Here is a 119,959-nt window from a genome sequence, read left to right on the forward strand (position 1 = left end):
TTCCTGACAACTCACTAAAAACAGAAATATGGTTTCAGCTATTAGGCTCCTTAAGACAAAAAAATGATAGCTCACCTGACACCATTTTATTTCTGGAAATATATTGTTTTGAACGACTGTAAGATGTCTGTTGTGTACACTGAAAAAATAAAAATACAGATTACTCTGAAACTATTTTCACTCAGAAATTGCTAGACATTCGCAGAAAAAAGAAACAGCAAGTAACATTAAACTTTTTTAGATGAAAGTTTAAAAAAGCACTTTCTTAAAAAATTCATTTCTGATCTTTTTTTTCTACAATACATACATTAATGATGTACTTTTACCATGGAAAAAATAAAAATTCTGTCATTGTTTACTCACCCTTGTGTCACCAGTTTTGGTTACCATTCACCTCCATTGTCAAGATGAAAAACAGAGTTTTCCCCAAGTATCTTATTTTCCAAAGAACAAAGTTCAAGAAGCAAATTTGAAGAAGCAAGTTCAGATCTGCCTCAATCTAATCAACATCCAATGCACAGAATCAAGTCTACAGCCTACTTTTTTTTTTTTTTTTCCTTTTTCGATAAACCGTTTTACTTAGATGCAAGTCACAATTTGGCCACAGCTTGAAAATCACTAAAGCTAAATTTATGATACCTTTTATTTCTGATGTGCATTTACATTTATTCACTTAGCAGACGCTTTTATCCACAGTGACTTACAATATTTGGCTTGTTATTGCAACATAGGCTTAGCCAGCAATATTGAGGATTTTAGTATTTTGCTTATTCAAGAAGATACACTACAAACTGCATTTGCTTGTCTATTATCAAAGGATAAACTGGTAAAAGTGGGTGTGTTTAGAGCAAGACAAGCAAATTTTGAAAGTAATTATTTTTGGCCAATACATTTTGTAACTTTTTGCATTGTTTTCTACCTCATCTCACACTAAAAAATATATTTTTTTAGAAGTTGTACTGTAAATCAAGTAAATGCACTACTACTTTGTCTTCTTCATTAAAATGTAAAACCGAATTCAATGTATTATTTATCCTTTGTGAAAAATGAAAACTGTTTCAGTTTAAATCTACATCTAATTTTTTTCTCCTGATGCAACACCCCCACTGAAATACTTTAATTCACGCTGTTATCTGACATGGCGTAATCTTCAGTGTGTACGTGCCCTAACACCACAATCAGGACGTTCAAGACCTAAAGACTTCACACAGGACAGTGAGTCACCTAAATGAGTGTTTGATGAGGTCAGGGTGAGACTCTGGTTATGAGACCCAGCAGGAATCCCACTGTTGTCTGAAAGCACAGCATGACCTCCACATCTCCATTTCAGGCAGTGCAGGTCTGTCAGAGGTGTTGTAATGTCAGGCTAAAACTGGCTGTTCAAAATAGCTCGCTACAAAACACTAACACTGCCAGGCAGGCCTGGAGTCAGAGGTGACGAGGGCTGAGAGGTACAAAAAAACGTTGAAAATCACCTAAAATCCTCTTTATTTAGCAGAGCAAAGCTGTTTTCATTTTTATCTCAACATCTTGTAAAACGGAAAAGTTCCTCAGTACACCGTGTCCTTCTTTGTTCCCTTTTCAAAAATCCTTCCACCAGCTGTGTTCCTGATGTGGCTCTTTGGAGTCTTTTTCCCATACAGTATATTCTGGAATCAAAAGTCCAGTAAGGCACATCATGTCATTCGTCCACCAGGAAGTTGATGAGGGCCGTTCTGGGCGAGAGGATGGCCTTCTTAATGACACGCTCAGAGAGCAGACGGGCACCCAGAGGGCTGTTAAGCACCAGTTCCTGAACCTTCTGTGCGTCCTGAGCCACTTCACGAGGTACAGATAAACTCCCACACACCTTATTATTGATCTGAGAAGAAAACAGAGAATACTGACATCTGAAAGCTTAAAAACTAAAGACACTCAACTAAACAAGTGGTTTTATATTTTTTGAGCCAAAAACAGATGGAAGTCTGACTGATATAAAATGATGACAAACTAGACATTTTCTGAAGATAACAAGTAGTGAATGGTGCACAGTTTGTTTCTTCTCCAAATATCAGTCCTTTACTGTAAGTCTAGGAATTTTTTTTTGCCCATTTGATTGTCCGTCAGGCAAAATTTATGTTGTGGGTGATTGAGACACGTTTTCTTACTTGTCTAATTTTCAAAAAGTTCTTCATGGAGAAGATAATCTTAGAATCCACTGCAAGAAATGTTTAGATGGGAACAGATGGGCATGGACAGATGGAAAATGTTGGTGATAAATGTATTTTATATACTGCAAAGTACAGATACACTGAAAAAAAAAGCATAGATAAAAACAAAACTATTTTACCTGTAAGTCCGTATTCTGGTTTATAGATGTTTGTTAGTCAGTTCATTTATTTATTACCTAAATAAATAAATACATACATAAAATCTTAACGACACAAAACTTTTTTTTTTAACAATATCTATTTTTTTAAGAAATGAACACTTTTATTCAGCAAGGATGTATTAAATTAATGAAAAGTTACACTTAAGACATTTATAATGTAATATAACTGTTTTCAATATTTATGATGATGATGATAATAATTATAATAGTTTCTTAAGCAGCAAATGGGGATGATTTCTGAAAGATCATGTGACACTGAAACCCAAAGTAATCACTGATTATAAGTAGTAATCACAAAGTAATCACTGATTATATTTCACAAGAGTTATTTTACATTGTAATATACTATTGCAATGTATTTTACAATTTTGATCAAATAAATTCAGCCTTGATGAGCATTAGAGACTTCAAAAACATAATATCATGCAGACCTATATAGTATATATACTAACACATTATCATTATGTACACACTATTTATGGAAAAGAACATTTTAACAATGTGTAAATATGAATTATAAAGCAATGAGCCTCTGTATTTATAATGGAAATTTGTAGTGCAACAACGGTGAGGAAGAAGATGGAGCAGAGGAAAAACTTGAGTCTTGTGAAATGTGACACTCTGTCACTGCAAGTAAAAATTATAGTTCACTTCCAGAACAAAAATGTACAGATAATGTACTTACCCATTTGTCATCCAAGATGTTCATGCCTTTCTTTCTTCAGTCGTAAAGGAATTGTTTTTTAAGAGTCCATATAGTGGACCTTTTCTGGTGCCTGTGAGTTTGAACTTCCAAAATGCAGTTTAAATGCAGCTTCAGAGGGCTCTAAGGAAGAAGGGTCTTACCTAGCTAAACGATCAGTTATTTTGTAAAAAAAAACAAAAAAAAACAAAAGTACAATTTATATACTTTTTAAACTCAAATGCTCGTCTTGTCTAGCTCTGCGATGTGCAAGCATACTCTGTGCACTCCGGTTCAATACAGTTAGGGTTTGCTGAAAAACTCCCATCTCATTTTCTCCTCCAACTTCAAAATCATTTTTTGTAAAAGGTGTTTGACCACCTTTGCACATTCACTCTGTAAACACTGGATCGATACTATTGCAGCAATGTAGTATGATTTTGAAGTTGGAGGAGAAAATGAGATGGGAGTTTTTCAGCAAACCCTAACTGTATTGACCCGGATTACACAGAGTACACATTGCGCATCACAGAGCTAGACAAGACGAGCATATGAGGTTAAAAACTATATAAATTGTGTTTTTTTTTGTTTTGTTTTTTTAAAGAAAATAACCAATTGTTTTGCTAGCTAAGGCCCTTTAGAGCCCTTTGAAACTGCATTTAAACTCGGTTGGAAGTTCAAATTTGCAGGAACCGTTAAAGCCCACTGTATGGAGAACACTTTTGAAATGTTTCCCTTAAGCATAATTTCTTACGACTGAAGAAAGAAAGACATGAACATCTTGTATGACAAGAGGGTGAGTACATTATCTGTACATTTTTGTTCTGGAAGTGAACTCCTTTAAGTAAGTTCTTCCAGAAATCAATTTGCTTTATTCCTGCCTGATTTAAAACGGACACTACTATTTTCACATTCTCAAAATCTTTGTTCAGAAGTGTAATACTTCAACAATAGTGCTGGAGGACAAAATATTCTTAAAATGGTTTTTCTCCAGATCAACAGTAGTTTTAGTTGTTTAAGCTGACGTACTGTTGCATATCATGGGATGACTAAACAAAAAAGGGTGGATGCCTTGCTGTTGTTAGCTTTGTGTGTGGGTTTGTGTGCAACTAAAGCTGGTCTTCTGGTGCATCTGCTCCTCAGTGCGTCTGCGGTGAAATGAAACGCACCCAGACAGCTGGACTGCATCATGGGAGAAAATCATCCCTGTTATTATGACTCCCAAAGTAGCCCAGCCACCCGCACGAAGCAGGGGATTCCCTAAAATACCACCGGGCTGGTGCCAGCCTGAGGCCTGGCAAAGAGTGGGTGTAGCAAAGCCTTCTGGGTAGAACTTTTTTAACTGAGTATGCAGTAACAGCTCATGCTCATTAAACTCATGATTTTAATTTTTCTTGGTAATAGTCATGGTAGCTACACCTTTATCCAATTTAGCCAGATTATGTGTACTCTATATATATGTGTGTCTGTGTGCTTATTTTTGGGTGGGTGAATACAGAAAAACATTAAAACATGAAAATGTACAGTAACATTTTTTCTTTTTCTTAGTTTGATTTACAGTAGTTGAACTAGTTTGACACCAACTGTGTTCAGGTGAGTTTCGGTATCTGGCAACAGCAGATTGTTCTCCATTGTTCAGCTTAGGTGACAATCCAGAAATCATGAAATGAAAATTCATAAAAACTCAGAATTCAAAGTGGAAACTGCTTCAGTAGCTAACAATACAATACTTTAACAACATAAGCTCAAGAAATTTTTAGTATATATACATAGTAAGAAAAATAGTAAAACTTTTTTTTACATGAACTAATTTTATCTATACTTTACTATCCATTTCCCATCTGTCATCTTTTTTTTTTAATGGATTCTGGGATGGATTGTTCTCTCCATGAAGAATGTGATTCTGCAAGTAATGCTGCCTTGGATTTTGTACAAAACGAGACAGCTTAGAAGGCAGCATAAATATACCAATTTACACCAATGACAGATCCACAAGGGCAAGCAGAGACACACTCTTGCCTCAAAAGACTGTCATGGAAAGATCTTAGCCCCCAGATGGTTCAAGTCTGTAATAATCATTCACTCATCAGGCCAGATTCAGAGGCCAATCCCTTCACACACTCACAAATTACAGACAGCCTGTACTGAAATACAGGCTTTTAAGTTGGAGGTAAACACTTTCCCTTTGCCACTCTCCCAGAGAACACCCTGTGCTGAAAATGCTGCATTCAAACATCCTGATGCCATGAATATACTGTATTGCAAATACACTAGGATACTGAAAGTTGTGTTTGCTAAATCCAGCACCACTAGAACTACTGATCATGCTTAAGGCTAGTAATTCACATCAACTCCTAACACTAAGCATCAAACTTTGAAGTGGAAAAATAAAAAACGAGTAATGATGTACAGTACACAGAACACCCTTGTGGCATTGATTTTAGCAAACAAGCACCGCTCACATAGTCCCGGGGAACAAATTAATGGGATAATTCACCTAAGAATTTTCTGTTAGTTTACTCACACTCAGTCCATACAAGATGTAGGTGATTCATACAATTTAACTCAATGGCTACTGTCAGTTTGAGAGTCAAAAAATGATATACAGGCAACAGAAATTAATACCTATGGCTCCTGACGATATATAGAGGTCTTATGAAACTAATCAATCAGTCAGTAAAAGAAACTGAACATTATTTACAACATTATTACCTGTAATCCAGAGCCTCAGGCAAACGGCCTGGAGAAATACTTGGTTTGTGAACAAATCATTGTATTGAATCGGTTATTTTTAGTCAGACTGAACTGTCTGGAACAGTTCACGGCTCGAGCAGCACAGATCAACACGTTACTCAATCAAAACTCACTTTCAGACGCCAGACAGTCACTCTGACTTGAAATGAGCCAAAATATAAATTTTGAATTACTCATTCAGCACTCCAGTTCACCTCCTGAATCAGACCGAAGACTAGTGAGCTGCTAATATGCATATGAATGAACCCAGCACTTGAATGAAGGGGCCAAATTAAAATTCATGGTTTCATGTGGTTTATGTAAAAAAGCTTGATTAAAACTAGTTCATTCACCTTAAAGGGTTACTTCACCCAAAAATGACAATTAGCTCATTATTTACTCACCTTCAAGGCACCTTAGGTGTATATGATTTGCTTATTTCCAGTGGTGGACTGTAACAAAGTAGTTGTACTTCATTACTGTACTTAAGTACATTTTCAAGTATCTGTACTTTACTGGAGTAGTTTTATTTTGAGTAACTTTCACTTTTACTTCACTACATTCCATAAAACACATCGTTACTCTTTATAATATATAACATGCTCCTAGACGCAGAAGCGGTGTCTGATTCTTGAACAAACTGACTCTTTTTAATGAACCTGTTAAACTGTCTTCGCAATCACACCAAACGATTCACTCACGAATCGGAATGATCCGACTGCAGCTGTTCTCAAGCCGACAACTGATTCAAATGATCCGTTCAGAGCGAGTCTCCAGTGAACTGAATTTACAAGTTAGAACCGGGAGATCTTGTGAGTGAGCGCGCGTGCGACTGATGCTGCAAAAACTAAGTTACTAATGTCGAATTTTAGGATTAATTATTGTAACTGACAATCATATTTAAGTCAAAACTGTCCGTTGTTTGTGAATTAAATCTGCTGTAAAGGGTGATCTGTTGAAGCCCACTGAAATGCTTGAATTCATGAGTGTCTCTGTGTTTTAGGTAAAAAAACAAAACATTTAAATAACACAGATTAAATAAAATAACTCATGTATGTTCATATTCCCCGCTGCTTTAACGTTCAAAGTTTTATTAAAATGCTACGCATTTAGCCCTACGTGACGTCTGTTTTTATATTGTTTATCAACAGTATACATTTTTATATTGTTTGGATCAACTAGCCAAGTAGACAGATATGAATATTAATTCATAACCATACTGAAAATAAGTAAATATTGTTAGCTGATGCTAACTGTCTAGTTAACAAGCTGCTTGGTGCTAAGTTGAAGTAATTTTTAGATATAAAGTCCAAATATTTTTATTCAACCACCTAGATAGATTACATCTGAGGGGAAAAAGTGATGTTCAGAACATGGTAACTACAGTAATTACCAAAGAGGGAAGTGATGCCCTCTGGAGGCATTTGAGCAGGGGTGTTTTTACACCATAGACAAGATTTGAGAGGAAAGAAACATTATGAAAATATAATTATTTTCCTTAAAATGTTCTTCCTAACTTCAGGTCTTATTCTCATATCATATGTAACTTTATGCAAAACAATAAGCTTTAAAACAATTTTACTTTTACTGGAGTAATATTTTATTATACGTATCTGTACTTTTACACAAGTACTTTATTTGTGTACTTCGCCCACCACTGCTTCTTTCAGACGAATCCAATCTGAGTTATATTAAAAAATTCCAAGCTTTATAATAGCCGTGGATGGGTGTTTCTCTTCATCAGTCCAAAACAGGTCCAATAAAGTGCATCCATCCATAATAAAAAGTGCCTCACACGGCTCCAGAGATGGCCATAGAGGCCATATTTAAAATGTAATAATCACTTTAATCTAGTTTGTGCTAACTGCTGTACACGGAAGCCTTTCTGGGCAGATGACGTAGGGATGTATGTGTTGCGCATGCGCTGGTGAGTCTCACGAAAACCAAAGTTTGTTTACAGGAGCAAAAGAAAGAAAAGTTTCCTTACTTTTGCAAAAGAAAACCAGTCTCCTCTTGGCTTATACCAAAATCCTTCAACATTTTTCTTTACAAATCCTCGTTTTGTACTATTAATTCATGACCATTGTTTTGTTTTGCTCTCTCCTCTGTGTTTCCACATTTGTCAATTCTTACCGGCACATGTACGACGCCAACATCATACCTCATCCGCCCAGAGCGACTTCTGTGTGCAACATTTAGCGCAAGCTAGAGAAAAGTGATTATTATGTTTCAAATATGGATATTTTTCTTACAAAAACGCATCGATTCACTACAGGAGGCCTTTATATTATGGATGGATGCACTTTATTCGGCTTGTTTTGAGCTGCTGAAGAGAAACACCCACTGCCATTATAAAACAATTTTTAATATAACTCTGACTGGATTCATCGGAAAGAAGAAAGTCATATACACCTAGGATGAGTAAATAATGGGCTAATTTTCATTTTTGTGTGAACTAACCCTTTAAATGCTTTAGTCATGTAAAAATCCACATTTCATCTCATTATTGGGTGCATTAATAATATACATGATGTCACTGTATGATTTAATGATGATTACAAGATCTCAATATATCGTCAGGAGCCATGGGTAGTAATTATGTGTTGCCTGATATGCATTTTTTGACTCTGTGACGTTAGCTACTGACCTGCATTTTATAAATCATTAAGGACCACAGCTTCAGCAAAAAAAATTCTTCTAATTTTTCTTACTGTCCTACTGAAGGAAAAACATTACCTACTTGGATGGCCTGAGGGTAAGTAAATTAACAGCAAATTTTCATTTCTGGAGAAAATAACAGACTTGTATTTGGAGTGTTTTCAGTATTCTGTGTGTGTGTGTCATACCCGTACGGACAGCTGGAGTGTGTCGGGTGTTTGTAGGTACTCTGAATCCACACTAGGCCACGGCTGCTGAAGGACACTTCCCTTCCCCGACAGCACACTTCCTAGAGGATTCCTCACCTGAGACAAGCCTGAGAGAGGTTTCAAGAAACTGTCACATAGTCTGAGCACCAATAAACTATTATTATTAATCAAATGAACCACATATTAATATTTGTTGAGAAAAGCTCCTAAATGGAGGCAGTTCAAAGACATTACTGTGACAGGAGACCAAAACTTTTTTTTTCCTTTTAAAACCTGACATATAAGTAAAAAAGTCAGAAAAATTGAACAGTTTACTGAACATTAAGACATAATATATGTCTCATCTGGCCAAAAATCATAAAAAAATTAAATTCTGATGGCTTGTAATGTAAATCAATAAAATCTTTACAACAGTATAGCAGATACATAAAATGATACAAAATCATCACTCTGTCTCCCAATAGCATTTCTTAGTACGATGATATTTAAATGATCAAAACATATAATGCAATGCAATCACTGAATTTAAATGAACAAATAAATGTTGCTCAAAAGCCTAATATTTAAGACTCACATCTAACTAAGTGCCCATCTTGAAATATTACTTACAATATAAAAGTTAGGTTTATTTTATACAATTCAGTAAGGATTTCAAGGCCGAAAAGACACATGAAGCACATTCTGAGGGTGGATGTTTGTACATTTATACTAAAATGCCTCAATCAGATGACATATGGCATGTAGCAGATTGCGAACAGCAATTTTGATCGTGTTCATCATTTACAGGTTTTAGAAATATGCTACAGTAGGCTTTATAGGGTTAAAGATCCACTAGTGTCATCAAACTGAACAGCAAAAGCAGTAAATGTTTTGTAACACGGGGCAGAGAATGATCCAGCACATAAACAGGCGTCCGATGGTCACGCGCTGGTCAATACTACAATTTTAGAAACCTGTGTCTAACCTCAACATGGCCTTCAGGAAGGATGTACATTTCCGCTTGTCCTTAGCGTGTGTTTGTGTGTGTGCATAAGTACAGGAGGACGTGGGAGAGGAAGGAATAGTTCACACAATAATTAATTTGACATTATTTACTACCCTCATGTTGTTACATTATTGTTATTTTTTTTCTTTGGAAATCTAAGAGCACACACCCACAAACATACCTTTAACAAGCAATGCTTGGTCCTATAGTTACACATCTTGTGGTCAGCATCAGTCACTGTTATCAGAGCACGTGGATATGTTCACTTTTCCTTGCATAGGACAAACACACAGAGTGTGTGTGTGTGTGTGTGTGTGTGTGTGTATGACAATAGCGGGATGTGATGGAATGGACAATAGGGGCCAAGAGTTTCCTTTTTTCCCCTCACCACTAGTATTTCCACGACTTTTCACCCAGCTTACAATCATTCACTTTCATCCTGAGTCACCTTTTTTTCCTTTTTTAAATCATACTAGCAATGTTGTATTTACACCAGAAAATACCATTTGCATAATTTTCAGTTGAATGCCTTTGAATTCTGGAATACCTTTTGAAGGAGAAGTCCACTTCCAATACAAAGATTCACATATAATGTATTCACCCCTTGTCATCCAGTATGTTCATGTCTTTCTTTCTGCAGTCATAAAGAAATTATGTTTTTTGAGGAAAATACAGTTTAAATGCAGCTTCAAATGATCCCAAATGCGGTTGTAAACGATCCCAGCCGAGAAAGAAGGGTCTTATCTAGCGCAACGATCGGATATTTTCATAAAAATAATACAATTTCTATGCTTTTTAATGCCATTTTGTCTTACTCTACCTGGACTGTTTTTGTTCCGGTTCATGACAGTTAGGGTATGTCGAAAAACTCCCATCTCATGTTCTCCCTCAACTTCAAAATTGTCTTATATCTCTGTTTTACCTTTTTTGTTAAGGGTGTTTGATCTTCTTTGCATGTTCACTTTGCAAAGACTGTGTCGGTACTTCTGCAGCGATGTAGGATGATTTCGAAATTATTTTTGAAGTTGAGGGGGAAAATACGACTGGAGTTTTTAACACACCCTAACTGTCTTGAGTCAGAATACACAGAGTTCAGGGAGAGAAAGACAAGACGAGCATTTGAGATTAAAGAGTATTTAAATTGTATTATTTTAATGAAAATAACCGATCGTTTCGCTAGATAAGACCCTTCTTCCTCGGTTGGGATCGTTTACAATTGCATTTGGAATCGTTTGAAGCCGCATTTAAACTGCATTTTGGAAGTTCAAAATCGGGGCACCACATCAGTCCATTATATGGAGAAAAATCCTGAAATGTTTTCCTCAAAAAACATAATTTCTTTACGGCTGAAGAAAGGAAGACATGAACATCTTGGATGACAAAGGGGGTGAGTACATTACATGTGAATCTTTGTTTTGGAAGTAATTAATAACCAATTCTTACATTGAATTTACAAATCTCCTAAATATGTTATCATACACAAAATATGCATGGGGTATTTTCAGAAATGATTTTTGTGACATTTAGCAAAATACGTCCAATCTTCTGCCAAAAATGTATTCTGTGTATCAGAGAAGAAATTTCATCAGTGTTGGGGGTAACACATTACAAGTAACACAATTTATGTAATCAGATTACTTTCTTCAAGTAATTAGTAAAGTAATACATTACTTTTAAATTTATGAGAAAATATCTGAGTTACCTTTTCAAATAAGTAGTGCTAGTTACTTTCCCCCCCATTTATTCACTCCTGTCCCTGTGTTGAGAGCCTTTACGTTTGCCAAAATAAGCAAGCCTAGCCTAAGTGACAGAAAGTAACACAAAAGTAACACAATGCATTACTTTCCATAAAAAGTAACTAAGTAATATAATTAGTTACTTTTTTAAGGAATAACAGAATATTGTAATGCATTCCTTTTAAAAGTTTTCCAACACTGATATTTATGATTAAATATTTTTAAAATATTAAAATATTTATGTTGTTTGACTGTGTTGAATTTCATTGATTTGCAATTTAGTAAATTTCTCATTACAATTCATCTTCCTGTGAGGCATAGCCAACTACACAATGATACAAATTCAAATAAAAGGAAACCAATTAGTGAATGGCACTACCATCTAAATAAATAAATAAATGCTGTGGTACATGAATACGGTACTCATTCAGTACCAAAAACACTATCAGTGTGTCATGGACAGTCTTGGGGAAAGTTACTTATAATAGTAATGAATTACAATATAACAACATTACTGCATAAAAAAGTAACCAGTTGTGTTGCTTAGTTACTCTCTAGGGTGACAAATGCATTACTTTTGTGTTACTTTTTGTCACCTGGACTGGGCCTGCCTATTATTTTTTTTAACAACAAAAACCCCCAGAGAAGTTATATGTTTGGCAACTATAAAGGCCTTTTCACACCAAAAGTGAAATAATTCAGCCTCAGGCTGAAGGAAGTGTCTCTTTACCTCACCCCCAATTTCAAAACAGGTGTCAGTGAATAAATGAAAAAAAAAGTAACTTCAGTTATTTATTTGAAAAAGTAACTCAATTTAAAAGTAATGCATTACTTTACTAGTTACTTGGAAAAGGTAACCTTCACATTGATTTTCTTTGTAAGGGTTAAACAAATAAAAGGATTAAGTATTCTATCAATACACCGAGCAGGCATTTACCAGGAACATGAACAATAGCTAAAGAGTGGAGAAAACGATAGTACAGGGAACAGTGAGGGGGGTTTTGTTTATGTGTGATACATGCAGCGCTTCCTGCTTGCATATGTTAGGGTGTAACAGACTCTTCCAGGATTAGATAAGCTGCTAAATGTACATGTTTCCCTGAAGGTTAGAATCCACCCATCTGAACTGCTTCATTTAACAGCATAAAAACAACATGAAAGTGCTCCAATATGTAATTCCTTATTAGTTACATATTCATATTCAGTACATCCTATTATTTGTAATGCAAACCTGGCAGGAACGTCCTGACGTGGCATATTTACATAAACGCAAACAAGAAAATTACTTCAAAGAGAAGGCTGTTCAGTGAATGACGACTTCAATTCCAGCTTTTGAATACCTATAGAAGACTTTTATGACACCATTACCTTCATTAAACAGCATTAGGGACATGAGGATGAGTAAATGATGACAAATTTGTCAGTATTGGAAATACTGAGGTGGACGTGTGTGTGTGTCGTACCTGCCCAGAGTTCAGAAGCTAAGTGTGGACACATGGGTGCCGCCATCACACAGAGCGATGCCAAAGCTTCTTCAAACTCCACGCTGTGCAGAACCACTCGAGACGAGGCTTGCTGTGATAAGAGAGCAAAAAAGACAATAAAAAGTTCAGAAGGCTCAATTAATCATTTGGATTTCCAAGCATAATTCTTAATGACTGCTGATGCCTTACTGAGAGTGTGTTGGTCAGGCCCATGAGCCGAGAGATGGCTGCATTAAACAGGAAGTCCTCTGTGAAGTGACCTGTGACCTGTCAACAGAATAACATGGCTTAGCTTCATCTAGCAGAGTATCAGCTATCAGTTTCCTTTAAATATACACTACAGTTCAAAAGAAATTCATGAAAATGAATACTTTTATTCAGTACGGATACATTAAATTGATCAATATTGACAGTAAAGACACTTATAACGACTAAATGCTGTTCTTTTGAACTTTCTGTTCATTAAAGAATTCCTGAGAAAATGTGTTTTTAATAAAAATGTTACAAAAATTCAAATAGATGCTGTTCAAAATTTAAATAAATGCTGTTCAATTAAACTTTATATTTGTCAATGAATCCTAAAAATATACGTATCAGTTTTCACAAAAATATGATGTATAATAATACTTTTATTCAGCAAAGATGCATTAAATTGATAAAAAGCAACCGTGAAAACATTTATAAAGGTACAGAAGTTTTCATAAAAGATTCCAAAACAAAAATCAAGTTTTGTGAAATACAAAGCAGCACAACAGCTTTCAATATTGATAATAATCAGAAATCTTTCCTGAGCAGCAAATCAGCATATTAGAATGATTTCTGAAGGATCGCGTGACACTGAAGACTGGAGTAATGATGCGGAAAATTCAGCTTTGATCACAAAAAATGTATCACATTTTAAAATATATTCAAACAGATACAAGTCTGTTAAACTGTAATAATTTTTAGGTTTTTTTTAATCAAATAAATGCAGGCTTGATGAGCATAAGAAACTTTTTTCAAAATATTAAAACCTTCTGAACTGTAGTTCAGTTTTCTTCAATGTAAAATGTAATATTTATGTAATATTATATGTGCTATTTTTATGTTTTGTAAGCATGCAAGCATGTCAAACTCTATTATGAGTCGAGACTCCAGAGTGTGTCATGTTGCGGCGTGTGTTGCTGTCTATGTAGAGCATTTCAGTTCAGTCACTTTGTGTGTTTCTTAGAAGACAGTTGCCCATGTAGGCAGAAGACAGCAGTGCAGCTCACTAGGTTTCAGAGCTTGAATGTCAGCAGGTGCCTCATTACTGTCTGATATAAATGGTTGAGGTTGAGGTTTGTTCACTGGTATTGTAAACACATGATCTCTGTCTGCAAAAGCTGTTCTTTTGTTGTGGTTTGAGACTAGATCACCAATTTCCTCTGGACAGCCAACATCACGCAGGTTCTGCATCATAACGGAAAGAGCAACAGCTGTCCTCGAGAGGCCCTAACTGAAGGAAGGACACAGCTGATGACAGCGGCTTTTCCCAGCAGAAGATCAAAGATTGTAAGGTTTAGTGGTTCTGGATTGGATCAAATACAGTCCAGGCCCTTTTAGACCAGCGCAAAATCAATCCTGGCCCTAGAGAGGCTATTTATATGGGCTAAATATACACATTCCACATGCAACATCACTTTCCCACTGTATGCTGCCTTTCGTTAAAGACACAGTTCACTTAGAAATGAACATTATGTATTTTATGCACACTTATATTGTTAAACAAATATTGTTAGATATTATTAGTATGTAAAATAACTGTTTTTTATTTTAATATATATTTTAAAATGTAATTTATTCCTGTGATGTAAATCTGTATTTTCAGCATCATTACTCCAGGCTTCAGTGTCACATGATTTTTCAGAAATCATTCTAATATGCTGATTTGCTAACTCAAGAAACATTTATTATTATGATCAATTATTATGAAGTTCAAAAGTAAACTTCTGTACGTTTATAAATGTTTTTGCTGTCACTTTTTGACTACGAACATTGATGGCTCTGTGACAAATTGCTTTTGTTCCTCTATTGTAAGTGGCTTTTGCTAAATGCACAAATGTAAATTTAAATATAAAGTAATTTCTTAAAAATAAATAAATAAATAAATAAAACATACACGTACACTAAATGATCAATGACAGAATGGAATTTATAATTTAAAAATAATTTAACCAATTTCAACTTCATTTTTTAGGTTCTACAGGATTCAACTAGACAAGAATTGAAAATTATGAGTTGAAATGACTTGTACAACCAATTTAATTATACTCAGTAATTTTTAATTCATGAAATTCATGTGGAAATGTTTTACCGTGTTCAGACGTTACCGTACACACATTGTGCTTTGATTGAAAAAAATGGTGTAATTATATGACAGCACAAAACTGGCTCTTGATTCTATGTAACACACAGAGCAGTCGACGGTATATTTGTATTTTTGTTTTTTTTGTATCACTTTTTAATAATTATTGAGAGACTGCATGAAATATAGGTATTATTTACAAACCAAAAATATTTGTAAAAAGGTATTCTATCAGAATGGAACAAATACAGATGGGTGATGCAGTGACCCCCACTGGTCAAAGAAGGCAGCACATAACACATCAATGTTTCCTAAATACTAGTTATAGAAGTCAACTCAAGGGATCAGGGTTTGGCTGGTTAGCATGACCTATTAGTCCCTGCTGTTAGATGTACTGTACTGTACACCACTCTGGGGCAAAATGCATCTTTCTCCCTTGATGCCCATTTGAAAACAGCTGTGTATCCTGATTAGAAGTTTTCTGCAAGCAACACACAGTAGAATATTTACAGTTTATATTATATTACCAATTAATTCCACCCATTAGTCATAGTTGGAGGCTTTAGTAAATATTCAGTTAATATGCAGTGCCAACTATATTTATTGGTACAAGGTTCATATGTTTAGTAGTACTCAATGTTTAGTAAGTACCTTGGTGCTCATTTATGCAACAGCCAGTTAAAATGTGCATTTTGAGCACAGCTGGTGCAACAGCCCCAAAATAAAAGGATGAGAAGTGCACCAATATGTTTTATATACTTATAAAACAATTACGCATAATCATTACTGTTATTTCTGTTGTGGCTTCACCTGTGTGATAGCGTAGTTCTTGTTCTCCCAGATCTTCTTGGCCTCTGATCGTTCTCTCTTGTTGAGGACGGACGGGTTGGGCGTCTCTGGACCCTCGCGTGCAGCTCTCAGTTTGGTGACCAAACCCCATAGACGGGCCTGCCATCTCAACACGCCTGGGATGGCATCAGCTACACATGCAAATAAAGGATCACATTAAATAGAACGCTGGTATGGTGGTGGTGTCAGTACTGGATGGATGGGTTAGAAATCAGGAATGTTCATACAGGATGTCTATTTTTTTGTATTAATTTTGGGGTTAACTAGTTCATTTCAATGACAAATGATTTTGTAAAAGTCCATCAAATGTTATAAAACTCTACGTATGAAAAAATTTACAATTAATTTGAAATAGTTTAGGACAACCACTTCCGATGAGAGAGAGAGAGAAAGAAAGAAAGAAAGAAAATAAATTCAATTTAACTCGCGATATATCAGTACAAAATCAGCACTTGTGTCATATTTGCTCTTGCTTCCCATGTTGTGTGATATGTGATACATACATATAAATATGAGACAAAACACATACGGGTCATTTTTTGCACCAATATCTTGAATTGTAGGACATGACTGCATTTGTGGAGTTGTTGCCCTTGCATAGTTGTCAACGGTCAACTATATAAAATATAAGATGACGTACAGGTCTGGGGGCAGGGCCAGCATGTTAACTGCGTTAAAATATTTTAATCATATTATTTTTCATAACTAATTAATTATGTTAATGCTAAACTGACAGCCCTAATTATATTACATGTGACCCTGGACCACAAAACCAGTCATAAGTAGCATGGGTATATTTGTAGCAATAGACAACAATACATTGTTTGGGTTGAAATTCTACATTTTCCTTTTATACCAAAAATCGTTAGGATATTAAGTAAAGATCATGTTCCATGAAGACAGTTTGTAAATTTCCTATTGTAAATATATCAAAACTTTGATTAGTAATATGCATTGCTAAGAACTTCTTTGGACAACTTGAAAGGCGATTTTCTCAGTATTTAGATTTTTTCTAATTCAGATTCCAGATTTTCAAAAAGTTGTATCATCAATGGAAAGCTTATATATTTAGATTTCAGATGATGCATAAATCTCAGTTTCACAAATTGATCCTTATGATTATATTATATTATATTATATTATATTATATTATATTATATTATATTACATTATATTGTATTGCATTATATTATATTATATTATATTATATTATATTATATTATATTATACTGAATCAAAATAATGATAATAATAATAACAATCTGTAACAATGAAGTTGAAAAAGTAATGTAAATATATTGGTCATGAAGTGTGTGAACCCTGAAAAACAATCAGTTTTGGAAAATGGGAAAGTCACAGAAATGAATAAAATCTAACACATATTAAGCTCTAAAATATTATATTGGGTGGAAATTGCTGAGGAATTCCTATTTGTGAGTCAAAAGTAATTTAAAAAAATCCCATAATTATGAAAGTCATGTAAAATCATTGTTCATAAAAAGTGTGAGCCCCATAGAACATTCAGTTCTCAAACATTCTGGTCTTACAATTATTTTACTAAATTATATAATTAAAAAAAAAAAAAAAATATATATATATATATAAAATGAAAAAATAATTTTAATTAATACGATTAATACTGTCTTTAAAAAAGGGGTGGAGGAGGTGGCCTTCTTATTTTCCATGCTGTCCTAAAAATGTGGAGATGGGAAAATAGTGAGTCACAACATAGCAGCCAAAGATGTCTGTCTGATGCCTAATTACCTACAATTAAAATACAGAACAGATGGATCACAAGTGCATATCCTGCATGAACAGGCCTTCAGTGTCATGTGTCTGATGAGGAACTGTTTTATCACAATGCCTTTCTACTCACTCTTGACGTCCCATAAGATGTCCTGCTCAGGTGGAGCGGCATACAGGAGGTAGAGGCGCATGGTGTCGATGCCGTACTGCTGCACCACCTCCTGCGGGTCCAGCCCGTTGTGTTTGGATTTACTCATCTTCTCCCATGTGACCTGCAGTTGGCTGCCGGTGTCCCTCTGAACGGGCTCCGGACCTGCCAGAGAGAACATGTGACTGACGGCCCCGCTTACATCTGCTATTAACATCTGTCATGCCATTGAGAATCACTGCTGTTTACAGCATAAGCTAAAATCTCCTGTAAAAAATGTGTGGAGTTCTTTTTTAAATTAATTTAATACTTTTATTCAGCAATGACGCATTAAATTGATTGAAAGTGATACTAAAGACATTTTTAATGTTACAAAAAAAATTCTATTTCAAATAAATGCTTTTTTTTTTTTTTTAACTTTCTGTACATCAAAGAATCCTGAAAACAAAATGCATCACAGTTTTGACCAAAATATTAATCAGCACTACCATTTTCAACATTGATAATAATCAGAAATGTTTCTTGAGCAGCAAATCAGCATATTAGAATGATTTCTGAAGGATCATGTGACACTGAAGACTGGAGTAATGATACTGAAAATTCAGCTTTGATCACAAAAATAAATTATATTTGAACAGATATTCACACAGAAAACAGTTGATTGGAATTTAAATAATATTTCACATTTTTACTGCATTTTTGATCAAATAAATGCAGGCTTGGTGAGCAGAAGAGACTTCTTTCAAAGACATTTTAAGAATAATATAAATGTCAACTGGTATTAAGTGATGACCACCAGTGCTCAGATCACCTAAAATGTTAACAGCAGGTGTAAACAGGGTCGTTGGTGTGATCTTGTATGTTTGAACCCTCAGAAAGAGGCGCAGCTGTGTTTACCGTAATAAGCATTTCTCCTCTCCACTGTTTACACACAGACACATTATAAAACCATCATCTCTAAGATCACAGAAATTACAGCCGTTTTTGGGAGCCAATTCAGATGCTCATGCAAGTCTGTTTACCTTGTTGCCTGGCAACAACAAAAAAATACTATTTTGGATCCAGTATCCACAGAAAGCAACACAGGAAGTGAGTGAGAAATGTGAGAAGGGCTGTTCACGCTACTGATGCATTTCACACACAAAAATGGCACAAGCTGTCTCACAGTTTTACACGCAAATCAGACTCGGTGGCTTAATGCAATTTACAGGAGTCAGAGTACACATATTTTTATCAGTCCACTAGTAGGAAGCAAAGCTACCCGTATATATTCCAATATGGCACTTTTTTCTTTTAAGTGAAGGCAGGCCATCCATTCCTACCGTTAGAATATAGAAAACTATATATTCTACTTTTTCTGCATTATCTACAGCTTCTGATTACTCACTCCCACACAGTTTTAAAAAGTTGAAAACTCCAACATGGAGAGTTCCACACACACACACACACACACACACACACACACACACACCTGTGAAATCGATGTCCTCTTTCTTGAGATACTGTCCAGTCTCTGCCACCCTGAATGTTTGTCCCTTTATCAGACCCTGGACCAGCAGCTTTTTGAAGGGCTCTCTGAAATGATGAGAATGGATGTATATTATTGTTCACCCAATCAAGCATATATCTAAAATAGCACACTCCCTGTATATAAAATAGCACAAAGCATACAGCTTTAAATACAACATGAAATCAAAACATTTCCTTTCCTCTCTCTGTCTGTATTTACTGTATTCTGTTATTTTTATTTATGTGGAACCAAACCGAATAAATTTGAAAAATATTTACGTCTGTCAAGCACCAAAAAGGACAGAAAACTATGGAAGCTTGTTTCTGCCATGGATTGAAAAAAATAAATAAAAAGTAATTGTGATTTTTTTTTTTAAATTTGATTCTGACTTCTCACGATTCTGAGTTTATATGTCACAAAATGTAGAAAAAGGTCAGAATTCTGAAATATAATTTGCAATTACTTGTTTAATGTTTTTTTGTTTTTTTTTTATCAGATGACAGAAACAAGCTTCCATAGAAAACACCCTAGAAGTATGATAAAAATACAAAATACAAAAGCTACTTAATGCTTTCAGAAAACTCAAATTGAGTGTTTATTGTATTTTTTTGGTCGTTTGTGAGGTGGTGGTCAGTATAAACGTTCTACTTTTTGTGTTCCAGCTTATGAGATTATTTACTTAATGAATTAATAATCACATAAAATGAACTAAAAAAAAAACCTCCCTTGTTAATAATTGTCTTATTTTGCACAGTTTATCAGTGCGCATCATTCTATGGAAAAGGTTTCTGCAATCTTTCCTCAAAGTCTAACAATTTCTCCACCACAAAACAACATTTCTTTTAATGACGTACTGTGATCAAAATAATGGTACCCCATAATATTACAGCCTACTTTTTATGGTTAACACTTTACAGTAAGGTTCCAGTTGTTAACATTAATCAGTTTCAAAGAAATGAAAAAAAAGGTGTGCACATCCAAAAGACCTAAAATTTGGTTCAGATGCAGGGCAAAAAAATAGCAAATAATAAAGAAAAAGAATTACGTTCATATGTTGAAAATTACAGCTCATTGTTAATTTCGCTGATGAATAATTTGTCGTAATTTTCATCAAAGGCATTTTTCACAGATGAAAGCAAGACGATAACAAAACAAAAACTTGTTTTAGAATGACGAAAACTATGACAAAAATGTTACTGCATGCTACTGTAGATTTAGTCAACTAAAGTCTTATTTATCTTATATTTTAGATTAAAACTAAAACAATTCAGATGACTAAAATATGACTAAAACTAAATGACATTTTAGTCTAAAGACTATAACTAAGACTAAATGTAAATTTGTTGTTAAAATTAACAGTTACAACTGTTTATTAACATCAGTTAACATGCTTCTAAAATACTAAAATAGAACATTTATTAAACTTAGCTAATGTTAACTTCAACATTTGGTTGCATTTTTTTTTAAGACTGGTCATAACTTCTTTAATTCAGTTACAAAAAAACATAGATTACTGTAAGTTGAACCTAACCTGAAAAATAAGTCTGATTACCCCTTTGCTAACTGCTGGTTGGTCAGACTAAGTCTTAAGACACTGTCTTAACACACATTATTCCCTAGTAATTATATATGTGACCATGGACCACAAAACCAGTCATAAGGGTCAATTTTTCGAAATTGAGCTTTAAACATCATCTGAAAGCTGAATAAATAAGCTTTCCATTGATGCATGGTTTGTTAGGATGGGCCAATATTTGGCCGAGATACGACTAACTGAATATATGGAATCTGAGGGTGCAAAAACATCAAAATATTGAGAAAATCACCTTTAAAGTTGTCCAAATGAAACTCTTACTAATGCATATTACTATTCAAAAATTAAGTTTTGATATATTTACAGTAGGAATTTTACTAAATATCTTCATGAAACACGATCTTTACTTAATATCCTAATGATTTTTGGCATAAAAAAAAAATTTTTGGCTATTGCCACAAATACACCCCAGCGACTTAAGACTGGTTTTGTGGTGCAGGGTCACATATGTGTCATATTATGAAAGTTCAGTGTTTCATGCTCTCTTTTTGTTGCACACATGGATGTGTTTGTTCCTGTGTGTATGCTGCACCTGTGTGAAACCATGCCCTGATCTCTGCAGAAGTGGCTGAGGAAGCGTGCGTAGTACAGGTGCATGACGGCGTGCTCCTTCCCTCCGATATAAACATCCACAGGCATCCAGTGATCTGCTTGTGAGCGCTCAAAAGGCCTGTGAGAGGACACAAACACCTTATACAGTGTCTGTATTACATGAGAGCGGCCACTAGGAGGCGCTCATGCACAGACACCAACACTGAAACAAGATAAGAGAAAGAGTGTGTGTGTGTGTGTGTGTGTTACATCTCACAAACTCTCTAGAACACTTAAATGCTGGCGCTGCTTTATAACGACATCACAATCACGACACTCGAATAACACATTCAAACGCACTCTGAAGAGAGAATGTGAACTGCTAAGTGAATTTAAAGAGAACAATAAGCACACTTAAACAAACTGTGATAAACAAATGCATCACACTCTACATTCACCTGCCAGCAGCACCAAACTAACCAGCCATACCATACACAACAATAACAGAGCTCTGGAAGTAATTCCCATTCATTTTCTTCATGGAAATTGAGTTAAGGCGGCAACATATTTACATTTCATCCTTGAACTCCACACGGAAAAAAAAACTTTTATAGCTACTCTATTCAGTGCCTGATTAGAAATGAGAGAAAATTACATTCTTAAGCACTTTAAACAGTAAAATACTTGGTTTACACATATGTAATCATGATTAATCCTACATTATTAGGTATCATGTTAACCAATAGTTCTTTCTAAATGAAAAACTTGTGAAGTCAAGACCAATTTATTTGTATAGCACTTTTCACAATATACACTGTTTCAAAGCAGCTTCACAGAAAATAATGATGTTAATGTTGATAATATCGTCATGCCACATAGTTGCATTTAGCAGTAATTGCGGCTTTTTCCTCACAATTATGACTTTTATTCTCACAGGCTTTAAAAGTGTGCAATTACGAGATAAAAACACAAATATAAATAAATATATAAAATAAACTCACTTTGCCTTTGTCTTGCAATTCTGAGTTGATTTCTTGCAATTTGACTTTTTCTCTGAATTCTGAGCAATTGCAAGTTTTCTTTTCAGAATTCTGAGTTTATGTTTTGCAGTTCAGATTTTATATTCTTTTTAAAAATTACTAAATTACTAGAATAAATTTGAAATGTTTCAATAAAAAGGCACTTTTTATTATGGTTGGATGCACATTATTGTACTTGTTTTGGACTGATGAGGAGAAACACCCGTCTATATCATTCTAAAGCTTGGTAGTGTCAGGATAATTTTTAATATAACTCCGATTACATTTGTCTGAAGGAAGGAAGTCATATACACCTAGGATGCATGGAGGGAGAGTACGCTGCTCTGAAGCGGCCACTCCAGTCAATGCTTGTTTATTCCCACCGCGCCGCGGCTCGTTGAAGCGGTTCTCCGCACTGCATCGCTAAAGTTAGGCTAATCCTCTACCTCATCCCTACCCACCCCCCAACAATTCGAATTTCTGTAGGCGGGATTCGCTGTAGTTCTTGAAAAGAGTTTTTTTAAAAAAAAACAAAATATCTCCCTTTGGAGTGAACTTTGAGATTTGTAACTTTGTAGATCTTTTTTTATGCCCAAAGATACACACCACACACTGACTAAAATTCAAAAAGTGAAAAAGCATAATAGCACCCCTTTAAAGTTATAATATTTTGAGAGTATTGCCTGCACCGGGAGAAGTTGCCAGGCCACCGGAATTTATTTGAACATATGTGGGATTATTAGCAGAAACCATACCATATGTTATACTCACAGGGACAGTATGAAATAATATTTCATGTCTTTGCATTCATTAGACCCATTTGTAGTGCGCCAGCCATCCAATAATAGCAATAAGCTTTGTGCTTTTGATACTTTTAATATAAAATAAAGTCTCAGCTTTCACAGTTTTTTAGCGGAATACAAACAATGTGTCTTGCAATAATGTGTTTTTCATGCTCTTTAATGTGGTGGGACAGATCACTGTATTTATGTGAATCAATTAAATTATACTGATTTCTTTGTGAAAATTCCACCACCTACTCTGCAAAAACGTGTATTTAATTAAAAACAACAAAACGTTCTAAAGGTTTAAGTGGACTCCAACTTGTTAACATAAATTTTACAGTTGTCTTTTCTGAGGAACATAAGTGACTATTCACAAGCTGTTTTATTCATGATACATACAGTAAATGATTGGAAATAATATTTAACGTCTTCCATTCATTATTTGCAGTGCACCAGTCACCAAGTAATTGCAATAATTTTGTGTTTTGTTGCTTTTAATATAACACAGCTCAGCTTTCAAATTCTGTCAGTTTTATCATGAAATACAAATTATAAATGTGTTTTTCCTCTTTATTTCAAGTTTATAGCACGATATAAACGTGAAGGAACATCAGAGGGAATGAAAAAACAGTATAGCCTAATTTAATGAAACAAAAATCTCATTGTATTTGCATGCACAATAGGCTAGAATCTCAAAATATTATAACTTTAATCTCGTAACTGCTACAAATAAATTCTTGTAATTTTGACTTTATTCTCAAAACACTTCAACTTCATTCTTGTAATTTTGACTTTCTGCTTGAAACATTTAGATTTTATTCTCATAATTTAGACTTTTTTTTATTGAAATATTTAGACTTCACTCTCAAAATATTACGACTTTAATCTCGTAAGTTTAGACTTAAAAAAAAAAATAATAATAAAAAATTAACAGGGCACTGAAACGCCATCGTAGAAAAAAGCCAGAATTGTGAGAAAAAAAATATACCTTTTTTGCTTAATGTGTAGGATGGACTTTATACTGTATATATTTTAGAGGCCACTCATAGTCATTTGTTTTCCAAAACAAAAAACAAATAAACACACACAAAAAAAAAAAAAACCTCACAAAGTGCATCCTAACACACTGGAAATGCAAACTGTTTTCCCAACACCTTATGAATGTAATCTAACATGTACAGTTACAGTGCTCTGGTGTTTAGTAATATTTCTACGAATGATGGTTTTTCACTCTTGATGATGACATTTCACTTGTTGAGCTTTGATGGTGATAAAATTCCACCATGCAACGCAAATTAAGTTTTTGGTTTGCTCCAAAGTTTAGACCAGGTTTTAGAAATCACACCACACAGTTATATCAAATAAACGCAAATAACGCTAGAATGGGTCAGTTTGGTCACATCACTCCATAAAACATTGTTTCAGAACTCCACAGGTCCATCCAAATGAATTGATTGAAAAGATGCCTCAACATGAAGTCCCTACTTGTCTAGTGTTCTTCTTATACACTGCATTGAAATGTTGTTCTTCCTATCGTCGGGTCATCTTGCAATTCTTAGGCTGTACACTGCAGGTTTTTCTCAGTTGCCCTGATCAAACATTTTATAATATTGTGCTTTTTGTAGTTCAACACCCTCAAATGTAAACTTAACTAAGAAATGTCTTGGAAATCTTCATGTAGCCTTAGACTTTCTAATATAATAAAAATATTTCTTCTCTATAGCTTTTGTGAGAGCTCTTTTGACTTTGTCATATTTGCTACTCAACTTCAGCACACGCATGGCCTAAATTTATGTATGTGTAAAACCCCAAGCCAATTCTGTTTTTTAATAGAGTTTCTAAACAGAGTTTTCTTTTTAAACCAGCAATGTTGTATAGGGGTTGAATAATTATGACATAGCTGTGTTATTAAAAACATTATCACTTTTAATATGACTGTTATAGATGCACTAAGTCCTGCATCTTGAGAAAAGCTTGTATTTGTAAAGTACTGCAGTCTCTAGGGGGGTTGAATAATTTTGATTGTGACTATATATATATATATATATATATATATATATATATATATTAACATGCACCAAAACCTTCACAGGCAGCATTAATGCATAGACCAAAGGCTAACTGATTATATATTTCAGTTAGCTTTCAGTCTATGATTAACACTGACTGTGAACTTTCTGGAGCAGGGCGTAAATGTGCTTGTCCTATTTTATTGTATTTCTGAAGATGTGTGCGATGCATTAAGAAATGACATTTTAAAATCATTGTTGTTCATCTGAAGTAGCACACACAGATGGTCTTCCATTGTGAGTCTTGCTCTTTCAGCATCTCTGGAAGCACCACAGACTAAAACAGTCTCCTCAAACACCTGGTGGGACACACAGAGCCAGACAGAGGCGGTTTTCCTTACCTCAGCGGGTTCTGAGGGTCAGTGTATCTGAAATAGTACCAGGAGGAATCCACAAAGGTGTCCATGGTGTCGGTTTCTCTCTCCGCCGGCCCTTTACACCTGACATCAACAGGAGGAAGAGAGTAAGTGATGGGCTAGTAGATATGCTTCATTCAAATTTTCATTTGCCTCCATAAAATCATAATTACTAGAATACTTGATTATACTATTTGACATATATTTAAAGGTGATGTGCATATTAAAGTAAAAATATGTTCTCAAGTTCCAACTTACAATACAAAGTAAAACAAGTCATTCAATTTTTTTCAGTATTCACACAGAACATGTTTTGCATTTAAAAATGCAAAATACAGGCCAGTAAATGCAAGCACAAACATATCAATCTTGCATGTTTTCACAGAAAACAATGGAAAAGCAAAAACATGTTGTGTGTGAGCAGTCTTTTAAAAATAGTTATTTAATTTTGGTAACATCATTTTTAGGGAGTGACAATATCCAAGCCTCATGGTTCAAACAATAAACCAATATGCACATGGCAAAAATTCCCAGAAAAATTCTATTAAACAAAATAATTTAATGAAACGTTATGTATGGCACCGAAATCAAGTGATGCTACCATTTATTTACATTATGACCTATTTATATTATAACCAGTGTTTCAGTATAACTGAGATACTATTCCATCTTTTATTATTAACTTGAATCAGCATCTATTTTTATACTTTTTATTTTAGTTAAATGTTTTAGAATTTTGTTGTGTTTTGATCAATTTTAATGTTTTTTTTATTTTATTTTAGTTCTTATTTATATCTATTTTGTGTTCATTTTTATTACAGTTTTAGATCTAGTTATTTCAGTAAATCAAGTTCAACTAAACTAAAATGAGAAGTGCAGAAATATATATTTTTAAAAATATATTCGATATATATATTTTAATATATTATTTTATTTCAGTTAACATTTATCTTAAGCAATGAATTTTTGGTTTTAGATTTGGTTAATTTTAACAAATATAAGTATTATACTTATAATTATACTTTTTAATAAATAAATAAATAAATACATTTATTCAGCAAAGGATGCATTAAATTGATTAAAAAAAACTGAAAATTTCCTTGAGCAGCAAATCAGCATATTAGAATGATTTCTGGAGTAATGATGCTGAAAATTCAGCTTTGATCACAGCTATAAATTACATTTTTAAACATATTCACATGGAAAACAGTTATTTGAAATTGTAATAATATTTTATATTTTTTCTGTTTTTACTGTTGGTTGATTAAATAAATGCAGTCTTGGTGAGAAGAAGAGATGCCAAACTTTTGAACAGCACTGATTTACATACCTGCTATGGAAGAGTTAAAATACTGTAGCACTTTAGGCTTAGTCTCAGATTTGCTGATGATAAATAATAAGTATTTGTACTTAATATATGACAAAAGAAAAATCAGCCATCTGATTCTGACACAATAAGAGATGAAAACTAAAACTAGTCCATTTCTAAAGACTTTTTTTAAGAACAATTATAGCTACTCAAACTTAAAATACAAAATGAATTGAATTTTATCAGTTATAACCCTGCTGTGTGGTTTCTCAGCTGGCACCACTGAAATCCCAAACACGGTCCCGTGCGTTTGTCTCTAATTGCCAGTCTCGCACCCAAAGCAAACAGCATTTTGCATCCCGGGCCATCTGTCAGTTTACAATACAGTCACACTTACTCTAACGAGTCTCGGCAGACTTCATTCGGCTAATCATCCGCATCAAAAGAAACTAATTAACGGCCGAACCCCCGACCCGCACGCAGCGCGAGCGGATTCCAGCCATGCTAATGTCTGTCCCAAAGTGTGCGTCTGTCCCACCCCTCCCTCCACTCCAGTCTGAGAGAGTCCAGCCCGTCTTTGATAATCAGTCGAACGTTCGCACAATTCTGCCTATTATACCGCTGGCAAGCGGGAGCCAAGCGCCTCGTGGTCGCCTAGCAACAGGGCGAAGGTGTAGCAGGTTAATTCTTTGAAAGCCAGGTGCCATCTGAGAGACGAGCATCCCACATATGAGCCGTAATGAGGTGCTCAGAGAGTGTGCTGATAACAGATCTACGCTGGGAAATTAGGGCATTATTTATGCTTTTTAAAAAACTGATTTAACTGCTTTGTTTTTTTTTACTCGTTATTGACGAAATGGTGCAAGTGTGTGGCTGGACTGATAATAGACTGAACACAGAATGTCATGAGAGGAAGCCATTAGATGCAGACACTGACAAGAGAAAGCAGCACAGGGCTGACTGCTGAAGACAACACGAGTGAGAGCAGCTGTGCCCAAAAACTACAGCGAAGCAGTGGTCAGTCAGTATAGTTCACCCAGAAAACAATTTGCTATTTTACTCCCTCTCAGGCTATCCACGCATGTTAGTTTGTTTCTGCATGAGATCAGATTTGGGGAAATGTAGCATTACATCACGTGCTCACCAGTAGATCCTCTGCAGTGAATGGGTGCCGTCAGAATGAGAGACCAAACAGCTGATAAAAACATCACAATAATCCACAAGTAATCCACACTACTCCAGTCTATCAGTTCACATCTTTATTATGGTGTTTTAACTTCAAACCATTGCTTCTGGTCGAAATCAGTAATCCATAATATTGCTCTCTGCAGTGACAAAGTAATCTGGACTGAATCAGGAGAAAAGTATGCACAGATCAGAACCGTTTTTAATTGAAAACAGTGCAAATTAGTTCAAACTGTGTGAGAAGACAACAGGAGATGGGCTTTTTCCCTACAGGAAGCAACATTATGGATTATGAACTTATATTTTGGCCAAAAGCAACAGTTTAATTTAAAAACACCATTTGTTTCTTATATATAAAAAATAGCTTTTGGCTTCACAACATTAATTGATGGACTCAAGTGGTGTAGATTATTGTGACCTTTTTATCAGCTGTTTGGACTCTCATTCTGACGGCACCCATTCACTGCAGAGGATCCATTGTTGAGCAAATAATGGAATGCTTAATTTCTCAAAATCTGTTTCCATAACGAAAACAAATTCATCAACTATTCCTATAAAGTTGGCATTAAACGACATGTTATAGATCCTAATATGAATACTACTTCTGTGCATTTATTTTATGTATTTTATATTTAATCATAATATCAAAATGGGATATTCTGGTGAAAACAACAGATTTAGTCTGCTTAAACCCCGCCTTTCATCTGCCGCCACTGTTAAGAGTCACACCCACATCTCAACATCCAATCAACAACCAATGCATAGAACCAAGTCCCCGCCCTACATTTTTTAATAATCTGTTACATTCAGATGTACACTGAAAAAAAAAAACTATATTAATATGAAGCAATGTTCGTTCTTTTCTTTTCTTTTTTTTACAGGTGGTTTACCTGTATTTTGAATTTTTAACTCCACTGCGTTCTGTTTTAGGGTTAACATAAATGTCTATAAATATTTTTGATGATAATATTAATAATAACAGTAATAATGATATAAATTTTTTTGTCTCTTAGTAATACACATTTAATAGTATCTTGAGCTGGGATACAGATGTAGATTTATGTTCACAATCAAAATCAGAAATATCTGTAAAAATTGTAGCAACCTCATTTTTATATGATGAAATGTAAATATTCTGACTGTTTGAGTTTTTTTTTTTTTTTTTTTTAATTAACCATTGGTCTTCCATAGTGGCATACATTTAGTTCATGATAATAACAGTTAAAACCACAAATATAGCACCTCAATACCATGGTAAAAATGTAATATGGTATTTGTATGAAAAACAGTACACTAAATACATTTAGTATAAATGCATAAATGCTATAGCTTAATCACAGAAAAATACTGTAATTACATTCTATAGTAAAATGTGACACAAGTACTCAATTTTCTGACACAATACCACTGCGCAGTTAGTGCTACTACAGTAAATCTATGGTAAATGATGACGATTCCTGACTGTATTGTTGCGCACAGTGTTTCTCCTGTTTGTCAGCGCTGTTTCATCTTGCTTATTTGTGTTCTTTGATGAATTAAAGGGCTTCACACTGGATCTCACGGCACTGTTTAGTGGTCGCATGACAAAGACTCGATAGCAAGTGAACGCATCTGCTCTAGTAAGTTTGTTATTGTGGTATGTTGAGTGTCATTTTTTAATAAAGAGAGGACCTGAGAGAGAATTTTAGATCTGAAAACACAATTTCCTAGGGTACTAATTAAAAAACGAAACTACATTAAGTGATCCATACACTCTTGGTATTTTGAAGTGTAACACACACCAACGTAGTGTTGCACCAGCCATTCATTAGCTCTCATTTAAACTGTAATATAAAGTCCATACTGGAGGCTTTGCATCTACTAGCCAGTTTGAAACTAATTCTGTATTTGTTTGCACCATTTGTTCTTGAAGTAAAGCTCTCTATAAAGCAATTTGTAGTTGTGTAAAATGACCAATAGCATCCTTCAAATTCAAAGTAAAAGTTGCTGAGAAGTAGCATTTATTCACATAACGTTCTGTCTCTAAACATGTAAATGAGTGTAAATGTCAAGATCATCATTTATGTCTAAAGCACTGAAGTCTGCCAGTTTACTGACACAATTCAATCAATCTGCTGTTTGTTCAAATTATTACTCCTGGTCAGAGGCTTCTGTAAATATTTAGTTTATATTTAGAGTTACTAAGTTTAATGGTGCAATGCAAAAATATTTAGTAGTGCGTATGCGTGGCTGGTGCAGACAGCCACAAAATAACAAAGAACATTTTGCAGAAATGTCACCACAGGGACATTTTTTCATTGAGGCTGGGTTGAAAGCGAGTGTTGTTTTGTTGTGCATTTCTATGTGTGTTAGTGTCCCACAACAAACATTCGAACACATAATCGGCACTAAAATCCAGCTGTGAGACTTTCTCTGTTTTTTATCCTCAGATTTCAATTAAACTTCTAACAGCAAAGCCAGAGACAATATCACAGCTCAGGAAATGACTCCTCTTTTCCTCAAGGACGAGGCAGATAAGCACCATCTCTCTCTTTATCTGGTTTCCGTGTCTTTCTCTCTCCGCCGCCACTTCACTCAATGTAGGCGATCATTTAAAGAACTGAGGTGATTTTCTTCGAGGCCTCACAGATAAGAGATGATCCGCTCTCCTCGTCAACACAGGAACACAAAAACTTCACCGTCTGAATCCAACCCCGTAATTCTACAAGTTATTATACACATGACAGACTTCACACTAATTAACTTTAACTTTGCAAGACTGAACTGATGGCAGCGGTGAGATCGTAGTATGTTTTAAAAGATCTGGAATTTTTTTTTTTAAATTTGCAAAATGTTGTTGAAGTTTCTAGTTCATAACAACTAACAACAGAACATTTATAAATCAATAGTAACCAAAATTTGTAAATTATTGTTCATTGATAATTCATGATAGCATGAACTAATATTAATGTATAAATGTATAGAATTATATAAAAGTGTTTTTTATAGACCAATTTGAAGTAGACGTCACAGTTACATCACTTGCAGCTGCACACGCATAGCGGTTGCAGAAAAACACTGGTAACAAGTGGAGGTAAACGGGCAAAATCCATGGAATAAGAGAAAACATTTTTTTTGATATGAAAGTCGGAATGCAAATCATTTTATAGAATTCTGTCGTCAAAGATGCCATTTCAGGTTAAACGCAGACATTTAAACGTATGTGCTATGGATAAAAACTAGAGATCAACCGATATATTGATTTGCCGATATTTTTCCCGATATTTAAGCATTTTTACCATAATCGGTTATCGGTATTGTAATATCGGATTCACCGATAAACGCCGCCATCTTGTGGATGTTTTGAGAATTGAGGGGAGACCCGACAACAACGGCGTGCAAAGGTAAAGCATAGTCTACTTTCTTGCTGTGCTGTAATTAGTAAACTTTATTTAATATAACAGCCATTAATGCAGCTTAGCTCTAAGAAATAGAGACAAACTTAGTCACGTAAAATAATTCGTCAAGTCCTGTCCCAACAAACATAACTTTGCTTGAATTAAATAATATACAGGTATGAATAAGCACATGTTGGAAACGAAAGAATTTCGTTGAATTTAATTCTCTCTCTTTTGTCTATATGCTCATCATTAGCCTCGTGAAGTCTGAGTCACGTACAGGCTTAAACCGTCATAAGAAATAGCTCGAACTCACAGTCACGTAAGATAATCCGTCAAGTCCTGTTCCAATAAACATAACTTTGCCTGAATTAAATAATGCAGCCATGAATGAGCACATGTTGAAAATAAAAGCACTGAATTTAATTCTCTCTCTGTTGTCATGCTCATCATTCGTCTCCTGAAGTTGCTTTCATTTTGCTGTTCACTCCCCAGGCTGATGCTCTGACGGCCACCACATGTAACTTTGAACAAGATTTGCTTGTTTAAAACACCCTCAATTATATTAACATTTACTATAAAACCATTATTTTTCTAATACACTTCTAAATATATACAACTCTATGGAAATTATTTATTATCTTCGCCAGCAATCACAGTTTGAGTATACTTTTATGTAAATGCATAGATAAACCGCGCTGTCGGCAGCCATTTCAGAATAGAATGACGAAAACAATATTAGTAATTCTGATATACCAGTTGAGAAATACAATAAAATACGATGTTTTATGTGTTGATATGACTCCTGTTCTTTATTAATTTTCTCCATTTGAAACATTCTACATTTATTTTGCTTATTAGTGTTGCAGCTGATGCGTTCTATACATAAAATGTTTTTATTGTTGTAATATGAAGATTAAACTTAACACTTCTTAAGATGACTTAAAGGAGGAAAAACCAAAGTGAAGTATGGACTTACTTCACTCAGTTACTGATTTACTTTATAACAGTAAATAAATATCAGTTCTGCATGTCGGTTATTGGACACATAATTATGCAAATAATCGGTATTGGTATCGGTTATAAAAAAAAAAAAATAAATATCGGTCGATCACTAATGAAAACTGCTATGATTACTCTACTTTTAAAGCATAAATTTGTTTTAAACAATTAGGTCTACATAATATTCACATATGCTGTTCGTTGGGGACGTATTGTATTAGCCCTACAGTTAGAGCATGAAATATTATTTCAAGGGGTCACCGGATGCCCATTTTCCACAAGTTGATACGATTCTTTAGGGTCTTAATAAAAAGTCTCTAATATACTTTGAGTAAAAATTCTCAATGGTTTTGTAAAACAACACCCTTTTTACCTTGTCAAAATGAGCTCAGCAAAAATCATCTCATTCTGAGGGGTTGTTCCTTTAAATGCAAATGAGCTCTGCTCACCCCGCCCCTCTCTTCTCTCTGTGGAGTGACGATCTTGTTTACTTTAGCCACATTTAGCCGCGTTTAGCCGCTAAACTTCCTAACTACCATGTTATAAGGAAAGGCGATCGCAAAGATTCATAAAAAAACGCCTATACACACTTCTGCTGTAAGTGCAGCTGGATCATGAATGATTCGCGCGAACATAGACTGATATATGTAGATCAGGAGGCGCATTCCATTCGCAAACAAATGTAATCTAGTGCATCTTCAGCTGCTCAGATGTCAGGAGTGAATGACGACCACTATGTTCATTATTACATCCAGCAACACAACACCTCAATCGCTCAAACGGAGATATTCTTGTCTAACTTACATCCCTGCTCCCGCATCGAAACAAGGAAAGTTACTGGACTGTTGACAGCTGATCTGAGGTAAGACGCTCATGTCAATCAACTATCGTGGGAGCGGCCTCTGTGGGTGTGACGGCACAACGACAGGCATCTGAGAACGGCTCGATTTGAAAAAGGGGATATTATTTTTACAGATTAATTAAAAACCACTGCATGGATTTTTATCATTATAGGGTAGATTTGTACACACACTGCCAACACACATTAATGTTCAAACAACATGAAAAAGTGAACTTAGCATCTGATGACCCCTAAACCTATTACTATTAACATTTTTACATAACATTTATTTATTTTATCTCACAATTCTGACTTTTTCTTGCAAATGCAAGTTTATATCTCCTAGTTCTGACTTTATAACTCGATTTAACTCAAAAATAGTTGGTCAATTCTAAGGAAAAAAAGGCAGATTATTCTGAGCCGAGGGGAAATGAGAGAATGACGAGTTGTTTTTTCTTATTAGAATTGTGAGATATAATCAAGGAAGTCAGAATTTTTTTTTTTACTTATTTTTTGGGCTTTTTATGCCTTTTATTGTGATAGGACGGTAGAGAGATGACAGGAAAGAGCTGGGAGGAGAGAGGGGAGTGGGAGTGGCAAAGGACCTCGAAACGGGAATCGAACTCGTGTCACCATGAGCGCAGCTGCGCTATATGTCGATGCGCCAACCACGAGGCTATTGGCGCTGACAAAGTCAGAATTTTGAAATATAAAATTAAATCTACCTTTTTTTTTTATTCTTTTACTCCATGGCTCCATAGACTGCCACTTGAAAACCATCATTTTCTGCCACCAGATAGGCTCCACCCACAAAAACATCATCCCTGTTTCGGATCTGTTTCTATCCCATTTAACATCAATTTCGTTGAATAACAGTGCTTATCACTGGGTGACAAGCTCTTATAATATGTGGAGACTATGAAAATGACATCTAACCAATGTAATCTATAATCTTCTTTTAAATGTAACTATTTTGTACTGTATCGGTGTAATTCTCTAGCCCGTAAAGGCTATCTCTCCGGGGTTTTCTGCAAACATGATGCGCACGCATCCCAAATGTTTACAAACCTATAATTGGTCTATATGTTTTGGGCTGTATTCTCCATTACAAAGACTTAAGTTACACCTTGAAAAGTTTAAATACTTGAAGAGAACTGAACTAAGTTCTTTAAATCTCAAAAAACTGCTAAAACTTTATTAAGAGCATCCAGATTCAAGTCCACTACCACAATAGTTCTGATGCAACACACCAAAGCACCTGCCCTAATTTCTACAGCTGTTGCAGTATTTCATCAGACCTGCAACTCATTAACACATAATTTCAATCACTTCTTCAAATTTCTGAAGGCAGCTAAGGCCATACAGCAGAACAAAACACGCAGGAGCTTGGTCCATAATTCATAAAGGTTCAGACATTTAAAGGCCTTTATTCTGCTGTCTTGTCTGTATAAATATATAACGTTTTTGCTCTGTATTCATTGTTTTACTGTACCATTTGTAAGACCATTAGTTTTTTAATTAGTTAACAGCACTCCTGACAGCTCGTAACCGGAGTTAATAAATTAAATACAATTTTGAATTAATAAAAATGTAGTCCAATACATTTGCTATTAGATTCATGATGAAACATTAACATTTCTTCATGTTAAGACATACATTCAGATAATTATAATTTAGGGGGAGGGACATTCTCATTCAGAAAGCATCTGATTGGACAAAACATTTCCAGTGCAATGTGAGTAAGGATGAACTGATATAAAAATGTGACTAATTTCAATAAGATCATAATTATTCTCATATTTTGGCTGATAACCGATAAATGGCAGATGTTACCAATCTATACTATTTTCATTAAAAAAAAAAAAAAACACACACACACAATTTAAATACTTTTTAATCTCAAACGCTCGTCTTGTCTTGCTCTGCCTGAACTCTGTGTATTCTGACTCAAGACAGTTAGGGTATGTCCAAAAAAACTCCAATCGTATTTTCTCCTTCAACTTCAAAATTCAATTCGAAACCATCCTACATCACTGCAGAAGCACTGACCCAGTCTGAACATGCAAAGAAGATCAAACACCCTTAACAAAAAAGGTAAAACAGCGATACAGGATGATTCTGAAGTTGAGGGAGCACATGAGATGGCAGTTTTTCGACATACCCTAACCATGAACCAGAAATTAAAAAAAAAAGTTCAGGCAGAGTAAGACAAGACCCTTCTTCCTCGGCTGGGATTGTTTACAACCGCATTTAGGATCGTTTGAAGTCGCATTTAAACTACATTTTGGAAGTTTAAAACTTGGGGCACCATATCAGTCCATTATATGGAGAAACATGCTGAAATGTTTTCCTCAAAAAACAATTTCTTTACGACTGAAGAAAGAAAGACGTGAACATTTTGGATGACAAGAGGATGAGTACATTATCTGTAAATTGTTGTTCTGGAATGGACTTCTCCTTTAAGAAAGCAATTAGTATTAGCTCTTATGTTCACTTCAATTCAAATTTGGTCCCCAAATGCACATTTTGGCCTCTTTTAAAAAATCTGGATTGCCACTGAACATTATAAATATCGGCATTAAATTAGCCATCTGCCAGCCTGCTTTCCAGATACTGGCATTGGCCACTAAAAACCCATAATATTTGACCTCTACTAATCCACATTTCTGTCTATGTATTTTCTATCTATGTAAGTGGGTATTTTACAAAGTGGGTATGTAAGTGGATATTTTACAAATGCATGAAATCAGCCCGCTAAGATGCGTTTGTCTCACCATTCATGTGTCTATCCGACAGAGGATTTTCGTGAAAATGTCATCAGCTTTGAACGGCTCTGCCAGCATTAGCGCGCTTCATGGCCAGAAAGGGTCTATTAATACCCTTCACAGTGAGGAGGTGCTATCTGTGCGCACATCTTCACCACCTCATGACTCAGTGGTAATGATCCCTGTAGCCTCTGGGGGACAAGAGCTCCCAGAAACAAGCCACTTTAGTCTGGCTGGGTCTGAACTTGGCTCTGTTTTGATGAGATCTGAGACAATGAGTTCTGGTCGAGTCTGCCATTATTTCACATGACAGAGTGGGAGTACAAAGACTCAGATAATGGAAGAAAATGATTCCACTTATATTACAATGCCACCAGATGAAACTCTTATCAAACACTTTTGATTTTCTCAGAGTTCAATTTATACTCCCGACTCAAAGAAACCAAAATGTCTGACCTCTAAATCTGAGGAAAAATTTCCTCTGAGAAAAGGCCTAGTGATCAGTGCATATGCTCCAGACAGCTCATTTGTGCTCATACGGCAGGTTCTATGCAGGATGTAATCTAAGTATATACTGTTGTTACTGTCTCTATCAATTCAAAACAAAAAAATGACAACACAAAGCAAAGCAAGGCAAAAAAAAAAAAAAAAAAAAAAAACAAAAAAAAAAAAAAGCAAAGCAAAGACTATACAAAACAAACAAAAGCAAAACAAAACAAACAACCAAAGCCAAAGCCAAAGCCAAAGCACAAACACAACAATACAACAAAACAAAAAACTAAACCGAGCCAAGACAAGGAGGGCAAAGCAAAGCAAAGCAACAAAAAAAAAAAAACAACAACTAGAAACTAGAAAAGCTAAAAAAAAAAAAATAAATAAATAAATAAAAACAAAACCAAACAACTACAAAAACAAAATACAATGAAACAAAAAACAAAACTGAACTAGGCAAAGGGAAAAACAAAAAAGCAAAACAAAAACTAAAGCAAAACAAAACAAGTCAAACGAACAAAAAAGCAAAAAGGTACAAATAAAAACAAACAGAAACAAAACACAATTAAATCAATAAAGCAAAAAAAAGAACAAAAAAAACAAATTAATAAAGAAAAACAAAAAAAACCCAAAACAAAACAAAAAATGGTAATGTGGTAAAATTCATTAAAAACAGTAAAACTAACAAACAACTAACAAACCAATAGCAACACATCTGTTACTGTTTTTATTCATCTCTGTTAACGGTAGTTAATCAAAATAGAACTGTTGATTGTTTGTTCATGTTAGCTCCAGTTAATCATATTAACAGATTCAGGTTTTGATTTTTATAATGTATTGCTAAATATTTAAAATAACCTGAACTAAGATTAATAACTGATGCAGAAGTATTTTTTATTGTTAGTTCACGTTAACTGATGTTAACAAATGGAACCTTTTTGTAAAGAGTTACTCTTTACAAAAAAAGCAATGCAAAAAACGAAAATCAAAGCCAAAACAAATACAAAACAAAACCGCCAAATGACCTTATGACCTTCTATAATATCTAAATACAATTATATTCCTTTATAACCTAATTACATATTTGTATGACTGTCCTAGGAGAATGTTTGTCTAACTCTTGCACTCACCTCGGACACTGGCATCTCAGCCAATCCTGTGCAGTCTTTAAGGGCGACGCCCCTTTCCCTGTGAGGGACGGTACTTTAGGTAGCAGGACCGGCAGCTTCTCCTCTGGAACTGGCACAGGCCCGCATGCGCCGCAGTGCACTATGGGAATGGGTGTGCCCCAGTAGCGCTGTCTCGAGATTAGCCAATCACGTAACTTGGTACTAGTGAGGTATCCACCAGCATTCCTCTCCCGGGCTTTCTGGGTAACAGAGTTAAAAGCTTCTTCCCGGCTTTGCCCTGTGAACTACAGAGGATGAGATGATCACGATGTGTAACTGTTTAGCTGGTTAAGCTCTCCTCTCATGTTTAAATGTGATGATGAGTTTACCTCATCTGAGTTTAGTAGAGTCTGCGTTCCGTCTTCTTCCGTCTTCAGAACAGAGCTCCAGCTCAAACCCAGAGACTGAGCCAACTCAGCATCCTCCTCGCTGCAATCTGGGATGCCTGTTATAAAGAATAAAAACCAAGAGAGTTGTTTTAAAGAATATATAATGTTAAATGTAAAAATCTCTGACTTGGTTATAAAACCAAGTGACTCTCCAGGACATCTGTGTGATCCTAAGGAGAACTGACTCCTCCATCTAAGGGTCACTTATAAAGGTATTAAGGGTCACTTCATACATTTTTACTTTACAAATCTGATACTTTAGCAATCTGATTTGGTAAAATTTCCATACACTACTGGCCACATAAATGTGTCTCCGCAAAATGTATATATATTCAATCTCAGCTATCCGATCAGAGAAAATGCATAAAGGTGACCAAGTGTAAAAACAAGTTTGCATGCATCATTTGGTTTAATATTTTTTATCTAATGCAATAGAATTCATGGGCCAAAATGAATGTGTCAAGTTAGTAAAAACATTCTTTGCATTCATATTGGTCTCACAACTTTTTTCTGAAAATGTACAATTTATACAACAAACAATTTCTTATACAATGACTCTAAAATGTCAAGCAGTGTAACCATAAAAAACATATATTTAATGATTAGGATGTGAATACATAAGTAAATACATATATATATATATATATATATATATATATATATATATATATATATATATATATATATATATTTGTCTGAGTAAATAAATATCATGATTTATTATCATTTTTATTATTTTTCTTATTTGTAATTTTTTTTTTGTTTGTTTATTTTAACTATTCTTGCAATGTCATAAAAACATCAAATTAACAAATATTTGTATGCATATATGTATAAAATATTTATACATTTCAAAATATTATTTGGTTTATGTTATATTGGCTTATTATTGTTTGGTGTAATATTGTTTTGGTTTGGTTGTCTTATCTGTGAAACAAAATCATTTCAAATAAACAATACTGAACTACCTTGCTTTCAAATATGAATAAGATTTTTAGGATTTTATTGAGACTTTATTTTAAGGTCCAATTCTCACTACTAACTAACTATTAACTACAACTTTTGCTTCAATAAACTCCTAATCTGCTGCTTATTAATAGTTAGTAAGGTAGTTAGGTTTGAGGTTTAAAGGGGTCATCGGATGCCCATTTTCCACAAGTTGATATGATTCTTTAGGGTTTTAATGAAAAGTCTATAATATATACTTTGGATAAAAATTCTCAATGGTTGTGTAAAACAATGCCCTTTTTACCTTGCCAAAATCAGCTCTGCAAAAATCATCCCATTCTGATGGATTGTTCATTTAAATACAAATGAGCTCTGCTCGCCCCGCCCCTCTCTTCTCTCTGTGGAGTGACGAGCCTTTTTATTTTAGCCGCATTTAGCCGCTAAACTTGCTAACTAGCATGTTATTAGAAAAGGTGATTGCGGAGATTCATAAAAAAAAACCCTTATACTCACTTCTGCTGTAGGTGAAGCTGGATCATGAATGATTTGTGCGAACATAGACGCATTTATGTAGATCGGGAGGCGCATTCCCTTCACAAACAAATGTAATCCACTGCATGTTCAGCAGCTCAGATGTCGGGAGTAAATGACGACCACTATGTTCATTATTACATCCAGCAACACAACACCTCAATCGCTCAATCAGAGATATTCTTGTCTAACTTACATCCCTGCTCCGGCATCGAAACAATGGAGGTCGGACTGTTACAGCTGATTTAGGGCGGGTCTAAGGTAAGAGCTCATGTCAATCAACTCGTGGGAGCGGCCTTTGTGGGTGTGACGGCACACCGACAGGCATCTGAGAATGGCTCGATTTGAAAAAGAGGATATTATTTTTACAGATTAATTAAAAACCACTGCATGGATTTTTATCATTATAGGGTAGATTTGTACGTACACTGCCAACACACATTAATGTTCAAACAACATGTAAAAGTGAACTTTGAATCCAATGACCCCTTTAAGGATTAAGTGATCTAAAATATGGTCAGAATAAGGCATAAATATGTGCTTTGTACGTACTAAAAACGGCCAATATGCTATTAATATGCATAATAATAAGCAACTAGGTAATAGTGAGAATTGCTCCCTAAACTGTTACCAAGCTTTCTATATTTCAGAATTTAAAAATATTTTCCTGAGTGTATTCATTGTATGAATTAAACATTTTAATGAGCATCATGTCATTGACTTTAAAGTTAGAAGTGTCTAAATATTTTTTGGGGCAACTGTACATGCAATGACAAATGCACAGAAGAGGCTGAAGAGCTCTTACAGAAATCCTTGATGCTGGAGTACAGCATGCTGGGAAATTGTTTAATGAGGTGTCTATAGTATATGCGTAAAACACTGGAAAATAACTAGAGCGGTGAACTTCATAAACATCCCTGATGCATACACTGTAGATTCTCCTTAAGGAATTCAAACACATACACACACACACAATGTAATGACACTGCTGTCTCTGCTGGATAAAACCCAAATGCATTCTGAACTAAAGACTGAAATACTCTCTTCACATGCACACACACACACACACACACACACACACACACACACAAAGAAGCATCTTCTCACCTATTACAGTGTCCAGATGTCCATCAAACTCATTCTTTCCGGAGATCACCACTGGAACCTCGCGGCCGGTAAACACGTTGAGTGCCGTAACTTCAGTCAGGCTATCTGTGCATACAGAGGTCAAAGGTCTATCAACCAGCACTGGTAACTAAGGCTAAATCTAATATCTCATTAGCAGAAATCTGTCCTCTTCCAAAGCCTTTGGGCTCCACAGTTATTTCACAGTTTGGTGCGTGACTACAAAATCAACAACTGGCAACCACACCTACACACCACAAAAACAGTATTTAAATGCTTTTGTAGATCATCATTACATGTATGCAGTCATTCCTTACTGTCACTTTGCATTCTTCATGTATATAACTTTATTAAATATAAGCTGGTGATGCAACGAAATTTCAGCAGTTCAAAAATTTCATCTAAAACAGCAATTTTCAAATTTGAGGCAGTTTTTTCTTTTTTTAAACACAGCAGAATGTAATATTGTTAAATAATACTACAATTTAAATTAATTGTGTTCTATTTTGAATCTATTTTAAAATGTAAATAATTTCTGAGCACTGATGATTAAATACATCTGATTAATTACTTGATTATTAAATAAACAATTTTCAGTTATAGTTTTGGAAAACTTTAATTTCAATTTCAGTATTTGTAAAAAAAAAAAAAATTAATTTGGTGCACCACTAATAAAGCTTTAAAAGTGCTGATGGAATATGTTTCACTATTAAACCCTACAGAACTCCTTTAGTCTCCAAAGGAGATGTTCCTGAGAGAATTACTTCTTAATCATCTAATATCTGTGCCTTCAGGAGTGTTTGTGATTGTGTGTGTGTTTCTCACTTGTGCCGGGTCTCAGGGCTCTGAGCAGAGCTGTTTTGAGGGCACTGGAGCCGTGCAACAGCCGGTGGGAGGGCAGGACTGAGACATAGGCCGCTCCGAACACGGCTTCTGGAGAACAGGTGTATGCAGACAACACCTCCCCTGAGTCACGACCATCCACCTGACAAACAGAGAAACAGAGATGAAACAGATATACCGATTCTGGCAAACGGACACTCTCTGTGCTGGAAATCAAATGATGATTTTAATAAGCACAAATGTCCTCCCACAACAGAAAACACAACAGACTCGAAGAAACAAAGCTGTACACACAGTACACAGCCTGCAGCCAAGCTCCGAATCCAACCTGATGAAATGCACTCGCTCATACGCCAGCACGGAAATTCATCATTTCATAGAAAGTGCTGTGTGAGAGCGGTTAGCAGTAAATACAGCTCTGAAAGAGCTGTGGAGCTGATAAAAGCCAAATCCTGTCTGGCTGCACAAGAGCTGTAAGGGTGTTTCATAGCATTCAGTACCTTCAATATGTGGTTAAAAAAGCAGCCTGAGCAGTCACCAATCCAGTTGGCCTGCATGCTTTTGACTCCGTACCATTCGGGGAGATCCGCCAAGGCATCCAGAAGAGGCTGCAAGACAGAATTCTGTATTAATTAACTACCAAATGAATACATAATTAAATAACAAAAAAAGAAACAAGCAATTAAAAAAAAAAATTATATATATATATATGTGCAAATATATTTATTTAAAGCATCCAGAAAAGGCTGAAATACAGAATTCTGTATTTATAACCACAAAAAAAAAAAAAAAAAAAAAAAAAAAAAAAAATTAAATACGGATAGATAGTAAAATAATATAAATAATATTAGATGTGAGTAAATTTATTTAATAGCAAAACTATCTAAATATACACTACCATTGTATGCTAAGATTTTTTTTAAAGTCTCTTATGTTCGACAAGGCTGCATTTATTTGATACAGTAAAAAGTTAAACTGTACATATTGTAAAATGTAATTTATTCCTGTGATCAAAGCTGAATTTTCAGCATCGACACTCCAGACTTCAGTGTCACATGATCCTTCGGAAATCTTTTTTGCTGCTGAAGAAACATTTCTGATTATCATCCATTTTGAAACATCATACATCTTTTTTTCAGGATTCTTGGACCACAAAACCAGTCTTAAGTAGCACAGGTATATTTGTAGCAATAGCCAACAATACATTGTATGGGTCAAAATTATCGATTTTTCTTTTATGCCAAAAAGTATTAGGATATTAAGTAAAGATCATGTTCCATGAAGATATTTTGTAAATTTCCTACCGTAAATGTATCAAAACTTCATTTTTGATTAGTAATATTCATTGCTACAAACTTATCTCAATATTTAGAATTTTTTTGCACCCTCAGATTTCAGATTTTCAAATAGTTGTATCTCTGCAAAATACTGCCCTATACGTCAGTGGAAAGCTTATTTATTCAGCTTTCAGACGATGTATAAATCTCAATTTAAAAAAATTGACCCTTATGACTGGTTTTGTGGTCCAGGGTCACATGTGTCTTTACTGTCACTTTTAAACAATGTAATACATCCTAGTTGAATAAAAAAAAATGTTATTCAAACCCCAACGTTTTTGTACAAGTAAATATATTACCTATTTCTGGTTTGCCAACTAAAATGCTTTTAAACAAAGCCAAATCAGGAACAGCATCAGCAGTGGCGTTATTGAATGAATGAATGTTTTAAATAAATTGGTTGAGTGAATAATTCAGTGACTCACTGATTTTCTTTACAATCCAGGAAAGTGTTCAGCAGTGCACCGTTTGTGGTCACTATTTGCAATAATCTCTCCTAAGCAGTCATGGTTTAGCGTGAGTAGGTTATTCCCTGATTGTAGATGCTGCGACTACATCATTTAGCAGCAGGGTTGCCAGGTTTTCACAACAAAACCCGCCAAATTGCTACTCAAAACTATCCCAAAAGCAGCCCAATCATGTTTTGAGGGGGGTCCCCCATTAAAAATCATATTCTGGGGGGGTAAAATGCAAGATTTTTTGGCGGGGTTCCCCTTGTAAAATTTGCATCGCAGGGTATAAATATTACGTTATTGGGGTCACTTCAACCGCAGTCATGAAAACAACCAGCGACAACAGTCTTAAAGTAGCCCTCCCGCCCTCCCAAAAAAAAAAGCTTTAGCAAAGCTTTACGCAGGATGCATACTTATGGGGAGTCCTGTGCAATCACCATTGAGATGAATGGGAATGCTAATGGACAATTTTCTCCAAATATATAAACTTTCTTGATCTCTCCATGCTGATGTCATGTAGTCACAACTGTTTTTTTACTGGCATAAAACAAGTGACTGCCTTCACATTATGAGTAAAGAACGAGGCTTAAAGCAAACCTTATAAACTTCCCATAATCTCAGCACACACACACACAGACTCAGGCTGAGAAAAGAAACTCTTAGGGGTGAGGGAGAAAGAATGAGGCGGACGATGGAAAAGAGGAAGCTATGCATAATAACGAAGGTTCAGGCCAAAAGGCTCAGCTGGGCTGCTGAGCACTGAAAAGATGGGATATGAAAAGCTAACGGTTGGGTTTTGACATCTCGCTCCTCTCTGTCACTAGCCATTAACGGTCTCACTCAGAAGAGGCTTCGTTCCCTGAGCGCAAAACAAATAGAAAATAATTGAAGGGCCCCAAATGTTGTCTGTTTCCTCAGCGCTCCACTCATTAGCGACTCGGACGCGCTCGCAGGAAGGAAATTTCACACTTGCATGAAGAGGCGGAAGGGGGTAGAGATGTGGCTGTCTCATTTAAGAGCGCTCCAATCACTGTATTCAAATCTTCAACTCATTTGAGCAGAGCGCTCAACAAAATGAGTTCTGAACAAGACAATGCGAGCAATTTTTGAAACGTGTAAAGGTCATGAGTGTCATTCTTTCAGCTGAAACGCTTTCTTCCACTTTGATGTCTAGGGAGAACTATACTTTTCCATTAAGGAGTAATATTTCCCCACTGGAAGTGATTTCAGGAGAAACTGTAAGGGACAATTATTATAATTACCCTATTTATTAAATATTATAAATTCTCTTATGGGATTTTATGTCAAATAAGATTTAACAAATTACTTCAATAAATCACACTACAGACTGTTACCAACCAAATTCTGTCAACAAAAGCCATCTTTACACTGCAAAGGTAGAACAGAACCTGACATGGCATTTATGTTTATTTTAGGACTGTTGATTTAACATGCTAATTTGGTTAGATTAAGTATGGAAAACTGTGTTGAAATTATTAATGCGTTCACTGCACCCCGTCCAACAAGGCATGTCGGTATCATATCAGCGTCGGCTATCGGGTAAATTAGTAATAAAATATCAGCATATTGGATATTGACAAACTTTTGAACCGTGAGGTCTAGAAGCAAAATTCTTTTTTCCTCTGATTCCTTGGCTCATGCCAAGTCAAATGCATACCAAAATTTACATTTCTACGGGTCAAGATTTTTCACAATTTTGCAAAAAATTTCAAACTTTTGTCTTTGTCCGATTTTCACCAAAATTGGTTAGATCATTATCAATGCTGGCAAAAAGTTTTCAAAAGCTTTTTGATATACTAAAACATTTTCGTAAAGTGCATTAATTTGATGAAATTTGTGCAAAATGGACATGATATCTTTGCAATGCTTTAGCGGGTCCAGACCAAACTTGGTGTGTGTTATACCAAGCATGACCTGAGAGCACATGAGTAGTTTCAGGCAGAGCGCCTCCCACTGGTCAAAAGATTTGAAATTTGAAAAGAGTGATCTCACTACATTTGGAGTAGCATACCGAATCAATGTCAGCTATTTTGAGTTTGGAATTTTTAATTAGAATTTCAAATTTTGTAGTAAAATGCTGCATCTTTCAAATGGTTTAACGTATTGTTATGAATCTTGTTATGAAATTTGGCACACAGATAGAGGACAGTCTCATCATTAACCATAGCAAATTTGGAGTCTCTAACTCAAACTCTGTAGCGCCACCAACAGGCCAAATTAGCACATATCGCCACCTTGGAATTAAAAGGTTTCATCCACACTCCAAGCACTTCTGAGATATTGAGCTTCAAAATTTTTGCATTACATAGATTTCTGTAGATAGAACCCTTTTTGTTTTTTTAAAAATGCCCAAAATATACACAGCTTACAAAAGCCAAATCTCATAATGTAAATAAGTTGTCACAGAATAAGAATATGTGAATAACTTAAATTTTGACATTAAAGATTTTTCACAATTTTGAATTTTCTAAAATGTCTACTTTTTTTTTTTAACTCATCCTAGACACTGTCCATCCAATTTTCACCAAAACTGGCTCACATCATTTTCAGACAATTCTGGCAACAAGTTTTCAAAATCTTTTTGATATACCAAATCATTTCCATAAAGCGCTTTAATGAAATTGATGAAATTTGCACAAAATGGACATGAGGCTATATCTTCACAATGCTTTGGCGGATCAGACCAAACTTGGTGTGTGTTATACCAAGCATGACCTGAGGGCACATGAGTAGTTCCGGGCAGAGCGCCTCCCACTGGTCAAAAGATTTAAAAATGTTGACATTTGTGTTTATATTTTCTGAAGAGTTTAATAAAAAAAAAAGTAAGTGTGATCTTGTTACATTCGGAGTACATTCGAATTTTGTAGTAAAATGCTGCATTTTTCAAATGGTTTAACGTATTGTTATGAATCTTACAGAATCGCTTGTGAGAAAGTTATGAAGTTTGGCACACAGATAGACGACAGTCTCATCATTAACCATAGCAAATTTGGATTCTCTAACTCAAACTCTCTAGCGCCACATGCCAAACTGGTACATATCACTGACTTGGAATTATAAGGTTTCATCTGCATTCTGAGCACTTTTGATATATTTAACTTCAAATTTTTTGCGTTCTATAGATTTCTGTAGATAGAACCCTTTTTGTTTTCTAAAAAGGCCCAGAATGTACACAGCTTACAAAAGCAAAATCTCATAATGTAAATAAGTTGTCATAGAATACGTACATGTGAATAACTCAAATTTTGACAAAAATGTCAGATAGAACCTCAACCTCAATTCCAAGGCGGCAATATTTCTACTAATAACGTTTGAACCTAGGATCTAAGGGCAAAATTATTTTTTCTTCTGTTTCTGAAATAGCTACTTTTTTGAACTCCTCCTAGACAGTGTCTAATTTTCAACAGAACTGGCTCAGATCATCTTCAGACCATGCTGCCAAAACATTTTCATAAAGCGTGTTAACGAATTTGAAGTTTGTGCAAAAAAGGATAAGAGGCAATATTTCCACAACGCTTTAGCAGATTCTGACCAAACTTGGTATGTCTTATAACAAGCATGACCTGAGGGCACATAGGTAGTTTCAGCACAGCACCACCTACTGGTCCAAATATGTAAAATATTATAACTTCTGACAAGTTTGGCCAAAATTCATCAGTCTCATTAGATTTGGAACGGCATGTCAAATTGAACACTAATTGTTCTATGCTGGCCTTTTTGGGCATCATCCATTTTGAGTTTTGTAATAAAAAAATTCTGTATCAACAAATGTTTTTTAACAGGGGTCTCAAACCCTGCTCCTGAAGAGCTAACATACTTCAGAGTTCAGCTTCAACCCTAATCCAACACACCTGGATCAGCTAATCAAGGTGTTCAGGGCTACTTAATTACAGACAGGTGTGTTGAAGGAGGGTTGAAACTTAAGTCTGCAAGAAAGGTCTGCTCCTCAGAACCCTGGTCTTTACTGAGTAATTAAAGACAGCTCCTTAGCTCTAAATTTTACCTCTGTTTTGCTTTTTTAAAGGAGAAGTCCACTTCCAGAACAAAAATTTACAGATAATGTACTCACCCCCTTGTCATCTAAGATGTTCATGCCTTTCTTTCTTCAGCCGTAAAGAAATTATGTTTTTTGAGGAAAACATTTCAGCATTTTTCTCCATATAATGGACTGATATGGTGCCCCGATTTTGAACTTCCAAAATGCAGTTTAAATGCGGCTTCAAACGATCCCAAATGCGGTTGTAAACAATCCCAGCCGAGGAAGAAGGGTCTTATCTAGCGAAACAATTTAAAAAATATATATATATATACTTTACTCTCAAATGCTCATCTTGTCTAGCTCTCCCTGAACTCTGTGTATTCTGGTTCAAGACAGTTACGGTCACTCTTAAAAATAAAGGTGCTTTTCAATGCCATAGAAGAACCATCTTTGTCTAAATGGTTCCACAAAGAACCTTTGACCTTTAATTTCTGTTTCACAAAAGGTTCTTTGTGGTGAAAAAAGGTTCTTCAGATAATAAAAAGCTAAGAAAGAGATGGTGAAGAACCTTTTAAAGCACCTTTATTTTTAAGAGTGTATGTCAAAAAACTCTAACCATATTTTCTCCCTCAAAAATAATTTCAAAATCATCCTACATGGCTGCAGAAGTTACAACCCAGTCTTTGCAAAGTGAACACGCAAAAAAGATCAAACACCCTTAACAAAAAAGGTAAAACAGTGAACATGAGATGGGAGTTTTTCGACATACCCTAACTGTCACGAACCGGAACAAAAACAATTTAGGCAGAGCAAGACAAGGTGAGCGTTTCACATTAAAAAGTATATCAATTGTATTATTTTTATGAAAATAATCGATTGTTTCGCTAAATAAGACCCTTCTTTCTCAGCTGGGATCATTTACAACCGCATTTGGGATCATTTGAAGCCGCATTTAAACTACATTTTGGAAGTTCAAACCTGGGGCACCGTATCAGTCCATTATATGGTGAAAAATGCTGAAATGTTTCCCTCATAGAAACTTAATTTCTTTACAGGTGAAGATAGAAAGACATGAACATCTTGGATGATAAGGAGTGAGTACATTATATGTCAATTTTTGTTCTGGAAGTGGACTTCTCCTTTAATTGCTGCTTGCAGCTATATTTGTGTCCATTTTTTTTTACTCCTTATCTTGAATTTAGAAGACATTTTTGTTCATTTTGGTGGCATTTTTGCCCCAAGCCCTCCGTTCAATTCCGACCCTGGGTGTGGCAACCAGATTGTTATTGTTAAGCTGGCTAGTGGGAAGCAACCTGAAAAATACTTATTCTAATATTTCTAGAAAAATACCATAAGGCATGTTGAAACTAATGCTAAAACCACAGTTACAGTGACCCAAAAAATGTTCACCAAAATTATCCATGTAATTTGTGATTTTGATTCTCGCAGCCTGTAATGCAGGAGAGGATTTTATCAGCCAAACAGGCCTGCCAGCATTCAGTCTGCAAACACGCTTAGATCTGACTTGGACACACTGTGAGGTGTAAGAGGCAAACAAAACGCTCAAAGAGCCAAGAACAGCAGAAGAGCCAAACCAAAGGCTACATCTCTCTATTCAAACCTGTCCATGTTTTCAAATAAAACATGGTTCAACGAGGCTATAAGAACATTTCTGAAACCATATAGAGTCTCCATGGCAACGTACAAATCTAGGAAACAGTGGAAAACGTGATGCAAGGTAGCAAGTGTTTGGTGATCTGTTAGGAGACAAAACTATTTTGTTCTGGGTGGTTGTTTATTAGCCTACATCCTATAACAAGTCTCTATGAATGTCCCTCCTTCAGTGTACACTGTTAAGGTCACTAAGATTTTGGTGTGTGCTGCATTACAGTTTTTGCATGATGTGGCCGTAAAGAGATTTAAAGTAAAACAAATGTGAACAGCAAATCAGCATATTAGAATAACTTTTTTTAAGATCATGTAACACTGAAGACTGGACTAATGAAGCTGAAAATGTACACGATTAAATGACATTTGAACATACAGTACATTCACTTAGAAAGCATATTTTTACATTTTAATAGTGATAATGTTTCACAACATTTTACTGTATTTTTGTACAGATGTATTCATTTGTTCAAGGTGTAAGAAACATGTAACTTCCGGTTTCATCAAATGTAATTTTCTGACGTTTTAATGGACAGGACAGTTATTCAGATATGCACAAACACACACAAACACACACCTCCACTACTGAGAAAATTTCTGTGAATCACAGGAACATGCTGTGTCATTTCAACACATCCGACAGCCACAGAGAGTGAATCAACATACACATGTTTCAGTGAGCAGCTCTGAACTGATCTACAGCACCATCCCACACAAAACTGAACTGATCTGGAACTCTAAATAGGAAGAAAATAGACACAAACACAATGGAGACACCACTGACGTCCACAACATTTGCTGTTTAGCATGTTGCCAAGCTAAAGACACGTTGCTCCAAAAAGTTAGTTAATTAGATTAAGTTTGATGACATGCTTGATGGTTTGACAAATATGGAAGCAGATTAGACTCATTAAAAATTCACGCAAAAGACACGATGCACACATGCGTGTCCCAATTCACATGCATGAAACCCAATTCAAGTGCATGAAAAAAATATATATATATTTACAAAAAACAATTCACGTGCACAAAATAAGAATATAAATTCATAAAATACATTTCACAAATTGCAAAACAAAATTCACAGATTTACAACTGTGTACAACAATTTTGAATGTTTAAAAATCACGAGTGTATCACAGACTGTGACTGTGTGAATAGCCTTTTTTGCGTGTGTATTTTTTAGACTTGCGTGTGAGTTTTTGAGACTCTCCTGGCAGCGAACTCCTCCCACGCTGGTCACTCGTACTATTTAGCCAATCAGATTTGAGCCTGTTGATCAACCAATCATAACCCGCTGTGGGCATTCCTACCTCACGTTACGTCAGTGCGAGTCCATAGTTCCAGTTACGATTCAGCTGTTGATCGTCATTAAAGGTAACTAGCCTAGTAAAGGTGTATTGTTTTATACTGCATGCTTAATTAAAATTTCGAAGTAAAATCGGTCATTTAGACACACTCGTTAACGTGACCAGTGTAAGCCAGCAGCTGCTTAGTTCAGAGTGTATTATGTTTAAATATTTATCGATTGTTATGTTTATTTAATAAAGAATCATTAACATGGATACCATACCACATTAAGATATTAAGATCTGTCAGAGCAGAGCTTGTCTTGTGTCTCAAGTCCTGCGATGGCACGCGTTCAGCTGATGACGATGTAATAACATGCACACACTGTAAACCATGTACATTTAATTTGAGTTTGTTTATGCTGCAGCCTGCAGATATTATTTATTTCAGAATTGTGAGGCTGATGATGTACAACTAGCTGCTGAGACACCCATGACCCTGCTGCTCCTAATTCAACCTCTGCCACAAAGAAGTTTCATTTGGAACTGTAACTCTTTCAAAACAGTCATGCTGCAACCCATCCATTTTGACAGTTTCAAAAGTTTTTTAAGTCATGCATTATTACTACATTTCTTTTAGAATGGTACCCTTTGACTTTGTATTTGTTAAGGCTTAAATTTTGTTATGCATTGTTAAATGTTCTGGTTTTATGTCAGAATTAAAACATCCAAAACAAGTCGGAACTTGAACAAAGTTTACTTAATAACCTTTGCTGCATTTCTTTTTATGATCAGTCTGTCTCTGTCTGACCAGCATAAATTCCACAACTATTACCAAGCAAATACAATTGCTGCTAACCAACATCCTCTTGTGTATTGTAATCCCAAAGATTTTTACATCACAACTCAACATAAGATTAAACATGGTTAATCATAGTAATATAATATGAAAAAAAAGAATGTTGATTACATTAAGAAATGAATGCATAAAGGTAAAGTGCATAAAAGAGATAAAGATTAATGTGAATGACGAGGTCTGTAACTGTCATCCAGATGTTGTTCCAAAGTGTATAAATCCTGAGAAATGCAAGGAAAATGATTAGTGTGTTTTTATTAAACACTACATCCAGTTGCATAAATGGTTAGTGTTATTCATAAATGAGTTCTATTCATCATTACATAAAGCTATGATAATAAAGGCAGGGTCAGTGCTAGACTGGGCAGTGGCCACCCAGCGTTGCTAAACAAAAACATGGCAATGAACAGAATTCTTTCTTCATTTTGGCCGATATACAGGACATTGTGGCTAACACAAGAGAGCTGCATCTTTGGCAACACTATCTGTTTTCATAGCAGCCGCTGGCTTACACTGGTCACGTTAACGAGTGTGTCTAAACGATCGATTTTACCTTCAATTTTTAAGCATGCATGATAAAACAATACACCTTTACTAGGCTAGTTATCTTAAATGAGGCGATCAACAGCTGAATCGTAACTGGAACTATGGACTCGCGCTGACGTAACGTGAGGTAGGAACGCCCACAGCGGGTTATGATTGGTCGATCGACAGGCTCAAATCTGATTGGCTAAACAGTACGAGTGACCAGCGTGGGAGGAGTTCGCTGCCAGGAGAGTCTCAAAAACACACACGCAAGTCTAAAAAATACACACGCAAAAAAGGCTATTCACACAGTCACAGTCTGTGATACACTCGTGATTTTCAATCATTCAAAATTGTTGTACACAGTTGCAAAACTGTGAATTGTGTTTTGCAATTTGTGAAACGTATTTTATGAATTTATATTCTTATTTTGTGCACGTGAATTGGTTTTAGTGAATATATATATTTTTTTTTTCCATGCACGTGAATTGGGTTTCATGCATGTGAATTGGGACACGCATGTGTGCATCGTGTCTTTTGCGTGAATTACTAATGAGTCTAATCTGCTTCCATAGACAAAGCCTGGCCTAAGCTTGAGGTTGAAAGATTTGGGTATACTAGCACGTTTCAGTACATTGATAGCATGTTTCTATCATTTTCATGACATTTTAAAATCAAAAGTTGTAGCATGTTCAATACGTTTTGGACGTTCCTAGCACGTTTAAGCGCATTGCTAACATGTTTCTAGCATGTACATGACATTTTATCTTACTGCTAGCATGTTTTAGCACATTGTTAACATGTTTCTAACATGTTCATGATGATTCACCATGCTGCTAGCTTGTTTCAACACAATGCTAACATGTTTCTGTCGTGTTTATAACATTTTAACATGCTGCTAGCATGTTTTTATCAGGTTCATGACGTTTTAAAATCAAAAGTTGTAGCATGGTAATTACATTTTGGTATGTTTCTGGCATGTTTTAGCACATTGCTAACATGTTTCTATCATGTTCATGACATTTTATCTTGCTGCTAACATGTTTTAGCACATTGTTAACATGTTTCTAACATGTTCATAACTCTTAGCATGCTGCTAGCATGTTTTCTAGACAAAACTAACGTTTAAGCACATTGCTAACATGTTTCTAGCATGTTCATGACATTTTATCTTGCTGCTAGCATGTTTTAGCACATTGTTAACATGTTTTTTTTTTTACCATGTTCATGATGATTTAGCATGCTGCCAGCTTGTTTTAACACAATGCTAACATGTTTCTATCAGGTTCATGACTTTTTAAAATCAAACTTTATAGCATGGTAATTACATTTTGGATGTTTCTAGCATGTTTAAGCACATTGCTAACATGTTTATATTTGTTTATAACATTTTAACTCATGCTAACATGCTGCTAACATATTTCTATCATGTTCATGACGTTTTAGCATGCTGCTAGCATGTTTCAGCACACTGATAGCATTTTTCTAACATGCTCATGATGTTTTAAAATCAAAGGCTGTAGCATGGTAATTACATTTTGGTATGTTTCTGGCATGTTTAAGCACATTGCTAACATGTTTCTAGCATGTTCATGACATTTTATCTTGCTGCTAACATGTTTCTAACATGTTCATAAAGTGTTAACACGCTGCTAGCATGTTTCTAACATGTTCGTGATGTTTTAGCATGCTGCTAGCATCTTTTAGCACATTATGAACATATTAGAAACATGTTAACAATGTTTTAACACACCGCTAACATGTTTCATTACATTGCTAACATGTTTCTAACATGTTCATAATGTTTTAACACGCTGCTAGCATGTTTTAGCACATTGTTAACACGTTTCTAGCATGTTCATGACGTTTTAAATTCAAAAGCTGTAGCATGTTCATAAAAGTTTATCTTGCTGCCAGCATGTTACTAACTTGTTCATAACATGTTAACGCACTGCTAGCATGTTTTATTACATTGCTAGCATGTTTCTAACATGTTCATAATGTTTTAACACACTGCTTACATGTTTTGGCACATTGCTAGCATGTATCTAGCATGTTTATGATCTTTTAGCATGCTGCTAGCATCTTTTAACACATTGCTAACATGTTTCTATCATGTTCATAACATTTTAGCATGCTACTAGCATGTTTCAGCACACTGGTAGCATGTTTCTATCAAGTTCATTATCATGTTCACCACAATCAAAAGTTGTAGGATTGGTATGTTTCTGACATGTTTAAGCACATTTCTAACATGTGCCTAGCATGTTTATTACATTTTATCTTGCTGCTAGCATGGTTTAGCACATTGCTAGCATTTCTTACACGTTGGAGAAATACTTAGCCACCTTAAACTCTGTATCAAAATTGTTTCATTCATCAAACTGGATGTAAACCTTGCTTGTATTAATCATAGTTCATGTTAACTGAACTAATTGCATCTGTTAATATTAATAAATAAACCTGAGCTAACATGAACTAACAATGAACTGTTGTATTTTTACAAGTGTAAACAAAGACAAAAAAAAATACTGTAACAAAAGTATTGCTCATTATTACTTCATGCTAGTTAATGTATTAACTAATGTTAGCCAATTAAAGTGTTTCCATAGGATATAATATGTGACCCTGGATCACAAAACCAGTCATAAGGGTCAGTTTTTCCAAAATTGAGATTTATACATCATCTGAAAGTTTGTTCGGAAAGGACAACTATTTTAAAACCTGGAGTCTGAGGGTGCAAACAAATCAAAATATTGAGAAAACTGCCTTTAAAGTTGTCCAAATAAAGTTCTTAATGTATATTACTAATCAAAAATTAAGTTTTCATTTATTTACAGTAGGAATTTTACAAAATATCTTCATGGAACATGATCTTTACTTAATTTCCTAATGATTTTTGCCATAAAAGAAAAATCTATAATTCTGACCCACACAATGTATTTTTGTCTATTGCTACAAACTTACCACAGCGACTTAAGTTTTGTGGTCCAGGGTCACATATATTATTCAATATCTAACAATTATAAAATGTAAGGATCACTGAATGAACAAGCCTGCAAGTTATAGGTTATATAATAATAGCTTTTACACAATATAATAGCAGTACTGGACAAAAAAAAAAACATCTGTGAGTTCAGAGGTGCCACTTCTGTCCAGCAGGGCTCCGGCTCTCAGTCCCAGTACAATCAGAGGTGGAGGACCTGACAAACAAGCTGCCGTTCACACCTCACATGGAGTCAATCTGAACCAGGAGGAACAAGATCGATTCGTCCGCGACTACGCACTGCGGGAAATACCGGTGAATTACACAGGAGACGGGGCTCTATTCAATCAGCTCGCGAGGGAAGTGAAGCTGAGCAAGAACTAGAATGACCTCCTGATGATGCCGGTCAACTCTACCTCTTAAAACTGAGCTAATGCTGTCTTTTGGACAATAAAATATGGGTGCATCTTTGCTCTCTTTTTGCACTTAAAAACACTGCAAAAGTGACTGTTTACAGTCTTTCAACATCTTAAGTAATTTTCCTGCTCAAGCAAATATATACTGAATTTATATTTAAGAATGTTCAATTATTTGCACTGGAAAACAATAACACTAAGTAAGAAAATCTCTTTTGCAGCGAAGACAGGAAGCTTTATAGTGCAAATGCAACAAAATGAAAAGCAAAGGAAGTGCATTAGGCCTGTAATTGATGCATTATGTAATTTATCTATTTAGCTCTGCCACATAGAATGATGGAAAAGATTTGTCACACAGGAATCTTGGTTTATAAACTGTCTAAACGAGTTATATTTTCTGGTAAGCTTTACTGCTGTGCTTGATTAGCAGTACATGAAACGCAATTGCACAACCAACATTCACATTTTAAACTTAATTAAGTCCAATACCAGTTTGCTTCCAACATGATTTTTTAGCAGACGCCTCCACTGATAATTAGCACACTGTAGTGGTGTTCATGTACGGTCATCCTGTAAATATGACCATTTGGAAATGACTCGAGGACATCATAAGCCTCCAAATCTTCAGCACAGACAGGCCTCCTCCGTGAAATCTTGAGTGGTTACACTGATTTAGACGCACAGGACTTTTAACCAGTTATTGTGTGGGTGGAATATATTTTTTTAAATAGAGGAAGTATAATTAAGATGGAGAGCACTCTAGCTAGCAGCAGACATTGTACGATAACAAACTGCAGGCATGTTAGTGTGGATTCACAATGAAGCACTGTGCTGTAACTGAGCATCTGATTGTCAAATCTGAAAATCTCTTAAGAACATGCTGTTCTGGAATATTATGGTGGCTGTAAAATGACTGCAGACTGTAAAATTCAGATGTGTTAGAATGAAAAAAAAAAGTTTTATCTTTAATATCTCTAATAAATTGTAGGGATTTAATGACTCACTCAACTCAACGATGCAATACAATTTATGATACTGGTTTCACAAAGCAACTTTCTCATTTCAACATTTTTTAAAGTGTCCTTTTGTTATTTCTCAGGTAAAATGCATGAATTTCTTTGTGAAAATGGAATATCTTTTATGTCAAATAACAAAAATAAATTGACTTTGACACATCCCCAATAAATAAAAGAAAAAAAAGAAATCTCTTCATATAAAAAAATGTCTGTGCTCTTTCATGGCTTGGATTTTTTGGACATCTTTATTTATTTATTTGCTTGCCGTTTTTTAATAAATTGAGATTAATACATCATCTGAATGCTGTACAAACAATAAACAAATTTTCCACTGATGTGTGATTTGTTAGGATAGGAAAATATTCGGCCAAGATACAACTATTTGAAAACCTGGAATCTGAGAGTGAGAAAAAATAAATTAAAAAAATAAAAAATTAAGTTTTGATACATTTATGGTGGGAAATTCACAAAATATCTTCATGGAACACGATCTTTACTAGTGTTGGGTATCGAAAATCGATTCTAGTTCCAGAATCGGATACTTAAGGTCAGGAATCAGATACTTCTTTTGAAATTAAAATTTTGATTCCGCCTATTAATTCCTATGCGCGGTTCTTTTTTTTTCCTTTTCCATCTGTGAGGACCAAACCTACCAATCTGCCAGGACCTTGCTCGCTAATCTAAGCCCATAGCACTCCAAAGAATGGCTAGACTTGCGATCAGAAGTCGAAAAAGCAAAGTATAATATTTGTGATTAGCTAAACATGTTGCAATAGAGGTGTCACCACCAATATGACAAAGCGTTTAAATTTAACAGATCGTTAAAGATCACAAACACGATTCAAATACCAACGTGATTCTGTTCCTAAATTACAATGATTCATCTGCTTGATTCCTCAAACTTTCTTCCATCATACTAGTGTGATTTGAACATTCAAATCTGCGTTCGTGCTGCCACTGACCTAAAGAGAGCCACTGTCATGTAGACTATATGAATGATGTATGTGAACAGTTCAACCACACAGTTCATTATTTCTGTGTTACAAACATTAAAATAATCACAGAAGTATTGGGATAAATGTTTATAGTCCAGATATAAACTCTGATATGTACGGTAGAGATCAAAATAGAGTAAATCATCCTTTTGAAAGTTAATTTGGCAATTCAAATAATGTTAAAGATTTATCGCTTACGTCGTTATGGTAGTAGGTGGCGAAAGGAGGCTGTTAATAATGTATTTGTCTTTGATCATTCATTCAATAACACTGATTCATCCAGTAATGAACCAAATAAATCTTGAGTGATTCACTGAATCATTCACCTATAAATTAGGCCTACACGTGATTTTGTTTAGTTCACTGTAAAAAACAATTTGTTGAGTCAACTTAAAATAATCTGTTACCTGGTTGCCTTAAAATTTTAAGTTCAGTCAACTCAGAAAACGTTTATTCAACTTGAAATGTTAAGTTTTACTAAGTGACAACTTAGATACTTGAGTTGATTCAACTTAAATTTTTAAGGCAGTTGGGTTACTTACCTTGCTTTTAACAAACACAAATGTCTAAGTTGTCACTTAGTACAACTTAACATTTCAAGCTGACTAAACTAATTTGAGTTGACTGAACTTAAAATTTTAAGGTGGCAGGGTAACAAGGTATTTTAAGCTGACTCAACAGATAGTGTGTTTTGTTTTTTACAGTGTTGTCTATGGGTTTTTTTTCTTCAGAATCGTGAGAACCACAACTTCCATTAAAATCAGCAACAACAACATCAACACAATTTATTCAGAATCACACAGCTCTATTTTGCGAACAGCTCTAAAAAGTGAATTTTGTTTTTATGTAGCCTGTTGATTTTTGTTCATGGTATTCAGCTGCAACTAAATGTTTAGCAAAAAAAGAAACAATAAATATGCTTGATATTATCTTTTATTCACATCGGAATCGAAACTGGGAATCAAAAAAGAATTGGAACCGACAAGCGGAATCGGAATTGATAAAATTCTAACGATACCCATCCCTAATCTTTACTTAATATCATAATGATTTTTGGTATAACAGAAAAATCAATAATTTAGACCCACACAATGTATTGTTGGCTATTGCTACAAATATACCTGTGCTACTTATGTCTGATGTTTTGGTCCAGGGTCACATTTTAGAACAAAGCATACAATTTTGTTTTCAGTTGTAAAACATTCTTTTAAAGTATGACTGTATGTATGTTTGCAAGAAAATACTATTTCAGTTTTTCTACTGTCAAATTTAACCTAAATTCAATTCAATTCAATTCAATGTCTCTTGTCGGTTCTCTGAAATTATTTGAGAAATTTACTAGCAACTTCAACAATAACAACAGTAATAAAGACGATGATTTTGGAACCCGTCAAAGTTTCGTAAAAGACATGTATGTTTGAAGGATCTGGCTGCTTCAGGCTGTCGTACCTTGGCATAGTTGGTGGTTTTGATGAACCACTGCTTAAGGAGTTTCTGTTCCACAAGAGCTCCAGACCTCCACGAGCGACCGCTTTCATCCACCTGCTCGTCTGCCAGAACCGTCTGATCCACTGGGTCCCAGTTCACCAGCGCCTAAAAACGTATTTGAACATTTAAAATGTCTACATGTCACTGAATTAGAAATAAAAATGAAAGCAGGTAGAATCTGCAAATGCTACGGGATCTTTTCTCTTCATTAATGCTTACTTTTATTTCTTTTTGCTAAATGACTTTGATTCAGCTGGTTTCAGTGTGATTTTTAATGGATGTATGGAGCTGTTCTTGCAGAGGATCCACAGGATAGGATATAATCTATGAGAAATCATTCTAATGTGCTGATTTGCTGCTCAATAAACATTTCTTATTATTATCAATGTTGAAAACAGTTGTGCTGCTAAATATTTTTTCTGGAAACTGTAATACATTTTATTTTTTAGGGTTCTTAGAAAGTAATGATGAATAAAAAGTGCAAAAGAATTCGATGTAATGCATCATTGGTCATTTAACTTCTTTAAGAGGTCATCGGATGCCCATTTTCCACAAGTTTATTTGATTCTTTAGGTTCTTAATGAAAAGTCTGTAATATACTTTGGTTTAAAATTCTTAATAGTAGTCACATCATCTAAAACAACACCTTTTTTACCTTGCCAAAATGAGCTCTGCAAAAATCATCCCATTCTGAGGTGTTGTTCCTTTAAATGCAAATTAGCTCTGCTTGCCCCGCCCCTTTCTTCTCTCTGTGAAGTGACAAGCTTGTTTACTTTAACCGCATTTAGTGCATTTAGCTGCTAAACTTGCTAACTAGCACGTTATTAGGAAAGGAGATTGCAGAGGTTCATTAAAAAAACCTCTTACACTCACTTCTGCTGTAAGCGAAGCTGGATCACGAATGATTCGTGTGAACATAGACGATATATGTAGATCGGGAGGCGCGTTCCCTTCACAAACAGGCTCAGATGTCGGGAGTAAATGACGACCACTATGTTCATTATTGCATCCAGCAACACAACACCTCAATCGCTCAATCTGAGATATTCTTGTCTAACTTACATCCCTGCTCCAGCATCGAAACATGGAGGTCTGACTGTGACAGCTGATCTGAGGTAAAACGCTCATGTCAATCAACTATTGCGAGAGCGGCCTCTGTTAGTGTGATGCCACACCGACAGGCATCTGAGAATGGCTCGATTTGAAAAAGGGGATATTATTTTTACAGATTAATTAAAAATCACTGCATGGATTTTTATCATTATAGGGTTGAACACACATTAATGTTCAAACATGTTAAGGTGAATTTTGCATCCGATGACCCCTTTAAAAAAACAACAACTTTTGAACAGTAGTGCAGTTTAATCATTTACATTCAACATCTTTTGAAGTTAACTTATCTTTCTTATGTTTAGGTGAAAAACAGACTGATACATATGCTGATGATGTTCTCACCTCTTTCTGATAGGCCAGTCCAGCCTCAAACAGCTTAATGAACAGATACTGAGTCCACTTATAATAATCAGGCAGACATGTAGTGACCTCCTGAAAAAAAGGTTAGACAAGACCACATTCAAATGAAAGAAGGCAAATTTCACTTTAATATGTAAACGTCTGAAAAACATCCATACCATGAGTGGAAGGCAAAGCAAAAACTATCAGTGACAACATAGGATAATGAGGATAATGTAGATACTTTTCTGACACACATACACACAAACTGTATTTCTAAAAGTATATGTGACCTTGGAACACATAAGTGTCAATTTCTGAAATTGACATTTATACATCATCTGACAGCTGAATAAATAAGCTTTCCATTGATGTAAGGTTTGTTAGCTTTGTTTGGCCGAGATACAACTGTTTGAAAATCTGGAATCTAAGGGTCAATAAAATCACCTTTAAAGTTGCATATTACTAATCAGAAGTTTTGATATATTTATGGTAGGTAATTTACAAAATATCTTCATGGAACATGATCTTTACTTAATATCCTAATGATTTTTGGCATAAAATAAAAATCTATAATTTTGACCCATACAATGTATTTTTGGATTTTGCTACAAATATACCCGTGCCAAAGAAACCCTAAGGAAGTCAAATGTATTTTAGTATGACTGTAGAAACATCCACCCTCAGCTCGTGCTTCATGTGTCTTCTTTCTGTGAAAACGCTTCTGTTTTTTATAAAGTAAACATAAGAATAACTTTGACATTGTTACACATTTTTCACACTTACTGGACTGAAGCAACCGTAGGTTTATTTTTTTTTTTTTTAGAAAAATCAAGTTCAGATGTAAGTCTCAAATATGATCATTAGACTTTTGAGGAATATTTATTTGTTCATATCTCAATCATCTGTGTATTGCACTGCATTATACAGTAGTCAACATTTGAAGTGGATCTAAAAAGTTCATCAAAGTTGCCCTAAGACAAGAACGGGTATTGATTGTTTTGGTTTTAGGACAACTTTGATGAAAGGTTTTGATCCACTTTAAATGCTGACTACTGTATGTTTTGATAACAAAACTAAGCATTTAAATATCATCTTACTAAGACATATTATTGGCAGATATAGAGTGATGACTGACTTATAATTTCATATAACTAGTCTGCTGTACTGTTATAAAGATCTCATTAATGTACAGTAAAAATAATATCATCTTTTTTGGCCATATTGTTGCTCAGTTTGGGCCTTTGAATAAAACTGAGATGTATTTTTTTTTAGCTCCATATTCATACTATATGAGCCATAAAAGCCTGGTGTGTCAAATATGACATACTGTACAACCAAAAATGCACATTTTAGAATTTTTTCAAAATTTTTCAAACATTTCAATCCAAATAATAAAAATGCATAAATAATAAAATAATAAAATTTCAGGTTATAAAAAGTAAATAATTAAATTTCAGGTTAAACATTTTTTCTGTTATTCGATAAGTCAATTTCCATACATTGTTTTGTGTTATTTCATATTTTCAATGACTTCTCAATTATTGTAAAATTCTGAAAATAGTATAAAATTATATTTAATTATTTAAAACAATTATTACTGGTGGCTTCACAAAACATTACAAAATTAGCAATTAAACGAGTTTCCAGAAAGAAGCACACTCCACTCTGACGGTCAGCTCTCCGTCAGTCTGGTCTCTGTGCTAACGTGACTAAACTGAAGGCAATCTTGAGTAAAAGGCATCAGACAGCCAGAGCCTGAGCTTGTAGCACTTAACGAACTCTGAGAGCATGAAGAAGACACTCTCTGATCCAATTAGGCAAAACTGAACTCCAAGTGGCACGTCTGGCACAAACCCAGAGCTGCTCATCAGCTGGATATTACCACAGCTACAGTCCAACACCGTCCTGCTGCCAGAGATGACAGAAACACGGCCACGCACAGCACCCACAAAAAGCCTCCTAAAAGGCACTCTGGGTTTAAATGCACTACAAAGGAGAGAACTGTTTATGGACTATATATATAGTACTCAACATTTGAAGTGGATCAAAACCTTTCATCAAAGTTGTCCTAAAACCAAAACAATACCCGATCTTGGTTAACTTTGACTAACTTTTTTATATATAACTTTTATATATATATATAGGATGACAATTAGGTGTCTGTTTTATTTAAAGAACAGGGATCTAGTAAAGTCTGATCATGTCTGTGAAAGTGAATCATGGCACAAACAAAGGAGATCTCTGAGGACCTCAAAAAAAAAAAAAGAGTTGTTGTTGCTCATCAAGTTGGAAAAGGTAACAAAACCATCTCTAAAAAGAGTTTGGACTTCACAAATCCACAGTCAGACAGACTGTGTACAATGGAGGAAATTCTAGACTACAGTTACCCTCCCCAGAAGTGGTCAACCAACAAAGACCACTCCAAAGCAAAGCATGTATAATAGTTTCTGAGGTTGCAAATGAACGACCACGGTGTGCATAGCAGGGTTGCAAGGAGATTGATAAAGATCATGTGGACAAGTCAGAAGGCTATTGGAGAAATGTTTTGTGGACGGATGAGACCAAAAAATTATTTTTGGTTTAAATAAAAAGTGTTATGTTTGGAGAAAGAAAAACACTGCATTCCAGCATAAGAAGAACCTTATCCCATCTGTGAAACATGGCGGTGGTAGTATCATGGTTTGGGCCTGTTTTGCTGCATCTGGGCTGACTAGCCATCATTGATGGAACAATAAATTCTGAATTATATCAGCAAATTCTAAAGGAAAATGTCAGGACATCTGTGCATGAACTACAATCTAAGGAGAAAGTGGGTCATGCCCAATCGCACAAGTCATTCTATCAAAAAATGGTTAAACAAGAACAAGGGTAATGTTTTGGAATGGCCGAGTCAAAGTCCGGACCTTAATCCAATAAATATGTTGTGAAAGGACCTGAAGCAGCAGTTCTTCGGAGGAAACCCAGCAACATCACAGGGTTTAAGTGTTTCTGTACTGAAGAATGGGCTAAAATTCCTTCAAATCGTTGTGCAGGACTGATCAGCAGTTACAAAAAAACATTACCTGCAGTTATTGCTTCAAAAGGTTTCACATCAGATACTGAAAGCAAAGATTCACATACTTTTGCACCTTGCAAATATTTAACACTGGATCATTTTTCTCAATAACTAAATGACAAAGTATATATTTTTGCCTTGTTTATTTGATTGGATTCTCTTTGTCATATTTAAGGACTTGAAATCAGATTTAAGAAAATCTGATGATGTTTTGTGTTAGATTTATGCAGAAATATAGAAAATTCGAAAGGGTTCACAAACTTTCAGAGGTTGCATTAACCAAAAATTCTCCATCAATTTTTTATCAGTGATGGAAAAATCTAAAGGCCGTCTGTCATTTTGACAGATTACACTGAGGGTGATGTATTGTAAATTGTAGCTGTAATTCCCACCCCTGTCCAGTTGTGCAGCCAATTCCAACTGTTGCTTGTTTTGGGGAGTTTCTGCCTTTAGTCATAAATGTTTTACCAGCTAAGAAGATTTTAGAGCTAAAGCACTTTTAGAGTTTATCCCACTATCTGATGTGTGCATAATTATTGTCCCACAGGTCTTTCTGACTGATCAGCTGTGTCCTGTTGCATTATTTGTTCAGATACTAAAAGCAGGGAATGTGCTGTATCAGTTATATCCATTGCTTCTGCATTCTAAGTCTTGCATTCAATGACGACACACAAACCAGGATGAAGACGATGGAGCTGACTCTGAGAGAAAAGCAAGCAATTTGGATGATAAAAGAAAAGAGGAAGTCAATTAGAGCAATAGAATAAACAAAGGGCATGGAGAAACCAAGAGTTTGGAGACCACCAGAGACATCAGCAGCCAACAATGACCTGATCAGCTGAGAAAAACAACAGGAGTTGATGAAAGGCAAATCATAAAAGCTGTGAAAATGAACCCTAAAATACATGTCTGTAAAACCACCAACAACTTCCAGAGCGCTGGGTTGATGCTCTGACAAACTACTGTCTGCTATAGAGTTTTGAAACAGAGTTTTATAGACAGAAGAGACAAAGACCAACCTTTATCTAAGTGATGGGAAAAAAGTGTGGAGAAAAAAGGGAACTGCAAATGATCCTAAGCATACAACCTCACATGTAAAGCATGGTGAAGGTGGTATCATGGCATGGGCATGCATGGCTGTCTCTGGAACAGGCTCTTTCAGTTTTTATGATGACTTAATGTATGATGGCAGCAGCAGAGTGAATTTGGAAAGGTACAAAACCATCTTGGCTACCAGTATTCAAGAAAGTATTCAGACTCATCAGAAAGCGCTTCACATTGCATCAGGACAATGATCCAATACACCCTGCCAGTTCAGTCAAGGAGTTTATCAGGGAAAAAAAATGCCTTAGTCTTAGAATACCCAAATCAATCTCCAGATTTAAATCTGATAGAACATGAATTTCACCAGCTGAAGAGGAGACTAAAGGCAGACTCGCTGCTCTGATTGCACGCAAGGAATCTGCAACAAAATAATAGCTTTTAGTCTTTTACATCTGCCTTAAGTTGTAAACTGTCCCAATACTTTTGCTCACATTAATGAGTGGGATGAACTCTAAAAGTGCTGTCCTTTTTATTTGGTAAAACATGTATGTGTTGAAACAGCTAATAATTAAATGTGACATTCTCTAGTTTTGTCTCATATTCATCTTTTAATCATATTTGCAAATGTCTTGACTCCACAGCAAACAAAGCAATTTTGTCTTTACTGTTCCAATTCTTATGGAGGGTACTGTATATATATATATAGGGTATGACGGGGCTAAAGGCACCCTGGGGTAAAAGGTGACTTTGATATTATTTTCCAATAAACCACTAGACGGCAGAAAAATGTGGCGTAGCACGTTCCAAGACATCCGGTTTTCAACATACACAAGCGATATTGGTTGATCCTTGACGCGATCGCGGGCAGCAGAGCAGAGTCGATTCTGTGCTTACTTGATCTAATATTTTATGTTTTTAAAAATGTTGTAGATTTAATTAGCAAATGAGAATCGCTAAAATGATTAAATATATCTTGGGACAAATGTCTTCTTAATGATTTTCAGTTTTGTTTAAGATAATTAAAACAGCAGTTTTTTAAATAACAAAAGAATATGTAAAAGTATGGTATTTGGGGTATAAAGTACCCCTGTTGTTGGGACTAAAAGGCACAATATTAATGTGATAATTAACAGAAGGCTGACTTTTCCATTTGTTGACATGACATTGTTAAATTCAGATGGTAAATATCATATATTATGTTGGGTGTCCATCTTAGAGATCACCATGTTTAGAATAAAACCATCATATTTAAAAACATGCTATTAATCATATCATATAATAAAATATAATTTGTTGTTACTACTGTACATCTATATTAAATTATTATGGGATCTCCGATGCTTTCAGAAACTTTACATTTTGAAATGATTTTGTTTCTGAATTTTAAAATATATGATTTATATTAACATATTTTAATGACAGTGTATTTATTGAACAAAAAAATAATTATTTTATTTATGAAAATAAGCATTTTTTTTATTAAAAAAAATAAACATTATTTTAGTTAAAGTATTTGTATCAATACTGTGCGCCTTTTACCCCACGCTGGTGGGCCTTTTACCACGTGTATGGGGTAGAAGGCCCTCCTTGCCACCTCATACATTTATGAGATTTAACAAAATAAACAACTTGTATGATTTATTTTCATACAAAATATGTTGCTCTATAAATGTTCAATACAAACGTATATATTTTTCTGTAACCATATTCTTCGGGCATAATAAAAAGCACTTTTTTTCTTAGGGGATGCCTTTAGCCCCGTTGTGTCCTACATACAGTTGTGCTCAAAATTATTCATACCCTTGGTAAATATGATCAAAGAAGGCTGTGAAAAGAAATCTGTATCATTAATCCTTTTGATCTTTTATTTAAAAAAAAATTACAAAAATCTATCCTTTCACTGTAGAATAAGAATTTAAAATTGGAGAGAAATCTCATTATGAATTTTTCTTTTTTCTCAAATACACATTGGCCACAGTTAATCATACCCTTTTATTCAATACTTTTTGCAAGCTCCTTTTGCCGAGATAACAGCTCTGAGTCTTCACCTATAATGCCTGATAAGTTTAGAGAACATCTGACAGAGATCAGAGATCATTCGTTTATGCAGAATCTCTCCAGACCCTTCAGATGTTGGTGCTTCTTCTCTTCAGTCATTTTCTATAGGATTCAGATCAGGGTACTGGGTTGGTCATGGCAAAAGCTTGGTTTCGTTCTCAGTGACCCATTTTTGTTATGATTTTGAAGTTGGTTTGTGGATCATTGTCCTGTTAGGGGATCCGATCATAGCCCATTATAAGATTTCTAGCAGGGACAGTCAGTTTTACATTTTTTATCTGTTGGTATTTGTTAGAATAGAATCCATGATGGCATCTATCTGAACAAGATATCCATGATCTCTGGCAGAAAAATAGGCCCACAACATTAGAGATACAGTAGTAATTTCATTGCACACATGGGGTACTTTTAATCCCTGTGTGCACCAAACACATCTTGAACATTTGCTGCTAAAAAGCTTGTTTTTAGTTTCATCTGACCATAGATTTCAGTCCCGTTTGAAGTTCCAGTCGTGTCTAGCAAATAAATATTTTTGAATGAAACATCAAATGGATAAACAACGCAGACTTATTTTCACAGCTTTCTTTGATCATATTTACCAAGGGTATGAATAATTTTAGTTAAAGTTTTACTGTTTTGATTTAGTCATTAAAATGCTTTGTGTCAATTTATGGAAAGATTTATTCAATCAATTCTGAAATAAGTCTATAATAAAAAGATCCCGAGTAACATCTAAAGGCTCTTATCCACCTTACTCTTCAATGCAGAAGTAAGCCTATGGGTGAGACTTCTAGTTTATTATCCACTATAGGAAAATAACTAGAACAATAACAACACGCAGTAAACGGTAAAAGTGTTTGCACTACAAACCAGTGTGCTCATAATTAGGACAATACATTTAAATAACATGGTAAGACAAACCAATCTGCATTATCAAGCAGCAAAACAAGCTGTTTAGTACAGCTAAAAATTGCTGGACGTGGATGAGCCCAGAAGCCAGACCCATAAAATAAGGTGGATAAACAGCTTTTAGTAATAAATGTGCCATGTGAAATCACACTCATTCAGAGCGCTATTGTAGACACTCTGTTAAGTATATTATATAAGTTAAAAGGTGATATACAAATATTTGAATCAAAATATAATTCCTGTTGTTATTGTAACCATTCATTTTCAATCTTAATAATTTTGTTTTTATTCGAAAGTTTGTGTACCGTTTTGCTTATTTATTTATTTATTTGTTTGTTTGTTTGTTTGTTTGTTTGAGGAATTGAATACCTTTATTCAGCAGGGATGCATTAAATTGATTTAAAGTGACAGTAAATACATCTATAATGTTACAAAATTTTATTGTATGTATATAGGTAAATGTGTATTTTAAAGAAATGCTTTTCTATTCATCAAAAAATAATAATAAAGTATATATCATGGTTTCGCAACTGTTTTCAACATTGATCATAATCAAAAATGTATATGAGCAGCAAATCAGCACATTATAATGATTTCTGAAGGATCATGTGATGCTGAAAACCAAAAACAATTCAGTTTTGATCACAAGAATAAAATCGCATTTTGCAATACATTCACATAGAAAACTGTTCTTTTAAATTGTAATAATATTTCACAATATTACTGTTATTACTGTATCTTTGATCAAATAAATGCAGCCTTTAGAAGCATAAAGGCTTTTTTTGAAAATAAATAAACGTGATGCGATCTGGGAAAACCCGTTGGATGTCGTGCTAGGACGTTTTCAGGAAATTTGAAAAATAGGTTTTTATTAAATTATTATTCTATAACATATCTTGCCTATCGTCTCTGAAAATATCTTCACTTGTTCATTTGTCTAGTGCAGAAATGACTGTCTTTTTCTCTTATGTTAAAGGAGCACTCCACTTGTTTGAAAATAGGCTCATTTTCCAACTCCCCGAGAGTTAAACACTTGAGTTTGTACCATTTTTGAATCCTTTCAGCTGATCTCCGGGTCTGGCGGTAGCAGAGAGAGAGTATAGTTCCTAGCCATAGTGACTAGGGCTGTCAAACGATTAATCGCGATTAATCGCATACAAAATAAAAGTTTGAGTTTGCCTAATATATGTGTGTATACTGTGTGTAATTATGATGTATATGTAAATACACACAAATTAATGTATATATTTAAGAGAAATATGTTGTTTATGTACAAAATATTTTTATTTATATATAATATAAATTCTATAAAAATTATAATAAATACATATACTTGAATGTGCCTGTATTTATACATAATAATTACAGACAGTACACACACATATATTAGGCAAACTCAAACTTTTATTTTGTATGCGATTAATCGTTTGACAGCCTTAACAGTGACTTAGAAAACTTTTAATTTTCCGGCAGTCTTAGTACACGATTTAACTACAGAAGAGTCAAGTTTTAAATAGGAAAAATATTGTCATTATATATGGTCATTTTTCAGTTTTATTTATTTTTTAATATTGTGAGATGGCAGAGTGCAACAACACAGTCTGAAGTACTGTAGCTGCTCACCTAAATGATCTTACTCGTCTCAGTCTGCTCAATCTTGGTGATTCAGTCCCCTAAACAATGTTATAATGGACTATTTCACATCCAGAGATGAAGGATGGGACAATGAAGTTACTAAAGAGGAGGAGTCTGATGACATTCTGTTTTACGAACAGTGCGTGAACAGTTGCGCTGCACTTGCTTTACTAAATGTAAACTACAAGGTACCTGTGTTATCTAAACATACAAGGGGTGATCAAAAGTTCAGAGACTAAAGAACGGAAAACAGGCGTTAGTCTGTTTGTGTAATGATGCAGTTATATATAGCGCTCCTGACTTGACAGACAGCTCTCGTTAAACCCATGAAGAAGTCCACTTCCAGAACAACAATTTACAGATAATGTACTCACCCCCTTGTCATCCAAGATGTTCATGTCTTTCTTTCTTCAATCGTAAAGAAATTGTGTTTTTTGAGGAAAACATTTCAGGAATCTTCTCCATACAATGGACTGATGTGGTGCCCCGAGTTTGAACTTCCAAAATGTAGTTTAAATGCGGCTTCAAACGATCCCAAATAGAGCCCTGCACGGGCCTCAAATATAGGCCCTAGCCCGGCCCTTGTCCGACAACTTACCAGAATTCGCTTTTTTCCCTCTTCTCACAAAATAGCTTATACTACTACTAAAACTACAAATATGGTGCCCCGATTTTGAACTTACAAAACGCAGTTTAAATGCGGCTTCGAACAATCCCAAATGCGGTTGTAAACGATCCCAGTCAAGGAAGAAGGGTCTTATCTAGCAAAACGAACGGTTATTTTCATTAAAAAATACAATTTAATTACTTTTTCATCTCAAACACTCCTCTTGTCTTTCTCTCCCTGAACTCTGTGTATTCTGACTCAAGACAGTACGGGTATGTCGAAAAACTCCAATCGCATTTTCTCCCTCAACTCCCTTAATCATTTCAAAATCATCCTACATCACTGCAGAAGTACCGACCCAGTCTTTGCAAAGTGAAGATGCAAAGAAGATCAAACACCCTTAACAAAAAGGTAAAACAGCGATATAAGACGATTTTTGATTTGAGGGAGAACATGAGATGGGAGTTTTTCGACATACACTAACTGTCATGAACCGGAACAAAAACAGAGGTTGGGAAGAGCAAGACAAGGTGAGTGTTTGAGATTAAAAAAGTAAATAAATTGTATTATTTTTATGAAAATGACCGATTGTTTTGCTAGATAAGACCATTCTTCCTCGGCTGGGATCGTTTACAACCGCATTCTGGATTGGAGCCCAAGCCCGACAGGCCTAGGCTTTTTTACGCCCCTAGGGCCAGGCTCCGGGCCTGTTTTAGGCGTCTCCTTATTTTTATATTTTAGACATCCACCAATTATGGTGATTTATCATGTCTGTGAGGTATGCATTCGCTGAGTTTCGGTTCATTTTTGTGAAGCGCTCCTGTTGAGACGTCAGAAAGCGCATCATGTTTGTGTTCTTCATTTTATAAAAGCACCGTTTGCAGCGTTTTGTTGATATTGTGTGCACACAAATAAAAGTAGACCCTTTACAGTTCCAAATGATGTATTACTCTTACCTTCATAAGTAAAAATGACAGAATATTATTTCCACTGAAAAAAATGCAAGTGATCGCACTGGCGCCTCCATGTCTTGCAAAGCGGCTTCAGCTTCCACTCTCCACACAAACAATTCAATATGCACCTAATAGCGCACATTTATCTAGGTTTAACATTTAAACTAACATTGTTTTTAGCTTGAACTGTTAATTTTAGGCAAGTCGTGATGATTTGAGAAGGCAAAATTGATCAAACAGACTATGATAAGTCTTCCGCTGGCCGGTCGTTACTTTAAAAAACAAAAACTTATATTTAACGAACAAAAATTAAAAAAATGCTTCAAACGTTTTTCTAAATCAACTTATGCTAATAAATAAAATGAAACAAAATATAATCACTTTGCCATTACATATAAAACTGAACTATTTTAATAGCTGAAACAGTAGTATAAGCTATTTGTGAGAAGAGGGAAAAAAGACGAATTCTGGTAAGTTGTCGGACAAGGGCCGGGCTAGGGCCTATATTTGAGGCCCGTGCAGGGCTCTATTTGGGATCGTTTGAAGCCGCATTTAAACTACATTTTGGAAGTTCAAACTCGGGGCACCACATCAGTCCATTGTATGGAGAAGATTCCTGAAATGTTTTCCTCAAAAAACACAATTTCTTTACGATTGAAGAAAGAAAGACATGAACATCTTGGATGACAAGGGGGTGAGTACATTATCTGTATATTGTTGTTCTGGAAATGGACTTCTCCTTTAAACCCGTTTTTCTCAAATTTCCATTCCTGAAAATCATAGCTATCAGCCAACTTAAGATAGCTGTAACTTTTTTTTTTTTACTTTCAATACAAAATAAAAACTGTTTTGGAAAGGGCTTGAACCGAGCTTGCATATGGTATCAAAACTTAAAAAAATGTAAAATTTCACCATGTGTTGGGTTTTCCTAGATCACATCACAAATAAATAAATAAAAAAAATCTTACCAACCCCCAGAAAATATATTTTTTTGCACTTTTGAACAGTAGTGTATATTTCAATACAATATGGATTTTTTGGTTCAGCAACCCTCTTCACATTGCATATGGTAAAGAGAAAACAATTTTCAAAATCTCCATGACTCCATTTTCCATTACCTCAAGAAAACTGATATAATATATTGGTTTAAGAAATGTGTGACCTTATCTTTATTCTGTTGTAACTATTTTAAGAAAGTAATAAAAACAGCTGTGCTCCACTGTCTGCTGCAATGGCTTTTAATGCTGAAACTCTTGAACCCAGACAGTGTGTGTCTGAGTCTGAGGTAAGAAAGTCTACTGATGCAATGACGCAAGCCACCGAAGTTAACAGACAGAGGCACAGGTCAGGTCCCACATCTGCTGAATGCAGGCTCTCACTCACCCGATCCCAATTAAAGCAGAGCCCCAGACTGTCCAGCTGCTTCCGCATGGACTCGATATTACTGTAAGACACAGAGAGAGGCGAACGGGATGATTAGAGCTTGTGCTTTGGATCGTTATGTGCGTGTAGTCCTAAGTGTTTGGATAAGCATCAAGTGTCCCTCGGCTCCGCACCTTTTGGTCCAGTCCTCTGGGTCCAGGCCTCGTTCGATGGCTGCGTTCTCAGCTGGCAGACCAAACGCATCCCAGCCCATCGGGTTCAACACCTGCAAGTCAAATAACATCGAGCTGTTAGTAAACCACGCAAATCTAACTTAAAGGAAGAGTTCACCCAAAATGAAAACTTGCTGAAAATGTATTTGTCCCAGTTTTCATAGCTGATAAGGCCTAAATAACCTTCAAACTTCAGTTTTTTCAGCTTTCAGCCAAGTTTGATGAACCTCCCTGTTCCAGCATGGATTACAGCCGGAAGAATTACAACATACGTGACATACTGTAACTCAGAGAGATGTGACTAATAAAACACATGCAGTCGTCATGAAGTGTTTAATGGAGAATGCAAATAGAGAGCATGAACTCTCTGAAAGCATGCTCTGTATTTCAGACTAATGCGGAGTCGTGTCATTGTGCCCTCATCAGCAGATGATCACGGATATAATAACAGCTCTATCTGACTCAGTCCTTTGTCGGCTTTCTTTCTCTCTCGCTCTTTCTTTTTCATTTATTGACTGTCTGTTTATGCAAAGGGAGAAAGAAGAAGCAGCAAATTAGAGATAAATACACATGTTAGGAAAGATTAAATGTATAGTTCAGTCAAAAATACATATAACAGGTGCAGAGCACTATATTCAGTGTCTTCTGAAGTCACATGAAACCAGTTTTTTTGAGTATACAAGAATAACAACAGCAGCAATAATAATACAAATAATTATAACAATTAATTAAATCAATCAATAAATAAATATTACTGCTGTACTGTGAAATAAACCACCAAGAATAAAAATATATAATAATAATAATAATAATAATAAAATATTATATAGTTATCATTGGAATTATAGCAATCAAATCAAGAAGAAAAATATTAAAATTGTAGTGTAAAACAAAAAAAATATTATTAAAAATATTGTTTTATTTTATTATAATTAAAGTTATAATAATTAAAGAAATCAACAAATGAATATATTACTATTTTAGTGTAAAATAAAAACAATATTATTTTATTATCATTTAAGTTATGATAATTAAATAAATCAACAAAGGAATATATTACTATTTTACTGTAAACTAAAAACATCAATAATATTATTAAACATGTTTGTTTTATTATCTTTTCCATTATAACAAACAAATCAATAAAGAAATGTATTACTATTGTTCTTAAAAAAACAATAATAATAATAATAATAACAACAACAACAACAACAACAACAACAACAACAACAACAACAACAACAACAACAACAACAACAATTATTATTATTATTTTGCTATTTATTATTTATAATAGTTAGAGATTTTAACAATTAAAAAAGCCAAAGAAATGTATTACTGTTATAGTGTAAAATAAAAAAAAACATTATATTAATAATCATTATCATTAAAAATATGTCAATTTAAAAATAAAATAAAATTAAATGAAAATAAATAACATTTTTAATACAATTTTAAATTAAAATTACAATAAGTAAAGAAATCAACAAAGAAATGTATTACTATTGTACTGTAAAATAAAAAAAGACGTAATTAAGACTTCAGAAAAGTTTGACACTTTTGTATTGTTCTTTAGTTTCTGAAGCTTGACAGACATGGTCACGATGAACCTGTAATGTGGAAAAAGCTGTGTGAAAATTCTTGTAAAATTCTCTGTTTGTGTTTCAGATGTCACACGAGTGAGGAAACAATGACAGAGCTGTGGATGTGCTGTTTCTTTAAGTGAGCAGCAGAGACGTGTGAAGAGCGAGCGCTACAGAAGAAGATGCTGTATCCGTGGTAACCAGCTGCATCTCATTCGTTAAGTGCTGAGCATTAATAAACCAGAACAACCAGTTCAGTGTCACACGACTCCACAAACTGTTTTCCAACATTCACTAGAAATAAACTGCTCACATTTTAACACCAGAGGACTGTCTACCTTTCTGAGGAAGATTTTTAATAAAAATAAGGAGTCACACTGCCACACTAACGTCACACTTAAGATGTTGCAGGTACTGTTCAGTCGTTGTTGTAAGTTGCTGTTGTTAGTGCTCTTCTTCACAAGTATCACTGTTACTAATGCTCACACTTACAGTTAGTGATTCCCAAGACAATGCTAATAATGACAAGAAAACAACATTTCATTAATCTGTTAATTAACGAACTGATGAAAGCACATCAGAAGTGAAAAAAGCATTATAGTCTCATCTGAATCAGAAATCACAAAGTTTACAAGCCAAAACAGTTCTAAACAAGTTTGTGGGTGGATTGTGATGTTAGAGACAACAGATGGACTTTAACACTGGAGGAAATGTTATTATGGATTATGGCCAGCAGCAATAGTTTAAAGTTCATACATCTTAAAGGGGTGCTATTATGCTTTTTCACTTTTTGAATTTTAGTCAGTGTGTGGTGTGTATCTTTGGGCATAAAAAAGATCTACAAAATTACAAATCTCAAAGTCCACTCCAAAAGGAGATATTTCGTTTTAAAAAAATCCCTTTTCAAGAACTACACTGAGAAAAATTACTCATAAACTGTATAAACATATATAACATAAACTGCTCCAAAATCAAGTCCTGCTGTGGACTTGATAAAACACAGTAGACCAACTCCAGCAGACTTCACGGCACCCCAAATCATTACTGACTTCAGAAACTTCACACTGGACTTTAAGCAGCTTGGATTCTGTGTCTCTCCAGTCTTTCTCCAGACTCTGAGATCATGATTTCAACGTGAAATGCAAAATTTAGTTTTATCTGAAAAGAGGACTTTGGGCCACTGAGCAACAGTCCAGTTCTTTTTCTTCTTAGCCCAGGAAAGATGCTTTTGACGTTGTTTCTGTTTCAGAAGTGGCTTTGGTAGCCCTTTTCCTGAAGACGTCTGAGCGTGGTGACTCTTGATGCACTGACTCCAGCTTCATTCTACTCCTTGTGAAGCTCTCCCAAGTGTTTGAATTGTCTTTCAAGCTTGCGGTCATCCCTGTTGCTTGTGCACCTTTTCCTACCCAATTTCTTCCTTCCAGTCAACTTTGCATTTAATATGCTTTGAAACAGCACTCTGTAAACAGCCACCCCATTCAGTAATGACCTTCTGTGACTTAAAAAAGTGTAAAAAAAGTGAAGTGGACATTGCTAAGATATTTTGTGAGATGGCCAGGAGGTAAAAGCTCTTCTATTGTCAGTGTAGATGGTGTATTTGGTTTTAGCAGTAAAAGCAACAGAATAAAGATTGCACAGCAGATTGCACAATAGTTGTATAACATTTCCTCCATCTGCAGCACGACTGACCCACCCATGAAACAAACAGATGAAATTCATTCTGAACCAAAGCCAGCCATGTTTCAACAGGTTTACTTTCTTGAGAATCCATGGTTGAGCTTCTTTTCTGAGTCTGTGTGTGTGTGTGTGTGTGTGTGTGTGTGTGTGTGTGGAGGTGGGTGTCTGTCTGAGCATGTGCATGAGTGAACACTGTAAATACTTTTTTTTTTTTGACAGAAACATGGAGAAAACAACACATTGACAGAACTGTCAAACACAAGTGTCAATCACAGCTGAAAATGCATCCTTGTCTATACAGTTTTTTGTTCTAACACTCCTGCTCCAGACAGCTGAGCGCTTTGATGACTGCAAAACATCTGCCAAAAAACCAAATGTTTTAGCACAGCATTACCACATAATGCCAAAAAAAAAAAAGCCAGCTAAAGCTACGCTCACACTTTTAACACAATAAATTTCTTCAGACATTGAAACTCACATTTTGGAGGTTTGGCATTAATGCAATGTTAAAATAGATATACATGCTCTACTTGCCAGTTGGAAATTATTAATTACTTTTTACAATTAATATAACTGTTATCTGAACACTGCTACCTCTTAACATGTTGTCCCTGTTTTATTAAAAATAAAACATAAATAATAAAATAAATAATAAAATAAAAAACGATGTACATTAACGTGCATTACTGTGATTTTGCCATGGTACAAAGGGAGGCACAAACTCCTGCTTTATTGAAACACTTTAGTTTATTGAAACATTTTACAGTTTCAACGTATTATATATTAAACTGCACCTCAATACTATAAAAAAGTATGGATTTAAATAGCCATAAAACTCAAAACAGTCTAACCAACCTAAAACATTAAAATAAAACAAAATAAAATAAAATGTTTTAGTATTAATAAAATAAATAGTTATTATATTTAGGTACAGTTTACCAAATGATGATGATTATTATTATTATTATTATTCAATTAAAAAGTAAATTTACTTTTTAACAAATTATTATTAATCAATTAAAAGTTAAATTAGTTCAGTTAGAAGATTGCCTGTGTAGATGCCCAAACCTATACACTAAAAGTGGATTATGAGTGTACCTATAACACCAGAAATATTACATAAATAATCCCAACATTCCTGATTAAAGTACAACAACATGCAATTTAGATAAAGCAACGTGAGGCAACTCACTTATGGGACTGTTTCCAATCCAACTCAAGATTCTCAAATGTCGGAAATTATGCAAACTTCATTTTCCTGAAACATGTCCAACTATTAGGCAGGAAGCCATTTGTGCAACGCACTAGAACAAAATGTCATATGATGGAGAGGCTGAAAGAAATAAATTTATAATGTCAAATTTGTCATCTTCTTCAACATCTGACCACAGTTCTACTGAGACATCAGCACTGAAGTCACTAAAGATTGCGATGAGGCAGCAAGGCTTCTTCTTTTACTTGTTCTCAATACATGTAAGAACAAACATGGGGTAAATCATAGCTGAAGTCAATGATAATATAGCGAGATGATAACATTGTCGGCCTTTTTTGGCGAAGCCTTCGAAACTGAACACTGTCGATTCCAATTCAATCAACAGCAGCACTTCGTCAAGCTCCATTAAATCATCACACACTTAGTGCTGTGCTTACAACACACACCAGATGCTGCCTGTGCCTTTGAGCAGAGAGACGTTCGTCACGCAGAGGACAGAGATGGATGAGGGGAGGATTTAAAGGACATGAGGGAGAGAGAGACTCAGAGACAGTAAGACAGAAAGGCTGGGAAACATAACGAGTGAGTGAAAGAATAAACAGCAAACAATAACAAAGTGTAAACATCTACTGAAGAAAAGACAGACTCAGGGGTGTGTGACATATTTCATCTACGATAATGCCTGAAACATAATAAAGGCCACAAACGACCAGCAAGAGAAGAGCAGATTTTTGGAAACCGAAATTGAACAACATTGTAACTATCATTTTCAAAAACGCATGAGATGACGTTATCAAGGATGTCAGCTGTTTGGCAAAAACCACACAATAAGACACCTTTAGTGCACAATTTCACTGCATGATGCAGCCTATTTTAACGTCCCCAAAATCAAAATATACAAGGCCAATTTCATGTTTATATCACATGAGTTATACTGTTATTCCTAAATATCAGCACGCATGCAAAAATCATCATTTTGAGTTACAAAATATTGTCAGTGTTGTCTGTTTTTGTTTTTTTTTCCCTGTCATAAAAATCCCAAATGAAACCACAGCACAACTGCTTTACATCTGCTAGCAACCATAGCGGTGTTTCCTTACTAAACAAATCAGTTTAATGAATGATTCAATGACTGAATGAATCAGCCGTTTGAACAAATCATTTGAACTGACTCACACATTAGGGCTTGCCACCAGTTTAATTTTCACACATAAAAGTATCAATTATTATTTTTTAAAATCATTTCTTAATTTAATATTTTTTTAAAAAACATTATGCAATTGTAAATGCATTCATTCCACCTCCACGCTGCATTAAACAGTCTGTACGCTACACGCTCTGCAGTGCATGATACTAATTTCTGTTGATTAGTATTAGACCTACAGTATGTTATTACTCTCATTACATTTTTTTTAGAAAAAGTAAGAATTTGACATAAGATTAATGCACACATCTAATAAAATTACAAAAAAACGGGGAAAAAATTCCCTTAAAATTAGTTTATGGGGGTAAATATTGCAGTGGTAAAGTCCATTTGTGTCATCGCTGTGAACTGACCACCATACAGAATATGAAAACTCTAAATTTTTGTTATTGAAAAAATCCCAGAAAATATTAAAATATGATTTTTCTGGTCAATATAATGACTACCTTTTGCATTTTTTACTATTTTACAGCACATTCTTGCATATGTGCCTGTGGCGACATTTCTGCAAAATGGTATTACATTGCTTCTTGTACATTTCGTGGCTCTTTCAACATGAAATGTCTAATGAGCAGCACTAAAAGCATGTTTAGTTTAATCCAAAACAGATGAAAGTGAATCTGGCAACATTTTTTTATATCACAGCAGTTTAAAAATGAAGTGAAATGCCTACACTACACCTACTGATAGTGTTAACAAAAGCAATTTGCTAAATCAAAAATACCATTTTAGTTCGCTTCTAAAAGTCTTTGAGCTTTGCAAGTGCAGTGCTGTACCAGGTGCGCTACCGAGCAAGTTTACTGTATCAGAAAAGCGGTAACACTTTAATAAATTTCATTAATAAATCATTAACAAACATTACATAGTGTTTAACTAATCATTACTTCATACAGGTGTATCTCAATAAATTAGAATGTCATGGAAAAGTTCATTTATTTCAGTAATTCAACTCAAATTGTAAAACTTGTGTATTAAATTAATTCAATGCACACAGACTTAAAGGAACCGTATGTAAGACATTTATTTCAGTTAATCATAAAATGGCCCTGACATGTCACTAGACATTAAGAAATCATGTTCATTTCAAATACTTATATCACTGACAACAGTGGTTCGGCCAGGATATTGTCATTTAAAAGTGAAAGTTGCAGCCCTCAACTGATGTTGATGTTGTCATGTTGAGTTTTGGTCTGAGGCGCCACTCTCCAGCTATCTACCAATCACGAAGTCAGTAGAGTTTCGTCATCCGGGTTGCCAGCTCTGCTCTAGTTACAGCTGCAGCTACGAACGTGTCGGATAAAACATGTATAAAGTTACGAAACCTAAAAGACCTCGTTATGAATCCGAAGTACGTCGTGACAAAGTCCGAAATAAAACAAGGATTTGTATAGGAGATGCCTTTGACAGATGGAGACGGCTGAAAATGGAGAAGAATTTTAAGACAGATGCCAACGTTGCTAATTTTCTCCTGGACAGGTAAGATTCATCTATGTTTGGCTAACTTACTTGTACTTAATGTAAATAGACATTTCAAATATTCGCGACAGTCGAACAAAGGTATATATGTTCGTGCAAAGTAACGTTACGTTAGCGCATATGGAGGAGGTGGCCTTTAGTAAATTTTTGCGACACATAATTACTTCGCAAAACATCTCTCGTGAAGCATAAACATAAGTAACAGAAGAAAAAAAGACATATTGTGTAGGACTCGTCACTTGCCATTGGAAGCTCCTTGTAGCAGCCTATGTTCCTGCGGAATCCTGCAGCTTAGCTGGCAACCTCGAGTCAGGGGGGAGGGGGAGGGGATACGCCGTTCTACAGTATTTTGAAAGTGATTGCAGTACCAGTTTTGGCCACAATCCTACATACGTTTCCTTTAAGTAGTTTAAGTCTTTGGTTATTTTAATTGTGATGAATTTGGCTCACATTTAACAAAAACCCACCAATTCATTATCTCAACAGATTAGAATATGGTGACATGCCAATCAGCGAATCAACTTAAAACACCTGCAAAGGTTTCCTGAGCCTTCAAAATGGTCTCTCAGTTTGGTTCACTAGGCTACACAATCATGGGGAAGACTGCTGATTTGACAGTTGTCCAGAAGACAATCATTCACACCCTTCACAAGGAGGGTAAGCCACAAACATTCATTGCCAAAGAAGCTGGCTGTTCACAGAGTGCTGTATCCAAGCATGTTAACAGAAAGTTGAGATGAAGGAAAAAGTGTGGAAGAAAAAGATGCACAACCAACCGGGAGAAGCGCAGCCTTGAGAGGCTTGTCAAACAAAATCGATTCAAGAATTTGGGTGAACTTCACAAGGAATGGACTGAGGCTGGGGTCAAGGCATCAAGAGCCACCGCACACAGATGTGTCAAGGATTTTGTCTACAGTTGTCGTATTCCTCTTGTTAAGCCACTCCTGAACCACAGACAATGTCAGAGGCGTCCTACCTGGGCTAAGGAGAAGAAGAACTGGACTATTGCCTCTTTTCAATGTGTTTTAAAAAATGATTTTAACAGAAATTATACAATGATTACAAGTTTATTTGTTAATGTACTTTTGAATGCTTACAAATCTCATTAAACTTCAGTTCACATATTGGCTGATGCTCATTTTTACATTTACAAATGTTGTGAAAATATAGCTTAATTAGTCATTTTAAGCACTTCACAAATTATTCATGTTAATATATTCATTAACTCATAATCACAGTCAGTAAAGGTAATATATTTGGTCTTTATTTGTTGTTAAGATTTGTACTATTTGCACATCTTAAAGTGCTCCTATTATGCCTTTTCAAATATGATCTTTCATGCAGTGTGTCATGTAGCTGTATGTGAACATAAACTATCTGCAAAGTTGTGCAGCCGACAGTGCACGATAAATAAAGTTATTGTCTATCAAAAAAAGAGTCGGCTCACATATGATAAAGGATGGAGCATGAAGCGGCTTTCACACCGAATGCGGAAAGCGCTGTGCTATGAAACCCATTCGTTTCAACTGCTTCCGCCGCGCGAGGACGGCTTGTTTCTGCCTCGACCAAAGCGCGCTCTGAAGGGCTGCACTGAACCCAGCGGCCAGTGCAGCGCTTTCCGCGTTCGGTGTGAAAGCCGCCTTAATGCATTATACAATGTTGAAGTTTAGAACATAGAGGTGTGCCCGGTTCGCTTACATAAGCAAATTGCGAGCACGTTCCACGGTAGACGTGCTAACTTGTCGATCAACCACTTCAGCCGTTTCATATGGCTTGAATTGGTATGGTAAAATCGATGCCATCTTTTCTATGTATTGACAAGTATCCAGGGCTGTCAGTCAGTTATGGCAATGGGCGTTTCGTTCTCCGACACGCTGTACGCGGTAGACCAATCATAAAGGACTGCGCCATCTGACCAATCACAGCAGTGAGGGCTCATGGAAAGGAGGGGTTTAGAGAGACTGATTCTTTGAACTGCCTCGCATGAGTCGTTTATGAATCATTTAGAAATGGGGTAAAATTAAATCTATTTTTGGAGAAAACTAAAGTGTTTTTTGACCTTGCATACATGTAAACCTGTTTTGGGAGTCTATTAAAACAATATTAGCAACCTTTAACATGGCATAATAGGAGCACTTTAAATCATTTATTAAAGGAGAACTCCACTTCCAGAACAACAATTCACAAATCATTTGTTCATGTAAGATGTTCATGTCTTTCTGTCTTCAGTCATAAAGAAATTATGATTTTTGAGGAAAACATTTCAGGATTTTTCTCCATATAATGGACTTCACTGGTGCCCCTATTTTGAACTTCCAAAATGTAGTTTAAATGCAGCTTCAAAGGGCTCTAAATGATCCCAGCCGAAGAAGAAGGGTCTTATCTAGCAAAACGATCTGTTGTTTTTGTTTTTTTTGGAAAATAAAAATTTGTATACTTTTTAAGCACAAAAGCTTGTGTAGCACAGGCTCTGGGATGCGCGTTCATGACGCTACGTACTATTGAATCACGTCGAAAGGTCACGCCGAACGCAGGCGGAACCACAGACCCAGTGTTTACAAAGCGAATACGCAAAGACTAAGAAAGTGCAAGTAAGTCAAACGCTGTTTACAAACAAAAAGGTACAACGATGTCGGACGATTCTGAAGTTGTAGGAGAAAAGACAGACTTTATGAGCTGTCATTTTGACTGCAAAAAGCATCCCAAATAACCAGAATTCACCCTATTTTCACATATTTACAAATCATTTATTAATCAATAGTTCATGTTTTTGCAGTACCCAATCTAAAGTTGAGACTATTCATCATTTGTAAATGTTTGAACATTGATTTTGATTTTTTTTTTTTTAGTATCTTTATTGCCATTGGATTTTTAGCTACTGTAACAACGTTTATGTAAAGGGTGGTTAGTTCAGTTTAGCTTAATGCTTGGTAAACACATAACACACATTGTAATTTGGGTGCAAAACATGTTTTTATTACCTCAACACTTACAGGTATACTATTTGTATCATTAAATGATGTTTTATTAACAAGGTTCGGGAGGAGCATGTCAGACACCCAGCCTAATTATCACAAGCTAATCAATGCTACAAATTTAAATACAGCTGACTTGCCTCTATCCATTTGACGGTTTATCAGCATCCCTCCACCACCCCATCTCCTCACTCCGAGTTTTCACTACACCTGGGGGGTTCTCTGGGTTCAAGCCATTCCCGAGCTCGGAGCCCTTCCCCGGACAGCACGCCAAATATGCATTACTATACTCCGGGTAATTATATGTAAGCTTGAACTTGTGAAACAGAATATTCTTTGAATCATACATCAACAGGAGGGGGGAAAAATTTTCAAGAAAATCCTTCATTTTTCATGTATCACAATAATGCAATAAAAACAGACTGAATCATGTTGCCTAGTAATCAGATTGGCCCTGTACACTGCTGACCTGTTACCCAACCCTTAAACCTACCCATACCACCAAACCTGAGCCTAACCTTACTCCTCAATAACAACAGAAGTGTTGTGTATTAACAAAAGCTTTTAATCACTGTATAACATCTGTTAATTAATCATTTGTACATTTTAAAGATGATCATATGAATTAGAAGTTTAATGACATTTATAAGCATTTTAATATACATGAAATGTTAATTATTAGGTAACATTTAATACATTTATTAGTAAACATTAACAATCACATAATTTCACATATCTAGATATGTGAATATATATTAACTAATGATCTGTTAAGCATTACATAATGTTTGTTAATGATTTATTAATAAAAGTTATTATAAAGTGTTACCAAGCGCGTTTTGAGGCTGTAACATAGAACTCTGCATGAAAACACGTCTTTATTAACCAATAATTTGCCCCTGTGATCAGAATTTGTGTGAAAAGGAATAAAAGTTGTTGGTGTTTTATTACCACTAGTTAATTTCAGCTGAAAACGGGAGTGAACTGTATGTACATGTAGACAGAGGTACATTTTCCCAACGAGCCTGTGCTAAAATAGGCATTGCCACGTGATTATAAATCACATGCTGAATTTCCAGCAATATGACTCCTCTATATATTACTGTATGTACTGTTACCATGACATAAAATGACTTCTGCAGTCATATCAATTCAGGTCACAACACCTACCCTTATGAAACACACTACATCAGCTTAGCATCAGGATAATGATGTCTGTGATGACCTTCTGTCTCTTCTTGTTATAAACAGACAGTACTGTTCAGAAACATTCTCACAAATCGTAACATCAGTCCTTTAGTACTGTGAGCCGCAGGCTTTAGAAAGTGCTGTTCTCAAAAAATGTGAGCACATGACAAACTTTGAGCTCTAATTAAGACCACATTCACACCGTTTCCATTATTCAGACAGCTCATAATTAAAACACACATCATTCCAGCAGACCTTGACTGCAGCTTTTACATTTATGAGACGTGTTTTGGTGTGTCTGTGTGTGGGTGGGTGAATATAAAAATGAGGCAGGAGAGAGGATAAATCATCAAACTATGTCTGTGCTGCTGACAGAGAGCAGTACATTCTGATATGACTGTTTGAAGAGTAAAATTACCTGATGGCCCCTCATCCTCTGGAAGTGGCTGATGGTGTCGCTAATGGTGTAAACCCTCACGTGGCCCATATGCAGCCGACCCGATGGGTACGGGAACATAGAGAGGACGTAGAACTTTTTCCGGGAGCTCTAAACATGAAAAAACAAGAGTCATTCTATGTCTTTTCCTTTTTGAAGAAGATTTTTCATGATTTTCCAAACCTGTATGGCTTTCTTCCTTCTGTGGACACAAAAGATACTCTGAAAACTGCTTTAGGTCTCACTGACTTTCAAAATATATACAAAAATACTATGGACGTCAATGGGACTTAGTTCTTTAAAATATCTTCTTTTGTATTCCATTCATATAGATTTATAATGACATAAGGGTGAATAAATGATGTCAGAATTTTCATTTTTGAGTGAACTATCATCATTTCTGAAAAAGCACTTACATAATTCTGATAAAACCCGTGTATTATTTAAGCTGTACTGTACTTTTCATTTGATTACATCATAAAAGATTAATTACAGTTTTTCTCAATTGCTTAAACACATTTCTTGAAATTATATCTCTTTTTTAGAAAACTCCAAACAAAAATCCATAACTTCCAACTTAATTCCCCAAACTTCCTATATTCAGGTCAAAATGAAGCCCTCCACTCAACATGACACACAAACACTTTAAAAAAAAACACACACACTACAACACATTTTTACACACTGATGAGATAAATTAAAAAAAAAAGACATATGGACACAAAGGTGAAAATAAAAATGAGAAAGTCCACAGTTGAAGGTTCATGAGATGTACCTGTGAGCTATTTCAGAGAACTGCTTTATCATTGGTTGATCTACAGTATATTTCCTTCATTGGTGAAAGTCAAGATTCACTTGAACAATTCAGAGCAAATTTACAAAAAGTATAACAAAAATGTGTAGAAATATGATTGACAGTTTACGACAACCAGATCAAAGATTTTGCATTTAATTACTTAGACGATGAGCTAATGGCTTGATGTTTTGAGGGGTAAGACTATTGCACAGAGAACTATATAATACATTTTGACCAACATGACAAATGCAACTGATAATGTAGGAAACCACAGACAAATGTACATAAACAGTTGCATGAATGTACCAAAGCAAACGCAACTTGATCAAAAGAATGAGAAACTTTTTATGATGTGCACAAGTTACTTGACGTGGAGAAATGCACCAAAGCCACTGAGAAAAACCTGTAAGCTGACTTGGTGTGTGATCAATTTTGACTCCTAGTGTATCCACTTGGGTAATTGTGTGATAATTGAGCTCAAACTTTGCAAACTTATTGAATATTGAATTCTGTTTCTTTCTAAATGACCACATGATGTAAGCACTGAGAAATGTAGAGATTTGTGTGTAAAGTTCTGCAGTAACAGTTCACCAAATATAACTCACGTGTCAAAGCAGGGGAATCGTATTTATAGTTTAGGGAAATGGGTGTGTTTTTTTAAAAATGGTGTTATGGTTTTGAAATCTTAGTTAAAAAGACTGGTTATAGTTTTTTAGCAATCGAGAAAAACTGTAAATTGCTCATTTTTTATGCCTTCATTTGATTACAACTGTATCACCATAAATCACGAATCCTGAAAGCTACAACAGACAACACAACATTTCTGAGGAAATCAAACATTATTATTATAATAACAAAACAAAACATTAAAACTATTTACAATAAGTATATCCAGTTAATGTTTTAACTAACATGAACAAACAATGAACAATACATTTATTACAGTATTTATTCATCCTTGTTAATGTTAATTAATGAAAATAACTTGTGATTTTAATAATGCATTAGTAAATGATGAAATTAACATGAACTAAGATGAATAAATGCTGTAGAAGTATTGTTCATTCTTAGTTCATGTTAACTAATGTAGTTAACTAATGTTAACTAATGAACCTCATTGTGAAGTGTTACCCAGGTACCCAACAAATTATTATTACAAAATAAAACATTATTATTTAAAAATAATAAATTCAATATTTTAGAATATTTTAAAAAGTTTTATAAATTCAACTGATTAGATTAGCTAGAATAGATTTTCTTTTTTTATTATTATTATTATTATTATTAAAATGTAATGAAAAATGGAATACACAAAATTAAAAAATAACAATAAAAATAAAAATAATCTTGGGGGGAAAAAAACTGAACAAATTTCATTAAGCTCTAAAAATGTAATGTTTTTTTTTTTTTTTACATTTAAACAAACCAATGGTTAATTGTTCCAATGTTGTAAAAGTTATATGCTTGAATTAATCAAGCTTTCTAATAACTTAAATCTATTTTATTTTTTAAATGGAATATAGAAAAAATTTAACTGAAAAAAAAAAAAAAGAATTTAGGGAAAAACAACTTTTCAGAACTTTGGTGGTACCATGCAACAACGTAATCACTGGTATTTTTGATAGGTACCATAGAGTACATGATAATTATATTCATTTACCATGGTATTTACATGGTAATTTGTTATGCTACAATAAAACATTGTGCAATGGCACTTTTTGGTAACCCACTTGTTGTAACAATATTCAGACCAGATCGTCCTGGTCAAAAACAAGCAAACACATCTAGTCTAACAGCAAATTATAAATCATCAGGTAGTTCCCACAGCAGATCCCTAACGCGAGGCATTCACGTGACTTGTTTAAACGCAGGCTGCTGACCCATGAGACCCGCTTAGGCTCATACATTCAGTCACGCTCTCCACGGCAGTTTTAATGATTCATGACGGCTTTGAAGAAGCGCACCGCACTGGGCAAGCATTAATCAGTGCAGGTCAAAAAGGCCTGAATTATTCAGCAGCTGAAAGAGACAGAGACACGTTTTGGGAGAGAATACATCTCCACTGCATCTCTCCCAGAAGCTTTTCCTTAATCCACTGAATCAGCTTTCAGGTGGGTGGAACTGGAAACTCTGATAAATTTGGTAGATAAACAATTGAGGTCAGTTTTCAGAAATTCGACCCCACTAAAATCTATACGGAGCACAAGAGAAGCATATTTCTTTTTATGAAAAGCACAGTGACTGTACAAGAAACCCGTGGTGTGGTGAGAACATGTGAAAATGAACAGTGTGAGAAAACAATAGAAAGAACCGCTGATGGAAAACAAAGCAGATGGAGCAGGACTGCAGCACATGTCTGGGGAATGAAAGCAAAAGGTGTTAAATGGTCTCGCCTCAGGGTCAGACTATTTTTAGAAGCAATGCCATGAACACCTTCAACCGTCCACAGAAATACCACAGCAGAAACCCATCTTTTTTTCAAACCCAGATTTTTCAAGGGTGTTTGTTATATCGTTTAAAGTAAATATTTCACCAAGAAATGAACATTTGCTCGCCCTCATGCCATCCAAAACGTAGATGAGTTTTTTTGGGTTTTTTTTTAATCAGATTTAGAGAAATGTAGAATTACATCACTTGCTGTGGATACTCTGCAGTGAATGGGCGCCGTCAGAATGAGAGTCCAAACAGCTGATAAAAACATCACAATAATCCACTCCAGTCCATCAATTAACATCTTGAGAAATAAAAAAAGCTGTGTGTTTGTATGAAATAAATCCATCATCAAGGCATCCATAATCCATAATACTGATTTCATTATATTAATTTTTCTGGTCTGCAGAAATATGCACAATTTAGCAAAAACAGTTTAAAACAAATAGGATTTTGATGTTTGAAAACCACAAGAGCAGAACTTTTACACTAGAGGAAGCATTATTATTTTAGCCGGAAACATCAGTTTGAAGTTAAAAACGTAAAAAAAGTTAATAATGGTTTTGTTTCTTATAAATATGCAGCTTTTGGCTTCACAGGATGTTAACTGATGGACTGGAGTGTTGTGGATTACTTGTGTATTATTGTGGTGTTTTCATCAGCTGTTTGGACTCTCATTCTGATGGCACCCATTCACTGCAGATGATCCATTGGTGAGCAAGTGATGGAAAGCTACATTTCTCCAAATCTGATGAAGAATCAAACTCATCTACATGTTGGATTCAGTAAATGTGTTTGCAAATGTTCAGCAAACTTTAATTTTGGGGTGATTTATTTCTGTAAACAACACATGCACTTGCAGATGCAGGCTGTGGTTGAGTCAGTCTAGCTGGAAGACTTTTAGAGACACTTAAAACTAAAGTGCAAAAGACATGAGAAGGTGTGCACACACTGATTTGTTTGCTGTGGCATAGTGGCAGCATAACGTCAGAAATGGCAGGGTGTTACAACTGTCCTGATATCAGAATAAAGTAAAAGCTTTCATTAGGGGTTCAAGCGTAACCGTAGCGTCGCCACGTAAAACTGATCGTGCAGACCAAACTGTAAGTCGTAGAGACTTGAAACTTGAAGTACCCCAATTGGCCTTACGTTACAATGCAGGCTCAAGTGTCTTATGTTGTTGGAATCCTTGGACAAAACAAAGATTTATTTGAAAAACCTACTTTTGCGAACTAGTCATAGGTTTTTCACCCGATCAGAACCAAACCAATGTAGGAAGTGAATAGCAATAATTATCAAAAAAAAAAAAAAAAAGTTGAACTTTCGTCTCACTGTCGCAAAGGGATGCCAAAACGTTGGAATGGGGCAGGGCCACTTTTAGTAAAAAGCCTATAACTCCTGAAGGGAACGAGATATCAAACTCACAACATTTATGACAGAGCTCAATCTGAGGTCACAGGAAAAAAATTGCAGAGCTTTGCCACTTAGTGGCACTATAAGAGGGATGTTACCCAGTTCGTAGAACGGGAAGGAGGAGGCGGGAACTGGCGAACATTTAAAGACTTTAATAATAAAATAAACAAACACAAAAGTAAATCGTCAGCCCCTCACGGACGACTGCCGCACACAAACACAAAATAAAGTCCAGGCCTGGTCCTCTCTTGTCTTTCATTGTCATCACTCCTCCTTTTATCCTTCTGGAGCTTATCATTATACTCCACCAGCCTCGTTCCGTTCCCACGGCTCTCTGCCCCGCCCCACTCGTTACATAGGAAAACACATAAAATGGCTATAACTGTATAACCCATTATTCTATCAACATGAAAATCGCTGAGCACGGTCTTGATCCAAAGTGCCACAAGATTCTACAAGGACATTTGCATATCTCAAAAAACATGGCCGCCATTGGCCAACAAATTTTGAGCATCTGTTAGACAAGATTAACGGTGGCCGATTGGAACAAAACTCGGTGGGCCTGTTTGACTCATAGCCCCAAAGGTCTGAGAGAAATTTAAAAGAAATCGGCCACTGGGGATGATATTGCATTTTTTAAGGCCGTAAACATAAGCCGTAAATGATATTTATATCATACGATATAACTCCACATTCTGGACAACTTTGCCTCTAAAACCACTGCTGTCAATCAAATCGTTTGTTAAAGGAGAAGTTCACTTCCAGAACAAAAATTTACAGATAATGTACTCGCTCCCTTGTCATCCAAGATGTTCACGTCTTTCTTTCTTCAGTCATAAAGAAATTATGTTCTTTAAGGGGAACATTTCAGCATTTTTCTCCATATAATGGACTGATATGGTGCCCCGAGTTTGAACTTTCAAAATGTAGTTTAAATGCGGCTTCAAATGATCCCAAATGCAGTTGTAAACGATCCCAGCCGAGGAAGAAGGGTCTCGGCTGGGATCTAGCGAAACGATCGGTTATTTTCATAAAAATAATACAATTTATATATTTTTTTAATCTCAAACGCTTGTCTTGTCTTGCTCTGCCTGAACTGTTTTTTTCATGACAGTTCGGGTATGTTGAAAAACTCCAATCGTATTTTCTCCCTCAACTTCAAAAATCATTTCAAAATCATCCTACATCGCTGTAGAAGTACCGACCCAGTCTTTGCAAAGTGAACATGCAAAGAAGATCAAACACCCTTAACAAAAAAGGTAAAACAGCGATATAGGAAGATTTCGAAGTTGAGGGAGAACATGAGATGGGAGTTTTTCGACATACACTAACTGACATGAACCAGAAAAAAACAGTTCATGCAGAGTAAGACAAGATGAGCATTTGACATTAAGAAGTATATAAATTGTATTATTTTTATGAAAATAACAGATCATTACACTAGATAAGACCCTTCTTCCTCAACTGGAATTGTTTACAACCACATTTGGGATCATTTGGAGCTGCATTTAAACTGCATTTTGGAAGTTCGGAAGAGAAGAGAAATGTTTCCCTCAAAAAAACTATTTCTTTATGGCTGAAGAAAAAAAGACATGAACATCTTGGATGACATCAAGGGGGTGAGTACATTACCTGTAAATTTTTGTTCTGGAAGATGAACTTCTCCTTTTGAATGATTGAGAAGATGTAAAAAACCTACTAGTCCTAGGTTTTTTCTGGGAAAAAAAAAAAACTGCAGTACAATTCTCTGGACTCTCTAGGCCAGGGGTGCCCAAACTCTGTCTTTGTGGGCCGGTGTCCTGCAGGGTTTAGCTCCAACCCTGATCAAACACACCTGATCCAGCTAATCAAGCTCTTATTAGGCATACCCTAAACTTCCCGGCAAGTGTGTTGAGGTAAGTTGGAGCTAAACTCTTCAGGACACTGGCTTTCCAGGATCGAGTTTGGGCACCCCTGCTCTAGGCCAAAAATAATCCAAAAATGTAAAAAATTTACCCTTTGGAAAGCTATTACTGGGTCATTTAGAAAAGGGGTCTGTTCAAATTTACCCAAAATCCTATAAAGCTGAAAGGAAAACTCAAAACTTCATTGGTAAGAGCATATGCGACGGGTGATTCTAAACAAGTATGCAAAGTTAGGAGATCGGACCACAGCTGGTGCTATAACAGTTAAAAAGGATTCACTGGAATATAGAAAAACACTGTATTTCTATGGTAAATGACCTGGATTTGCCAAAAAATTAATTTTTAATAATTGATTTAGGTGGGTACAACCTTGCTAAATAATATGTAATATCTTTTTCCTTACCTGCTTAAATGCCTTAAAGGGGTCATCGGATGCCCATTTTCCACAAGTTGATATGATTCTTTAGGGTCTTAATGAAAAGGTTATAATATACTTTAGTTAAAAATTCTCAATGGTTGTGTAAAACAACACCCTTTTTACCTTGCCAAAATCAGCTCTGCAAAAATCATCTCATTCTGGTCAAGGCTGCTTTAAATGCAAATGAGCTCTGCTCGCCCCGCCCCTCTCTTCTCGCTGTGGAGTGACGAGCCTGTTTACATCAGCTGCATTTAGCTACGTTTAGCCACTAAACTTGCTAACTATTACATTATAGGGTAGATTTGTACTTACACTGCCAACACACATTAATGTTCAAACAACATGAAAAAGTGAACTTAGCATCCGATGACCCCTTTAAGCACTTAAACCCCGGTAATCGCTGATTGCAGCTATATCTATTCAAGTAATTTGGGATATATTATTTTTATTATTATTTCTTATTAGTTGGGAAAAATATGCATGATTTATTTATGAATAAAAAAAATGCATGATATTTGTAAAAAAAATAAAAATAAAAAAACATAACTTTTAAGGCTTAAGTGTAATAAAAATAAATGTTCTTTTATATTTTCTTGAAAATTGTATAAATGTTTTTCAAACCATAAGAAACATTTCTAGAAGAATATGTTTCTAATAACTAGGCAAGTATTTTAAACTAGATTTTTTCCTTTATCATGAACACTTTTATTTATTACTGACCCATATATGAATAATATCTATTTTGCAATGAACATTACATTACTTGGGGTCAAAACCAGCCAAAGATTCTCCAGAATTTAAGATAAGGGGACAAAAACATTTTTTTTAATAATATCGCAAACTTAGTACCCCTGTTTTTAATTTATAGACAATGTACATTATGTGATTGTTGTGTGAAAGCATGTATACCTCCTTCAAGCAGCATTAAACGATCTGTATAGCTTCTGTTCCACCTTTGTAGTAAAAAGATGACTTTTGTTAATGTCGATCAAATGACTTTGGTAACAGTCTATAGTATTCTGATTGATCGAAGTGTTGGTTAAATTTAACAAGACAACACAGGTAATTATAAAAACTGCACCTACAAAGGTAAGAAAATCAATTCCAGTGGGCAAATATTGAAAAAAAAAAAAAAAAAAAAAAATTCTAACCCTGCTCATAATCAATGACAATCAACAGTTTCATATTGTTTTGCCATTTCGGTTTCAGTTCATTCCCTCATAAAAGAATTTAAACACAACTTTGTACCTTTTACTAATACTGATACTGAATTAAACTGTAATGTGATTAATCTGTGGGTCGGTTGGTTGGATGGATAAAATCTGATCCATGTACAACTAGAACTGAGCTTTCAGTCTTTAAATGGTTCCATTAACAAATACAACGGCAGCAAACACATGAAGTGAGGGATGTGATGGAGACACACATCCTCACGACAGCAGACCACTCTCTCCTACTGAACACAACAACAAGGCTTAAAAGCCAACAGAGACCAACCTACAAACCTGAACAAAAAGCAGCTTCTCTGTAAGATTAATGCTTTAGAATCCAGACGTCTCTTTTCTCACACATACAAAGGTTTTCCTCAGCGAGGTGGAAGCGATTCTTTGAATGAAAATCTCAAGGGAGAGACACTTCAAAGCAAAAACATGGCACACTGTAACTGTACAGGCTGTAGGGAGAAAATATCCTCCTGTTGCCTGTAAAAAGAGAATTTATAATGGATTTTACATTTCTCTTTTAATACAAAGACAGTTGATAAGGTCTAGAAATGTATTATAAAAATGGACCATATGACTTGTCCATGTCGCCTACATTGGGGAAAAATACAGCACTATTGCTAGGGATTTTATCACAACATTTTTTTTTTTGTGTGTGTTCTGTTTACTTCTCATATTTAAAATTTACTTTAAATTTTATTTGTGTTAGGGCTTCATGAATCATATTCATTGCATTAACTGAAAAAGCATGGGTGGAATTTTTGTTTTCAGCATTATTTGCATAAGCCTGAATTGGGAGATTGTTAATATTAAGGGTTAATAATGCATTTTTAAGTAAAAGGGAAGACTCTTTGGTGTTTACTTATGTTTGCCATTTAAAGATTTACTATTGTTGAAGACTAGAGCTTGTGGTCAGGTTGTGGGATGGTTATATGATGACTACGGTGTTTTTTGCTTCATTCATTTGCTTTTGGTGTGTTCATGTCCTGCTGGGAAGTCAGTATTTATGACATATTGTAATTACAACATCAGATGCTTTCAAGCCACTTTGGTCACCTTTTCGGTTCAAAAAGATTTTTAACTCTACTTCTACAAAATGATGAATAAAGAATGTGCATCACATGTGTTTTTGCTTTGTTTTTATTCAGTTATAAAGGTGCTGTAAAATTAATTGTTATGTGTTGTATCATTATTGTACAGTACTATTTATCTTATTTACAAGCAACGTAGCTGGTCTTATTGTAAATGGGGAAGAAAATACTAATTTTATTAAATTCAACAAATTTACAGTCAATAACAGACGTTGCATAAATTGCGTCCATCACGTTTTCTTACTAACACAAACCTACTCAGAAACTCTGTGCATACAGAAAATCAGTTTTTTACTTGTAATAATTACTTTGTGGTGGCCTAATATGAGTTCAACTCATATATACTATCTTTCTGACTTATTCACGCCATTGAAAAACTTTGAATGCAAAATAAATTTTGAGTAAATTTTCATTTTTTTCCTCTCGGTGTATCAGAGCTTTAGTTTAAGTTTGTTCAAAATTCACATTTTGTGTGAATCGTTTTATATACTTTGTTTGCTTTTCTTTATTCTGTTTTTATTTGGTAACAGATTAGGGAACACACTATTAAACAGACACTTATTTGCATGCTTAGAACAAGCATAATGGCTGTTTATTAGTACTTATAAAGCATATTTTAATGCCTGACCATATTCTAGATCTTTAACGTGTTACCTTATTTATTTATTGTTTGTTTGTTATTTTCAGATGAATAAGTCAATAGGGTAAACTATTTAACTAATAGATATCACCAAACGTCATGGTGTGTGTGTGCGTGTGCGTGTTTGTTCACTACTCACTACTGTGTGTGTGTACTTCGATGGGTTAAACGCAGAGCACAAATTCCGAGTATGGGTCACCATACTTGGCCAAAAAAAAATAAAAAAATAAAAATTAAGTACGACTTTTGCCTCAATAAACTCCTAATTTGCTGCTTGTTAATAGTAAGGTAGTTCAGCTCAGACATTAGGTAGGATTAGGGATGTAGAAAATGGTAATGGAAAATATGTGCTTTATAAGTACTAATAAACAGCCTATATGCTAGCAATATGCATGCTAATAAGCAGCTAGTTAACAGTGTGAATTGGTCCCTATTCTAAAGTGTTACCAAATCCACAAATCTGAATACTGGACAAATCCTGGTACAACATTCAACAGTTCCATTTTGATGTAATGATTTTAGGAAAAAAACCTTATGTAAATGTTACAGTACATCTGAAAACATTACAGTTTTCTATGTGAATATCTGTCAAAATGTAATGTGGTCAAAGCTGCATTTTCAGCATCATTACTCCAGTCATTACAGTGCCACATGATCCTTCAGAAATCATTCTAATATGCTGATTTGCTCAAGAAAGATTTTTGATTATTATCAGTGTTGAAAACAGTTGTGCTGCTGAACATTTATGCAGAAAACATCATATGTAACCCTGGACCACAAAATAAGTGTCAGTTTTTTGAAACTGAGATTCATACATAATCTGAAAGCTGAATAAATAAGTTATCCATTGATGTATGGTTTGTTAGGATAGTGCAATGTTTGGCAAAAATACAACTATTTGAAAATCTTGAATCTGAGGGTGCAAATTGAGTACTTTATAATGCATATTACTAATTTACAGTGGGAAATTTACAAAATATCTTCATGGAACATGATCTTTACCTAATATCCAAATGATTTTTGGCATAAAAGAAAAATCGATAAGTTTGACACATACAATGTATTTTTGGCTATTGCTACAAATATACCTGTGCTACTTATGACTGGTTTTGTGGTCCAGGGTCACATATACTACAATTCAAATGTTTGGGGTATGTTTTTGTGCGTGTTTAATAGAAACTAATGCTTTTACTCAGCAAAAATACACTAAATTGATCAAAAGTGACATTTTGACACCTTTTGAAAATTAAAAATATTTCCACAAAATATTAAGCACCAAAAACTGTTTATAACATTGATAATAAGAAGAATCATTACTAGCACCAACAATAATTAAGCAGCAAATCAGCATATTAGAATGATTTCTAAAGGATCATGTGACACTGAAGACTTGAGTAATGATGCTGAAAATTCAGCTTTGATCACAAATTACAGTTTAACATATATTCACATTTAAAATCGTTCTTTTAAAATGTAATAATATTTCACAATATTACTGTTACTGTAATTTAAATCAAATAAATGCTGCTTCATTAAAAACATTTTAAAATCAGAATGTTTCCAAACTTTTGACTAGTACTGTCTCTACCTTATTTTTTCCCGTAAGAGTGGGTGCAGCCATTTGTAATTTTTTTGTGTCTGGCTTCTGGTCTCATCCACTTGCAGCTATTTTTAGCTGCACAAAAAGCTTGTTTGCTGCTTTGCTTCTCGTTATTTCCCTATAGTGGATTATGAACCGGACGTCTAACACATTACCAGAAAACAGCTTACTTCCACATTGAAAAATAAGGTGGATATATTCACCATTTGTGTTCAGAGGAAAGAAAGTCATACAAGTTTAGAACTACATAATGATTAGACTAAAACAAAATCCCGGTTAACTTTGTCTACTGACAGTTAGCTGTTGTTTTGAGCATCTTCCCACATGTGATCCTGGACCACAAAACCAGTCTTATGCTCCACGTGCATTTTTGTGGCAATAGCCAAAAATACGTCAAATTTATAGATTTTTCTTTCATGCCAAAAATCATTAGGATATTACATAACGATCATGTTCCATGAAGATATTTTGTAAATTTCCTACCGTAAATATATCAAAACTTAATTTTTGATTAGTAATATGCAGTGCTAAGAACTTGGACAACTTTAAAGGCGATTTTCTCTATATTTAGATTTTTTGCAGATTTTCAAATAGCTGTACCTTGGCCAAATATTGTCCTAACAAATCATACATCAACGGAAAGCTTATTTATTTAGCTTTCAGATGATGTATGAATCTCAATTTCGAGAAATGTACACTTATGACTGGTTTTATGGTCCAGGGTCACATATTAGGTCTTCATGATGTAAATTACCTGATCCGCTGCATCTTTCTGCCATTGTTCCTGTATGCGCCCGTGCCACCATTGCTCCACCTGACGCCGCGTCTCCGCCTTATAGTCCCGCTCCCACACCCCCGATTCGCTGAAAAGACTGCGGACGCTGACCCTGATCAGACGGGCATCGAGCAGCGGCCTCCGCGGGCACACGCCAACCCTCCACACAGTGAGCAGCATGAGTCTGGGGAACATACAATCAACGATTAAACCGGGTAACAAAAGATTACAGTACTGCTATACACACACAGTCAAAAGGAGAACAATAACAGCATGGACTGATGATGAATGCCAACACATTATACATATATATATATATATATATAGAACTTCTTATAAATCATTATCCTTCATTTAAACTAATATGGTAGATATGGTGTATTGTGCACAGATGTCTGTTCTGTTAGTGAAACAAATAGACTCGGATACATTTGCACAGTAACTATGGCAACATGAGATAGTGTAAGGTGGAAATAAACCTGTCCCCTTGGAAACAAATGTTTTAACACCTACAAAAAGTTCTAAATTGGTCACATTAAAGATTTAAATAATTCATCAGTATAAAGACAACGCACGTGGGAGTTTTATCAAAATGTTTAAAAAAGAAAAAGAAAAAGAAGAGTTACTTTCTTGGTTTCCTGTAGTTTGTTTTGGGACACATTCCATCAGGATTTAGTGGTTCCAACAAGCCACCAATAGAAGGCAACCAGTTACGCTGCCGTTCAAAAATTTGGGATCATTACGATTTTTAATGTTTTTTAAAGAAGTCTTTTTTGCTGATCAAGGCTGCATTTATTTGATTAAAAGTACAGAAAAAAACAGTAATATTGTGAAATAGTATTGCAATTTAAAATAGTGTTTTTCTATTTGAATATAATTTATTACTGTGATTTCAAAGCTGAATTTTCAGCATCATTACTACAGTCTTCAGTGTCACATGACCCTTCAGAAATCATTTGAGGTCATTCTAATAAATCTGTGTCATTTGGGTCCTTCATTTAAATGTGTTTAGAATGGCTTTAAAAATAAAAATTCAGCCATTTTATTCCTGTATATTATAATATTCATTATGTTTTGTACAATGTCTTTATTGTTCAGTATAGAGGAAAACTAGTTTTAATAAACGGCCTTTTAATATATGTATTGTAACTTAAATACACATACGTGTTAGAAAATGAAAATGTATTTTAGATGTAAATCTGTCAATCCTCAAATTACCATCAAATTGTTCCGCTTTTTAATAAGGAAAGTGATTTTAAGGCGCGTCATCAATCGGCCATATTGGTGTCAGTAAATGTAAACAATGCCACTGAACCAAACGAAATATTTTGCTGATTATTGCTGCCGAAAATGATCATTAATTGTCATGTTTTGGGCTGTACTGATCCCGGAAAACACTTGGAAAGCTATAACAAATCAAGGAGAAGACTGCAAAAAACTGTCTGAGGAACAAAAGGCATTTGTGGTTGCCCAAACTAAACCAGGATTTCCAGAGCAATAATCTTGACAACATTCGTGTTTGTTCTTATCATTTCCGGTCAGCTAGGTGAAATATCAGGCTAATATCTTAACTAATACTGCAAGTATGCGTCTTTACCACCTACTGACTTTAGTTTGTCAAAATATCGCACCCTTTCCTGCTTACAAAGTCATTCTCTATAAGATTTAGCAGCTTCTACACGTTTTTTCCATGGTTTAGACAGCATAAATTAGCATAACAACTTATTCAGTAGTGCAGTCCACGCTGTTGTTTACATCCGAGTATTGCCAGTACCGCCGCGCATCCGGGTATCTGACCACACCGTGACGTAAGTGCAACCCCTCAATAAGGCATTACATGATGAAAATAGTAATAATAATTTTACAGTCACATCAACATTGTTGTTAATTTCTGACCCTCATCCGAAAATATATTTAAATCAACGTATTAATGTAGCATTATGCAACGCAACTTCTTAACGCTTAAGCATGTGTATCAGCTATTTGGATTTTGTTTTTATAAGCAATGACCTAGTTATCAAACGCCTGCTAATGTGACGCACACGAGGCTACTGAGAACTATGGTGTACGGCTCCATTAGGGTGAGATGTTAGAGGACAGAAGTGTTTCTGTCAGCCGCCCACCAGCTCACACACACTCAAGGTCTCATGTTTGTGGAAAAGAAGTGAGGGAGAATAAGCAGTGTCCCGTTGCTATGGTTACCCGTCTTCCAATGAGGAAGATTCATTGTGATCTTGGACTCCAGTGTGAATTTCAAAGACAACACAATGTTCAATGTGATAATGAGTGTTAAAATAGCCACGCTAACTCATATGGATATGTGCGCGTCAGGTCTAACGCATTTGGATGCGCCAAATTGTTTTTAACAAAACTGCAATCGCTGTAAGTAATAAAGCCAGTATTTCTAGCAGGAGATGATGTGCAGATATAAAGACATCAGATGTAAGACGTTACAGCTGAAGAATAGAGAACATGAGTCACATTATACTTACGCGACAAACAACGAAACCTATACAGATGTGCTGCGTTCTGTAATCGATATTATATATCCATTCAAAACGTCATTGTGGTGCCGCACTAATACACGATACACTCATCTGACAGGTTCACACCGCTACATGGGCGCCGCCATCTTGCTCAAATATCTCAAACTTTATTTAAACATCAGCGCACGATGATTCAGGAACGATAGCGATAGCGTGTAGAATTCATAATTCTAATAACCTTAAATACTTGGAAGCATTCCACACTGGCATTCTCTTCTAAATATAGTGGAAATGCTTTCTATGTTGTTTTATTGCTTGTAAAGAATGTGCTTTTGGACAATAAGCGAATCATTATGCTACTTCTTAGCCTATAGGAGAAGTATGAATGAAATTCTGGCATCCCTGCTAAAAAAAAAAAAAAAAAAAGAAAGAAAGAAAACACAAACCATCAAAGAAATTCTGAAGGTTTTTACTGCAAATACCCTAACAACCTATTAACTTTTTGACCATTAAAACCATTGAAAAAAATGGTTTCCTGTAGTTTGTTTTAGAACATAATCCATCAGGATTTAGTGGTTTTAACAAGCCACCAATAGAAGGAAACCAATTACGCTGCTGTTCAAAAGTTTGGGATCATTAAGATTTTTAATGTTTTTTAAAGAAGTTTTATTTTGCTGATCAAGTGTGCATTTATTTGATTAAAATACAGAAAAAACAGTAATATTGTGAAATATTATTGCAATTTAAAATAGTGTTTTTCTATTTGAATATACTTTAAAATAGAATTTATTTCTGTGATTTCAAAGCTGAATTTTCAGCATCACTACTCCAGTCTTCGGTGTCAGATGATCCTTCAGAAATCATTCTAAAATGTTGGAAACTTTTTTTGGGGGGAGGGGGCAATAGACAATAGACAATTTTTTCTAACAATATACACTACTGTTCAAAGTTTTGGGGTCAGTAATTTTCTTAGCTTAAAAGAAATTAATACTTTTATTCAAGGATGTGTTAAATTGATAAAAAGTGACAGTAAAGACTTATATTGTTGGAAAATATTTCTATTTTGAATAACTGCTGTTCTTTTAAACTTTTTATTTATCAAAGAATCCTGAAAAAGTATCACAGGTTCCAAAAAAATATTAAAGGAGTCAACGAATGCCCATTTTCCAGTTGATATGATTCTTTAGGGTCTTAATGAAAAGTCTATAATATACTTTGGTTAAAAATTCTCACTGGTTGTGTAAAACAACACCCTTTTTACCTTGCCAAAATGAGCTCTGCAAAAATCATCTTATTCTGGTCGAGGCTGCTTTAAATGTTAATGAGCTCTGCTCGCCCCGCCCCTCTCTTCTCTCTGTGGAGTGACGAGCCTGTTTACTTTAGCCGCGTTTAGCCGCTAAACTTGCTAACTAGCATGTTATTAGGAAAGGTGATTGCAGAGATTCATAAAAAAAAACCTTGCACTCACTTCTGCTGTTAAGTGAAGCTGGATCACAAATGATTTGCGCAAACATTTATGTAGATCGGGAGGCGCATTCCTTTCAGAAACAAACTTAATCCACTGCATCTTCAGCGGCTCAGATGTCGGGAGTAAATGACGACCACTATGTTCATTATTACATTTGCTCCAGCATTTAAACAAAGCTGATTTAGGGTGGGTCTGAGGTAAGACGCTCATGTCAATCAACTATCGTGGGAGCGGCCTCTGTCGGTGCATCTGAGAATGGCTCGATTTGAAAAAGGGAATATTATTTTTACAGATTAATTAAAAACCACTGCATGGATTTTTATCATTATAGGGTAGATTTGTACATACACTGACAACACACATTAATGTTCAAACAACATGTAAAAGTGAACTTAGCATCTGATGACCCCTTTAAGCAGCACAACTATTTACAACATTGATAATAAATCAGGATATTAGAATAATTTCTGAAGGATCATGTGACACTGAAGACAGAAGTAATGATGCTGAAAATTCAGCTTTGATCACAGAAAAAATATATATTTTAAAGTATATTAAAATAGAAAACTGTTGTTTTATATTGCAATATTATTTCTTTTTTTTCTGTATTTTTGATCAAATAAATGGAACTCTGATGTGCATAAGAGACTTCTTTAAAAAAAACATGAAAAAACTTACGGATCTCAAACTTTTCTTTTTTTTTTAAGTTTTATTTATGGGCTTTTCACACCTTTATTATGAGAGGGCAGTGGAGAGCTGACAAGAAGGTACTGGGAGGAGAGAGGGGAACAGGATTGGCAAAGGACCTCGAGGCGGGATTCGAACTCGGGTCACCGTGAGCGCAGTTGCGCTATATGTCAATGCACTAACCACAAGGCAATGGGTGCTGACCGGATCTCAAACTATTGAACGGCAGTGTACTACAAGAGACTAACAGGCACCATTACAGTTTCGATTACAACCAGTACAAATCCCATTATAAACAGTAAAACTATTACAAATTCTGTTTTATCAGAGCGAACAGGTAAACTCATCTACTAACTAGTTGCTTTCACAGCCTTATTGTGTTTATAATCAGGCTCTTGGAAATTATTTTTGACGCTGAAGTCATGTGACAGTGGTGTATTTCGTTTATACAATTAGCTTTAAACTTCTGGCAGTAGTGTATTATGCTTTTGAGCTGCAAATGAAACCACACACTCATCTGAAATTGGCCTATGACATCTCATGAGATGCAGTTCATCTAAATGTAAATGTTAAGCATGACTCTATAAATCACATATCTGTGATTTGGACGTCAGTTGCCTTGTTTGATGCTGTTTCATTAAACCCTGACTATCAGTGAAGATTCAAGATGGGCTGCTGTAAAAGCTACAAATATATCTGAAAAGACACATTTCAACTGTATCATCTAATCATCCATATGAGTCATTGCTGCTTGGCCTGCAATAACTGTGACTTAGAGCTATATTTTATTATAGTTTTATAACATTATCATGATTTTCTTCATCTTTGAATCTGACACTTAAGCATCACAATGAGCGGCACAGTGTTCTGTCATACAGTAGCTGCCAGGCATGAAAATTCAGTGTTGGATGTTTTTCCCTGTTACCTTAGCAACCCTTTTATCTCTCAATAGCAGATTGTTTTCTGTTGAAGCATTCAGATTTGTGAAATGGAGAGCAAAACACAGGCTCCATTTCACACCGAATGAAACAAACAGAGCATTAACTCCTTTACTGTATAAGGTCACTGAAGTTCAGCCGTATCTGCACCCCCAAATGCTCTGTCATATGTTTTTAAAATCTATCTGCGGTGAAGCTGCACCTCATGATTAGATTTCTTTTGTTTATATCAAACTGAAGGCGTTTGCCTCTTTCAGATAATACTCCAGGCTTGTTTTGAAAAGAAATGCAAACTCTTGAGTCTGCAGTGTTGTAATCTTTAAATCTTTAACTACAATTACAATTACATTTAAAAAAAAATACTGAAATAAATTAAAACATAGAAAACTTAATTTTATTTAGTAGACAAACATTTATAGTTTTGCTTTGGCTACTAAAGAAGTATCCTACTAAAATCACTAAAACTTATATATATATATATACAAATTAAATAAACATGTTTTAAAAAGGGGAAACAAAGAAAGACATAATAAAAATGACAAAATTAATACAAAATCAAAAACTTTAACTGAAATTGACATAAAAGCTGAAAATATTTAAAAATAAGAACTAAATTAAAATAAAAATGACAAAAAAGAACAAAATTGCTAACTAAAATTAACTGAAAAAAAGACTAATATAAACTACTTCCGAACTAATATAAATGACAAAAATACAAATAAAAAAATCAAGGAAAAAAAAAAATTAAATACATTTGGAAAAAGCACTGGTAATTTTCTGCTAGGACATTATTCAGTAATTTTACTGACATTATCGTTAATCCTTAAACAAAACATAAATAAATATATATATTTACAAAATTTCTTCATTAATATAGTACTAATATAGTACATTGTGCACTATTTTGACAGATTTTTCTACAACAAATTACTGAAACTGTGAATTAACATTAACTTTCAAATTACTAAAACTAAAATTAGCATTAAAACAGAAAATATAAAACTAAATACAAAACTATTAATAAATATTATAAAAGTAAATTAATGATAGTAAAATAACACTTGTCTGTAGTTGATAACATTAAATAAATACATAAACTATCAGCATGAAACAATTTTTTTCCACAAACACTTTTCTTATGATGGTCATAATGGACTTTTAACCACCATAATTTCCTCTGCTTGCCAAAGTTTATGTCATGATCTAGAAGCATAATCATGAACGAAAAGAGGGAAACAATAGAAAAGCACTAACCCAAGAGAATTAATAATTGTTCATTTTATTAGTTTTAGTTTGCTAAGGTGACCATCACCTGTTGCTCACGGTTAGCAGCAGTTTATTATGATTAAACAATTAAAATATGTCCTCTTCACTTCTTAAACCCCATATACTGCATATTGAACAATAACTTTTAATTAGAAGCAAAACGCACAAATGTGGTTGGATCTGACCGTTCTGTCTCAATGTTATGAAGATCTCTTAGTCAGGAACTGGTTATAATTATGTGAAATGCCCATTTCCCTGATCCTATTTCCTCATTGCTGTCTCCTCTCGGGCCCCGGGCATCTGTGTGATTCTCTCTCTGATGAATGATGTTCAGCGGTGCCTCAGGCTCCGTACAATGAAGTCAAAATCTAAGATTAAATCTCCCCCCCTCATTTCCTTCACTTTCCTCTCCTATTTGTCCTGTTTAGCTTGTGTTTGTAGTGATGGATCACCATTATCAACCTCTGCAACCCCATCTCATGAGAAAACACAAGTGTTTTACGAGGTGGTAATTTTTATATGAATTTGTGCAATTTGTTCTAATTTAACTGGCAATATTTAGAAAAATCGACCCCTACCCCCAAATTTAATTGTAAATGAAGCCCGCATCGGATTTAATTGCATTTCTTCCATTCTGACCAAAGTGTGCTACACTCGAGCACCGGTTCACAAAACATGACACACTTGCGGGGAGCTTGGAGACAGAAAGCTTCTTGCTTCATTTCTTTACAGTCCCAAAATCCAAAATGTTGTTTTAGCCCAATTATTCTTCAAAAAACTTTGGTTCTACATGCAGCCATCCACATTTTCATACTACTGAAATTGCACTCTAAAAGCTCCATTATTTGCAAATTATTCATTTGCTTGCTTTCATTTCTTTGCTTTTCAATTGAAGGCTTTTCATCTCAAGGTGTGCACTTTCCTAGATGTCCGTATCTTTCTATTCTGGTTTAACATTTAGTTTGAAGTACACCTGAGTGAAAGTACTGATATCATAATAAAATATTACTCCAGTGAATATACAAGTACTTGTTTTCAATTTCACTTGAGAATCAATCAAATCAAAAATATCAAAACATTAAACTTAAAGAAGTAGTTCACTTCCAGAATAAAAATTTCCTGATAATTTACTCACCCCCATGTCATCCAAGATGTTCATGTCTTTCTTTCTTCAGTCGAAAAGAAATGAAGGTTTTTTGAGAAAAACATTCCAGGACTTTTCTAAATATAGTGGACTACAAGGTCCAAATTGCAGTTTAAATGCAGCTTTAAAGGGCTCTACACGATCCCAGCTGAGAACAAGGGTCTTATCTAGTGAAACGATTGGTCATTTTCGAACAAAAATAAAAAATAAAAAAACAACAACAAAAAACGTACTTCCATCTAAAAAAGTAGGGTAGGGGAAAAACTCCATCTGATGTTCTCCTCAAACGTCAAAATCATCTGACATCTTTGCTTTACCATTTTTGTAAAGGGCGTTAGACTTTCTTTGCATGTTCGCTTTATAAACACTGGTCGGTACTTCCACCTACATCATGCGTGCCTGATTATGCAAGACGAGCATTTGTGGTTAATAAGTATATACGTTTATATATATATTTTAGAAAATGACAGATCATTTCACTACATAAGACCGTTATTCCTCAACTGGGATCACGTAGAGCCCGCTGAAGCTGCATTTAAGCTTCAATTTGGAGAATGATCCTGGAATATTTTCCTCAAACACATTAATTTATTTTCAACTGAAAAAAGAAAGACAGATGACATGGGGGTGAATTATCAGAACATTTTTATTCTGGAAAAAAACTAATTCTTTAAATATATTAAATTTAAGCAGATTTAGCTCACAAATAACTGACAGTCATGACCTGTATGATTTTCAATTACAATTCAAGCTGCAAGCAGTGTTGAAAGTCCCTCACCACCACCCGGTGGCTTTAAAGGGGTCATCAGATGCAAAATTCACTTCTACATGTTTGTTTGAACATAAATGTGTGTTGGCAGCGTTACCCTATTATGATAAAAATCCACCTTTATAAGTAATATGCCCTTTTTCAAATCAGGTCATTCTCAACTTCTTGTCGGTGTGACATCACACAGACAGAGACCGCTCCCACGAAAGTTGATTGACATGACTGTCTTACCTTAGACCTTAGACTGAGAACAGTTCGACCACCATTATTGTTTTGACTCCGGTGCAGGGGAAGATAAGAATGTCTCAATTGAGTGACTGAGGTGTTCTGTTGTTGGATGTAGTAATCAACATCGCAGTCATCATTTACTCCCGACATCTAAGCCGCTGAAGACGCAGAGGATTAATGTTACTTTCACTTTTGAAGGAAATGCGCCCGGCGATCTACATGAATCCATCTATGTTCACGCGAATCATTCGTGATCCAGCTTCACCTACAGCAGAAGTGAGTATATGGGTGTTTTTATGCATATTTGCAAATCGCCTTTCTTAATAATGTGCTAGTTAGGGAAGGGAAGTACGGGAAGGTTCTGCGAGCCGGGACTGGAAAAAGGGACGCCCGAAGCGCAATGACGATCATGTCGACACGCTGCCCACAAGGCTATCGGAGCCACGCGTTGGTTTTTGAAGTTAACGGGGAGGAGAATGTCGGTTCATAACAATTAAATAAAAGTCTATCTACCGGCACCTTCTCCATTCTTTCTTGTTGTTATGGAAACATCAGTTCTGGCTACTCACTTGTCATTGGTCAGCTGTCAAAAAGGCTCTTGACATAGGGCGCTTCTTTCAGAAAAGTTTAACTTTTTCAACTTGAAAAGACGCTCTGAGCTACAGAAAAAGATGCCGGCGGTGGAGTTTAAAAAAGCGCTCAGAACTTTTTTGAAAACACGGTTTACTCCACAGGATTATAATGTAAAACAGACGCTGGCAGTTTTAAAAAAAAGAGCAACAAAAGACGCCCTCAGCTGCAATGCTGCCAGACTTTTTTCTTTTTTTTTACTAAAAAAATGCGCTTGTCAACTTTTTCTTGTCAAAAAAGATGCCAAGTGTGAACATAGCCTAAAAAGAGCTGATTTTGACATGGTAAAATGGGTGTTTTTTTTTTTTAACACTACCACTGAGAAATTTTAATCAAAGCATGTTATAGACTTCCCATTAAGACAATAAAGAATCATATCAACTTGTGGAAAATGACCCCTTTAAGAAAACAGCAAAAGGTGGGCAACATGCATTTAAAGTAGTAAATATAGAAGGAATGTCAAAGTCATTTATATGTGCAAAACATCCTGCTACCAGGTGGTGGCGCTATGACTATAACTAGATATTGGCATGTAGATGCCTTCAGGCCAGCACTTTTAGCAAAAATATGAAGTTTGGTGCAAATTGAACATGGTATGTTTGAGCTAGTGCAAAGCATGACGTATCCTGTTGCCAGCAGGTGGCGCTATGATTATAACTGAATATTGGGCTTTAGATGTGTTCAAGCAAGGACTCTTACTGAAGGTGTGAAGTTTGGCGCAGATCATACATTGTATCACTGAGCTACAACACCTTCTATTCCCATGGCGAAACATCAAACTTTGTATGGCCACCACTGACACACCCTTTAACGAAAACTCAAGATCTTTAACACTGCGAAGGCCTTTAGTGTAGACCGACCAAATCTAACGTGATTATTCAACGTCAATAAATCTTTGTTAGAGCGTAAAACATGTCACTTCCTATTGCCAGCATGTGGCATTAGGACTATTAACTAATTATGGTCATGGGCAACTGTTCAAGACAGGGCTCTATTCAAACATGAATTTTGGTGCAGATTGGTCATTGTATGCCTGAATTATAAAAACTTCCTTTTCATGGCGAAACATCAAAGTTTGTCAGCCCGCCACGGACACACCCTTCAATGAAAACTCAAAATCTTAACATCACAAAGGGCTGTGATCTGTTAAAATTCTAGGAAGAGTTTAAATACAACGCCTGAAAATGACTAAAACTTGTCGAGAAAATTCATTATAACAGACTTCCTGTTGGGTTTTGGAGGTTGTACAGAGGGACTTTTTTGTAGGTATTGGTGTGTTACAAGTGTCTACCGAATTTCGTAAATGTATGTGAAACATCGCTCCAGTGGCACGTCGCTAAAACTTTATAGGTGCCGCTATTGAGCCATTTTTCCACACCCATTTCTGAAACCCATATCAGATGTAAATTTTCACCACTTTTGCCATGTGTGCAAAGTTTCATGAGTTTTCAAGCATGTGTAGGCCCTCAAAAATGTGATTTATTTTGGAGAAGAAGAAGAAACTGAGCAATTCCAATAGGGTCTTCACACCATTGGTACTCAGGCCCTAATAATCAATATTAAAATTTGCACATACAGTCAGGCTCTAAATATAAGCAGGTTCTTGGCCATTTTAAAAAGGAGTACTCAATTACCCAAACATACAAGATATACACCCAAAAATTACAGTTCTGTCATCATTTGCTCACCCTCATGTTATTTCAAACCTGTATGAGTTTCTTTCTTGAAGAACACAAAAGAAGATATTTTGAAGAATGTTGGTAACCAAACAGTTGCTGGCAGCCATTAACGTCCATAGTGTGGAAAGAAATACCTTAAAAGACAATAGCTACCAGCAACATTACTAGCAGAAATGCAGCCTGAGTCTAAGGAAGGTAAAAGGTAGCTATCTAAATTGTGTTATACCTATCTAAGCCCTAAGATTTGTAGTATAATCCAAAACAAAATATGACATAATTATGAAAACATGGCCCTCCTCAGTGCAGCAGCCCGACAGGAGATTGTCCTGTGATTGTGTGATCTGTAATCAGTGTTTTTGATGTTTTCCATCACAGTTCCTGTGGATTATCATGCTGACAGCTCCTTCGGTCCCCTGTGTGCGCATCAGTCTCATCTCTCTGCCCTTTCTCCTTCCTGCTTCTCATTAATTAATATTACTAATTAGCGTCCTGATCATTTGGCTGCCTCCAAGATGTGGGAAAGAGCTGCTGCACACAAGGGGATGATCACGTGTCCCGAGACTCCTGTGCTGTGTATTGCCTGTCTCGGCTTCCAGAGTCTAGCCATTTTATTCAGGCAACACTATCATTAAAGGTCAGCTGTGCCATTTTTTCAGTGTTAAGATCATTTCTCATATCCCTGTACTGGCAACCAGTTTCCATAATGTGACTTATTTTCCAAGTGAATATTGTATACATCTATACAAGATATCAAATGATGTCAACCAGAAGATTTTTAATATTTTATTTATTTATTTATTTATTTTTTAGTAAAAGAATACAAAGGCAACACACACCAATAAAACAAGCACAATAAGACTTAAGTGTAAAAGTAAATGTGACTCCGTTTGAGCATGTCAGCCAATGGCATGAGTTTATGTGAGGGTTTATCTGTGCTTGTTTTGGTTTTGGTAGTTGGTATGTGTTTGCTCTGTCACCTAGAAGAACTGACCCTTTTAACATGGATCTAGAAGCAAACTCTGCTGAAAAAAACAGCTAAAACCAGCCTAGGCTGGTTGGCTGGTTTAAGTTGGTCTCCCAGACTGGTCAGGCTGGTTTTAGCTGGTTGTTTCAGCTGGTGATACTTAGCGGTTGCAGCTTGATAGCAACATTTTAAAATCCTGATGGTACTTGTTTTTCAACCAAAGGTAACATGGCTGCAATTCTTCCGGAACTGATGGGGGCAGCACATATACCTAGAAGTGTTTCTGTCAGTCCTCATAAGGTAAGGTAGAAATACAAACGCATACAAGAACACAGAAGAGCTACACATGGAAGACAGCGACAAGTTAAGCTACTGTGAACATTAGTAATTCACTTCAACCTTTTCTAAATTTATGAATGATTATTGTAGGTTCAAGTGGTGTGTGTGCAAGAAACTGGACGCTTGCATGGAAACAAAGTAGTTTCTAAACCACACAGTGCCATGTGTTGTTAAAGGGGTCATATGATGCAATGTCATGTTTTCCATTGTCTTCCCTGGTGAAAAAAAAACATATGCTGGTAGGTAGGTAGGTTTTGATGCTGAATTAAGCTGGTCCTAAACTGGTTTATGCTGGTCCTTAGCTGGTCATGTTGCTGGTCAAGGACCAGCATAAACCAGCAAAGGACCGGCTTAAACCAGCATCAAAACCTACCTACCAGCATATGCTGTTTTTTTCAACAGGGTTCAGAGTTATACAAGATGTTTGTACATATATAGGATCTGTAAAGTTACAAAGATTAAAGTCTCAAACCCAAAGAGATATTCTTTATAAAAGTTAAGACTCAGCCACGCCTTCCTAAAACCGCTCATTCAAACACACCCCCACAAATCTAAGTCACAGTGTGGGAAGATTTGCGTAACAGCACCCAAAAGTACAACATGGCAGTGGCCACCATGTTGTAGAGATGCTGTGTGTTCGTTGCGAAAATGAAAGTACTTTGTTTGGTGTTCAAAATGAGTACACAACTAGAAATCAGTGCTTAAGTTATAGTTACAACACTGTTCCGGAACAGTAGCACATTTTATGGAGGACTGTTTCCTGAACCTGGGAGAGTAGCCTACAATGCCAGCTGTGCACACTATAAATTGTGGCAGTTCCTACTTTGCAAGGACAGTCTGGCACTTCTGACTCACAGCCTGTAAGTACGTTTTCATATTTCAAGAATTTACTACGGGCTATTCAAACGTGAGTTTAGAGCAGTATAGAGTAAGGCTTGTTGTTTGACGTTTGTATGATCACAAATGCAGACATGGTGTTATGTTTATGTGGCGCACCGCGACACAACGCTGTAACGGGACTCTTCTGAAGCGTGATAGATACAAATGCAAGCTTTATTAAACAGATCGTAGTCAAGTAGGCAGGGTCAGACACCAGCAAACAGTAATATCCAGGGAAAGGCAAAAGCGTAATCCAATGAACAGGCAGAACGCCAAAATACCAGAGAGCAGTCCAAAGTAGCAAAATAAACAAGGCAAAAACTATGGCAAGGAAACTAGACAAAACTATGGCAAAGAAACAAGGAAAACTATGACTATGAAACAAAACCGTGGCAATAACAAAACAAGGCAATGAAGCAGGAAAAATGCTTGGTAGAGTCTGCACAGGCAAAACAATACTTTGCACTGGCTGTTTGGCATGGCCTGCCTGATATGGCTGCCAAACAGGAAGTAACTAGAGAAGCAGCAGAGGGAGCGGCAACAGGCAGTCCATGGGTAAGGGCTCCCTCTGCTGGCGTGGCATTACAGAACCCCCCCTGGATCGTGGAGCAGTGACAGACAGTGAAGCACTGGAGGACCTGGGCTCTGGAGCTGTGGCAGACAGTGGAACCCTGGAGGACCTGGGCCGTGGAGCTGTGGCAGACAGTGGAACACTGGAGGACCTGGGCCGTGGAGCTGTGGCAGACAGTGGAACACTGGAGGACCTGGGCCGTGGAGCACTGGAGAAGAAGTCCTTGACTTGGCTCATGAAGATCTGCTGTAACTTGGCTTGGTTCATGAAGATCAGCTATGGCTTGACTTGACTCAGAAACAACAGCAGTAACTTGACTTGGCTCATGAAGATCTGCTGTAACTTGGCTTGGCTCATGAACAACAGCTGTAACGTGGCTTGACTCAGGAACAACAGCTGTAACTTGACTTGACTCAGGAACAGCTGTAACTTGAAACAGGAAAAACACTTGGTAGAGTCCGCACAGGCAAAACAATACTTCGCACTGGCTGTTTGGCATGGCTTGCCTTATATGGCTGCCAAACAGGAAGTAACTAGAGAACCTGCTGGCGTGGCATTACAAATGCTAGGCATAAAATGACAGTTTGAGTCATTATAATCAGTAATTATGTCCCCACTGGATGCAACAAATGCCTTATTTATAATGGGTTTTATTGTTTTTGTCATCACAACATGGAAAGGGCATAACATTTCCGTCACACGCTTGATGTATTCTGCCAATCACAACACACTGAATAGCTGGCTAATCAGAGCACGCCACGCATCAAAACGATGAGCTTTGTAAAAAAAATTTACGTGTTTCATAAAGGTGGGGCAGAAAGAAGCAACAGTAATGTACAGTGTGTGGAAAATAATGTTTTTAAGCCTCAAACTGCGTAAACACATTGCATTACACCAAATACACAAAATAATATTCTTTTTAGCAACATTGTATAACCCCTTTCAAAACTAAGTTCAGAATCCATTCAAGAGAGAACTGCGGTGCATTCGCGAAAGTCGCAGGATCGATCCAAGCATCAATTTATTGTCACACCCCTACCATGTAGCCTGTGTGTGGTCAGCAAAATATAGGCTAATATTACTGGTTTAAATCATTTCTGTTTATGTAAATGGTTTTAATAAATATTTTTAACCTGCCACTATGTCAGTGAACTTAAACTAATGCTTGCATTCAAAGTAGGTGTGTGGGTGCGTGTTTATGAGTTATTAGCACCTGTAGCCTCTATTGTTTTATTAGTCATTGTCACACAGTATGTTTAATAACTAAAATATCTTTTTTTTTTTTTTAAGTATCAGCCAGAAGATCATGTCCAACAGGAGATGCAGGAGCAAAGTCAGCAAACATTAGCACAGCCAACCTTTACAGAAGCAATGCCTTAACAGGGCAGTTGCTGAATTTATTTGCATGGATCAAATTCCTGTCTACACTGTAGAAAACATGGATTCCAGCAAATGCTTCAATTATCAGAAATTATTTCATGTATATGTAGCTCACCAAAATATACACTGAAATCAGAGAACTCTTTTCAGAGCATCTCAAAGAAAAAACATTTTATGGCTGTAAAACTGATCTGTGGACAAAAAGATCTGCAAACACATTCATGTCCAGCAGAGACTTCAAGCCAAGACAAGGCATCTAAGAAGTCTGAGACCGATTTGAAACATCTCCTGTTGAGTATCCAAAGAGAAAAGAAAGGCAGTAATGACACCTAAACAGGGGCTTTCCACAATTGACTGTTAAATAGAAAGTTTCTGGTATACAGCAAAATGCCAGAACTCAGTGCTGAGAAGGATCCAGAAATCCTGAACTTCTTGTTTGAATCTGGCATCTGGTAGCATGTCAGCCATACTAGTATTTTAGACACCAAAACAGTTTGAATTGAACATTTCATAGAGTCCCTTGACTTCTCAGGTGCTTTTCTTATGTTAAGGCTATACCAGTTCTTGACTTAATAGTTGGAGCCTAGTCATAGAGTGTCATACCAAGCTATATATGTTTACCTTTTAATTTACTTTCCCATATCTTGATACTGAAACTTCTGTGTCAGTTATTTTAAATCTAATTACAGTATTGTTTTGAATACTTTAAGGCTACGTGGAAGACATCAAGAAGACTTCAGACGGTTAGGTACTGCAATAGTCAAACTGTGCTTAAAAAAGTGAATTGCATTGCACATCTTTTTTTTATAATGGTAAACTGTTTCATTTTATTTATTATTTGAAGGCCAAGTGCCACTAATGTTGTGTTTTTGTATCGACTTGAGTATTAAGTATCGTATACTTTTGGTGGTATCAGTACAGACTACTAGATTTTTGGTATTTTGACATCCCTAGTCCCTAGAGGCACACAGGAATTTCTAGACCTTTGCCATCAAGTCCCGTTATGATGACAACTGCCTTTGTGGTTTTCCGGACAAGTGTCAACATGGAGACAAGATTGCGCTTGCATGGAAACAAGCCTTTAGGGACTTTCCTGGAGTACGAGGAGTGGGTACTTCTCTACAATGGTTCCTTTATCACAATCTGCAACAGTGAGGATGAAATCGGAGTGCCATTCACCACCATTCCAGTGAATGCAAAAAATTAACCCATCGCAAACCCATGCTTGTGGAGTGATGCCCACACTCTCGCTGCTGAAGTCTCTGTGGATATTTATTTGGCAGAGAATGTTTCCCTGTGTCTCCAGACCCTGCTGGTGCTGCCCAGCCCTGAATCTCCTGTGTCCCACCCAGCACCAAGTCTGTGTTGTCGTTGATGCTCCTGCCTAACCTCTCTTTGCCACCTCCTTTTCCAAACTCAGGCAGTTCCTGAGCCCCATCTCTGGTGTTTCCCTTCAGTTCCTTGGCTCTTCCTCTAACCCCACTCTCCTGTGTAGATTTGCCATCTTCAGTTCTATCCTGGGTTGTCAATCCCTTGGCTCCACCTCAGTCCTCTGAGCCCTGGACTCCACCTTGGCCTTCTGACCCTTCAGCTTTTCCTTGACTCCACACTCCCTTAGCTCCACCGGAGTCAGTCAGTGCTCGGACTCCACCAGGCTCCCTCCTCCTTCCAGCTCCTTGTTGGTCCCGCGAGTCTGTGGCTCTGCCATTGCCCTCCAGGCCTTCGGTTTCACCCTGGGTCTCTGTCTCCTCGGCTTCGCCTGGGTCTCTACCTCTATCAGCTCTGTCTCTGTCAGCTATCCCATGTTCAACTGTCAAGTCACCACACCTCTCTCAACTCCACCTTGGGTCTACTTCCTGTCTCTTATGATGGGGATTTTACCTTGGCTTCTCCCACCTTCATCTCTACTCTGGCTCCTCCTGCCTCTGCTCCTACCGTGGCCTCTCTCGGCTTCTTCTCCACCATGGCCCTGCCTGTCCCATGTTCCTGCTTGGTGTCCCCCACCTAAGCTCCCTTCTGCCCTTTTCTGTTGGCCTTCCATTATGGCCTCGCCCACAGTTTAGTAACTCCTGTCCTACTGTATTACTGTCCTACAGAGACTTTTTGGGAAACCGTCTCATTTCTTCTGTTCAGTTTGTCAAAGTCTGACAAAAAGCATGAACATGCCAGAGAGCTGCTTCAGAGTAATTATTGAAGCTGTAATTCTAATTCGGATGCCTGTTTTCCACAAGCTGATATGATTCTTTAGGGTCTTAATGAGAAGTCTATAACATACTTTGGTTAAAATTTCTCAGTGGGAGTGTAAAAAATACCCTTTTTACCTTGTCAAAATCAGCCCTGTTCAGAGCAAGCCATTCTATTGCATGTTCCTTTAAATGCTAATGAGCTCTGCTCACCCTGCCTCTGCTCACTCTTCTGTGGGGTGACAAGCTGGTTTGTTTACTTTAGCCACATTTAGCCGCAAAACTTGCTAACTAGCACATTATTTAGGCGATTTGCAAAGATGCATAAAAACCCTTATACTCACTTCTGCTGTAGATGAAGCTGCATCACGAATGATTCGCGCGAACATAGACACATTTATGTAGATGGCCGGGCGCATTTCTTTCTAAAATGAAAGTAACATTAATCCTCTGCGTCTTCATCGGCTCAGATGTCGGGAGTAAATGATGACTACTATGATCATTATTACATCCAACAACAGAACACCTCAATTGCTCAGTCAGAGACATTCTTGTGTTCCCCTGCACCGGAGTCGACACAATGGTGGTCAGAGTTGAACTGTTCACAGCTCAGTCAGGGCAGGTCTAAGGTAAGACGGTCATGTCAATCAACTATCGTGGGAGCGGGAGCATTGGGGTCTTAAGTAATAAACATAGTGACAGAAGTCATCTGGTTTCTGTTGACAGGACAGTGGAAAAATCTGTCTTTATTGGCAATGAGGAAATGCAAGACCTGGAATCAATGAAACATCTAGAGCCTAATCTGCACAGGAACTTGAACTGGCAGAGGAAAACAACTGGCAGCCAATACCTAATTACAGTAAGTCAGGTGTAAATGTGTGTGCGTTTCAAAAGTGAAAAAAGAGGGTTCTTCAAAAAGCCAGTGGAAGCCAACCCAGAATCTACAAATATGTCTCTCTCTTTTTCCTGATTTTAAAAAGAAAAGAAATATTCTGAATCTTTCATACATTCTGCTTTGACAAAGGAGGCTTTTATCTTGGTCCCATTAGCATTTTTGGCACTGGAGCAATTTACATTTTTATAGCATAATTAATGAACAAGAAAGTCATTTACATTTTTCCTCTGTTCACGGCCACATTGTGTGAAGCATATTTTATTTCAGGGGCCAGTATTTGGGAATTTAGACAGTGTGTGCATGAAGGAAAGGGAACGGCAAGGTGAGAGGATCAATAATCCATTCTGCTTTAAAATCCAGTGCAGGGCAAATGTTCCTCTTTCAGGTGCAAATGAAAGATAATGTGTACGACACATCAGTTGGCTCTCGCATCAAACGGGAGGCGGTATTCAAGCACTAATTAAGCCATTTAAACATCCCTAAAGAAAACTATTCATACATGTTTCATACATGTATTCCTCAGAAAAGCAATTGGCTATTATATTTATCTTGCTTGGACAAGATGTAGTAATTTTCTTTTAAATGTATCATTCAGATATTCTTTACTTTAGTACCTGATGAATTCTTGATAAGGATATTGTAAAATTCATTGTGTAAAATGAGCAGTTTACCCAAGAATGAAAACTTGCTGGAAATGTACTCACCCTCAGACTATCCAAGATGCAAATGAATTTGTTTCTTCATTGGGACAGATTTGGAGAAATGTACTATTGCATCACTTGCTCACCAGTGGATCCTCTGCAGTGAATGGGTGCCGTCAGAATGAGAGTCCAAACAGCTGATACAAACATCACAATAATCCACATGACTCTAGTCTATTAATTAATGACTAGTAAGCTGTGCTTGATCTGTATGTATTTCTCTCCCGATTCAGATGAGACAACTTTTTTATGAGAGGAAGCACTATTAAAAATTAGTATTTTGGCAAAAAAGCAATGGTTTGAAGTTAAAATCTTTTAATGTTGTTTCTTACAAGCATGCAGCATTTTGTGTCACAAGACTGATGGACTGGAGTGTTGTGGATTACTTGTGGATTATTGAGATGTTTTTATCAGCTGTTTTGACTCTCATTCTGATGGCACCCATTCACTGCAGAGACAAGCAATTGATGTAATGCTAAATTTCTCAAAATCTGATGAAGAAACAAACATCTACATCTTGGATGGTCTGATGGTGAGTACATTTTTAGCAAATTTTCATCTTCGGGTGAACTAGTCCTATAAAATTAATCACTTCTTATGAACTTCACAGGGCTCATTTTTATGCCTCATATGACAGGTCCATAAATATATTAATATTTGGTTAGATGTTCCCTCAGGACACGGGTGAGTCTGCCTAAAGCAGGTGATGCGTGAAAAAAAAAAATTAAGTAAAACAAAAACAGTCAAAGGTTTATCTTGGTTAATCTTAATCTTCTACATTTATAGTATAACAATTTCAGCATATTTTTCAGTGGTTTCATTCAAATTAAATAATATTAAATTAAAATATTTTATTTTTTTTACACCTTTTTTTTTTCAAAAAGAATTAGTGAATTGATTCAAATTCAAAAATATGATGCTATGGTGTAACCTAACATGGCATTTTGATATGACGTGACATTAAACCATAAGATACAGATGACACCTGTAGACATGACATGCAAAAACGCATAATTTGGTTACAGCAGTTGACATTTAGTCACTGAATCCAAATCTGCTGAAAACATTAAAAAAAGAGAGAGAAAAGATAAGAAATGAAAAATCACCAGAACTTGGCACATGTGTTTCAAACTTATGTGGGCTAAAATTTTAGAATGAATTTCACTTTTAAAATGCCTTTTCAGCAACAATTGAGCAGTAAAACAATTATAAAACAAATCACGAATGGAAAAATGTGCACACACTCAGCGGGTAAAATAAGTATTGAACACATCACAATATTTCTCAGTAAATATATTTCCAAATGTGCTGTTGGCTTGAAATTTTCACCAGATGTCGGTAACAACCCAAGTAGATACAAACAAAAGAAAACAAAACGAGTAAGTTCATAAATTAAGTTCTGAGTAATAAAATTGAATGACACTGGGAAAAAGTGTTGAAAACATGAGGAAAGGGAGGGGCAAAAAGGCATGGAAAGCCAAGATATCAGCTGAAATCTATCAGTAATTAGAAGGCATGATCCCAGACACAGTCATGGAAACTCTCAATTGGTTACAGAGAAAAAAAAAATAAAGCTGCTAGCATGGCTCAGCCAATCACCTGACTTGAACCCAATAGAAACTAAAGACCAGAGTTCATAGAAGAGGCCCACAGAAAACTTCAAGATTTGAAGACTCTGTAAGAATGGACCAAAGTATTACATTTCAGTAGTTCAATACTTTTGTATGGTGTCATTCCATTTGATTACACATAACTTAATTTCTGTATTTATTTGTTTTGTTTTATTTGTATGTATGCATTGCTTGGGTTGTTCTTGACATCTGGTGAAAATATATTTATATATATGTATATATTTACGGGGAAAAATGGTGACTGACATATATATGGGAAACCAAACATATTTCTCCTAAATATGTGTACCGAGATTTGCGAGATGTGATAACTTGCTCTTTTCTTCATTTTATAGTTTGCAGTTACATTGTGTTTCTTTCTTATCCAAAAGATACTACAAAATGAATGTTGACAGTTGAAATGATAAAACTAATCAGGTGTTGGAAACCAACATGCAAAACCATTGCTACGTTTTTGGACCGACATATGGAACTTCCAAGTGTGACAACTTGCCCCAGTCTCTCCAGTGTATAAAATACATGAACTGATCTTCATGAGCCCACATTATCGCACTGTCGTATGAAGACTCTGCCTGAGAAGCCTCCTACCCCTTTCGATGAGGACATCTCATCACGCTAACAGCTGAAGCAGTGAGGTGAAGGAGCAGAAGTCTGTTTCACAGACAAGTCACACGCTGAAGTGAAGCGGTGACGCGCGACCGTGCGCTCGGTCACTTCGCTCTCCATGCGCGCAGAGGCAGCAGCGCGTCCGCGGAAGCGCACAGGACACACGCGTAACTGATGGAGCAGATAGACGACGAGCTGCTCAGCAACCACGACGGAATAAAGAGCGAGTGCGACGAGACCACCATGAGCCTGGAGGAACCGCGCGCTCTGCCATGCTGAGCATCTCCGTCGCGCTCCTGCTGGCTCTGACCGCTCCCGCCCGCTGCTCCCACGGCTGGAGCGACGAGGACCTCCTGCTGCCGCCCATCAACTCCTCCGGCAGATTCCTGGCCAGCCTGGAGGTGGATGTGGGCTACTCGAAGAGATCCGTGGAGGAGCCCGAAGCCTCCTCGCAGTGCAACGTGAGCGTGGAGAGACTCCCCACCAAACTCGTGGCGCGCTGGGACAGCAACTTCGGCTTCCAGTGCGACGTGCTCATGTACACCACCAACAACCACGGCAAGGCGTTCTTCTCCGCCGCCTTCAACCGGGCGATCTCGCCGGTCTACATCGAGCACCTGGGCGTCACGGGCGGCCAGCAGGAGTTCAGACTGTGCGTCGGGTGCGGTCTGTCCCGGTACAGGAGATTCCGACGGGGCAGGTCAGAGGGGCAGCAGACGGGCGACTCGGTGCATTTCTGCTGCGTGGATTTCGCTCTGGACGAGCTGAAGGGGGACCGGAGCTGGAGGCTCAACCGCAAGCCCATCGAATCCACTCTGGTGGCGTGTTTCATGACTTTAGTCATCATAATATGGAGCGTCGCTGCCCTCATATGGCCAGTTCCCATTATCGCGGGATTTCTGCCCAATGGAATGGAGCAGAGAAGGCAGAGGTAATAGAATAGCCCAGTATTCAAATTAGCATCTATAATATAGGAATCCCCTGCCAAACACCATTTATGCTTCGTGGCAAACATGTGGCTTAAACAGTACTACTCTCGTGTTTGAACCTGCTAGCTACATCTCCTGACGAACTGAGATATTTTATTAGATTTCATTTGTTTTTATAAATTGATTGTAATAGAGAAAAACATTATATGTGATATTCAGATCTCATTTCAAATGTTTGTAATGTTTTTATCTTACGATTTCTAGTGTTTATAGCCTTCGAATAAAACACGGAGTATGTCTCCGGACAAAAATCTCTTTTACGATGTGCGTAAAGACATTTTGAGACTAGCTGGTTGGTAAACACATGCAGATATATTCCAATGATTTCCGAATGTTTGAGGACTGATTTCTTGTGTTTGTATTTGTTTGTATAAATAATAAGAAAACGTGATTAGACATTTCTTTAATGTGAAGAACTCAATTATAGCTTGACTAAGTGACAGGCAATCCATTTGTAAAAAGTGAACAAATTTGTATACGGTTTATACTTTATAGCTCTGTTATAATTGTTATTTGTAGTATCAATAAATGCATAAAATATTCCTTCGTGGGAGTTTTGTAGCAGGGCTCAGTAGAGTCAGATTCACTCTTTCTCTCTTTCTTTTAGTATTTCAGTGAAGTATACAAAATCCACATTAAAAAGTAATACAGCAGAAAGTGGCAAACATTGGAGTCCATGCAATGGCTCATATAGAAGATTGCCATGGTTTTTTTTAACTATGTATTTTACTGAGAAGTCATACTATGATTTTGATTAAAAGCCTTACAAAAATACAAGGTAACAAAAAACTAAAAAAAAACAGCAATTTATTTACACTGAGATAAACAGCAGTCTTGCGTATTATATTATCGAATTTGATTTGCTGTTAGACCCACATAATCGGTCGGAAACTAAGGAAATACAGAGATTTGTAAATTTTGCACATTGCATTTAGGATAATTGTTATTATTTTTTCGTCTGGACTATCTTGAGATGGTGCAAACCCAATTTTGCATGGCCTAAGATGAGTTTGGAAAACAACAAATTAATAATAATAATAATAAAAAAAACGTAATGTGTTGGAAAATGCTTTGTGTGAAAATGGATAAGCATGTGAACATGCCATTAAGGGACACTGATTCAGAGGAAAGGTTAAGAATTCTTTTCTTTTTAATATAATACACATACTTGTGTATCTTACATCTGAATTCAGCTTGATTGGAACACTTTTTGCCATTGAAATGACTTGGTGTCCCAATCAACTTGAATTCACACCAAACGTTGCTGAAATTTTGCTACTGGTGTTCATTTTTGCTGATTTGTACAACTGATTTTTCATAATTGGGTAGCACTTGTCCTAAAGAAGATACACACTAAACTGTATGAGAGGTTAACATTTGT

At 35.7% G+C, this 119,959-nt stretch overlaps 2 protein-coding genes across 2 annotated transcripts; one reads left to right on the top strand and one right to left on the bottom strand.

Annotated features, from left to right (window-relative positions):
- Positions 1-1,471: 1,471 nt before the first annotated feature.
- On the bottom strand, positions 1,472-98,782 carry lars2 (leucyl-tRNA synthetase 2, mitochondrial). The gene is made up of 21 exons (XM_051132052.1): positions 98,638-98,782; positions 96,125-96,329; positions 83,841-83,969; positions 72,068-72,159; positions 71,895-71,955; positions 60,251-60,340; positions 58,757-58,900; positions 42,268-42,375; positions 41,750-41,909; positions 40,907-41,011; positions 38,261-38,376; positions 37,893-38,176; positions 25,777-25,875; positions 21,564-21,701; positions 19,399-19,502; positions 17,910-18,092; positions 15,995-16,164; positions 13,048-13,125; positions 12,838-12,949; positions 8,633-8,760; positions 1,472-1,861 (listed from the first exon to the last, which is right to left on the bottom strand). Exons 2-21 carry the CDS (start codon positions 96,323-96,325, stop codon positions 1,682-1,684), a joined length of 2,682 nt encoding a protein of 893 aa, XP_050988009.1. The 5' UTR covers positions 96,326-96,329; positions 98,638-98,782; the 3' UTR covers positions 1,472-1,681.
- A 15,146-nt stretch (positions 98,783-113,928) lies between these two features.
- On the top strand, positions 113,929-119,120 carry LOC127179186 (transmembrane protein 158). Its single transcript, XM_051132505.1, has 2 exons — positions 113,929-114,615; positions 117,355-119,120. Exon 2 carries the CDS (start codon positions 117,862-117,864, stop codon positions 118,522-118,524), a length of 663 nt encoding a protein of 220 aa, XP_050988462.1. The 5' UTR covers positions 113,929-114,615; positions 117,355-117,861; the 3' UTR covers positions 118,525-119,120.
- The last annotated feature ends 839 nt before the right edge of the window (positions 119,121-119,959 follow it).

The sequence above is a fragment of the Labeo rohita genome, chromosome 16, assembly GCF_022985175.1.
Source record: "Labeo rohita strain BAU-BD-2019 chromosome 16, IGBB_LRoh.1.0, whole genome shotgun sequence".
NCBI lineage: Eukaryota > Metazoa > Chordata > Actinopteri > Cypriniformes > Cyprinidae > Labeo > Labeo rohita.

What these genes read in the sequence shown, in the direction of transcription:
- lars2 (XM_051132052.1), bottom strand. Translation starts at nt 96,325, where the DNA reads ATGCTGCTCACTGTGTGGAGGGTTGGCGTGTGCCCGCGGAGGCCGCTG. An exon ending in AGAAAGATGCAGCGGATCAG is followed by an intron (nt 83,970 to 96,124) that starts GTAATTTACATC and finishes TTTCATGTTTAG; the next exon opens with AGCTCCCGGAAAAAGTTCTA. An exon ending in AGCTTCTGAACTCTGGGCAG is followed by an intron (nt 8,761 to 12,837) that starts GTACGACACACA and finishes AACCTCTCTCAG; the next exon opens with GCTTGTCTCAGGTGAGGAAT.
- LOC127179186 (XM_051132505.1), top strand. Translation starts at nt 117,862, where the DNA reads ATGCTGAGCATCTCCGTCGCGCTCCTGCTGGCTCTGACCGCTCCCGCC.